Genomic DNA, 143,737 nt, shown 5'->3' on the forward strand with positions numbered 1-143,737 from the left:
ACTGTGTACTGTTGGGGATCCTCGAGGACCAAGGTTGGGAAACAGTGATTAGCTCGTGCACACAGTGCATTCGAAAATGACTTTCCCCACATTGTTACAGCCTTAGTCTAAAATAAATCTACACACAATACCACAATGACTAAGCAAAAAAAGGTTTAGAAATTATTCATACCCTTTGCTTTGAGACCCGAAATTGAGCTCAGGTGCATCCTGTTTCCATTGATCATCCATGTTTCTACAACTTGACTGGAGTCCACCAGTGGTAAATTCAATTGTTTGGACATGAGTAGAACGTCCCCTCCCCTCCGAGACAGGACTGTGTCAAGGCACAGATCTGGGGAAGGGTACAAACATTATTTTTGTTCAGCATTGAGTGGCCTCCTTCATTCTTAAATGGAAGTTCGGAACCACCAAGCCTCTTCCTAGAGCTGGCCCCCCAACCAAACGGAGCAAGCGGGGAGAAGTGCCTTGCTTTACCAATAACCCGATGGTCACTCTGACAGAGCTCTCGAGTTCCTCTGTGTAGATGGGAGAACCTTCCAGAAGGACAACCATCTCTACATCACTCCACCAATCAGGCCTTTATGGTCGAGTGGCCAGACGGAAGCCACTCCTCAATTTAATACATTTTAGAATAAGGCTGTAATGTAACGATGTGGATAAAGTCAAGGGGTCTGAATGCTTGACTGTAAGATGCTGAAAATGTATAAATGCAGTATGCAGGTGCCAGTTGTGAAAAAGGAGTTGAGTAATGCCACCATCTACAGGTCAGTTGTGGAACTGCAATCAGAGGTTGCCGTAGCGGACATTTCAGCAAGGGATTGTTGACATTATATTCTGAACAAAAACAAAACCAACCAAAACCTCAGCTCCCTTTTGAAGTACACCAGCCACATATTAAAACAAAATGGCCCATGACTCATAAAATGGTTTCCAAACTAACTTGGTCACTCATCACTGAAAGGGAAAACAGCAACATTGGTACTGTACCTGACCAATTATACTTCCACTAGTCCCATCCAAATATGTGACACAAGAGTATGGACTCTAGTGTTAATACGTATAACGTGTATAGTAACTATATATTCATATAACAATAAATACATGGGAAAATATTACCTCCCACACCTATGGATCTTTGACATATTGTAGACTTTTTCTAAAATCATTATGTCCTCTAACTGTAATTCTATGAGTCTGGGAAAACTAAAAACATCACTGTTGTTGTATAGAGCTGTGTGTATGAATGAGTGATTTGTATCCAGCCAATCAGTAATCCATAGGGCTGTGGGAGCGTTACCTGACTAAGACCAACTGTTAACACTGTCTGTGCATCCCCAAATGGCACCCTATTCCCTATTTAGTGAAAGTTGTGTACTATATAGGGATGGGGGTATAATTTGGAAAGAAGCCTGTCAAACACATTCAGAGAGAGCAGCCAAGTAGAAATAGAATGCTGATGATTTTATGTTGGCAATGAAACCCAAACCTGCCACTACTCACGATTAGCAGGCAAATGTGTACATCTACATTTGCCTTGAATCAGTATTATCCTGTAAAAAGTACATTTGTGATAATTTTTACCCAAAAGATTTCTGCATGTTTCTTTTTGTACAAATCTTTGTATAATCTGCTTACACAACCAAAAAATATCCTTCCATCAACAAAAACATTAAGTCATCGTCTCTACTTACAGATTGCATTTTGAGGTTTAGTCTATCAATCTGTGTACATTTTTCTTCAATATAACATTTTGTACATTTGTTATGTGTATTTTATTATTTAAAAAAATACTTTTCTTGCTGAAGTATGTTCGCCAGCCAAGTTCCAGGTATTGCGCATAAAAATCCACATGACTTTCCAGACACTTATTCCTCAAACACCAGATGGCGCTATGGTAAAAGGCAAGATTTGTAGGTACTGGATGTGGTGTGTAGCTCCACTGTAGAACGTGTATATGTCAAGGAAGAAAATACGCATTTCTTTCTAGAACTAAGCCCCAGCATTTCCCATCTCTTTTTTTGGGGTTATTTTTCAGCTATAAAAAGATGCATGTCGCTTGAGAGAAGGAAGCTCCTTAATACTACTCAGTCAGTACGTGGTCTGGCAGCAGAAGTGGGACAGTCAGGCTGTCAGTCTGTTGCAGAGCAGACCAAGACAGCCCTATCTGCAGAGGTCCTGGGCCTCTGAGTGCTGCTGAGGTTTCCTCTTCTTGCTGTTGCCCTGGTAGTGTGGCTTGCTGCTCGGGTGGCTCTTGATGTTGGATGAGGACGAGTTCTGCTGGACGTGGTGGGTGTTTTTACTGGACGAGCGGAACAACCTGGCCTGGGAAACAAGACAGACACACCTAGTTAGATCAGTAGATAGATCACTGGTAGGCCTCCGTGTGCCATTGAAATGTAAAATCTAAAAGGTTATCTATGTACCGACAGTGTTGTAACGCTCAGGTCATAAAAGTTCAAGGCATTTGTAGGTACAGTAACAGAGCTTTTCAGTGGTTGACTTTGGCTTCGTCAAGCTGACCCTACCTTGCCCCCCTTGTTGTCAGTAGGAGTGCTGGTGGTGTGGCTCTGTGTTCTGTGATTGGTCACGCCACCTGAGGATTCTCGGTGGGCGCTGGAGCCCCGTCCAGGCAGCTGCTTCACTGTCTTACAGGGCGTCCCGTCAGAATCCTGGAGACAACCAATCACAACTCAGTAAATCAGGTCAGCAACCAATGGGTGCATTGCAATAAATGTAGTGTTAAGAGTTGATTTCCTCAGATAGTAGTTTTAGTGTGCACACATGGTGTGTTTGAGTAACAAAACTCAACGTCGCTGGAACTGGATACCGTGGAGGATGAGGATGACACTAATGAGGAGGAGTTGGAAGAGGTCTTGCTGCGAGATGCAGTCACCTCCTCCGTCAGGTTGTTGTTGCACTCGTCCAGCTGCTGAGGCTTCACTAACAGTGTGACATCATTTCCTACAACAGCACATGGACAAATAGTGGTAAGACAATGTGTTTTAGATCGACTAAATAGCAGTCGCACTTCACTGATCTACAAATCACCTTGGATCCCAAACTACTTAAAACATAATAAAGATGACCAATTTTGAACCTTGTCTTCTTGAAACTGATCCCGTCAAACACTGACTACCACCTCGTTAGATCTGAGACCATGTCTAGACTCACAGTAGTACTGTGAAAACATACCATTCAGGGTAGGTTCATTCTGAGACTGTGGTCCCCAGAGCTTGGTGATCCAGTCCCTGTATTCAGCCACTTCCTGGGTCACCCTAATTATTCTGCCAAGTATACTGGAGGAAAGAAAATAGGACATATTGCAAATATCATTAGAGTATTTAGTAAATAACTTAAGATAGAAGCCAAAGAATGTGAGAGCTGTCGTTGGTTAAAGCGAGCCCTAGCTCACCATCTGCTTACCTCTCAGACTCGTTGTTGGGGTAGTACTTGGCGATGGGCGATACGGCATGGTTGAGCACTACGTAGGCATAGTCAAAGGCCTGCTTCACCTGCAACACACCGTATGAGCTGCGGCCAACGTCGTTATCTGCAGGAGGCAAGAGGCATGTTTAGATCATCTCTATTTGGGAAGAGGCGGGTTTCAGACACTGTCTAATATTTCACCCTTTGCTATGGGCACCTGGGACCTCTAGCTGTCTTCTTATTCATGGCCGTTAAAGTGTGTGATAGATTCTTAGGTTCAGTGTTATCAGTAGTTGACTGATGTCACAGTGCTAAAATGAGGTATCACCTGTGCAAGTGCACCCATGCTGAATGGAGGGTATTGTTACCTGGTGCTAGGGGGTCTTCAATGAAGAGCATGGAGGGCCTGTAGAGGTCAGTGTTCTTTTGAAACTCGTCTTTGGCCACATAGCTACCACCATCTTTGATCCGGATGCCCGTCTTCAGGTAGTTGAAGTGGCGTCCATAGAGCTCAAAGAACTCTATAAGAAGAACGCCCACGTTGGCATTGGGGCTGCAGGCATCTTCTCTGTAGTGAAGCTGAAATACAAGGGCAGAGGATAAGAGGTCAATTGCATAGAGGAACAAGCCAAATCATCTTAGTTCACTGAATGAGAAAGACTTAAAATGTGTCAAAAGTCTATAATGGACAGTAAATTATTCTAATGTTAGATGCAATCTATCCTGCACTGTGTGTGTGGGCTACTTGAGAGAATAGCAGAAGTCTCTCACCTGCAGGAAGCTGACAGCCATAAGGAAAAGGCTGTAGGAGCCGATCCCTCCAGTGAAAACCTCATTCAGATCTCTCTGGAGCAGGAACTGCTTCAGCACCAGAACCAACTTCGGAAGCACTGGGTATTTCTTATGGATAAAAGAAACCCGTGGTTATGGTTAAACCTGTGGTTATGGTTATAGTGCCCTCTAGAGGGGAATGTCTCAGACTAGGACACTGGGTATGGCTGGATTGAGGGACAGAGGAGACGTAGTTAAGTGTATTAGCTACCAACACCTCCGTCAGAACCCAAAAAACCTGACATAAATATACAACTTTTATTTTACCAGGTAGGCCAGTTGAGAACAAGTTCTCATTTACAACTGCGACCTGGCCAAGATAAAGCAAAGCAGAGCGACAAAAACACAGAGTTACACATGGGATAAACAAATGTACAGTCAATAACACAATAGAAAAATCTGCATACAGTGTGTGTGCAAATGCAGTAAGGAGGGAAATAGGCCAATAGTGGCAAAGTAATTACAATTTAGCAATTTGCACTGGAGTGATATGTGTAGATGAGGATGTGCAAGTAGAAATACTGGTGTGCAAAAGAGCAGAAAAACAAAAACAAATATGGGGATGAGGTAGGTAGTTGGTTGAATGGGCTATTTCAGGGTGGGCTGTGTAGAGCTGCAGCGATCGGTAAGCAGCTCTGACAGCTGACACTTAAAGTTAGAGAGGCAGATTTAAGTCTCCAACTTCAGTGATTTTTGAAGTTCGTTCCAGTCATTGGCAGCAGACAACTGGAAGGAAAGGCGGCCAAAGAGGTGTTGGATTTGGGGATGACCAGTGAAATATACCTGCTGGAGCGCCTGCTATGGGTGGGTAATGCTATGGTGACCAGTGAGCTGAGATAAGGCCGGGCTTTACCTAGCAAAGACTTATAGATGACCTGGAGCCAGTGGGTTTGGCAACAAATATGTAGCTAGGATCAGCCAACGAGAGCATACTGGTCACAATGGTGGTTAGTATATGGGGCTTTGGTGACTAAACAGATGGCACTGTGATAGACTGCATCCAATTTGCTGAGTAGAGTGTTGGAGGCTATTTTGTAAATGAAATCGCCGAAGTCAATGATCGGCAGGATAGTCAGTTTTACAAGGGTATGTTTGGCAGCATGAGAGAAGGATGCTTTGTTGCGAAATAGGAAGCCGATTCTAGATGCTTAATGTGAGTCTGGAAGGAGAGTTTACAGCCTCGCCAGACACCTAGGTATTTAAATTTGTCCACATATTCTAAGTCAGAATCGTCCAGAGTAGTGATGCTTGTGTTGGGCTGGCGGGTGCGGGCAGCGATCGGTTGAAGAGCATGCATTTCGTTTTACTAGCTTTTACGAGCAGTTGGAGGCCACGGAAAGAGTGTTGTACAACAATCTATGCTTGCTAACTGTCAAGCCTGTTTCATCAGCTAGCTCTTTTACCGGACTGCATTAGGTAATGTATCCTGAATAAGAGATGCCTGCTTCACTCACTTTTTTGTAGTCTTTGATGAGAAGGGCAGCTTTGACTCCGTTCTTCACATTGAAGCTGATGTCCACCTTCACCTCTGTGCGGAAGTCTGTCAACTTGATGATGGGTACCTGGAACAATGGGACATAGTGATGAGGATGGATTTACACATACACTGTCACCCGGGGCAATGACACACTGCACAGTTAGTATGCATGCACAACATGCAGATGACTCAACACTATACACGTCAGCTACCACAGCAACTGAAATGACTGCAACACTTAAAGAGCTTGTTGACAATGAATAAGTTAGTCCTAAATATTTCAAAAACTAAAAGCATTGTATTTGGGACAAATCATTCATTAAACCCTAAAACAAATATTGTAATGAATAATGTGGTAATTGAGAAGGTTGAGGAAACTAAACTGCTTGGAGTAAGCCTGGATTGTAAACTGTCATGGTCAAAACATATTGGCACAACAGTAGCTAAGATGGGGAGTAGTCTGTCCATAATAAAAGCGCTTCTCTGCATTCTTAACAGCACTATCAACTAGGCAGGTCCTACAGGCCCTAGTTTGGTCGCACCTGGACTACTGTTCAGTCGTGTGGTCAGGTAACACAAAGAGGGACTTGGGATTGAAATTGGCTCAGAACAGGGCAGCACGGCTGGCCCTTGGATGTACACAGAGAGCTTACATTAATAATGTGGAGGAGATTACTTGTATTTGTGATAAGTATTGACATATTGAATGCACAGAGCTGACACCCATGCATACCCCACAAGACATGCCACCAGAGGTCTCTTCACAGTCCCAAAGTCCAGAACAGACTATGGGAGGCGCACAGTACTACATAGAGCCATGACTACATGGAACTATTCCACATCAAGTAATTTATGCAAGCAGTAAAATTAAAAAAAAAAAAAAAAAAAAAATACACCTTACAGAACAGCGGGGACTGTGAAGCAACACAAAAGGCAGAGATACACGCACACACACGATAACATATGCACTATACACACACACACACACACACACACAGATGGTTTTTGTGTTGTAGATATGTGGTAGTAGAGTAGGAGCCTGAGGGCACACACTAAATATGTAGTGACATTTGTTGCAAATGTATTGTAATGTTTAAAAAAAATGTATAACTGCCTTAATTTTGCCGGACCCCAAAAAGAGTAGCTGCTGCCATAATAAATACAAACATACCGTGGCCTTGTCCAGCACTTTGATGGAGTTCTCGTCAGTCACGTTTTTCTTCCGCAGGGCCTCTTCCAGGGTCCAAAGGGGCAGGTTTTCCCAGTTCCCAAACACCACCAGATCGATGTCACTAGGAAGTGGAGTAAGTAAAGGTCAGAGCAACATCACATTCGGATCTGAAGAGGACTCTCCAGTTCACTTTCACACAGCTTATTGTCACTAATCCAGAGTCCCCAGTTACAGTGTTTTGTGTGTGTGTGTGTGTGTGTGTGTGTGTGTGTGTGTGTGTGTGTGTGTGTGTGTGACGTCGGAGCGGAGAGCAGTCTGGCTCGTCAAGAAACCAGGTTAAAAAGGCTTTGGATCAGCAGCGCTAAAATGACCACAGCCTTAATCCCAAAAAACAAAGGCCAGCCACATCACTCTTTCTCCATATAACCACTCACAAAGGGGTGAATTCTGAACACAGTTAAACGTGCGTAAATGTAAAATTATTATCTTTTTATGCACTTCTCTCTATGCCTATGTATTCTGACCTTGAATTTAAAGGAAAACTCCACCCAAAAACAATATTTTGGTATTTGTTTCATTAGTCCATTGCTGATATAGTCCCAAAATGTTTAGCATGTCAGAATTCAAGTTTAAGATGTATAACTTAAAAAAATGCATAAATACAGTCGGTATGACCCATTTTGCATTATATGATGCAAAACACAAATCATATTGACATTAAGCGAATGAATAAGGTATGTCTGAATACCAAATACTGCTTAGTGTGTAGGAAAGGCATGCGTAGAAAAGGCATAAGAGCTTACAAACCTGGCAGACATCAGTTAAACATCTAGTCAACTCAGGTAAATTAAATGTGAAATCAACAAAAACATTCACCAGTCATCGGATTTTGGTTAAAAAATACATTCATGGGCCTCCCGAGTGGCGCAGTGGTCTAAGCTGTGGCACTAGAAATCCTGGTTCGAATCCAGGCTCTGTTGCAGCCGGCTGCAACCGGGAGACCCATGGGGTGGCGCACAATTGGCCCAGCGTCGTCCGGGTAGGGGAGGGTTTGGCTGCCAGGGATGTCCTTGGGCCTTTAAATGTGCCGGGCGCATGCACGCTGACACGGTCGCCAGGTGTATGGTGTTTCCTCCAACACATTGGTGTGGCTGGCTTATGGGTTAATTGGGACAGTAGTGGAGAAGGTGGAAAGTTAAGTTCCTTGGCGTACACATCACGGACAAACTGAAATGGTTCACCCACACAGACAGCGTGGTGAAGGCGGCGCAACAATGCCTCTTCAACCTGAAGAAATTTGGCTTGTCACCTAAAAACACTCAAACTTTTACAAATGCACAACCGAGAGCATCCTGTGGGGCTGTATCACCGCCTGGTACGGCAACTGCACAGCCCTCAACCATGAGGGTAGTGCAGTCTGCACTACGCATCACCGGGGACAAACTACCTGCCCTCCAGGACACCTACAAAACCCAATGTCACAGGAAGGCCTCCTCAAGGACAACAACCCACTATCATCCAGAAGGCGAGGTCAGTACAGGTTAGAGGTCGACTGATTATGATTTTTGAAAGCCGGTACCAATTATAGGAGGACCAAAAAAAGACGATACCGATTAAATCGGACAATATTTTTTATATTTTTTTTATAAAATATACATATATATAAATAAAATATATATATATTATAACTTAATATAATACAACAATTAAATATATTTAGTCTCAAATAAATAATGAAACATGTTCAATTTGGTTTAAATAATGCAAAAACTAAGTGTTGGCGAAAGTAAAAGTGCAATATGTGCCATGGAAAAAAATTGACAGCCTAATCTCAGGAGTTGATAGGCTTGAAGTCATAAACAGTGCAATGCTTGAAGCATTGCGAAGAGCTGCTGGCAAAACGCAGGAAAGTGCTGTTTGAATGAATGCTTACAAGCCTGCTGCTGCCTTCCACCGCTCAGTCAGACTGCTCTATCAAATCATAGACTTAATTATAATAACACACATACACACCTTAGGTCATTAATATGGCCAAATCCAGAAACTATCATTTCAAAAACAAAACGTTTATTGTTTCAGTGAAATACGGAACCGTTCCATATTTTATCTAACGGGTGGCATCCATAAGTCTAAATATTGCTGTTACACTGCACAACCTTCAATGTTATGTCATAATTATGTACAAACTGGCATTTTAAATCGCAACAAGCCAGGTGGCCCAAACTGTTGCATATACCCTGACTCTGCGTGCAATGAACGCAAGAGAAGTGACACAATTTGCCTAGTTATTATTGCCTGCTAACATGAATTTCTTTTAACTAAATATGCAGGTTTTAAAAAATATACTTCTCTGTATTGATTTTAAGGCATTGATGTTTATGGTTAGGTACATTAGTGCAACGATTGTGCTTTTGCGCTTTGTTAAATCATCCCCCGTTAGGCGAATTTGGCTGTCTTTGTTAGAAAGAAATGGTCTTCACACCGTTCGCAACGAGCCAGGTGGCCCAAACTGCTGCATACACCCTGTTGCACAGAACGCAAGAGAAGTGACACAATTTCCTTAGTTAAAAGAAATTCATGTTAGCAGGCAATACGCAGGACAAGCTAGATAAACTAGTAATATCATCAACCATGAGTAGTTAACTTGTGATTATGTTAAGATTGATTGTTTTATATAAGATAAATGTAATGCTAGCTAGCACCTTACCTTGGCTCCTTGCTGCACTCGCATAACAGGCAGTCAGCCTGCCACGCAGTCTCCTCAGGGAGTGCAATGTAATCTGAATTAATCAGTGTCAAAAAATGCCAATTACTGATTGTTATGAAAACTAGAAATGGGCCATTCCGATTAATCGGTCGATCTCTAGTACAGGTGCATCAAAGCTAGGACCGAGAGATTGAGAAACAGCTTCCATCTCAGGACCATCAGACTGTTAAACAGCCATCACTAACAGAGAGGCTGCTGCCAACATACAGACTCAAATCTCTGGCCACTTTAATAAATGAAATAAATAAAAAAGGTATCACTAGTCACGTTAATGTTTACATATCCTACATTACTCATCTCATATGTATATACTGTATTCTATACCATCTACTGCATCTTGCCTATGCCGCACGGCCATCGCTCATCCATATATTTATATATTCTTATTCATCCCTTTAAATTTGTGTGTATCAGGGAGTTATGAATCGTTTTGATTACATGTTAGACATTACTGCATTGTCGGAACTAGAAGCACAAGCATCTCGCTAACCATGTGTCTGTGACCAATACATTTTAATTTGAGTCAAGAAGCAGTGCGGCTTGGTTGGGTTTTGTTTCGGAGGACGCACGGCTCTCGACCTTTGCCTCTCCCGAGTCCGCACGGGAGTTGCAGGGATGGGGAAAGACAACCACAAAATTGTAGAGAAAGGTTTTTTTTAAATAAAGTGAATTATATTCATTAAGAAATTCCTTTATGTTGATTACTTTTTAAAAATCAAATCAGTTTTCCACGTTGATTCAACGTAATCACATGAAATTACTTGGAAACATTGATTAAACCCATTTTTGCCCAGTGGGTAGTTTTTGTAGTTTACCCCATACATTTTGCAAATGTATTCATTTTTAAACTGAAATACCTGTTTACATAAGTATTCAGACCCTTGGCTGTGAGACTTGATGTTTCCATTGATCGTATTTGAGATGTTTCTACAACTTGTCCACCTGTGGTAAATTCAATTGATTGGACATGATTTGGAAAGGCACACACCTGTCTATATAAGGTCCAACAGTTGACAGTGCAGGTCAGTGCTCTGAGACATGATTGTTTTGAGGCACAGATCTGGGGAAAGGAAGGGTACCCAAAACATTTCTGCAGCATTGAAAGTCGACAAGAACACAGTGGCCTCCATCATTCTTAAATGGAAGAAGTTTGGAACCACCAAGACTCATCCTAGAACTGGCCACCTGGGCAAACTGAGCAATCGGAGAAGGGCCTTGGTCAGGGAGGTGACCAAGAACCCGATGGTTACTCTGACAGAGCTTCAAAGTTCCTCTGTGGAGATGGTTGTCCTTCTGGAAGGTTCTTCCATCTCTACAGCACTCAACCAATCAGGTCTTTATGGTACAGTGGCCAGACTGAAGCCGCCACTCTATAAAAAAGGCACATGAAAGTCCACTTGGAGTTTGCTAAAAGACACCAAAAGACTCAGACCATGAGAAACAAGATTCTTTCGTCTGATGAAAGCAAGATTGAACTCTTTGGCCTGAATGTCAAGCGTCACGTCTGAAGGAAACATGGCACCAGCCCTACGGTGAAGCATGGTGCTGGCAGGATCATGTTGTGATGTTTTTCAGCGGCAGGGACTGGGAGACGAGTCAGGATCTAAGCAAAGATCAACGGAGAAAAGTACAGAGAGATCCTTGATGAAAACCTGTTCCAGAGCACTCACGGCCTCCGACAGGTGCAAAGGTTCACCTTCCAATAGGACCACAACCTTAATCACACAGCCAAGACAACAAATGGAGTGGCTTCAAGACAAGTATCTGAATGTCCTTGAGTGGCCCAGCTTGGGCTTGAAGAGCCTGGGCTTGAACCCAATTTAACATCTCTGGAGAGACCTGAAAATAGCTGTGCGGCAACGCTTCCCATCCAACCTGACAGAGCTTGAGGGGATATGCAAAGAATGGGAGAAACTACCCAAATACAGGTGTGCTAAGCTTGTCGCGTCATACCCAAGAAGACTCAAGGCTGTAATCACTGTCAAAAGTACTGAGTAAAGCGTCTGAATACTTGTGAAAATGTTCTTTTTTTTCTCTTCATACATTTGCAAAAATTTCTAAAAGCCTGTTACTGCATTGTCATTATGGGGTAATCAATTTTAGAATACTGCTGTAACCTAACAAAATGTGGAAAAAGTCAAGTGGTCTGAATACTTTCCCCGAAGGCACTGTATTTAGCCTCACAGTTAAGTATTTTATTGTGAGGCTAAAACAATTCGACAAAACAGTTGCATCCATGAGTTCAAAAAATATATAATAATTGTCAATTAAAAGGTCTGCCAAAGTAAAAAATCTGATTTAAAAAATGGATTTATATGAATGCAGTAACTACAGAAATTGTTTGTTCACTGGGAAATGAATATCTAACAAGTCAGTGACAACTGTGTGGAGTTTGTGACAGCAACTGAGTTTATTACAGTATCACAGAAACTATAATCCTGGGATTTCCTATGATCCTCTACGCAGAAGAACCCCTTACCTTCTAACGACGCTAATGAGCTTCAGAGAAAAACAGAACAGTTTTTCATAGATGGTTTTAATAGTTTGTAACTCAAACCATTTGGACTCCAGACGTTTTTGTAGAATAGACAAAATGAAATGGTTCAACCCCACTAGTCTGTAGCTCAAACACACTGTTTAAAAGGGGTTAGAAGTCCAAAACACACCAACAATAAGTTGGAACTCATTGGGTTAAGGGTCAGTTTACACTCACTAATGGTGCGCGGGTCAGCTGTTTGTTCACCCGCCAGCTATTGCTAATAACCCATCCACAACCACCCAAGTATATGTGAAAAGGTGAATCTGAGGCCCACAACCGGCCCGAACCCAGATTTTTTTAGATATTTTTTCTCTCTATTCAACCCGCCACCCACCCTTCATCCACACAACATTTTATGACCCTAAACCCAACCGCCCCGCGGTTATATCCGCAGGGTCTGCAGATTATGAGTCAACACACATATCACCAACACACTATAAGAGAGATTATGATAGGAAGGCCATTATGTACTCCATTACCTGAATCAAACAGCTTACCTGGTTGGCAGATAGAGGCCCGTGCTGAAACTCCCAAACACTTGAACCTGTAACAAAGTCAAACGTGTTATTCATTGATTTAATTTATCAATCAGATAAGCCGAGCTATACACTAGCTTTGAACTGATACAATGGCAGACATTTAGTTAGAAAATAAAGACAAATTATATAATTTGACTTCTGTCAAGTCACGTGATACGCTACTCTCAGTCTGATATTTCAGGACAGGTGTCAACTAAAGCAATAAAAATATAATCTTTATGCTAAATGGGGAGTGTAACGTGCATCAACTTATTTCACCTTTTATGCAAGGTGAAATAAGTGCACAGTCATTATCTGACAACAATGCAATGTCCTTGGGTGTAAAAAATGGGAACAGAATGTAGTTATGAGAAAAGGGATCAAATGATGCTTTAAAACCTAACAGTTTGGACAAAAAATAAATGAAATAAGCTTTTTATTTAACGCGTCCAGATACCAGACAAATATCCTGCTTTATCTGAGCTTTGTGGGCATTAACCAATGTCACGTCACATAACAGTATTTCACATTGGTTCTGAGGGCTCAAAAATAGCCTTTGCTGAAGCCTTAAACCAGCCTTTATTCCCTTAAACCTCCCTCCTTGGCTGAGCTCCTGCCTGAACCGACCAAGAGGGTTAAAAAGCCTGGACTCCAATCTGCTTACTTGAGGTGCATTAGGCAGGGCATGTGATTGTGATGTGGGTGGAAATGAGAGGGGTGATGGATTGCCACTGTGTGGACAAGTTCCAATCCCAGTGAGGGGGAACACATCCACACAGGTCCCCAAGGTAAACTTAACTCATGGCTCGGCTCTCTACTGTATAAAGAGCTAGTGGTTGTCACTTACATTATCGAGAGACGGGGTGAATAAGAGAGGGACAGAAAGACATGGGGGCCGCCTCAGACAAATTGACCTAGACAGATTACTCAGCTATCTGGTGGGTTCACAGTTGTTCAGTTCACCCAGTCACAGACAGGTCTCGCATTGAGTGTGTGTAAGAGGTCAGGTGATTGCTGGGAGTCTTAGTCCTGTTCTTGTTGTGGACAGGATATTAACTGCTCTCCTGCCTCAGTGGATAAGAGTAAGAGGTAGGAACAGTGCCAGGAACAGCAGTGGGCTTTTCTGTCTGGCTCAGGGATGGGCAACTATTCTACATTTTTGAGTTCATTTCCTGTGATACTACACAATTTTTCATGTGGCAGAGAGAAAATTAGCAGTTTCACAGGAAATTCCCTGTAATTCTACATCTTTTGCCATAGGGTGAAGAAATTACATGTTTTTATATGATGTCTGAGTGAGAGTGACTAACAAAATCTACGGGGGCCCCCTGGTTGGTAATTCGACCAGGATTACTACAAGATAGCTGGCCGCTAGACATTTTAGCTGACATGGGCCAATTGAGTTACGGTCAGTGACTGACATAAGAAAACTGCACAACCACATTTCAAAATTGCACCTTGTGTATTCCACTATTCCAACTTAACCTGTTGAAACTCTGGGGGCGCTATATCATTTTTGGATAAAAAGACGTGCCCGTTTTAAGCGCAATATTTTGTCACAAAAAGATGCTCGACTATGCATATAATTGGTAGCTTTGGAAAGAAAACACTCTGACGTGTCCAGAACTGCAAAGATATTCTCTGTGCGTGTCCTAGAACGTGAGCTACAGGCAAAACCAAGATGAGACGGCATCCAGGAAATGAGCAGGATTTTTGAGGCTCCGTTTTCCATTGTCTCCTTATATGGCTGTGAATGCGAGAGGAACGAGCCTGCCCTTTCTGTCGTTTCCCCAAGGTGTCTGCAGCATTGTGACGTATTTGTAGGCATATCATTGGAAGATTGACCATAAGAGACCACATTTACCAGGTGTCCGCCCGGTGTCCTGCGCCAAAATTGGTGCGCAAAACTCAGCTGCAAGTATTTTTCCATGGAATTTAGAGAAGAAAGCAGGCTTCCACGAAGATATATCAATGAAGAGATATGTGAAAAAACACCTTGAGGATTGATTCCAAACAACGTTTGCCATGTTTCGGTCGATATTATGGAGTTAATTCGGAAAAAGTTTGACGTTGTAGGTGACTGAATTTTCGGTTCGTTTCGGTAGCCAAATGTGATGTACAAAACGGAGCGATTTCTCCTACACAAAGACGCTTTCAGGAAAAACTGCACATTTGCTATGTAACTGAGAGTCTCCTCATTGAAAACATCCGAAGCTCTTCAAAGGTAAATTATTTTATTTATTTGGTTATCTGGTTTTTGTGAAAATGTTGCGTGCTAAATGCTACTCAAAATGTTAAGCTAGCTTAGCATACTCTTACACAAATTAGTGAATTGCTATGGTTCAAAAGCATATTTTGAAAATCTGAGATGACAGTGTTGTTAAGAAAAGGCTAAGCTTGAGAGTAGGTGCATTATTTTCATTTTATTTGCGATTTTCAGAAATCGTTAACGTTGCGTTATGCTAATGAGCCTGAGGCTTTAGTCACGATCCCGGATGGGGAGTTTCAAGAGGTCAGTAAATTGAGACCCAGACTGAGTTCCTAAACAAAAAAAAGTGATCCGCGGGCCTACAAAACGGCAGTTGTCCATCCCTGGTACAGCTTGCGAGCAGACACACACAGCTCTATCAGCAGGCTCCAAGTCAGCAGGAATAAGGACACCTGTAGATTACAGGCCAAAATATAACACAGCCGGGAGATAAGCGCGAACCGACCAGGCACTATCACAAATGGCTGCTGGTCACGCCCCACCATATACGGCCTGTCTTTCCTCTTCATTACAGCTCAGCCTATAGGGAGAGAAAATAACTCTCCTACAGTCACAACTCCTTTCAGACAGCTATAGAGCCAGTCAGAGAAATACTAGAAAGATGTAAAGACAGCATTTCTACATAGAGCAGCAAGTTCTTAAGCTGTCTCTAGCAATGAAGGGAATTTGTATGAGGGAACAGGAGATTGTGAGCATCTCAAGCAGCTTGCCGTGTGGGTGAGACCTGTCTGTGTAGCTAGAAACCACTTCCATTCCAAACCTTTGCTCTGCCTGTCACGTCTAGTAGTTGGTGTTGGCTTTTATGTAAGCATGAACTCTACATGGTTGCAATATTTATTTGAACTATGACCCGTATTAGCCTGGGCCCAGATCTTTTCAACTATGTTAAAGTTTCAACAACCAGAGGAGTTTGCTGTACACCAATAATGGTCAAACAGATCTGGGACCTGGATTGACCTGTATGGGCTTAGGACTGGAACTGTAGCGATGCGAGTGATCTCTTACGTCAGCAGTGGGCCACAGGTCTTTGATGACCCTCTCAATCCTGTCCACCACCTCCATCCTCATCCTCTCCTCCTCCACCCGAGGAGACATGTGCTTGTAGAAGTCATTGATCTCCTCATGGAGCCTGCAGAACACAGAAAGAAAACAGGGTTAGGGAGGGAGACAGACTGAGCGAGAGAAAGAAAGAACAAAAGGAGAAAGTAGCTTGTTCATGGGGATAGTAGGAGTCTGAAATAGATCAAAAGACACTGACAAAGATTGATGGCAGAATATATCGTAAGAGAAAAATCTAAATAACAGGTAATTGACTGACTGGGGTTATTTCTGCCTGCAATTCACCCTGCTGTATGTCTATTATTAAGGCTGCAGATTGACCAACACACCCACCCATAGGGCCTAGACCAGAGGCTATAACAAAAACACTAAAGACTGGGTCACACACACATTCACACGTGATACTGATTCGCATGCACGCACACACACAGCGGACTAAACCAGCTGCCACCTCAAACTTTGACCCAACCAACACACGGCCTTGTTGTTCCAAACTCTACTGATAAGCTCTTGTATGTTCTGGCCAGTGCTTAGTGTGGGGACAGGAAGCGGAGCAGGAACAGAAACAGAATGGAGAGGAATCAAGCCAGTCAAAGGGGATCGGAGCAGACAACACGTGGACACGAGGTCTAACACTCAGTGACCAACCAACACAGTAAGGCTGTAGGGAAACTCAGTCATCGGAGGATAAAATACTTATTCTCTTTCCTAATCTTACAAAGGAAACTCTATTAGCTTGAGTTGAATAGCAAGCTGCACATCCAGCATTATGATTGTGAGTAGAGCAGAGGCAGCAGTCCTGTTGTGTGAGCAGCTGTAATGTGAGTGAACACCACATACTGGGGGGGGGGTGTACTAGAGGCCAGGACACATGAGGGCTGGGCTGGGGCTGTCGGGGACTGGCAGTGGAGCAGGTCGCTCTGCCCTGACTGCCCCTTTACTGGGTCTGTTCACACACAATCCCAGTCACCCACAGGGCCATGTAAACACAGCACAGCACCCAGCCAATGACAGGCCTGCAGCACAGCTTCCTTTGGCAGGAAAATCAAAAGGAGAGTGGGAGAGAAATGGTAGCAACTTCTGAGCTTGTTTAGCCAAGCGTGTGTGCCTGAGAGGGCTCAGCTGTGAGAAACACTAGTAGTTACTATAGACGATTCAGCCTGCTTGTCATTTGCGTTTCAGGGTTTTAGATAACAGGCTTCTCTGGCGCTTACAGTAGTTTGTGTTTCACCTAATCCTCATCGACACCCAGACAGACATTCCTGGTGTAGCAGCCAGGAGTCGAACTGAAGGGCCCTGACCCGGTTAAACCCCAGCCGACAGCCGCCCCAATCACCAGCCTGTCTGTTGGCCCAATCTACACAGCAGTCCAGCCAGCCAGACAGTCATGCCAGTTCAATGCCATCAGTCTCTGGGTAGAAGTACTCCTCCCTGATGTGATGATACCAGAGCTTTCCAGCTACATCACTGCAGGTGTTCATCCTCAAACAATGATCCCTTTATATTCACACAGAGGACTGTGTATCACACAGCTTGTAATATAAACAATAGGCTGCTAAACTAATTTAACTTCTACACCTTTCCTCACCCAAGCACCAGGCTCTCCCATTTTAGGTAGGCCAAGCTAACTCCTCAGGGCAGGTCCGGCAATTTTGTGTGAAGACGCCCACCATGAGGTTCCCTGTCCTGAGGTACCATGAGCTGTTTTTCTGGATGGGCCAGGGCCTCACATTACAGTGTATTCTGAGGTGACTGAAGCGGAGCACTATGCAGGGGATTCCTTCCTTCTCTTTCTATTTGTCTCTTCATTTCTGGTGTTGGTCAGACTGACAGTGGAACAGGAGTTGAAGTACCTTCAACATGTGACACACACCCACCCACACACAGCAACCGGCCCACAAATACGCTCTGCAGAGGCAACCTGGCTGACAGCATTCATCAAGCCCAGTCAGTCACTGCAACAAAGACTGCACCGTGAACACACCTAGAGTCAACATAGCAAGGTATGACTACAGTGGGAACTAGTAATGGGGGGGGGGGACATCTAAATTACTGACAGATTAAATTCTGATTATTTTGAGAAAGTGTATACTGGCTACAGCGTCTCAACATGGCCAAAAAGTACTATTGCCGTTTGTTTTTCAAGCAAAGGTGTTAAGAGAATATGTGAGCACATTTCTTCAGTTTGCCGCCAGCTGAACTGAAGCATGCTGATGCCTTAAGTCACTCCACCTAGAGCCACCTGTAACAAAAACAAGACAGGGGAGGGGGCTGTCCTCAGACATACGCACAGGAAGGAAGCAGTCTGGCACTGGACCAGGAGATATAACCATCAGCAAGCCATTCATATTGAGTTCCCATATAGCCATTAACTTGGACACATTCAATTCAACTGACTGACACACACGTCACATATTGATTTGATGCGCATATGCCACACTCCCTTCCATACATACACTCCCACAGAAAAGACCATGGTCAAACTTTTGTCACACAATGACTGATACACTTATCAGGGGAGATCAAACAAATCTCACACCAATTTGGAGGCGATGGCAACAGAAATGTAGCGTGTGCCTGCCAGTCTCCTAGCAAATGTAGTTGTCTCACACTGCCAGTCTCCTACACTGTGCTTATAACAAACAAAAAACTGTGCCAGTCAGTTTCATTGAGGTTCAGCCCAAGTATAGGCTCTCTATTCCAGCTCAGACCAGTGGTGCTGCTAAGTTTCATTTCACCGCAGCAGTGTCTGTCTGACTGGCTGGCTGTCCGTGTGAGAGGAGAACGGGTTTTGTTTCAGGGTTAAGCCACATCGTCTCGTCATCCTGGGAACCGGCTTAGACCAGGGGGAGCAGCCCAGTGCTTTTGGAGCATGTGAAAGAAACAATATCGCTCCTTCCTGAATCACATTACAGATCGCACAGCCTCAGCTAAAGGAACAGAACACAGAGACTTGGTAAAAGATAACACGCCTGCCTTAATCATATGGAAATTGTGTAATCGCCTCAGAGCGAGCAGGGCTTCCAGAGAGCTGAGCCTGGAGAGAGCAATTAGGCTTCACACACAGCGAGAGAGAGGCTCCTGTGGAAGGCAGGGCAGGACTAGGCAAACCCATTTGGGAGCCCTGGGTTTAGAGGAATGGTTTTGCAACTGAAACAGGCAACATCTTTTCCAAGATATAGATACTGTAGTGTACTACTCAGCAGCAAGTGCCAGTAGGTTTCTGGGGCAGCAGAGTAGGTGTGGTGGAGGAAATGTGTCTTCATATGAAGGAGCAGGGGGAGAAGCATAACTTCAGGGTCTCATCTGCAAGTTCACTGTTGAAGTGGCAAACTGGTACTGCTTATTGACCAGCTACTCAGATGGACTGACAGTATAAAGGTGTGTGGGAGTCAGAGGGCATGGCATGTGTCTCAGTTCAGACACAGGCAGCAAAAGACACTGGAGTGACAAATCAAAACTGGCTACCAAAGTGCCTTTGAGAAAGGAGAGGGTTTTCGAATGTGCAAGGCCAGCCCCCTGGTTTAGAACGGCCTCCACCGAACAGCATTAGAGCAACCAGCTATAAATACTGCAGAAGGACCAGGGACAGAAATAACAGGGTACTGTACCATGCCCATGTTTCATAGCGCTGCCAGAAACAGTGAGAGACATGTCATCCAGCAGGCATTCTCTTCACGTGAACCTGCAAAAACTTTCCTCACTCACTGCTTATTAGGCAGTCCCTCTTGGCAGTACCTACATGTGTAAATATGCCTCTCACACAAAAACATGAGTAGGCTAGCCTATGAGTGACAGGGCCAGCAATACGAGTCTCACACACACACACAGGAAAGGATGACAACCCAAACCACACACTGAACATAAGGTGGCCAATTCATTAAGCTTTCATCAATGCCTGACTTATCCCCCAGCAGCACTGCGGTGGCTGAGACTGGCTACCATAACCAGAGGATTTGGGTTAAAGACAAGCGAGGGCTACGAGGACCCCAGTTGTGCCTGATCATTAGTGACCTTGGCCTCAGTGGAGTTATCTGGCACACACTAGCTGCGGTTGAAACCATGTGTTTAGTGCTGCAAAAAAAGCTTCCGGCTCCACGGGCTCCAAAACATCTGGCGTGCTGGAACTCCAGCCATAAACACTAGACTACACTTATATTACACCATCCTCTTCAATTAAAGCCCCATGGCTCGATCCACCATAACATCTAGGCCTATATTCAGAAGTACAGAGACCTATGGACGGACATAGACATCAAAAGAACAATCTAATAAAGATCAAATTGGGCTGCAAGATCTTGGGCTACCCCAAATACAATCTGCAGACACAATGCTAACAGCTTTGCGCCATTAGCACTAGGCTAAACATTAGTAACAAGAGTCTAGTCTACTCAAACTCGTGTGTTTGGTCTAAACGTACTGCATGTCATGTCCTCTGAACTCCATGACAATTTCCACTCCATCTCTGAGCTCACAGGCTAGACTCTAATCACTGCATGACCCTAGTTTGCCTATCAACCAAGTCATCATGGCTCCTTCCACTGTGTGAGGCCTTTGGAAAAAAAGAGCCAGGATGCAACATGTGAGTGGCAACCTATCAGACAAGCATAGAGATCTGTGGTATACAGGTTGCATATTGAGTTCATCAAGACTGGAGAAGAGAGCACAAGGTGTGCTTTATCATCATTAGTCACATGGCATGAAGTGACACCTGTACCTAGGAAGGTTTCTCTTAATCTGCCTGGTTGAAAAGCATTTATACAGGCTTATGAAAATGCAATTGCCAGAAATGTTTAAATACATATATTTAATTAAATGCAGTGAAAAAATATTTCAAACATCCAATACTTTAACAATTCCCATAATTTGTACAACAGAAACAAACACCAAAAAAAAAACACAGCAGTCTTCAATTGAAACGTATTGTCAAGCAGTATGACAGTCAAAAGAAATAGGACTGTTTTTCAGTATTGATTTCGTCTGGGCAGTACCAAAACAAGAAACAATCTACCTAACTAGCTACCCCCTATGCTGTTCAGACTAGAGGTTGACCGATTAAATCAGAATGGCCGATTATTTAGGGCCGATTTCAAGTTTTCATAACAATCGGAAATCGGTATTTTTGGACACCGAATTGGCCGTTTTTTTTTCACCCTTATTTAACCTTTTTTTTGTAACTAGGCAGTCAGTTAAGAAAACATTCTTATTTTCAATGACGGCCTAGGAACGGTGGGTTAACTGCCTGTTCAGGGGCAGAATGACAGATTTGTACCTTGTCAGCTCTGGGTTTCAATCTTGCAACATTTCGATTACTAGTCCAACGCTCGAACCACCTGATTACATTGCACTCCACGAGGAGCCTGCCTGTTACGTGAATGAGGTAAGAAGCCAAGGTAAGTTGCTAGCTAGCATTAAACTTATCTTATAAAAACAATCAATTATAATTACTAGTTAGCTATACATGGTTGATGAAATTACTAGTTTATCTAGCGTGCCCTGCGTTACATATAATCGATGCGGTGCGTATCGTTGCTCCAATGTGTACCTAACCATGAACATCACTGCCTTTCTTAAAATCAATACACAGAAGTATATATTTTTAAACCTGCATATTTAGCTAAAATAAATCCAGGTTCGCAGGCAATATTAACCAGGTGAAATTGTGTCACTTCTCTTGCGTTCATTGCACGCAGAGTCAGTGTATATGCAACAGTTTGGGCCGCCTAATTTGCCGGAATTTTACGTAATTATGACATAACATTGAAAGTTGTTTATGACTTCAAGCCTATCAACTTCCGAGATTAGACTCGTGTAACCAATGAGAAATGGCTAGCTCGTTAGCGGGGTGCGCACTAATAGCGTTTCAAACATCACTTGCTCTGAGACTTGGAGTAGTTGTTCCCCTTGCTCTGCATGGGTAACGCTGCTTCGAGGGTGGCTGCTGTCGATGTGTTCCTGGTTCAAGCCCAGGTAGGAGCGAGGAGAGGGATGGAAGCTATACTGTTACACGGGCAATACTAAAGTGCCTATAAAAACATCCAATATTCAAAGGTATATGAAATACAAATGGTAGAGTGGGAAACAGTCCTATAATTCCTATAATAACTACAACCTAAAACTTCTTACCTGGGAATATCGAAGACTCATGTTAAAAGGAACCACCAGCTTTCATATGTTCTCATGTTCTGAGCAAGGAACTGAAACGTTAGCTTTCTTACATGGCACATATTGCACTTTTTCTTCTCCAACACTTTGTTTTTGCATTATTTAAGTTTCATTATTTATTTGAGGCTAAATTGATTTTATTGATGTATTATATTAAGTTAAAATAAGTGTTCATTCAGTATCGTTGTAATTGTCATTATTAGAAGAAAAAACATCTTTAAAAAAAATCGGTATCGGCGTTGAAAAATCATATTCGGTCGACCTCTAGTTCAGACTACATTAACTCGACTGGCTTTCAAATTGGCCAGAAGGTTGAGAAAATATCAAAACATTCTTCTTTAAGCACATGGGATGCCTGAGATACGGAGGGTTTCCCCATACGTGCTGGTAGAGGGAAGGGTATATTACAGCAGCATGTATAGCTCTCTGCAAGTCCTCGTCTCACCACCTGGCTGTATGCCAGGAGGGGGACATGACAACGGCCCTTTCTCAATTAGGTTTGTAAGACATGTCAAAGATAAAATTATAAGTAGCATGTCATTTTAAACTGTTTGCATGCTTTTCCCCTTCAAGAAAACAATAGCTGATTCAAAGAGGGTGTGGCAGACTTCATAACTCTTACGTGAAGGACTCAGGTAGGATACACTTGTTTCCTTGGCAAAAGGCGCATATTGAGGAGGAGCAAACTCCATTGATATCTCTGACAGCCAGTACAGTACAGACCGCGCTATAGCTCTTTGAGTGGCGCTGTGTCGGGGTAACAAGAGGTGATATCTGGAAGCTGGAACTGTGGGGCTTGGATCATAAATCACAGAGATGGTTCTAAAAACAATAATGTGCTTTTCTGATAGTCACCGAGGGATTAGCAGCACATTTAGATGGCCCATGTGGTCAACATTGTACAAAACAGGGTTGTGTTCAATAGCACACCTGTCGGGCATACTGTAGCAAAGGGTAATGAAACATTTCTTATTGGACAAGTTCAGATAGTCCCTCCCTGTTTCACTTCATTTTGGTAAGTTCTCTCTGTTTTGTGCCTTGTAAACACAACCCTGGTCTTTCCACAGCTAGTTGTGTGTGACAGCACAGTGCAGCCATACTATTTTAGGCAGTCCACTCCACTCAGACACAAAGACAATTTCTGGGTCTTTCACAACAGCTTTTGTTTCAGTGAATCAGAGCTGGCTGAACGCTATTGCTGCTCCGGAGCTCATTGGATGGAGGGCACTGGGACGTCAGAGAAAGAGCTCAGATTTCTCTCCAGGAGGGGCGGGTTTGTTTTGGGAGAGTGAAGCCAGGACATGCTCAGCATGTGCTGCATGTAAACACAGCACCCCTTATACATGAAGGCTGGACCTGCTGGGCTCAACTAAGCAGTACAACAACTCCGCATGAATACACACACCTCCGCCCCCATCTGCCCTATCACCACCCCAGCAACCAACAGTGCCTTACTCGTCCAAGGAAAATCGTTCATCTTCTCCCATCCTTTCGTTTCCCCTCCCCATCAAATGGTGTATGCAGCAGTGGTCAGAATCTAACGAATGTAAAATCAACCCCTTGACTAATGCGAGCCTGAATTGGCGATCCCCCAGGTATCACAACCAAAAGGAAAATGCACATGGATGTGAATTTTGTACATAATGTTTCTGCCGCCGCATCTTAAAGCAAAACAGCTTCTGGATATCAGGACAGCGATCACTCACCTCGGATTAGACAAAGATTCTCTTCAACTAGCAGGACGCACAGAACATACTTCGAACACTAGACAAGGCCAACATCCCAGTTATTGGCAAGAGGAAGAGACGCAGGTACAGAGGACACAAAGCGGGGTGCCTTATAAGGACCCACAGAAGGCAAGTGGAAAAGCTGCAGTTACCGTCATTATTATTCGCCAATGTGTAATCATTGGACAATAAATTAGACGAGGTACGATCACGAATATCCTACCAACAGGACATCAACAACCGTAACATGTTATGTTCCACAGAATCGTGGCAGAATGATGATATGGATATTCATCTCATGGGTAAGAAGGGGGGCGGTCTGTGCATATTTGTAAACATCTATACTTTTCGTGCCTGTTTATTTACCACCACAGACGGATGCTGGCACTAAGACCGCACTCAGTCAGCTGTAGAAGGAAATTAGCAAGCAGAAAACAGCTCACCCAGAGGCGGGGCTCCTAGTGGCCGAGACTTTAATGTAAGGAAACTTAAATCAGTTCTATCTCATTTCTATCAATATGTTAAATGTGCAACCAGAGGGAAAATCACCTGTACTCCACACACAAAGACGCAAAGCTCGCCCTCCACTTGGTAAATCTGGCCACAATTCTATCCTTCTGATTCCTGCTTACAAGCAAAAATTAAAGCAGGAAGCACCAGTGACTATAAAAAAGTGGACAGATGAAGCAGATGCTAAACTACAGGACTGTTTTGCTATCACAGACTGGAACATGTTCCTGGAATCTTCTGATGGCATTGAGGAGTACACCACATCAGTCACTGTCTTTATCAATAAGTGCATCGAGGACGTCGTCTCCACAGTGACTGTACGTACATACCCCAACCAGAAGCCATGGATTACAGGCAACATTAGCACTGAGTTAAAGGGTAGAGCTGCCACTTTCAAGGTGCGGGACTGTGACCCGAAAGCTTATAAGAAATCCTGGTATGCCCTTCGACGAACCATCAAACAGGCAAAACATCAATACAGGGCTAACACTCAATCGTTCTACACCTTCTCCTACGCTCGTCTTATGTGGCAGGGCTTGCAAACTATGATAAACTACAAAGGGAAGCCCAGCCGCGAGCTGCCCAGTGACACAAGCCTACCAGATGAGCTAATTCACTTCTATGCTCGCTTTGAGGCAAGCACCACTGAGGCATGCATGAGAGCATTAGCTGTTCCGGACGACTGTGTGGTCACGCTCTCCGTAGTCGACGTGAGTAAGACCTTTAAACAGGTCAACATTCACAAGTCTGCGGGGTCAGACGGATTACAAGGACATGTGCTCCGGGCATGTGCTGACCAACTGGCAGGTGTCTTCACTGACATTTTCAACATGTCCCTGATTGAGTCTGTAATACCAACATGTTTCAAGCAGACCACCATAGTCCCTGTGCCCAAGAACACTAAGGCAACCTGCCTAAATGACTACAGACCCGTAGAACTCACGTGCGTAGACATGAAGTGCTTTGAAAGGCTGGTAATGGCTCACAACAACATTATCCCATAAACCCTAGACCCACTAACATTTGCATACCGCCCAAACAGATCCACAGATGATGCAATCTCTGCACTCCACACTGCCCTTTCCAAAAAGAACACCTATGTGAGAATGCTATTCATTGACTACAGCTCAGCATGCAACACCATAGTGCCCTCAAAGCTCACCACTAAGCTATGGACCCTGGGACTAAACACCTACTGCAACTGGATTCTGGACTTCCTGACTGGTGTCCCCGCACATTGGCTAGCCGGACTATCTGTATTGTGTCCCGCCACCCACTCGTCTATGCTACTGCTACTCTCTGTTTATCATATATGCATTGTCACTTTAACCATACCTTCATACTACTTCAATCAGCCCTACTAACCGGTGCCTGTATATAGCCTCGCTACTGTAATTTCTCAGTCCTTTTTACTGTTGTTTGCCTGTAAGTAAGTATTTCACTGTAAGTTGTTGTATTCTGTATTCTGCACACGTGACACATTTTGATTTGATCACTTTCCAATTTTGTGCTTCCCAGTCAGGGACTTGGGGAAGAAAGCTAATGAAACATTTTCAAAACCAGAGATTACAAGCCTGAAAAACAATTGGCAGATGTCTAGGCTTTACATTTATATATCGTGAAATATCTGTTCATAATGCAGCTTAGTAACATTGTGAGCAGAATAAGAACCAGAAGTTTGAGAGACCGAACCTGGTTGTGACTGTGATCCAGGCTGTACAGTAAAGGTTGGGGTATTAGAGTAATCACAAAGGAATGTCCTTATGCAAACAGTGTGCTTCATATTACTATAAATGAGGATCAGCCTGGCTAAGACTTTGCTCTGGGCTCTTGCATGTTGCTAGCCTACGCTTGTCAGGCACGTAGAAGAGAAAATAAAAACGCCTCTACACCTCAGCCTTTAAAACAACACCCCACCCACCTCAGGACATTTCTCTAGTTTAAACTAGTAAGAACTGCATTTCTGAAATAGCTCTATTTCACACTAAGATTATATAAACTAATTGGTCAATATGTTTTTTCAAGACAGACCTGGTCCGTTATACTTAGACTAATAAACAGAGGAGACCCAGGCAAAACAACAATGATAAGATAATGCACCTGAATGGTTGTAAAGCAGCACATTTCATTTCAGCGTCACATGTCTGGGGAAATACCCTCTGTCATTATAGAGAAAATGGTTACAGTAACCTAACCTCTATATCTGCTTTCTACCAACCTGTCATATTGATCATAATCAGTAAGCTAGTATAGCCAACTTATGTTAAATACAGAGTGTACTCTGGGCTCCCGAATGGCGCAGCGGTCTAAGGCACCGCATCTCAGTGCTAGAGGCGTCACTAGAGACCCCGGTTTGATTCTAGGCTGAATCACAACCGACCGTGATTCGGAGTCGCGTAGGTTGGCGCACAATTGGCCCAGCGTCGTCCGGGTTAGGGTTTGACCGGGGCAAGCCTTCATTGTAAATAAGAATCTGTTCTTAACTGACTCGACTAGTTAAATCAATCAAATGTATTTAGAAAGCCCTTCTTACATCAGTTGATGTCACAAAATGCTGTACAGAAACCCAGCCTAAAACCCCAAACAGGAAGCAATGTAGGTGTAGAAGCATGGTGGTTAGGAAAAACTCCAGAGGAAGGCCGGAACCTAGGAAGAAACCTAGAGAAGAAGCAGGCTATGACGGGTGTACAGTCCTCTTCTGGCTGTCCCGGGTGGAGATTATAACAGAACATGACCAAGATGTTCAAATGTTCATAGATGATCAGCAGGGTCAAATAATAGTAGTCACGGTGGTTGTAGATGGTGCAACAGGTCAGCACACTTAAATAAGGGTTTCATAAAAATACTACAGTTCAGACTCTACTAACAGGACCTTTATGGCTAGGAGAGTATACTTGCCCTGTAGCTACACGGTTACTACCACAAGCCCCACTAACTGTTCATCCCTGAGTACCATGTTTGTGTCAGAAGTGGGACAATCTGTCAACTCTCAGGCCTTTATGTATGGAACACTTCGAGAGAAGGGGAATAGTTTAGTCTCCCTATACATGTGGTAAACTATGGCTTCTGAACAAGATTTCTGACCATTTAAGATACATGATGTGCATAACATTAGAAGCCTCCTCCCTAAGTTGGCTATATTCACTGCTTTAGCACACTCCGCAACCCGGATGTCCTAGGCGTGTCTGAACCCTGGCTTAGGAAGGCCACCAAAAATCCTGACATTTCCATCCCTAACTATAACATTTTCCGACAAGATAGAATTGCCAAAGAGGGCAGAGTTGCAATCTACTGCAGAGATAGCCTGCAGAGTTCTGTCATACTATCCAAGTCTGTGCCCAAACAGTTTAGTGTCTTCTTTTAAAAATCTGCCTTTCCAGATACAAGTCTCTCACTGTAGCCGCTTGTTGTAGACCCCCTTCAGCCCCCAGCTGTTCCCTGGACACCATATGTGAATTGATCGTCCCCATCTATCTTCAGAGTTCGTACTAGAGGTCGACCGATTATGATTTTTCAACGCAAATACCGATACCCGATTATCGGGGGACCAAAATAAGCTGACACCGATTAAATCGGCAGATTTTTTAAATGTTTAATTTGTAATAATGACAATTACAACAATACTGAATGAACACTTATTTTAACTTAATATAATACATCAATAAAATCAATTAAGCCTCAAATAAATAATGAAACATGTTCAATTTGGTTTAAATAATGCAAAAACAAAGTGTTGGAGAAAAAAGTAAAAGTGCAATATGTGCCATGTAAAAAAGCTACCGTTTAAAATTCCTTGCTCAGAACATATGAAAGCTGGTGGTTCCTTTAAACATGAGTCTTCAATATTCCCAGGTAAGAAGTTTTAGGTTGTAGTTATAGGAATTATAGGACTATTTCTCTCTTTACGATTTGTATTTCATATACCTTTGACTATTGGGTGTTCTTATAGGCACTTTAGTTTGCCGGTGTAACAGTATAGCTTCCACCCCTCTCCTCGCCCCTACCTGGGCTCGAACCAGGAACACATCGACAACAGCCACACTCGAAGCAGCATTACCCATCGCTCCACAAAAGCCGCGGCCCTTGCAGAGCAAGGGGAACAGCCACTCCAAGTCTCAGAGCGAGAGACGTTTGAAACGCTATTAGCGCGCACCCCGCTAACTAGCTAGCCATTTCACATCGGATAACACCAGCAATTAGGCTGATAGGCTTGAGGTCATAAACAGCGCTATGCTTGCGAAGAGCTGCTGGCAAAATGCACAAAAGTGCTGTTTGAATCATTTCGAAAACAAAATGTTTATTATTTCAGTGAAATACAGAATTGTTCTGTATTTTATCTAATGGGTGGCATCCCTAAGTCTAAATATTCTTATTACATTGTACAACCTTCAATGTTATGTCATAATTATGTAAAATTCTGGCAAATTAGTTCTCAATGAGCCAGGCTGCCCAAACTGTTGCATATACCCTGCCTCTGCGTGCAATGAACACAAGAGAAGTGACACAATTTCACCTGGTTAATATTGCCTGCGAACCTGGATTTCTTTTAGCTAAATATGCAGGTTTAAAAATATACACTTCTGTGTATTGATTTTAAGAAAGGAATTGGTGTTTATGGTTAGGTACAGTCGTGCAACGATTGTGCTTTTTTCCGCAAATGCACTTTTGTTAAATCATCCCCTGCGTTGCATCGATTTTATGCAACGCAGGACACGCTAGATAATATCTAGTAATATCATCAACCATGTGTAGTTAACTAGTGATTATGATTGATTGATTGTTTTTTATAAGATAAATGTAATGCTAGCTAGCAACTTACCTTGGCTTCTACTGCATTCGCATAATAGGCAGGCTCCTCGTGGAGTGCAATGAGAGGCAGGTGGTTAAAGCGTTGGACTCGTTAACCGTAAGGTTGCAAGATTGAATCCCCGAGCTGACAAGGTAAAACATCTGTCGTTCTGCCCCTGAACAAGGCAGTTAACCCACCGTTCCTAGGCCGTCATTGAAAATAAGAATGATTTCTTAACCTCTTGATGCTATGGGGGCGCTATTTCATTTTTGGATAAAAAGACGTGCCCGTTTTAAGCGCAATATTGTGTCACAAAAAGATGCTCGACTATGCATATAACTGATAGCTTTGGAAAGAAAACACTGACGTTTCCAGAACTGCAAAGATATTCTCTGTGCGTGCCCTAGAACGTGAGCTACAGGCAAAACCAAGATGAAACGGCATCCAGGAAATCAGCAGGATTTTTGAGGCTCCGTTTTCCATTGTCTCCTTATATGGCTGTGAATGCGAGAGGAACGAGCCTGCCCTTTCTGTCGTTTCCCCAAGGTGTCTGCAGCATTGTGACGTATTTGTAGGCATATCATTGGAAGATTGACCATAAGAGACTACATTTACCAGGTGTCCGCCCGGTGTCCTGCGCCGAAATTGGTGCGCAAACCTCAGCTGCAAGTATTTTTCCATGGAATTCAGAGAAGAAAGCAGGCTTCCACGAACGATATATCAATGAAGAGATATGTGAAAAAACACCTTGAGGATTGATTCCAAACAACGTTTGCCATGTTTCGGTCAATATTATGGAGTTAATTCGGAAAAGGTTTGACGTTGTTGGTGACTGAATTTTCGGTTCGTTTCGGTAGCCAAATGTGATGTACAAAACGGAGCGATTTCTCCTACACAAATATTCTTTCAGGAAAAACTGAACATTTGCTATGTAACAGAGTCTCCTCATTGAAAACATCCAAAGCTCTTCAAAGGTAAATGATTTTATTTATTTGGTTATCTGGTTTTTGTGAAAATGTTGCGTGCTAAATGCTACTCAAAATGCTAAGCTAGCTTTGCATACTCTTACACAAATTAGTGAATTGCTATGGTTCAAAAGCATATTTTGAAAATCTGAGATGACAGTGTTGTTAAGAAAAGGCTAAGCTTGAGAGCAGGCGCATTATTTTCATTTTATTTGCGATTTTCAGAAATCGTTAACGTTGAGGTTATGCTAATGAGCCTGAGGCTTTATTCACGATCCCGGATCCGGGATGGGGAGTATCAAGATTGACTTGCCTAGTTAAATAAAGATGTAAAAAAAAAAACGGCCAAATCGGTGTCCAAAAATACAGATTTCTGATTGTTATGAAAACTTGAAAATCGGCCATTCTGATTAAATCGGTCGACCTCTAATGTGGACAACTACAAATACCTAGGTGTCTAGTTAGACTGTAAACTTTCCTTCCAGGCTCACATTAAGCATCTCCAATCCAAAATCAAATCTAGAATCGGCTTCCGATTTCGCAACAAAGCCTGCTTCACTCATGCCGCCAAACATACCCTCGTAAAACTGACTATCCTACCGATCATTGACTTCGGCGATGTCATTTACAAAATAGCCTTCAACACTCTCCTCAGCAAATTGGATGCTGTCTATCACAGTGCCATCCGTTTTATCACCAAAGCCCCATTTACTACCCACCACTGCAACCTCTTTACTCTCATTGGCTGGCCCTCACAACATATCCATCGCCAAACCCACTGGCTCCAGGTCATCTATAAGTCTATGCTAGGTAAAGACCTGTCTTATCTCAGATCACTGGTAACCATAGCAACACCCACCCGTAGCACGCACTCCAGCAGGTATATTGCAACCCAAAGCCAACACTTCCTTTGGCTGCCTTTCCTTCCAGTTCTCTGCTGCCAATGGCTGGAACGAATTGCAAAAATCTCTGAAACTGGAGTCTTACATCTCCCTCTCTAACATTAGGCACCAGCTGTCAGAGCAGCTTACCGATCACTGTACCTGTACATAGCCAATCTGTAAATAGCACGCCCGACTACCTCATCCCCATATTATTACTTACCCTCTTGCAACCCAGTATTTGTACTTGCACATCACCATATGCACATATTATTTTTTTTTACCATTATTTAACTAGACAAGTCAGCTAAGAACAAATTCTTATTTTCAAATGACGGCCTAGGAACAGTGGGTTAACTGCCTGTTCAGGGGCAGAACGACAGATTTGTACCTTGTCAGCTCGGGGATTTGAACTTGCAACCTTTCGGTTACTAGTCTAACCACTAGGCTACCCTGCCGCCCCATATAGCACTCCATTAATGTTAAATTGTAATTATTTGCACCTCTATGGCCTATTTATTGCCTACATCCCTACATTTGTACACACTGTACACACATGTGTACACTGTACATATATTTTTATATTATTTTGTGTTATTGACTGTACGTTTGTTTATGTGTAACTGTGTTGTTGTTTTTGTTGCACTGCTATGCTTTAGCTTGGCCAGGTCGCAGTTGTAAATGAGAACATGTTCTCAACTGGCCTACCTGGTTAAATAAAAGTGGGGGAAAACATTTTTGCATCTGCCCAGCCACTCCTCTTTAAAGTGGGGCAGAACTCACTGATTTCACCTCGCTTTTCCACGGTCATTAAGAAATAGATTGAGACTTTGGGTTGTGGTTAGATGTGGGTCTGTTATGTTTGCTATATGTACTCTGATAGTTATCATTGTTTGTTCCATTCTCCAAACAGCCACCCTATTATGGCTTTAGATAAAGGAATAAATAGTGTTTGTGATGCCAAAGTTACCTCACAAATGTGAGGATGTGCGAGTTGGAAAAACCCAACGCTGTTTAATAAAGAACAAGTCTTGTTACTTCAACATAACATTGGCGACGATGACTTATTGTTGTCACATGTAAAGAAGTCAGAGTAGATCTGCTGTCTAAAGAAATTGATGGATTTCTTAAATCTCGCAAATCTAAATTTGGGAAAATACTGACTATGACCAAAAGTATACTATTTACACCTTTTACTAGATTTGGAACTAGAATAGATGCTTCTATTATATCAACAAGAATTGTTTTTTTTGTTTTTTTCGTTTTTAATTGCTGCAAATTGGCAGTGAAACAGACGAGAAATACCAGCATTAGTTAGGCAGGCTTAGCCTGACAATCAGTAACGTGTCAACTATCAATAAAATAGTTCTTCATTGACTTGACTATGCTTCCCAAACAGTACTCGTGCTTTTAGTCAAATGTCAGTGGAATGGATTAGATTTTTTTGCTTTGCTCGTCAGCGTAGCGAACACATGCAGATGTTGGCAACCACGAGGTAGCTAGCTACCAAGGTCATAAAACAAACTACTGGAGGTAGCTAACTAACTAGCAAGTTGACTGTCATATTGCCTTCAACTGACCATAGCTGGTTAGGAACGTCCCCTAAATGACGGATAAAGACGCGTGACGGTCAAATCGGCACGCCTAAATATGGCTATGATGTCTAACCATAGGAATATGTGCGCTCACTTCACCAGTCAAGTTAGCTGGCTGGCTCGTTGTCTAACCAACTAACGTTAGTGTGGCAGAGATAGATAACGTTCGATAGATAACGCGTGGTTTATAATTAACTTGTAACGTTATATGAGCTAACGTTACTTGTAGCTGGTTTTTGTGTAATTTTGTTTCTTACCCCAAGATTCCTTCAGAGTAGTTCTTGACTTTCCATGGTGTTCCCGTGTAACCACAACCTCCGGTCTCGAGGCTACTGTTGAATCCATAAGTGCTAGCCTTGTTGTCTCTTTTCCTTTTGTTGGGGTGTCCCGAGACCACAGAGACCCGAGAACACACTGCGCTGCCCCTCCCCAACGATGAACGGTTGTTGTGGTTGTTATTAGCTTCCAACGGAATAAAGTCTCGTTGTTCGACTACATCTCGGTCTTTCGTTGAGTTGGACATTCCCTGGTTCCGGGGTTCGCTGTTAGTGACAGCTCCGTTCTTGCACGAGATCACGTTACCCAATGTCCCGTTGATGTTCTTTTTCGGACTGAGGCTTGACGTGCTTGACAAACCACCCGTGTTACAGTTGTTATTGAAGTACAGATTCCCCAGTCCTTGAGTTGTTTCCCAAATCTGCATCCACAGGCTGTTGGCTGGTCCACGTTGTTCTGGCTGAAACCAAGCGATTCTTGGATCCATCAAACGACACTGCCCCAGAGCCTGGCTCAGTTCGCGTAGCTAAAGCTAGCACAGTGGCTAGCTAGCTAACCTCACTCGTAAGCTTCACAGCGGACTAACGTTAGCTAGGTAGGTTACTTCAAATTGCTATAAAATATCTAACTCTGCCATCCATGAGTTAAAACGAATATCAGTTATTATTATTATACAGTAGGCGACGTGTGGACGTAGACAAAGTTTGGTTTCAAGAATAAAGGAAACGTGCGCGGTTGCCTATCGAAGCGATTCTGACCCTTTCCTTCTGATCTTGGGTCCTCAATGGCGGACACTGCGCAGCCGCAAATTCACACAGAGTGAAATGGTGATTCGAAAAGGGCGGAGAAAGTGTCGTTCTTACGCAAGAGCAGAACATGTTACTTGTTGCGTAACAATGGGCGATTGATGAATTATTTTCACAGAACATGGGGTACACACACTGAAATAAGTATGTGGGAGGTTTGTAATAATAAAAAGCAAAAATAGACCGAACTTAAATGGTTATTTCATGTCATGACAGGACATTCTATCCATCAGGCTGATAAATTTAAATTCCATTATTTCAAAGTATGAAAGCAGCATATCAATGCGGAAGCAATAAACCAACAGCAGTGCCTTCTCCCTTGTCTATGAAACCACAATTGCTGAACTATTTTCTAAATCCAAAACCACAACTTGCTCCCTTGACCACTGCCTTAGTTAAGGCATGCCTCTGTTCTCTGCCTCCTGGTGGTCAAGATTGTAAATGCATCTCTCATATCTGGCATTGTTCTTACTCCTTTGAAAAGAACGGCAAAAACTCCCATACGGAAGAAACAGGGCCTGGACCCAGAGTTTCTCACAAACTACTGGCCCCGTCTCAAACCTCCCTTTCCTCGCCAAAGTGCTTGAGTGGATGGTAGCATCACAAATCCAACAGAACATGACCTCTCATGGACTTTTGGAACCCAACCAGGTCGGGCTTCCGGGCTGTGCATAGCACTGAAACTGCTGTGGTAAATACTAAAGACTGACCTCTTCACACAGGCTTACCCATAGTCTCTGTTGTCTTTGCTTTCATCTTCTGTCTAATTCACTTTCTTGATTGGTCTGTCATGTTTAGTGTTCTCCATGGCTAGTAGGTTATCATGTTTAGTGTTCTCCATGGTTAATCTGTCATCATGTTTAGTGTTCTCCATGGCTAGTCGGTCATCATGTTTAGTGTTCTCCATGGCTAGTCGGTCATCATGTTTAGTGTTCTCAATGGCTTGTCGGTCATCATGTTTAGTGTTCTCCATGGCTAGTCGGTCATCATGTTTAGTGTTCTCCATGGCTAGTCGGTCATCATGTTTAGTGTTCTCCATGGCTAGTCGGTCATCATGTTTAGTGTTCTCCATGGCTAGTCGGTCATCATGTTTAGTGTTCTCCATGGCTAGTCGGTCATCATGTTTAGTGTTCTCCATGGCTAGTCGGTCATCATGTTTAGTGTTCATCATGGTTAATTTGTCCTTATGTTTAGTGTAACGGTACTTTTACATACTTATTTTTGCTTTTTATCCTGCTGATTTTCTTGTATATAAAGTGACTTTGGGTGTCGTGAAAAGCACAAAATACATTTTATATTCTCCCCAATATCAGAACAAGGTAATCAATTTACTTTCAGCAACCCAAATCATGTTAACTAAATCACCTTGTAAATGGCTGGCGAGTTCTGCTTTATTCACATCTCACATGATCAGTTGACACTGGGCCTGTCCATCTCATTTTGGACTTGGGGTCAGTTAGCGGATTCTTGTGTGACGACAACTGGTCATTCCTAACATGGAGGGCTACAGTATGATAGTGTGTGACATGAAAGTTGGTTGATAAATATGTGTAAAATAAACCATATGTTCTGTCAATTTCTTTAAAATACAGCACATTGAAATGTACTTTTATGCATAAAATAATGTAAATGTTAAATAATTTGTCACTATGTACTGCAACATTCATTCATTTAAAATAGTGAACCTCTCTTTTTTGTACACATAATTATGTAAACACTCACTTAGCAAGGACAATAGTTACGCATTTCAGTTAAAACAAAAAGATAACCAACATGAAAATCAGTTATATAGATGTTAAAGGGATAGTTCACTCCAAAACAATGATTTTTGGACTGAACAGTCCCTTTAATGAGGGTCTATTGTACTGTATATTCTGAGTAATTTCATCTCAGCCAGATGGTGTAGTAGTGTCAGGCTGCTATCATTTTTTCACCACAGTCTCCAAGTAGCCAATAAACCTTCTTAGGTTGACTTTGACGTTGTCCAGCACACACAGTTGCTCAGGGCTGTACTTTCCCTTCCCCTCTTTACGAATCTGCACATAGAGGACAGGAAACAGCAATTAAACAGATGACAACAGTGATTTGCATAAAGAATGCATACACACTGTTCCAAGTGATGGGCTGCAGCTTTATTACCTTAGCCTTGAAGACAGGTTGAAGTGCCTTCAGAGCAGACAGTAAGTTGATGTTTTCAGCTGCTCTCTCTGCCTCGTCTCCATCCGCAAAAACATCAAACAGAGCATCCAGGGCTTCTCCACAAACCACAAGGTTGGCATCCTTTGTTGCAACTTGGAGTAAGGCATTACCAATCATCTATAAAAATATATTGCAGTGTTATTACATCATGGTCACATAGCCAAGATGGGTTAATAAAGCATAACATTTTTTTTAAAGAACAAAAAAAAAAGAATCAAAAACACGGGACGTGAATGTTAAAAACTGTCCATTGTGCCAATAGATGGAATGCACTCGCATGAGATTTGCCGTGATGTTGACAGAGTGGCATGGGAGGTTGATTTCTTAAACTGGGTTAAGATGTCAATTTTGGGACACATCCTCAGTAGTGTGCCTTTGAATCAGTGGGTGTTTCGGCCTTTAAATAACTAAACACCCTCATCAAAGGTGGCCAGCTAAAGGGTGATCAAGCCTTAGCTTGTGTCCCATGCCCAATTAAGATGTCCCACGGGACTATGCAAGGCAGGGGCGTCCTCTTCCCTGAGCCAGCCCTACAGCTGACCGTCCTCTTCCCTGAGCCAGCCCTACAGCTGACCGCATACCTCATATGCCCTCCTCAAGTTGGAGGGATCTGAATTGGGTTCTCAGGTGGGGGTGGGGGGGGTCATGAAGTTATAGCCCAGCAAGGGTCCTTCCGTTTGATCCAGATCCACTGGCTGCCTCTTTCAGCTGCTTGAGAAACTGCTCTGACGGTCTGCCGCAGAGCCTGTCCATGGATTCCAAGTTCTTTCAGCAACCTGATGGTGGAAGAAGCCACGAATCCTCTGCATCCCACTTCAACTGGCCAGACTTTTGCATTCCAGCCATGCTGAGTTGCGTCTGCTGCCAACTCTGTGTAACGCACTTTCCTATGCTCGTAGGCCTCTTCAACAGAGTTTCCCACGGGACTGTGAGCTCTATGATGTACACAGCCTTTCGTGAAGGGGACCAGAGTACCATGTCTGGCCTAAGGTTGGTAGAAGCAATCTCAGGTGGAAAAATTAGTTGCTGGCCAATATCGACAAGCATCTTCCAGTCCCGGGCCATGGCTAGGTGTCCAGTTTCTGGCTTCGTAGGAGGATACTTGGGCCTTTTCTGTCCCTCCCGGATGAATGTTGTTGTTTTGACAGGATTGCTTGTTTTTGGAGGTAATGAATTGGTTGCACATCTCTTGGTCTCAAGTGCTGCAGCCAGGCTCTTGAGGACCTGATTGTGCCTCCAGGTGTAGCGGCCTTGTGAGACGCTGGTCTTGCAACCTGTCATTATATGCCTGAGAGTCGCTGGAGCTGGGCAGAGGGGGCAGGTCGAGTCCTCGCCATACCATTGATGTAGATTTTTTGGTGACGGAAGCACATCATAAACAGCTCTTATGATGAAGCTGATGTTGCTTGCCTCCATTTGCCAAAGCTCACTCCAGTTGATCTTTCTCCTCTCCAGGCCTTCCCACCGCGACCATTGCCCTTGTTTAGCAAGAGAGACAGCCTTTGCACTTCTTGCAGTCTCCTCCTGTCTGCGCACCTCCTCGACCACCAGCTTCCTGCGTTCAGATGTTGTTGCCTTATGGAACGTTGGTTTGCTTGCTGCCAGGCCAAAGCCTCCTCTTCCATGCTGGATATTCCCCACAAGTTCTTGGTGTCTCAGGGCTGATGTTGCTTGCTGCACAGCCTTGGATGATGTCCATTTCCGTCCAGTTTGTAGGGGAGGTACAGCCTTGCTAATGGTCTGGTCTTTGGAGTCCTTCAATGTCATCTGAAGTCTTACTTTAGAGCACTTGTACTCCTCCGTTAGACTTGTAAGAGGTAGTTCAAGGACCCCTTTGCCATAGAGGCCGATGTTACTCAGGCATCGTGGGACACCCAGCCATTTCTTCACGTATGAGGTAATGGTTCGCTCCATCTTCTCCACTGTTGTTATTGGGACCTCAGACGGTGAGTGGCCACATTACCCGGGGGAGAAGTCCAAACTGTAGGCACCAAAGCTTGAGCCTCCCAGGCAGTAGGGTCTTGTTGATGTTCTCAAGACCGTCGGCGATGTCCTGCCTTACTTGCTGCACTTGATCTTTACCCCGGAGGCTTTCGTTGTACCATCTACCCAGGCTCTTGATGGGTTGCTCAGACACCGTTGGTATCGGGTCATCTCCAATGCAGAACCTCACATCTTTAAGCTGTCCCTTGACTATGGAGATGCTTCGAGATTTGCTTTGGATTGATTTTCATCCGGGCCCACTTGATGTTATCCTGCAGTTTTGCAAGTAGCCGCCTGGTGCATGCTGCAGTGGTGGTCAGTGTAGTCATGTCATCCATGTATGCTCGGATAGGTGGGAGACGGAGCCCTTCCTTAGTTCTCTCACCGCCGACCACCCATCTCGATGCCATGATGACTTCCATGGCCATAGTGAAGGCCAGAGGAGAAATTGTACAGCCTGCCATTATGCCTACTTCCAAGCGCTGCCATGTTGTTGTGAAGTCAGGTGTTGTGAAACACAATTGCAGGTCTTGGAAATAGGCCTTCACCAGTGTAGTGATGGGTTCTGGTACGTGGAAAATGTTGAAGGATTCCCAGAGGAGTTCATGGGGAACTGAGCCAAAGGCATTGGCCAGGTCGAGGAAGATGACATAGAGGTCTCTCTTGTCCTTCTTAGCTGTTTGGATCTGGTGCCAAATCATACTAGTATGTTCCAGGCAACCAGAGAAACCAGGAATGCCTGCTTTCTGTACAGAAGTATCAATGTACTTGTTCCGTTCCAGATAAGTGGACAGCCTCTGTGCTATTATACTGAAAAAGATCTTCCCTTCGACGTTGAGAAGGGAGATTGGTCGGAATTGACTGATGTCTGTCGCATCCTTCTCTTTCGGGATTAGCACACCACCAGTCCTTCGCCATGCCTTTGGTATTATTTCCTTCTGCCACACTAACCTCATGAGCCTCCAAAGAAAGTGTAGAACATCCGGGGCGTTCTTGTAGAGCTTGTATGGTACTCCATTAGGCCCAGGAGCCGAGGCCGCTTTTGCTCTTCGGACAACGTTCTCTACTTCCCTCCATTTTGGAGGGTCAGTGTCCAGATTGAATTCTGGTGGTTGAATAGGTGAGATGTCATGTGGGATGATTATCTGCTCATGCCTTTTCATGTCCTGGTGGACCTTTTCCAGATGTTCTTCCAGTTCAGGCTTTGGAGTTGTTAGGATCCCGCACTTTTCCTTTGCGAAGAGATCTTTGACAAACTTAAAGGGTTTTTTATAGAACCGTGTTCTTGAGGTTTCCTTCTTCCTACAAAGTTTCCTTAAGTTTTCCGCTCTTCGCAAGGTTGCCAGCCGACATTTAATGTCTGCTTGGAGTAGCATGAGATCTTCTCTCTGCATCAGAGGCCTTCTTCCACTGCTTCCTCAGCTGCCTTCTTTCTCTGACAAGTATCTCGATCTCCTGCTGCCTCCTAGATTTTTGCTGGCGCGGGTGGCGTCTTGCCACTTCTCCTTTCGTTTACTCCAAAGCGCTCTTCTCCGTAGTGGTAGATAATGTCTCCCATCCTTTCAAGCTTTTTCTCTGCTGTTCCTACCTGTTGTTCCAAGATTTTTGTCAGGTCGTTGTTGATTGTTTCCCACTCTCTCTTTTCAACAGCTTTGGCCCACTTCACACTCGGTCTGTGCCCTTTGATCTTTTCCTCTTTTAGTGGTCTCTGTGGTTGGGTGAGTTCATCCACCGGCATTTCTGTGCTTGTGTTATCCTCCTCGGTTACAGGGGTGCTGATGCTCTGCGAACTTTGGTTTGCGTCCCGTCGCTGTGCTTCATTTGACTGATTTGACTGGCTGCTTCGTAAGAAGTACTGGTCAATGCGAGGTCCCTGTCTCTGCTCTCCCAAGCACCTTTTCCTTCCTTGATGGATCCTTAACCCCCTTGCCGATGTTACTCTCTCCCAACCACAGCTGCACACCTGAAGTGTGTGTCCTGCTGCTGTTATGGTTGTTTCGTGCTGTGTTCCTACTCGTAGTCGTTTCCGTTCCTGGGTCCGTAACCGGGTGATCAGTCGTTGAGCCATCTTGCGCCCCAGCTCTCGCAGGCTCTAGGGGTATGTTCCTTTGTTGACTTTCAGTAGCACTTAGCGGGTGTCTCCAACATACTGAAGCAGCGTCAGAGACTGCCAACATGGGTAGTTAGCCCATGACAGCCCCAGTGGGGTCTATTCCCTCCGGTCACACAGACTTTCCTATGTTGTCAGCTGTCCTTTCACAGCAGTCACTGGACTGGTCCAGATGATCAGAATCATAAAACAAGGGACGAGATGTTAAAAACTGTCCATTGTACCAATAGATGGAATGCACTCGCATGAGATTTGCCGTGATGTTGACAGTAGCATGGGAGGTTTATTTCTTAGACTGGGTTAAGATGTCAATTTTGGGACACATAGTAATAGTTAATTCAGAAGTAATCATTAGCTATCTAAAACACATTTCATACAAAACAAACTAGGGATGAAAATAATAAAGTACCTGTAGAGTTTCAGCTGTCCCATTCTCTTTAGCCAGTGTGCTTCCTGTGATGCCTAGGATGGCCAGAGCGTTCACTCTCACACTGACCACATCACAGCAGGTCGCTGCCTCGCTCAGGCTCATCATCTGTTGGGGGGTCATACACTGGCAACACACACACAAACACAGACATAAACAATGAGTCATCCAAGAGACATGTTGGGATAGTGCTGTGGTACGATATAAACTAACAGACAGATGACAGTAAGGCTTGGTAAAATGTACTTCAGAGGGAAACTCTCCTCTGGTTCAGTCAGCTGTCTTACCTGTGGGATTTTCATATAGGCTATGATCTGTAAGAGGGATCGCATGGCACTGGTAACTGCCTCAAGGAATTCCTCCTCCTTAGGGATCTCTGAGTAAGCAAATTAACCGAAAATAAATTATGAATGAGACAATAACTCTCCTTTGTTAAGGTCATTGCTGTGAAAGTGAATCAACCTACCTAGTAAAATAAAGATTTAATACAAATAATGAAGAGATGATACGACATGTAGATCTAACCTGGAGGACTGAAGACCAGCGTGGACAGGTGTTGTGCGACAGCCTGAAGAGCGGCTGCTCCCCCTAGGGACTCAGCGTCCATAGTAGACAGCATGTTGTGAAGGCACGTCAGGGCCCTGTACTGCACCCGATGCATCCTGGGGGAAAATGGATTTTAGTCAACTCCTAAAGGCAGGTAGCGATGTGGTAAACAAAGTGTATACCTGTAATGCCATTATTAGCCAGAAAAATAGAATACCCCAATCAACTGGGGCCGTACATTGACGCATATTGGTTTGTGTGTTACTAGGATCATGACAAACCACTCAAATTATCTTGTGATCTAGTAGATCACAGAATATTTAGTGTCTCATTCTTTTTAGGGCAAAGAAAATGATAACATGCTAGACAGATAATTACTTTTTTATCAAGATTTTCCAGGTGGGATTGTGACGACATACGTCCATCGCCTCGCTGCTGGGGAACTGGGTCTTCTTGAGAACCTTGAACATATAGAGACATGGATGGTTATCACCTTCATACAGTGTAGTGGCTATAACAGAGACAGTAGGAACACACATTAGTCTAGTACCATGACATTACTTATTTTATATTTTGCATGTGAAAACAGAGGGAACATCAAAAAAGACAAACATAAGATGTGAAGTGAAACAATTATGCTAGGTGAGGAAAGAAATCCCCCACACCTTCTCTGGGATGTTGTGGTTGATCAGAGCCGCATGGACCTCAGCAGACAGACACAGTGGGGACAGGAGGCTGGTGTTCCCTTCAGAGAGGCCGTCAGGACACACCTCACTCTCGTCGCTGCTCGACGCCTCCTCCCACTCATCGTCTGACGGGTCTACAAAACAAACACACAGAGCCACAACAGCCGACGTATACCTCAAAAGCAAATAAAGCTAATTTTAAATCCTAAATATGCATTTTAGCATCAAACCGTAAAAATGCTGTAATCTTTGAACATGCACCAGACAGCTGTGTCAAACAGTAATGAAAACAAAGCTCCCCAGGTCAGTACTGCTCTGCTGCCCAAACACTGCTGCCCACAGCACTCACCATCAGAGCAGCACATGTTGACGATGATCTCCAAGGACGTCTGCTGGGCTGTCAGCAAGGCCGTCGCCTCCCTCAGCTCCTCCTTGCCCCTCTGGAGAAAGAAAAGCAGACTATTGACACTGCAGCAGGCACACAGCCACCTCTTACGTCCCTGAGTAAACCCTGCTGTGTGTCCCTCTCTTCCTGTCTGCTGAACAAAGCGGTATCTCCCTGAAGAGAGGGCCACTACAACTCTGAATACCAACTGCAATACTCTGTGCTGCTTCATCAATATTCAGCTGTTTCACAGCATTCAACAGTGAGGAGTCAGGTACGTAATCTGAATATTAAAAACTGAAAGTGCAATACTCTTTACTCAACCCTGTCACTTTGGATCTCTATAACCATAACTCAAAAGGGTTTGATGGGTTTGTTTCTGAGAAAGGACTTACAGGCAGGAGATCAGAGAAGTCTGTATCTATCTTGGTTGCCTTTCCATTCATCCTCAGTCCAACCCCCTCCTCCTCATCATCCTCCATCTCCTCTACAGGCATATTCCCTGCAGCTGCCTGGTGGTCCTCCGTGTTCCCTGCCTCTGAGGCAGTGGCACTGCGGGCCACCTCAGCCTGGCGGAGCTGGGGTATCAGCGTGCCAGCATCCAGCTCCAAGCACTGGGACATGGTGGCCATCAGGGCGGTGAGGGTCTGGGCCTGGTGGGCCGTAGGCAGGCTGCTCTTCAGGTTCCACACAGACCCTGTCAATGGACAGAGCACAAAGCACACAATGAGCACTGGAATCAGTTATTTAGTTGGGCTATTAACAAACAGCTTCCAACCCCTGACTATGACTTTAGTCAGAGAATGAATGCAGAGTGAATGACCGGTTGACATTGTGAGGTAAAAGAAATCTGTAAATAATGTGACAACAAATATGTTGAAGCCATACCTGCAGCCAGTGTTCTGAGCAGTGTGTGAGCCATGTCCGCCTGTGAGGATAGCAGCACACTCTCTAGAGTCCCTAATACAGCATTGTTCATACTACACAGCAACTCTGCGTTGTCCTCAGTCACTGTGTGCAAACAGTGGGCTAAAGACAAAGGTGGAGCAGGGACTTACTACAAAATACATAATCAAGTCAAATATTTAAATGGTGAAAATGCTCATTAAAGTCGTGTGAAAATTGGTTTGATGAGACTAACCTGCAGACAAAGCCAGCTTGATGTTGTGAGTGTGTCGCTCCAGACACTGTAGGATAACATCCAGAATGCCTGCTTTGTTGAACACAGAGAGTGCCTGGCTACTGCTCTCACTGACAGACAGGGTGATAATTCAACAGGAGAGTATGGTGTGAAAGAACCATAGAAACATTGGCAAGCTAACAGAATTTAATACAATTTTGGATCTCTATGGGTAGGCTACTGGACGCATGTCCAGATCACTAGGTGGACCGATCAGCTGACATTTGTGTTACTACTACATTTAGTACTTTTTTCTTACCAGAGATTCCACAGCAAGTTAACTGCTTCATTGGCTACATCTTCCACTGTGTTTTTCTGCCCTTTTAACGAGAGGGCAGCATTGGTCTCAAACCCAGCACAGCACTGTGGAGAAACAGTACTGGGGTTCAGAGACTATGAAAACACCAGACCTGGATTCAAATACATGTGTATTTGAGTATCTAGTACTTAATATACTTTTTGTGTGTGATTATTTTCAAATACACAGCCCAGAACAAGTACCTATATTTGAGTATTTGAATGGTCTTTTGTAAAAACCAAATAGGCTACCAAACTGTATTTGAGAGAATTTTCAAATTCTTATTTCAAATGCTGTTTCCAAGTGTATTTCCAAATACATTAAAATATTCAACTGCTTGTCTTTTCAAATAAAATATAGGCCTATCTATCTTAATACTTACTTTGAGTGTAAGTAACACATGTTTGAAGTAGTTTTTGAACCCAGGCCTGGAAAACATACAGCCCTATAAAATATCTATGCATTTATGTGACTAACCATCAAGGAATGGAGGTGACTAACCATCAATGAATGGAGATATGTAGGTGCTTCACTTTTCAGACATGCACGCCATGAAACATGTTGTTCAAAATGTGAAAAAACAACCTATGCACAGCAGGGCCACACCCATAAATACATCAACTTTAAGGAATGATTTACGAGGGAAGGCCTCACCTCTCGAAGCAGAGCAGTCAGAGGAGTCATGACGTCCTGTTTCACCATGTCGTCACACACCTCATGACCCCCACAGGCACTCAGGTTCCTGATGTGAGAAGAACAATTCACTCAGTCTTTGACCGATAACTATCACATCAGTGCTAACAGTTAATTGAGGGTGTGGTATTTCAAGAGGACTCTCTCAGTTTCTGTTTAGCAAGCCAAAGCATCCTTCACTAACCAACTTCTGTCTTACAGCACATAATGGCTTCAACAACCATCTACATTCTGTTAAGTGGCTAGTACTAGGTATTGAACATTCCTTTGCGAGGCTGAGGGCTTACCTGAGTGCCCCTGTGGCAGTCTCCCTGACGGCCAGGCTGCGGTCCAGCATTAGAGGCCCGAGACGTCTCACCGCATCCCGCTGGAGGAAGCCTGGGATGGCCTGGCTCTGTTGCACGAGGCGTGATATGCTGGCACAGGCAAACTCACGAATGTCTGCACTGGGACTCTGCAACTAAACACATACAGTATAAACAGGGGTTATTTGGATATTCTCTTTTCCATACCATCTGTGTTCTTTTATCTTCCAGTTGTATATGTAGAAAACACTGTTTAGTGGCACTGAACTAGATTTTATAATGTACTGAACAAAAAATATAAAACGCAACATGCAACAATTTCACTGAGTTACAGTTCATATAAGGAAATCAGTCAACTGAAATAAATTCATTAGGCCCGGCCAAATCTATGGAATTCACATGACTGGGCAGGGGAGCAGCCATGGGTTGGCATGGGAGAATGAGTTTTTCCCCAACAAAAGGGCTTTACTAGAGACAGAAATACTCCTCAATTTAATCTGCTGTCTAAGTGGCTGGTTTTAGATGATCCCGCAGGTGAAGAAGCCGAATGTGGAGGTCCTGGCCTGGTCTCACATCGTCTGCGGTTACGAGGCCGGTTTGATGTTCTGCCAAATTCTCTAAAACGACTTTGGAGGTGGCTTACGTTAGAGAAATTAACATTAAATTCTCTGGCAACAACTCTGATGGACATTCTTGCAGCCAGCATGTCAATTGTACGCTCACTCAAAACCTGATATATCTGTGGCATTGTGCTGTGACAAAACTGCACATTTTAGAGTGGCCTTTTGTCCCCAGCACAAGGTGCACTTGATATGCCACACCTGTGGAAGGATTATTTTTGCAAAGGAGAAATGCTCACTAAGAGAGGTTTAAGCTATTGGTGAACAAAATATGCTTTTTGTGCATATGCAAAACTTCTGGGATCTTTTATATCGGCTCATGAAATATGGGACCAACAGTTTACATGTGTTTATATTTTTGTTCAGTATACTTCTGTGAAATATAAATGAATATTTTTATTTTAGGGGGGCACATTTGAGCGTGAACATAACGTAATAACACGTGTTTGTTCGTTTTGCATATGCGGGAAGATCCTTAGGAAGAAATTGAATTTGTCTTATGGACACATTGGTAAACAACATTGACATGCCTATGAAATGCAGAACTGACCTGCACTCATCTATAAAATAGAGTGCAACATATGATCAATTAGACCGAAATAACAGTACTGTTGTCAGATCTTGGGACTCTTACTTTCTCCAGTAACTCCCCAGTTGGAGAGTCGACTCCAAAGACTTCACCGTGGTCCGGTTCCATTTCCTTTACAGCAGTTACCGACAGTCCCTCTGCGTTGAACTGTGGACGTCTAAATTTGTTAGTCTTACTTTTGCCCATAGCTTATTTCGATTAAGTGCGCAGCGATATTGATCTATCGTGTAGTAGGCTGTCACGCTCTCACGTTCCGCATAATTTTAAGACATGTGGAACATCCATGGAGATTCGTCCGGTGCCGTAAAATGGTGCTTACTCTCACAAAGCAAAAGGTGTGGCGTATATGTCGCAAAGACGAGACCAGAGACCCGTTTTTAAACGTTATAGATTAATCCTTCTACTCCCTTTGAAATAATTATCGGTCTAACATGGCTGGAAAACAAACAATTTGCAGTGAATATAGTTAAACAATGCTTATACGTATGAATACAATAAAAATAACTAAAGACAATTACACACTGAGGAGATACTTTCAAACAAGTTGTACAGGCATTCACTATCTGAAGCATAGCCTAGTCTAAAGGTTGCAACCATATACTACAGTAAATCACAGGAAACACATTTCATACAAGTATTTATTAGGTATATAACAATTAGTTTAAAAATAGAAAGATTTATCTAAAACAAAGGTCTGTTATCATTAGAAATAAACATCTGAACTCATGGCGAATGAGTTATGTCAAAGGGTGTGTGAACCCAGAAGCAGCTTTAAGGGAAACCATAACACTGACTGAGATGCTGTTAAAAAGGCGTTTGACGTCCTCTCCCCTCACAATCCTTCATTAATATGTAATGGAGCACAACATAATCACCCCTCTGTATTTCCCCAACCTCCTTCCTTCTTACATTGTTTCAGATCCTCCAAACAGGATGCTGGTCCTTGTGTCAGTCTGTCTTTCAGTGGGAATCAACATAGTCATTAAGAACATTTTATTTCCCCACCTCTCCAGGTTTGTGGTTATTGGATGTGTGGCCGTGGTTTGAGAATTAGTTTCCCCGTCTGTAAGAGATATAACCATCAAAGTCAATACAATGCATAGATGTACAGGGAATAATTCAAAATCATACTTTTAAATTATGTAATGGATGACCAAAAACATTACAGCTGGATTGAATTGATTGGGAATTAAGGTAATCTCAACGAAGATGATTTATGCAACTTACATCATCGCAGGACATGTTGTATTCCGCTAAAACCGTCCGACAGCGAGCTGCAATACTTAAAGAGAGTGAGTTAAAGGAGAATTGTCCTATTTCTGAAGTAAATCTCTATTTTTTAGTAAATGGCATGTTATAGAAGGGTCCAGACACTTCTCTTGTGATTTGGCTTGTTTTTGAGAAACTAACATCGATTCAATTTCTCATTGCTTGTTGTGCAGTATCAGGCCACACAAGACATGAACAAAAGCAACAAACATTTTTTTGGGGGGGAAACAAACACGCTCTCAGTATAGGGATGTATAGGATTATTAAGGCCACCAGGTCCATAGCTGTCATTTACCATCCAACAGTATCACTATTTACTTAAAGGATTATTTTCAGTACAGTGATGTAGGTCTTTAGATGTTGTACACATGAAATTGTGTCATTTCAAACTTTATCCGCAACATTTTAATCCATTTTCCCCCACGCAGCTGTGCAGGCCGAGCGAGTCCCTATTGTACACGGACATAGCCCACGCAACACAGCTGGTAGAAGAAAAGTCTTGAGTTGCACAAAATGGAATATAACGTTGCAGATAAAGTTTGGAATGACACAATTTCATGTGTACAACATCTAAAGACCTGGGATACTATATTGACAATTCTCCTTCACAATCCTACTGAAAAGATTAAGTGTGGAATTTTAAACAAGGGGAAGGATACATTGATGGTGCAACGACTCGTTTGTGTATTCCAGCAAAGAACAGAGCGATCAAAGTGATGCAGCTGATGGTGAAGAACGGATGGTTCCACAAAGATGAGAAGAAAGACACCTGAGAAAGACAGCCGGAGGTACAGAGAGATTATACAGGCAAACACACACAACCAAACTAAAATCACAAACACACTGATCTGTGTGAAAGGTATCCTACTTTATCACATACACAAACAAGCTGCCATCACAAACATACTGACCTTCTGTGTGTCAGGGTCTATCAACCAGTTCCAGGCTCCAGTTGCAGTACAAACAGAGACCACTATTAGAATCACTGAAACAATGTGAGATATTGAATTATATCACCATTAAAAAAAAGTGCCAGAATAATGTGGGCCTGAATCCTGATACAAGAAAATACAAAATACTCAGGCTGTGAGGCCATTTACTCTTGAAATGATTATGGTTTGACAGTTGCAGTGTTGTCATTGATTATAGTTAGTCAGTTTCAAGAGTCATTTATTATGGTTAGACAGAGTTGGAACTACAAATACTTACTTCGCCACCTCCCAGTTGCAGGTTGCAAACAGGAGACGTATTCTGTTAATCTTCTCTCAAAAGCTTTTAGATCTGCAAAAACAAGCTGTGTGTCAGGGCATTCATCTACATTTCTATCAATGTTCTTGATCAACACCACATGAAGGAACATACAATATCCTTTATATGCGCTGTGCTTGATTGGTTTGGAACCGATGGAGTAATTCAAAAAGTAAATTAAGCACAACTGCATAGTGAAGGCTCCGATTCCACTGAATTGCTATTGGAAGAGTAAATTGTAGCTTCAGAGTTAACCGTTACATCTTAACGAGGACGCCTGTCCAAAGGGACTGAATTATGTTTAGTTTGGACTGGCAAAACTAACGACCTTTGTGATAACCTGGACATAAATAGAATCAATCAAATGAGGTAAAGTACGCGGATACTTTTGCATTGGTTATCCGTTCTGGCGCTACCTGTCCTGGTGAGCGTGCAGCGGTGGTCTTCTGGGGCTAACAACTACCGGTATGCTAACTATTTACAGCATAGCTAGCGGGCTAATTATTGTAGCTAACAAGCATTTGTGTGCATTTCTTTTGTACAAGTTTAGGTCGAACCCCCGCGGAGGGAAATCAGCAAAAATGTAATTAGCTTGAGTTTGGTATTTTGACGAATTTACAAATGAACGTCCTTTAAGAGAAAAGGTTAGCCTCGCTAGCTACGTCACCGCGGCTGGCTAATCAAGCTAACAAACGACTCAAGTGAATTGTGAAGGCACGTTTGTCACCGTGCGTTTTACTTTATAGCGAAACTTCACTTATAATAACATGCATCATGATTTGTGAAAATAAATTAATTTGCTTGCCATGTTGACTACCTTCGGCCTGTTCCAAGGAATTCATTGCTCTTTTCTCCGGCTGGTGGACGTGCAAGCTAGTTCTCCTGGGCAATTGGGAACAGGCGAAAACCTTAACGTGGATTGGCTGATGGGCAATTGGGAACAGGCGAAAACCTTAACGTGGATTGGCCGATTTCGGAAAATGTACAGTGATTGGTTTAAACAAGTAACTGCTTCGGCGCAACCCCTGGCACTTACGTATCCACTCTTCAGATATGATCTGAAAGTAGGTTTGCGGAGACTAAATAACCATTGAATATATATTTGTTTAAAATCATCTTTATTGACTGTTCAAAGACCGCACAAACAACTCTGGTGAAATAATTGTGTTATATTGACAGAATACTAAATGTGTTTTGTAAATCTCACTGATCTCGTTGTGAGGAATCTTTGGTCAATGTAGCAGCAACTAGATTTGCCTCGGCTACTTTACAATTACATCACATTAAATATTAAATGTTACAGGCAATCAAGTTCTTAAATAGTGTAGCCTGCTTTGTTGTTTATGGGAACCAGCTTGTTTGCTAACTACACATTAAACATTTCGTTCAGCACTTTATCCACATCATCAACAGATATATCTTTCATATCGAAAACATCAAAACCATCCTGGTTGTTGTAGGTGACCTCACTGAAGGTCCAGCCAATTAGAGCTCGGAATCCTGTAGCCGTCTGTAGTGAGCAGATGGACTTGTTGGTGAATAGAGACTTTGGATCTGTCTGAAGACAGTGGGAAGTCTCTAGAAAATGATCAATCCCACGAGGAACCTGGGTGAAGCCGTAGATCTTCTTGGTTGGGCTCTTGTCTACCAGAGGCGAGTTGGTAAAGGCCTCATTGAGAACCAGAGGATTTCGACCAGTCTTCTCCAACTTCCACAGGTCTCCATCTTGTATGAGACGGAAGACGTCAGGGGATTGTGGCTAGTCCTTCCCGGAGACGAGCTCAAGAGGGTGCCATATTTGGGAGGAAACCCCAAAGCTCACGTCTGCAATGTAAGCAGTCCCATCAATGACCACCTTGTTGATGAGGTGAGAGTCTGTTGGCCCGAACTGGTTTATGGTGTTGTTGTAGACTCTTGAACCCAGTGTTACTGGATTATAACACATCTCTTTTAGCACCCAAGCAAAGAGGAGGTTATTCTCACAACACCAACCCCCCGATTGCTCCTCACAATCTTATTGAAAATCAACTCATAGTCCATAGTGATCTTCTCACCACAGTGAATGCTGAGGTTTTCAAATGGTATTGACATCACATGGTGTTTGTGGACCTGGTTCAGTGTTTTAAGGTCTGGTTTAGAAAATGGTCCGTGGAACCCGATCCTCTTGAAGTACTCTTCCAGATTAATTTTGCCCCAAGAGATAACAAAACAAAGACACTGCATGAGTTTATGCTTTTGCAGGATTTACGACTACATATACAGAAACTGACATCCGCTAATGTCTCATTCCCAATTAGTTTTTCACATGGAGTAAGATCCTATTTTCGATTGAAACACCACCACATAGGCCTTATTATTGATTTGAAGGATAAAGGATTAAAGAATAGACAAAAACGTGTGATACTACATGGAGGCACAGGCAGCTATGTTTCATTTCCATTTGATGATTACTTACTTTCACTGTTCAGAGTTCTGCAGAGCAAGAAGGGCAAAGCAGTTGTGCATTAAAAGAGATAAGAATGCCTCTTACATGATTAAAACGGAGCACCCTCGACTTTGCTCATATACTGGAAAACAAAACTAAAGTTCACGAGTGAGCCTTGCATAAGGGACCTCACTTCTAAAACACTGGAGCCTTGTGGTTAGTGATGGGTCGTTCGCGAACGAGTCGGCTCTTGTAGGTGAACATTGGGAGCCGGCTCGCATATCAAAAGAGCTGAATCTATTTATAAAAAAAAAAAAGATATAAAAAATCTAACGATTTAAATGAAAATAATTAACTAATTCAAAGAACGAAAAAATAAATAAAATAATATAGGCCTAAATGCTCAAGCGCACACACATTGACTGTCTGCTCAGACTAACAGCCTCATCTGTTGTTCCTGTCAATCAGACACGCAGTGTCAACCAATGAACCAAAGATGCACGAGGGCCGAGCCAACTCACGCACAGTCACACACTTAGCAGCCGAGGAGGGAGAGGAAGGACGGCTGTGAAAATAACATCTGGAAAATGAGTCGGACGCACAGTAGCATTTGGATGCATTTTAATAATGGAGACAATATTGGAGCACAGTGTAGAATTTTCCAAAACAAAATCTAATATACAGCAAGTTCTACGCACAACCTACACCGGTATATGCGAACTGTGCACCCAACTGTGACGCTAGCGGTAGAGGAGCTTCGAGAAACTAGCGGGCCTGCTAGTGATAGTGGTGGAGCCAGCACCTACACACTTGGAGATGTATCCACTCAGTAAAGTAGGCCTACTCCGCGACCCATGACAACGCAGTCTTCTATGGACCAGTTTATGCCAAAATATGTCTGTAGCAAAACAAGGCCTAATTGATATTGCATTGGCTAAAATGATTGCCACCGATTTACAGCAATTTTCGATCGTGGAGGACAGGTTTCATAAATTATAGCAATAGTCTAAATCCAATGTACACAATTCCAAACAGGAAAATCCTTTCAAAATCACCTATTCCACAACTGTATGAGAGCACGCAGACTTCAGTGCGGGAAAGAGTGCTGGACATCAGGGGTAACCACTTCTTACATGTCACTTCATTGAAGATTTTTCGATGTCGAGCTGCCTTCTGGACTACTTTGAGTTCAGCGACAGACACACCTCAGAGAACTTGGCAGAGGAACTGTTGAGAGTGGCCAGAGAATGGCAAGTAGATGGACAAGTGGTATGTTTTGTTAGCGACAATGCAGCTAACATAACCAAAGCCATGAACATTTTAAAATGGACCCATCATCCATGTCTTGCCCACACAATCAACCTGATTGTAAGAGATGCTCTGAAGGTGATAAAGCCCACTGCGGACAGTGGTAAAAGCAGCTGTGGAATACTTCCACAGGAGCACAGTAGGTGCTGAAAACTAAAGTCTACACAACGCCTGAAGGGGATGCCTGAGCTGAGGCCTGAACAAGACTGCACTACAAGGTGGAATTCAACATTTTATGTTGAAACGGTTTCTTGAGTCAAAAGGATGCCATCATCTCTACCCTGGCCATTGTCAATGCACCTGTTGATGCTCAACATCCTGGAAGTGGTGGAGGTGTGCAGAGTCCTGGAACCCATTGAGCAGGTCATTGTGGAGATTAGTGGAGAAAGGTACAGGAAGTAGTTATTACTACATCATTATTTAATTCAATATAATATATGTATAAGCAGTTGATGAGAATTTAGTATCCGTAGACGAAACATAAACCTGAACTAATAAGTTACTGCTCTCTCTTTTTAGCTATGTGACAGCCTCAAAAATGATATTCATGTTAAGGGTCTGCAGCGAATCACAGCCAGTCGCCAGAGAGAAGCAAATGTAACCACAGGAAGTGACAGAGTTGATGGATACCCTATGTTCATCAATGGACAGAAAGTTCCACGGAATGGAATATAATGGAATATAATCATGTGCTATCAGAAACCTCTGCACTTGACCCCAGGTTTAAGAAGTTTGCGATTGATGAAGCGATTGATGAGGCTCTTCAAAGAATAACCTCAGCAGCAGGGAGGGACAGCCCCAGCAGTCAGCTGGCCCAGGCACCAGGGCAACAGGAAGAAGAGGGATCAGATGGAGCAGAAGCACCAGCAGTAGTGCCACAAACATCTGCTGTTTGGATGCTGTTTGACGAGAGAGCAACTGGGTATGCAGCATGAAGGAATCCCTCACCAGATGCCATAATGGAGGTCCCATCCTATGTGGAGGTGCCCCTCCAGAGATCTGCAGATCCTCTGAGCTGGTGGAAGAACAAGGCTTCTGTCTTCCCACGGCTTACTAAAGTCATGACAGGGAGACTGAGGGAAGAAACCGCATCAGCCCCTCGAAAGTGAGGCAGCTTGGATTTCTGAATGCAAATCTTTCATAAAAGCAAAATATAGTCAGCATTGCTGTGTGCTGCTGGTTATAACATGGCAATAAAGAAGAGAGAGAAAATAGGGACCAGTTTAATGTTTTAAGTGGGATGCTGCAGTTTTGCACATTGTTATGTATTTTTATTTGAAATGGTGCAATATTCTATTATTATGCTGTTCAGATTGTATTTGTTTTGAATGGTTAGATTTATATGCACTTTGTTTATATACATTAAGTTATACTTTAAATGTAAATGTTTAATTGCATTATTTTTCATAACAAACCAATGCATTTCTAAATAAATTGTGGTTAAGGTAGAGTAAGATTTCCTTTAATTAGAATTGTTTTAACACCAATCATGGTCAAACTATCACAAACTGTTTGACTTGAAAAAAGACAAAACATATTTGTTTAAAGAGTCGTTTGGGAGCTAAAAGAGCCGTCTCTTTTTGGTGAGCTGAGCCGAACGAGCCGGCTCACTGAAAAGAGCTGGAATGCCCATCACTACTTGTGGTGTATGTATGGGAACTGTTGTACACTTCAGATACACTGAAATGGGATGTTCCTGTGACAACATCCTGAATGAGGTCCCTGGCAGGGACAAAATATAAAATCCCTGATATATGGGCTCCTGAGTAGCTCAGTGGCACTGCATCTCAATACTAGGGGTGTCACTACAGACTCTGGTTCGATTCCAGGCTGTATCACAACTGGCCATGATTGGGAGTCCCACAAGGCGGTGCACAATTGACCCAGAGTCGCAGGGTTAGGGTTTGACCGACAAGGACGTCATTGTGATTAAGAATGTTCTTAACTGACTTGTTAAATAAAGGTCAAATAAAAAAATGTTTAAAAAAAGCTCTAATTCTCTGTCAATAAAGAGGGGTTACCTACCACGACAAAAGTGTAAAGTAGGAAGTTTGCGTAGCCCATGCACTGACAAGTCATGAAACCGCTCGCAATTTCTTCCAAGAATTCCACTAGCTCCGCCCAAGGAAGTTGTTTGTACGCCTGTCACACCGCAACGATAAGGTTGCTACGTTATAACGCCAAGGTAAAAGCCTGTTTTTCAATTGAAATTGAAAAGTGTTTGATGTTCAATAGCCTCGATCACAGCCTGTAGACCAGTAAAATATGTCAGCGATCTGATTGATACGGTACAGGTTTACACAACTGGCATTGTCGTACTCTTATGTAGCTAAACTAGTTTGCATCAGATGTTGCGTCATGAAGCTAATGTAGCCAAACGTCAAGGTAGCACTATCAAGTAATAGGTCACAATCTTACAAGTATGGCTGCTGTAGACGTGATGAGGTTGCAAGTTGTTATACTACTGGTTGTTATACATTTCGGCACGTGTCTCTTACAAATTCAATGTGTTAATTCATGCTCTCTCTGAAGGTACTGCGTGGTGTTATTTCAAACACAATGACCTTCCAAGTTTTCTTTTCAGTGAAATGGAAAAGGCGCGAATATGCACGTTTTTGATTACCGGTGGCAGTGGATATTTTGGTTTCCGGTAAGCCCATCAAAATATACATATTTTACATTGTTGCCTGTACATAGTCTTCATCTCATCAATACAGAAGAGAACTTCTACATTACCAAGTGAATGTGCAAAATAATTCGGTAACGGTAGTTCTAAACCCCACTAGGGGGAGTTATCATACCAGTTATTCGAATGATGTTATTCACTATTGTCTATTTATTCTGTGTTACATACTAAACTGGCAGAACCTTATCACCCCATCAATTGAATCCCGGCTAACAACAAATTGCTGTGACTTACTAATGGTAGCTTAATAAGCCATGCTTAACTTGGACAAGAGCTCACCAGAGCTGAGTACCAGCACCTCAAATGTTCTACTACATAAGCTCCTGTTCCTTTTATAGAATATGAGCTCAAAAGTATTGTGGAGCTCCTGCACCTAAATATAAACAGTACTGCCACCCAAAATAACTATCTGCACCTATTTCAGTCCAAGTCAAGCACTGTTCATAAGTAGGCTAATGACTTTCCTATTTATTTATTTAATGTTGAACTGAACATTCCTTGAATATCCCTCACTGCATGTGAAAGGTTTCCCTATACCCAATATTCCAGATTAACAGGATCACTCTATTCTTCATTTCTTACAGCCTTGCCTGCTCACTACATAAAAAGGGAGCTAAAGTCATTCTGTTTGATATGAGCCCACCCAGCCTAGAGGTTCCAGAGGGCATTGTGTTCCTAAAGGGAGATATTCGTGAATATGCTCAGGTGGAGAAGGCGGTCACTGGCATGGACTGTGTTTTCCACATCGCCTCCTATGGCATGTCTGGCAGGGAGCAGCTGAACAGGAAGCTGATTGAAGAGGTGAATGTCCAGGGCACAGAGCATGTCCTCAGGGCCTGTGTAGAGGCTGGAGTCTCCAGGCTCATCTACACTAGCACCTTCAACGTAGTGTTCGGAGGCCAAGTCATTGAGGGTGGTGACGAAAGCCTCCCCTACCTACCTCTCCATCTCCACCCTGACCACTACTCCAGAACCAAGTCGGTAGCTGAGATGGCCGTGATGAAAGCTAGTGGTACAGAGCTGAAAGATGGGACAGGTGTGTTGAGGGCCTGTGCTCTGCGTCCAGCCGGTATATACGGGCCTGGCGAGCAGAGGCACCTGCCCAGGATCGTTGGGTACATAGAGAAGGGGATATTCAGGTTTGTGTATGGAGATCCAAGAAGTTTAGTGGAGTTTGTCCATGTAGACAACCTGGTGTCTGCACACGAACTGGCTGCAGAGGCTCTGATGTCAGAGCACCAGCACCGCTCTGCTGGACAGGCATACTTCATCTCAGACGGAAGACCAGTCAACAACTTTGAGTTCTTCAGACCTCTGGTGGAGGGTTTGGGTTACTCTTTCCCCAAACTACGTCTACCCCTCTCTCTCATTTACTTTGTTGCATTCCTCACTGAGATGATTCACCATCTCATCGGCCCAATCTATAACTTCCAGCCTCTGCTCACACGCACAGAGGTGTATAAGACCGGCGTGACTCATTACTTCAGCATGGCAAAGGCCAAGGCCGAGTTGGGTTATGAGCCCCAGGAGTATAACCTGGAGGAGGTTGTGCAGTGGTTCAAGAGTAGAGGTCACGGAAGAAAACCTAGGGGTTCACGTCTCCAGCGACTGATACTAGATGGTCTTCTATTAGCAGCTCTAGTAGCTCTGGCCCTCTCATACCTCCCAGTGGTTGGCAGTTAATCAGCAGGCAGTAATAAAGTGATACATCTGCCCCTGAACAAGGCAGTTAACCCAATGTTCCCCGGGTAGGCCGTCATTGTAAATAAGAATTTGTTCTTTACTGACTTGCTTAGTTAAATAAAATAAAAAAATATATACCTAGTTAGATATACTAACTTTCTCTAAATTTGATTATGCATAAGAGACATCTCTTGGTGCAGATGTCTATTGGTACAAACAAAATTTGGTCCCACTTTAAATGAAGTACAACTTATAAAGCATACATAAAGACTTCATAAGCACTACATAAATGCTTAAATAATCATCTATAACCATATGTCATAAAGAGTGACAACCATTCTCACTGTAGAGTGAATTGCCAAATGTAACAACACACCATTTAATCAGTTTTTTAATTTATTTTAAAATGTAACCTTTATTTAACTATGCAAGTCAGTTAGGAACAAATTCTTATTTACAATGATGGCCTATTTACAATGACATCACAATGACATTTCCTATAAGGGAAATAACAACAGATGTTTACCTTGTCACCTCGGTTACTGGCCCAATGCTTAAACAACTAGGCTACCTGCCGCCCTGATGACATACGCTTAAAGATGATTTGTGACGCATTTATGTAGTGCTTATGAAGCCTTTATGTATGCTATACAAAACCCTTTATGTACTTCATTTAAAATGGGACCCAACATTTACATTGGTTTTGTTTTTACATCTCATTTGAAGATGGTAATAAGAAATATGACGGACAATGTATTGATGTTTAACACAAGACTTTATGCATTTTTTTAATACTGTACAACTTTGAAATGTTTCATGATGACCAACAGATTTTTTTGTCAGTGTGTGATATCTTTCATCAGACGTGCTGCTGAATTCCTAACCTTTCTGGTTGTTTTGTGACCAAATCCTAATGGGGATCAATAATTGGTTGGTATCTAATAACATTTCCTATAGGGGATATTTTTCTTTATTTTAGTTGGATAATGGTCTCATAATATTATTGAATAAAATTACACGACTGACTTGATTTGTGATTTGTGTTTGTAATGAGTTGCACAAAGTAATAGGCTAACTTCATAAAAAATTGGGGACAAGTCTCAGCTTAATCATCACACATTATATAAACGTTTTTGTAACTTATATAACATCAATGTTTTTGAGAGAATGTAATATTTTGCTGTCAAGAACAAAATCATAAATGCGAGTCATGCGACAAATAAGAGATGCATAATCTTGGTGGCAAAAACCCTTTGTTGATAGACAGAAGAGAAGCCTTCCCTGCATTCGGCATCTAAACTGTGATACATTGTGTCCAGCACTTAAACTTTGATACGTGTCCAGCATGCTCTAGAAACCATCCATTCTAAAAACAGTGAAGCTGTTTCTGTCCCGAAACCGAAAAGGGCAAAGGAAGTTGGGCCAGGTGAGACTGGTCCTTTGTGCAGTTTTTTTAAGGCTGAGATGAATACAGCCGTACTCTCTAGGGAGTATTCTTTTTTTCAAACTCAGGCACCCCCTTGCTGAGTTGGTCGCAATCATTGTTTCGCTCCAGCATTAACCACATTCCAGAGAGGCGGAGTGCACCCCGTCCACTTCCTCGCATTCCTTCTCCAAAAACGAGTCCCCTGCGCTAAATTGTGTTTAAAATGGGTTTTGGCGCACTCTGTCTCTTTTAATATGTAAGATGTGGCTGTTAGTGGTGCATTGCAATATTTTCTCGACCTCAAATTCAAATGTGAGGCTCTTTTGGAAAACTGGAGAAAAACTTGACAAGGGAAAATTCCTCCGCGCAGCGCGCCATTGACTGTAAAGATCTTTCAATTTAACAAAAACTGAAGTTGACAAATGTCCTGACGTTGAAACTTTGTGATAAGGGTTTATGTTTTCGAAGAAAAATATCATGCAACGCTTCGAGATTTCCAAGCACACTGGCTGTTCAGCAAACAGGCGACGTTGCCTGGATTGAGCCTGCGTTTTGTTATGATTTCCAAGTGAAATGCAATTACTGCTATCTCACTTGGTAGTCGGTTTGTGGACTAGTGCGCTCTTTCTCTGAACTTGTTCGTCGGCACCGGAGCAAACCATGGATCACTATGAGGAAGATTTGGGACTCCGGGCGAGTAAATTAATGGAGGACCTTTCCTTATATGAAGCATACAAGGATGGAATGTACAGTTTAAGGAGGGACATGGTTATCAACCCCGATTTGGACTTTTCGTCTCCAACGATACCCGAGCAGAAAAGTACGACAATGAATGGCAACTCTGTGCCTCAGCAACAGACACACACCGTTGAGAATTACATGACTGGGAATAAAGTGTACACTGCGGCTCCCGTGCGCCCGGTGAATGGCAACAGAGCCGTTCCTGTGGATTATTGCACCCCTCAAAGAGACACAGTTTATCCTAATGAAGATAGCTATTGCACCAAATCCGAAATTGCTTTGCCGTGTTATAGCGGCGCGTCCGAGCGACACAGGAGGTACTCCTTGGAGGTGCTGGGGCATAGGTACAGCACTGGTAGCGCGTACGATGGAGTGGTTTTGAACAAGCCAGTACCTTCACCTGGCAACAGATGCAACAGTATATGTGTTACCACCAACCACGACGGCAGATACAATGCAACCAGCCCGCGGTCCAGTTTCGTATCCTCCCTCTCCTCCCAGGAGCAAAGCAAACATGCAAGCCCGAGGTCGAGCATCAGTAGCCCGCGCACGAGTCTGGTGGTACCCGGGCAAGACAAGTATACGAGTCCCAGGTCCAGTCTGGTACACTGTGAAGGGAGCAGTGCCCTCAGCCCCCGGTCTAGCTATGCAAGTACAGCCAGCGACACAAGTAAACATTCCAGCCCAAGGGCCAGTCTGAACAGCTATGACTGCTGCAGTAAGCCCAGCAGTAACCGCACCAGCGGCATCAGTATGGGCTACGACCAAAGGCACGTCAGCCCCAGGTCCAGCACAGCAAGCCAGTATTCTTGTACCACCAGTCCACGCTCTAGCTATTCAGATTCGCGTTACATGCCTGTGGAGAACCATGATCTGGAGGGTGCAGTTTTGCATGGCATGCCGGTGGCCAGTCCCCGGTCAAGCATCTGCAGCCAGGACGGGTGCGCAAGACCCGGGACAATAGCTAACTGCGTCGTTAGTCCCCGGTCCAGTATCTCCAGTCACAGTTCCAGAAGTTCCCGGAGCTCCAGGGGATCTATGAGCACCTACCCAGATCTCCAACTGCCTTCACCCAGGTCCTCAATGCTGGTGACTGGTTTGCAGGAGGACATACTAACACAAGATTGTGGCGATACCAACGGTGTTCATAGTCGTATCCATCTCCAAGTGCTCTCTGGGATGCCAGAGGCCCTGCCACAGCATGCACCACAACAGTCAACCCAGGCAGGGATGAACACGGAGGTGATCGCTGGATCACCATCATCTTCTTATGGGCTCCATACGAAAACTCCAGCCTCAGGGCAGAGGTTTAAACTACCTTACCAGGTGACCCCATGCCGGGAAAGTGGCCCAAGCCAAGCAGAAAGGAGTCTGGAAGCACTCACCTTGGAGCTGGAGAAGGAGTTAGAAATGCACATGAAAAAAGAATACTTTGGTAAGTGTAACTCCTCCTATGAACACTGTTGATTATAAGGAACAGTATGAGAGTGCAATGAAGTGAGAATAAAGGACTTTAGAAAAACAAAAAATGAAATGAAACAATATTTTGAGTGATCTTGGTATATCTTTTTTTTGGACTACTTGTAAAACTTATGACAGCTCCCTAAATATGTCTCAATAAGAGGTCAGAATTAGGCTATTCTTAAACAAAGTCAAATGAATTAGTCAGGTAAAAATGTAAAAGGGCCAGACTAGATCCTCCACGTTCCATGTGTTTGGTGGTCTGATAATAACCCTCATGGTTATGAACTTGAACTCTGGTGCCCTGTGGTCCATACATGTGTGGAAGATAAGTCAATTGATGGGCTTCACTGGGTTACTTTATCTTCTGCTGGGTCACTAACCTCATTATAGCTGAGCACATGTTCATTGGCACAACACAGGTCAGGCCATGGAGATTTGGAAACATTTTCAATTATAACACCTAATTTTATTGCTTGACACAAACATCTCATCACTGGTTCTAGTTGATTTACCTAATACATATTTTCCCTTTGATAATGTGTTTACACTGAAGATAATTTTAGTTTATTTGAAGCATGGTCTTTAACCTCTTAGAGCGCAGCGCAGCGCAGCGCAGTGCAAAAACTAAACATTTTTCAAGTTTAAGAATATTATCTTCACATTACATTTTGTGTTGTCATAATATTTGGAGTGTTTGGTATCGTGGGAGGCTGAGGCGGCGTTAGGCTAACTGGAGCATTAACTGAGGGATCAGGCCCATTTTGTCCATGGAGCCGGCTGATTGGTCAAACAGTGTTGTGGCTTGGCCACAGCAGCCTTGCCACTGATCAATCAGTACTGGCTGGTCACGCCTGAGGTAGCCCTTTGCCTCAAGTCCTTGGGTGTTTTGTGAGGTGAGGTGGGGGGTGGGGGGATTCTGTCCAGAGAGTTACTGGGGATCCTTTTCATTATAAAATCACAGTCCTGATCTCCATCTCTGTACCTTGCACAGTAAGTGTAATAACAATAGTGTAAGAACATAGTAATAACAGCCTAACTACATTACCTATTGACATAACAGGGATTTTCTTATGTGTAACAAGTCAAGTGTTATTAATTGTTGTTACTCATGTTACTACAAAGCAGCTATTTTGTAGTGCTAAGTAAATCCATTGTTTACTATTCCAGTGTAGTTATGGAGCTTGTAACGTTTGTCTGTTTAATCGTCATGCTGTAGTTAAAAGGGGCCGTTAAACATGACTTCAGCCTAGCTTCACTGAGCTTTGTTGTCATCTCATCTAGTGGCTGGTTGCAACCTTAACAACTAACATGTATTCTATAATGCCAACAACGACTTCCTCTGTGGCAGATAAGAGTGGCTTTTGCAGGGAAATACACATTTCTGTTTTGGCAGAGCTAACGTTTACACAGCGCTGAGTAGGTCTGAATGGAACCTTCTGTTCTGTCCCAGGGAGCGAGTAGATACCCTTCAGTGATTCAGTGGTCTTGCTGTTTGGTGAAAACGCCCGGCAAGTCGGACACTGCAGCGGGCGTTCTCTGAAAGACTTCTCTCTGCCGTTTCTCTCTGTACATTCCAGAAGATATATCTTTTTTATTCCTTTTTTCTCCATGAGTGCTCTGAGATGAAACCTTTTGCAACATATTCCCTCCCTGAGACTTGAAATCATTGTTTTTGAAGGTGTAAACTCTCCCCTCCCACAGGAAAAGTAGGGAGAATCTATCCACCTTTTGAATGTGCTGATGGACAAATGGCTGCAGTCTGAGAACAGAACAGTGGTTTGATTTTGTTTTCCTCCAGTGCGCTGGCTGGCTCAGAGTGACGCTGAGATGGCTGTTCATTTGTCACAGAGGAGCAGGTGAGAGCTGTAGAATGTAGCAGACAGAAGCCCCTCACAGTACGCTGGGCCAAGAGAGAGAGAGAGAGAGAGAGAGAGCCAGCTCTGTTTCCATGGCGACAGTGGAGAAATTGATCGCCTGGGCTTTGAGGTCTGTGCTGTCATACTGCGTTGCTCTGCTCTGTGCTCTGCCTCACTGCAGGCCCCTGTGTGGCCTCTGTTTGTTGTGGTGGCGAAGGAGCTGTGAATCAACAGCTGGCCCTGGACAGACCAGCATTGAGGCCTCCAGAGCAGAGCCGCCCCGCCCCCGACTCGCCCCCGCCCAGACCCCCCCACGAAGCCCTTCATTAACCAGCCAGTGGGGAGTCGGGCAGCACCAGACACTTGGCACACGATCTTGGCTCGCAGGCCAGACATGGCGGTCGGGGGTCAAGTCTGATCACCTGCTCAGAATAATAATGACGGTATAGTAATGCTACATGGTTGACTCAGAAAGGGTTTGGTCAACTTTTACTGTATTGGTGGTGGTGTCAGTCACCCCAACTCTCAACTCTCACTGCAGCCGCTCTGGAGGGCAGTCTGAGCTACAATGTATGGCTTAGAGCTAAATGGAGCAGATACATTTGCTCTTTTGACAAATACACTTATGAATACACAAAACAAATAGGCAGCTAAATGTTTTAGGGCCATTGGTAACTCTTGTGTCAGTTGATACGTGAACATAGCTCACATTAATGATACATGTTCATGATGCATTAGCTTAATCACAAATTTATTCTCATTAGTGAAGTGTGAGTATTTTTTTAGCTCCCTATCATGAATATGGGAAGTGTTTAGAATGCTGCCATTACCCTTCCAACAACAGACCATGAGTAGAGAGAACACACTGTCCCTGGCCTGCCTGAACAACAACAGAACACAGCATAATCACTTAAATATTGTGAGAGATTTTCAGACATAGTTTCTGCCTCATTTCCAGTTTCATGCCATTTCTCTAACATCTAGGTTTGGGACAAACATTGCAGGTACATCAACACAATGATTTCAAGTACACAAACAAATTCAATGCTACTATTTCTTATTAGTTCCATTCTTGCTTATGTAGCCTAATAGTGTGTTTCACATGTCCCCAACAGTGGTGTACTGCTATTCCTTTAGGTGAGGGAGCGCCAAAATATAAATGTAAATTACATCATTATTTACTCAATCCAAGTTTGTACCGACAGATGTAGCCAATTGAATAGCCTATCATTATAGAATATGCATAAAATGCATTCTACAATTGCAACATCTGCCTTTGCCTAACCATATGGTCCAAAGAAAATGTTCTATTTTTAATGCTCTCAAACCAAAGTTAGGCATAGGCTACCTCATTTCAAATAGGCCATCATCTCTGTCCATCATGAATGTTTATTCTTCACATTTTGCAGCTGAAACGTCCAAACTGCATCTCCATGCCAATCATTTGTTTGATCTCAATCAGTTTCATGGGAATATGGTATTAGAGCCTTTTGAATTAGCCTACTGTTTTATGAGCCAATTAGAGTAGATTGTGATAACAAACTATTAGCCTACTGTTTTATGAGCAAATTAGAGTAGATTGTGTTAACAAACTATTAGTCTACTGTTTTATGAGCCAATTAGAGTAGATTGTTAACAAACTATTAGCCTACTGTTTTATGAGCCAATTAGAGTAGATTGTGATAACAAACTATTAGCCTTTGTTTCAATCAAAGGGTATATCCTGCCTAGTGGCGCGCGCTGCTGAGTTGGCACATGTGGATTTCTTTTGGACTATTCAGCTTCAGATAACCATCCTAAAATGTCATTAGAAATGAGGAGGTGATTTTGGTGTAACAATAACATTGTAGGCTTACTATGCTATAATATTTAGTTTTGTTATGTGAAATTGCTAGACATGGATTCAGCTTTGTTCTAACTTTACTAAACGAGTATCGTTGTGTGAAGTGATAGTATTCTATTTGTAATAATAGTAATAAGTGATGAGTATGACTATTCGGTGTTGGCAACAGATCTTGATGAGATTTAATTTTAAGCAATTGGAGTGCTCTTCGTAGTGTTGAAAGGAAAACGCCAGGAGCGCACAATGATCTTAAAGTAGTTAAACCAACTTGTGGTGCTGAAGGATAGCTCCTCCATTTGGCCAGTTCAGGAACAATACTACGTGGTATAGCTATTTGGTTATAGCCTAATGTAAAACAAATACACTGCTCAAAAAAATAAAGGGAACACTTAAACAACACAATGTAACTCCAAGTCAATCACACTTCTGTGAAATCAAACTGTCCACTTAGGAAGCAACACTGATTGACAATAAATTTCACATGCTGTTGTGCAAATGGAATAGACAACAGGTGGAAATTATAGGCAATTTGAAAGACACCCCCAATAAAGGAGTGGTTCTGCAGGTGGTGACCACAGACCACTTCTCAGTTCCTATGCTTCCTGGCTGATGTTTTGGTCACTTTTGAATGCTGGCGGTGCTTTCACTCTAGTGGTAGCATGAGACGGAGTCTACAACCCAAACAAGTGGTGCAGGTAGTGCAGCTCATCCAGGATGGAACATTAATGCGAGCTGTGGAAAGAAGGTTTGCTGTTTCTGTCAGCGTGGTGTCCAGAGCAATGAAGCGCTACCAGGAGACAGGCCAGTACATCAGGAGATGTGGAGGAGGCCGTAGGAGGGCAACAACCCAGCAGCAGGACCGCTACCTCCGCCTTTGTGCAAGGAGGAGCAGGAGGAGCACTGCCAGAGCCCTGCAAAATGACCTCCAGCAGGCCACAAATGTGCATGTGTCTGCTCAAACAGTCAGAAACAGACTCCATGAGGGTGGTATGAGGGCCCGACGTCCACAGGTGGGGGTTGTGCTTACAGCCCAACACCGTGCAGGACGTTTGGCATTTGCCAGAGAACACCAAGATTGGCAAATTCGCTACTGGCGCCCTGTGCTCTTCACAAATGAAAGCAGGTTCACACTGAGCACATGTGACAGACGTGACAGAGTCTGGAGACGCAGTGGAGAACGTTCTGCTGCCTGCAACATCCTCCAGCATGACCGGTTTGGCGGTGGGTCAGTCATGGTGTGGGGTGGCATTTCTTTGGGGGGCCGCACAGTCCTCCATGTGCTCGCCAGAGGTAGCCTGACTGCCATTAGGTACCGAGAGGAGATCCTCAGACCCCTTGTGAGACCATATGCTGGTGCGGTTGGCCCTGGGTTCCTCCTAATGCAAGACAATGCTAGACCTCATGTGGTGGGAATGTGTCAGCAGTTCCTGCAAGAGGAAGGCATTGATGCTATGGACTGGCCCGCCCGTTACCCAGACCTGAATCCAATTGAGCATATCTGGGACATCATGTCTCGCTCCATCCACCAACGCCACGTTGCACCACAGACTGTCCAGGAGTTGGCGGATGCTTTAGTCCAGGTCTGGGAGGAGATCCCCCAGGAGACCATCCGCCACCTCATCAGGAGCATGCCCAGGTGTTGTAGGGAGGTCATACAGGCACGTGGAGGCCACACACACTACTGAGCCTCATTTTGTTTTGTTTTAAGGACATTACATCAAAGTTGGATCAGCCTGTAGTGTGGTTTTCCACTTTAATTTTGAGTGTGACTCCAAATCCAGACCTCCATGGGTTGATAAATTTGATTTCCATTGATCATTTTTGTGTGATTTTTGTTGTCAGCACATTCAACTATGTAAAGAAAAAAGTATTTAATAAGAATATTTCATTCATTCAGATCTAGGATGTGTTATTTTAGTGTTCCCTTTATTTTTTTGAGCAGTGTACTTAGCTTAATATCATTGCACTACTTGCGAGGAGAGTTTTATATAGAGTAGGCATTGTATTATGTAGCTTACATGCTGTATCATAAATAAACATTGATTGGATTTGCTTGAACACAATCAATATACCCTATTACAGAATAAAAGGAAACAGAGGTGAACTATCAATTCATAGAATGAACATATTATCAAATCAATTGACCAAGAAGTGAATATAAATCATTATCATGTAGAATTGCAGGAAATTATTTTTTTAAACCACCATAAAATCATGCTGTTAGTGTGATGTATTCATGCATCACAATAAACTATAACCTAAATGCATTATTTCCTCAAACTTGGCCCAATTCACAGTTCCAATTGCCCATCCTAACATACTAAGCTAGAACGGGCCCTGCGTCTCAACTAATAGCCAGTCTACTTTCAGAGAAGGTCAGGCTCTCAGGCTTTGCGGTGGCCACTCTGGTTTGGCTGTCCTCGGCAGAACGATGTTGCTGTGACCAAGTGGTCACATATCGTTCTGTGTTCCACTGCGGAAGAGGGGTCCATGGAGTTTTATGAACATCAAGACAGACACACAGGGAAATGTTGTTTTTCAACGTTCTCATTGGGCCAAAGTGGTCCATCCTCCGACACGTTTCTACAGTGCACACACACAGCTTATAGTTCTTTATCATTCTCACCACCAGAGAGAAGGAAGGGAACAAACCACCATACATATTTATTTGGTTTGTCATTCTATTGTTTTTCATGGAATTTTTGTGGTAATTAAATATAATTTATTTGTATTTTCAAATTGAAAAAAGTGAGGGAGCGCCACTCCTTCACACTCCGGCAGTACTACACCCCTGGTCCCCAAAGGTGTGGAACTCTCTGAGTTATGGGCAGCATCACTGAGTGTGCTACTGACGATGAAGGGCAATGATCTTTCTTCTCCAGATGTGTCCAGTGGTGTTGTCCTGTCCTGAGCACACTGGACATGATGTACCCACGGTGGAGGCACCAGACACTTGGTGATCTGATTTAAATTAACAACAAATTAGACTTTTCCTGCTCAGTCCCTCTCTCTCCCTAACCCACTCCCTAGTCCCTTCAGTCATGTAAACACTGTCCACATCCGTTTTAGAGGGCCTTTTAGGCTTAACAGCAACATTTATGGGAAATCATCTCAAGTCAACTTGGCTCAAAATGCCATGAACTTTTCCTTAGCTTGTAGCAAGTTCCCTATTCTGTTCAGTTTTTCCTGTACCTGGCGGTGTGCACATGGACCTGGAGGTCTGCATATGGACATGTGACTGGCGGTGTGCACATGGACATGTACCTGGCGGTGTGCACATGGACATGTACCTGGCGGTGTGCACATGTACATGTACCTGGCAGTGTGCACATGGACATGTACCTGGCGGTGTGCACTTGGACATGTACCTGGCGGTGTGCACATGGACATGTAGCTGGCGGTGTGCACATGTACCTGGCGCTGTGCACATGTACATGTACCTGGCAGTGTGCACATGGACATGTACCTGGAGGTGTGCACATGGACATGTAGCTGGCGGTGTGCACATGGACATGTACCTGGCGGTGTGCACATGGACATGTACCTGGCGGTGTGCACATGGACATGTACCTGGCGGTGTGCACATGGACATGTACCTGGCGGTGTGCACATGGACATGTACCTGGAGGTGTGCACATAGACATGGTCCATTGTTTTGTTTACAATTCTGACTGAAGCTCCAGCAGGATTGTGCTATAAGAAGTACAGTGGAAATAAAGTATAGTGGAAAATAAACAAAGGCAGAGAAAGAGGACAGTATTGGGGCAGTTGCTCCTATGAGTATTCAGACGATATCAGTTCAACAAAGCCTCTAAGAATGTTGCTCTATCCTACCTCATTGTCAGCATATTCCCCTGTAAACATCTCAGCACCGCTATTAGTCTCATAATCAGATACCGTAGTAGACAGAGGAGGCTTCAGGCAAGTGCATGAATCTGGAATGCAGCAGAATGGGACTGAGATAGCTGGAGGAGACCTTGGTCTGGAGAATGCACAAAAACTGTGTGTGTGTGTGTGTGGGGGGGGGGTGATAATGACCTGCTTAGCAGAGATATCGTCAAGTGGTGGGAGTCCACAATCCCTCCAAAAATCAACCACCTCACTATAACACATTTCAGCTCTACTCCCTGGGAGCACTTGGGCCTTGCACTCAAAGTTCAGACACTTCGAGATCAGAGACCACAGATAGCCTTTGCCTTGTAAACCTTGTGAAGACTTGTCACTGCTAGCTTCACATTTCTCCAGCCTGTATCTCTGAGGAACAGCCATCTTTTCAAAGCAGAGCAGAAGAGGTGCAAGTGTGGTACAGATGGTATAATAGAGGTGCCATTACATTTTCAGGACCTGCCATTATCAGTGCAGATCCATGTGTTTAAATTGTATGGCAGCCAACAGTTTGTCCACGCTGTTCATGGAATTGTTCGATGCCAATGCCCCAATTATGGGAAAAACTAAAACATGTTCAGAAATATTCCTGGATGTTCTGGAACAATGGGGGAGTATTTAAAGACCATTAGCAGTGAGATACAGGGACATGAGCAGACCAGACCAGACTAGAGTAGTATGCTGGGCTTGGAGTTTGGAGGTAGTACAGATCGACCAGAAGCCTTGGCGTAATCAAGAGAGTCTAACTGCTGTCAACTGAGGAAATGCAGATTATAATCAATGACCACGTTTACATTATATATATATATATATATATATATATATATATATATATATATATATATATATATATATATATATATATATATATATATATATATATAATATATATATATATATATATATATAATATATATATATATATATATATATTTATATACAGTGGGGCAAAAAAGTATTTAGTCAGCCACGAATTGTGCAAGTTCTCCCACTTAAAAAGATGAGAGGCCTGTAATTTTCATCATAGGTACACTTCAACTTTGACAGACAAAATGAGAAAAAAAAATATCCAGAAAATCACATTGGTGGATTTTTAATGAATTTATTTGCAAATTATGGTGGAAAATAAGTGTTTGGTCAATAACAAAAGTTTATCTCAATACTTTGTCATATACCCTTTGTTGGCAATGACAGAGGACAAACGTTTTCTGTAAGTCTTCACAAGGTTTTTATACACTGTTGCTGGTATTTTGGCCCATTCCTCCATGCATATCTAGAACAGTGATGTTTTGGGGCTGTTGCTGGGCAACATGGACTTTCAACTCCCTCCAAAGATTTTCTTTGGGGTTGAGATCTGGAGACTGGCTAGGCCACTCCACGACCTTGAAATGCTTCTTACAAAGCCACTCCTTCGTTGCCTGGGCGGTGTGTTTGGGATCATTGTCATGCTGAAAGACCCAGCCACGTTTCATCTTCAATGCCCTTGCTGATGGAAGGAGGGTTTCACTCAAAATCTCACGATACATGGCCCCATTCATTCTTTCCTTTACACAGATCAGTCGTTCTGGTCCCTTTGCAGAGAAACAGCCCCAAAGCTTGATGTTTCCACCCCCATGCTTCACAGTAGGTATGGTGTTCTTTGGATGCAACTCATCATTCTTTGTCCTCCAAACACGACAAGTTGAGTTTTTACCAAAAAGTTATATTTTGTTTTGATCTGACCATATGACATTCTCCCAATCTTCGTCTGGATCATCCAAATGCTCTCTAGCAAACTTCAGACGGGCCTGGACATGTACTGGCTTAAGCAGGGGGACACGTTTGGCACCGCAGGATTTGAGTCCCTGGCGGCGTAGTGTGTTACTGATGGTAGGTTTTGTTACTTTGGTCCCAGCTCTCTGCAGGTCATTCACTAGGTCCCCCCGTGTGGCTCTGGGATTTTTGCTCACTGTTCTTGTGATTATTTTGACCCCACGGGGTGAGATCTTGCGTGGAGCCCCAGATCGAGGGAGATTATCAGTGGTCTTGTATGTCTTCCATTCCCTAATAATTGCTCCCAGTTCATTTCTTCAAACCAAGCTGCTTATCTATTGCAGATTCAGTCTTCCCAGCATGGTGCAGGTCTACAATTTTGTTTCTGGTGTCCTTTGACAGCTCTTTGGTCTTGGCCATAGTGGAGTTTGGAGTGTGACTGTTTGAGGTTGTGGACAGGTGTCTTTTATACTGATAACAAGTTCAAACAGGTGCCATTAATAAAGGTAACGAGTGGAGGACAGAGGAGCCTCTTAAAGAAGAAATTACAGGTCTGTGAGAGCCAGAAATCTTGCTTGTTTGTAGGTGACCAAATACTTATTTTCCACCATAATTTGCAAATAAATTCATTAAAAATCCTACAATGTGATTTTCTGGATTTTTTTCCCTCATTTTGTCTGTCATAGTTGAAGTGTACGTACCTATGATGAAAATTACAGGCCTCTCATCTTTTAAGTGGGAGAACTTGCACAATTGGTGGCTGACTAAATACTTTTTTTGCCCCACTGTATACAGTGCCTTGCAAAAGTATTCGGCCCCCTTGAACTTTGCGACCTTTTGCCACATTTCAGGCTTCAAACATAAAGATATAAAACTGTATTTTTTGTGAAGAATCAACAACAAGTGGGACACAAACAGGGGGTGGAACAACATTTAATGGATATTTCAAACTTTTTTAACAAATCAAAAACTGAAAAATTGGGCGTGCAATATTATTCAGCCCCCTTAAGTTAATACTTTGTAGCACCACCCTTTGCTGCGATTACAGCTGTAAGTCGCTTGGGGTGTGTCTCTATCAGTTTTGCACATCGAGAGACTGAAAATTTTTCCCATTCCTCCTTGCAAAACAGCTCGAGCTCAGTGAGGTTGGATGGAGAGCATTTGTGAACAGCAGTTTTCAGTTCTTTCCACAGATTCTCGATTGGATTCAGGTCTGGACATTGACTTGGCCATTCTAACACCTGGATATGTTTATTTTTGAACCATTCCATTGTAGATTTTGCTTTATGTTTTGGATCATTGTCTTGTTGGAAGACAAATCTCCGTCCCAGTCTCAGGTCTTTTGCAGACTCCATCAGGTTTTCTTCCAGAATGGTCCTGTATTTGGCTCCATCCATCTTCCCATCAATTTTAACAATCTTCCCTGTCCCTGCTGAAGAAAAGCAGGCCCAAACCATGATGCTGCCACCACCATGTTTGACAGTGGAGATGGTGTGTTCAGGGTGATGAGCTGTGTTGCTTTTACGCCAAACATAACGTTTTGCATTGTTGCCAAAAAGTTCAATTTTGGTTTCATCTGACCAGAGCACCTTCTTCCACATGTTTGGTGTGTCTCCCAGGTGGCTTGTGGCAAACTTTAAACAACACTTTTTATGGATATCTTTAAGAAATGGCTTTCTTCTTGCCACTCTTCCATAAAGGCCAGATTTGTGCAATATACGACTGATTGTTGTCCTATGGACAGAGTCTCCCACCTCAGCTGTAGATCTCTGCAGTTCATCCAGAGTGATCATGGGCTTCTTGGCTGCATCTCTGATCAGTCTTCTCCTTGAATGAGCTGAAAGTTTAGAGGGACGGCCAGGTCTTGGTAGATTTGCAGTGGTCTGATACTCCTTCCATTTCAATATTATCGCTTGCACAGTGCTCCTTGGGATGTTTAAAGCTTGGGAAATCTTTTTGTATCCAAATCCGGCTTTAAACTTCTTCACAACAGCATCTCGGACCTGCCTGGTGTGTTCCTTGTTCTTCATGATGCTCTCTGCGCTTTTAACGGACCTCTGAGACTATCACAGTGCAGGTGCATTTATACGGAGACTTGATACACACAGGTGGATTGTATTTATCATCATTAGTAATTTAGGTCAACATTGGATCATTCAGAGATCCTCACTGAACTTCTGGAGAGAGTTTGCTGCACTGAAAGTAAAGGGGCTGAATAATTTTGCACGCCCAATATTTCAGTTTTTGATTTGTTAAAAAAGTTTGAAATATCCAATAAATGTCGTTCCACTTCATGATTGTGTCTCACTTGTTGTTGATTCTTCAATAAAAAATACAGTTTTATATCTTTATGTTTGAAGCCTGAAATGTGGCAAAAGGTCGCAAAGTTCAAGGGGGCCGAATACTTTCGCAAGGCACTGTATATATGAGAGAGAGAGAGAGAGAGAGAGAGAGAGACTGTATGTTTTATTGTCACATACACATAGTAGTACGGTTAAGAACCTTGCTGAAGGTTACTGGCCCAATGCTGTGACCACTAGGCTACCTGCAGCCCTACATGCACACCAATATCCCTGTTTTTGAGTTGACTCATATAAACATCATATCCGTTTACAGTAAACCAAATAAGCTCCTATCCTGGTTTTAAGAAACCCAGATAAGATGCCTGGGATATGCTGATCTTAGACAGGATACTGTGGCATGTAAACATCTTATCCCGTTTACTGTTGTTTAAACAGTCTGCGCAGACTCAGTTTCACATAGTATCAGCTTTGAAGTTCAGATGGGACAAGTTGGGATACAAGTCTGGACACTGACTGTAGTCCTCACAAGTAGCCTATTATAATATTAAATCATGCAGAATTACTTGTTTCTTGCGGTGAAATGATAGACTGTCTCTGGAACAGAAATATAATTGTTTTCTTTAATCTTGAGAAAATATGAATGCGCGCTTAGGTACCTGTTGTGCAGCTGAAACATGCAATTTCTTTCTGTGACATAAAAGCTGACAAAATGTCACTTTCAACCATAACAAATATGCTTCCAAGGTGAAATGAATTACTGTCGGAATCATGTAGGATTGTTTTCACAGCTTTTAATTTCCTTAAAACAAGTCAACAAACTCCCCGGTCCATAAATGTCTTTGCTCCGCGAGAGAAGCAGAAATGAAAGAGAACGCTAGCAATATCAACTAGATTGTTGATAAAACGTTCATTCTATCGATGTATGACATCATTCTGGTGAGCAATTATTTTTTTAGTGTTCTAGAGCATCAAGGAATGACAGAATAGAAGCTGCGTGTATATAATTATAGACTAACAAAGTTGACTAACGAATAGCCTTCCTGATGTCGGAAATTATAAGCAGAAAAATATCTAAATGAGGGGTACAAACTTTTGGCTAAATTAGCAATATTCTGTTCATTTATGGATACAGGGATACTCGTGGGTGGGAAATCAAAGGTGCATGTAAACAGCTTCTCCTGAATAAATCAAATCAAAGTTTATTTGTCTCCTACACAGATTGCAGATGTTAAAGCTGGTGCAGCAAAATGTTTTTGTTCCTAGCTCCAGCAGTGCAATAAACAGTAAATACTAATACACAAATAAGAACAAAAGAAGAACAAACAAGAGATTAATAAATATAAGAAAAATAAGACCTTCACCAGGATATGAGCTATTATCCGAATACAGTGCGAATGTTAACATTGTCAGAGTGCTTGTGGTTCAAGATCTGGAATCTTCAGAAACACCATGGAACACTCCAATCTGATATCTTGTTCACTTTTAGTAAATCTAACGAGTTCAGGTGCTGGACAGATACACATTTTAAAAAGTCTTCAACTCCCACAGTAGTTTATTGAGACACACAAAACAGACAATATTTCGACCCCACTGGTATCTTTTTCATGTTCACTTTTAGGTTTTTACATAACTACACTTTGCAGTCTTCTGCCTCTCTCTTTAAAGGGAATATAGAGGTAATATGGGATCTACCAAATCTGGACAGTAATATTTTATTTTCTTGCCCATGGCTGTTCTATATAGTTATTTTGGCCAAGCTGTTGTGATTAAGATGATTCATAGTTTGGCTATTTATTCTTATCAGAGAGAATAGCCCTAATTTTTCCTCTTATCTTTTCTGAGTGCAGGAACAGCGTCACGAGTTTAAGTTGCAATAGGAAATGCCAATATTTGACTTTGGTCCAGCTGAATGACTCTTGTTGAAAGGAAAACATGTGGGCCTAACCTTTGGATAGCATTGAGGTACCGTAGTCCTTCATTTTTTACCATTTTATACAGAGTGCGAATTACGGAGGATGAATGAAACATGAGCTCCTCTAAAGGCAACAAAAGTTCACCTTTGGGAGGGTCCTTAAGTATTTATAATTTGACGAGATGCACGCCAACAGCAAGATGCATCAATCTCACCGGAGAAAGCATCCAAGCGAGCAAAACAGCGCCTGTCATACTATTTTTGGCCAGACAGCATCATATACTGAGACAGAGGGCCGCAGTTTCGCTCGCTCGGATGCTTTCTCCGGTGACTTAGATTCAACCACTTGCGAATTGAAAAATGATGAAACCTTATTGAAACATTATTTCATATGATTTTTCTTTTTTTATTGTTCACATTTTTGGGGAAGTATGGCTTTCATTGGCATCCATGAATACACACCACTGTAGTAGGCCTAATGACAATTGCTGAATGTCACTATGGTATTTTTAACAGATGTCTCTTTACTTTTATGAAAATGACCTGTGCACAGTGCACTGTTTGGATGCTGGAATTATTTTAGAGTGAACGAACTTACGCTGCCACAGTTAGTCTACTTTTTGAAGTGATTTGTTTGAGAATCAGATTTAAACATCATTACTGGGTGTGTTCATGCCTCATTAAAATGTAATGCATTTTTGTCTTTACTATTAGGCAATTTAAAAAAATGTTGCGTGCACAAGGCTCCCAAGGATGTCACGGTATAATTCGCACTCTGATGTCATATATGTAAAAAGCAGTGATGGGGTCAATTCGGAATTTAATTAAATTCAAACAATGAATTTGAATTGACCACACCCCACAGGAAGCAGAATTTGAATAGAATTTGATTTGAATTCAAAGCCATTCAATGCAACTCAACTGAGACGTGAACATGAAAGTCTCATTTATTTGGGGTGTGGCCAATTCAAATTCAAGAATTCAATACAGAATTGACCCTAACACAGGAAGCCCTTTAGACTCGTACCCGTATACTGATTGAAAATGGTAGACTTGGACACTGATAAGCACCTGAATTGTAACGGAGTGGCTGTACAGTAATATGCTATACATGACATCAGAGCTCAGGGTCTCTGTATGGGTTTTAACTGACAACCATTCTGAACTTGAGCACCGCTCATGAATAAAGTGTTGTATCTGCAAGAATTCACCTTACCTCTGTCCCAGACTGGTCTTCCCTGTCTGCTTGACCCTGCTGAGACCCCTGTCACCATCTAATCCTCCTAAAATGAGGCATGAGAAAGAATTACCTTAGTGTACATTTATTCATTATATTATCCAAGAATGAAGTCAATGGTTCAATAATTTAAATAACCATTATTGTCACGATCGTCTGAATGAATGGACCAAGGCGCAGCGTACTTAGAGTTCCACATGTTTAATAAATATGCAACTCAACAAAAACAATACAGAAGGAAACGTGACGTTCTGGGCTGCTCACAGGCAGCTACACAAAATCAAGATCCCACAAACAACAGGTGGGAAAAGGCTGCCTAAATATGATCCCCAATCAGAGACAACAATAGACAAGTGCCTCGGATTGGGAACCATACCAGGCCAACAAAGAAATAGAAAACATAAATTGTCCACCCTAGTCACAACCTGACCTAACCAAATAGAGAATTAAAAGGATCTCTAAGGTCAGGGCGTGACAATTATTCCCAGATTCCAGACTGTAGCTTTAAACCGCTGTCCTGTAGCTACTAGGTCTACCCATCAATTCAAGATGGAACTTTGTGTCATTCACTGAATCTACTGCAAAATTCACCTGAGCTCCATAGACTGGTCTTTCACCATCTGATACCCTGCTAAGACATGATGAGCATGTTGTGTACTGACCGCACTAGAGGGCTGCATTCCCGCGGGATGCATCTGCGGGTCCCCACAGAGATCAGGGCGGCGCGGCCAGCATTTTTCACGCTGCAGGCGGGAGCAGGCGGTCCGACAGACGCCTTTGGGATGAAAATATTTTTGTTGTCCCACAGATTATTTTGATACAGTCCTCTTTCTGCGTGGTATGCGTTAGCCTACCTATTGTATTGAAAGCACATATTTTTTGCATTATTCACACGCAGCTTCAACTTCAGTAGACTTGACCTAGTTGGGTGTGAGAGTTCAAGTGTGCCTAGTGTGTGTGGTCTCATAGAAATAGAGTAGGCTTCCTCCATGGGTGGTGAATCACGTGGCAGTTAACGAATATGAAATCAACTTAAATATGGAAATAAATATTGATAATGAAAAGAAGTGAGTCGAAGTGCAATGAATAAATGTAATCATCTTTGAAAATGATTTATTTGTCTCTGCCTGTAAATCGTCTTCCTGAAAGGTAAGCTATATCCTATAGAACTATGCAAAACATAGCAAGTGTTGCTGTCATCATTCTTGCTGCTTCCACTACAGTAGCCATACCTGCGAGCTCTGGTGCACGTGTGGTCTCAATTAAATAGAGTAGCATGGGGCAGTCATCTTTCCAAGGAAATGTACTTCCTAAATAGGCCTATGATTAGGCTATAGTTTACTACATTTCCTAGAGATAGGTCTAAATATTTGAATACCCATATTTCTCAGTCTGAAAATCTTCCCAGTCCTAAAAGGTAGACTATAAAAATAGCTCAAGAGAAAGTACAAGTCTCAAACTTGTAAAAGTGCTGTCTTCAAACTGCATTTAAGATATTGACTGATATAGCCAGGTAATACAATGTAAGGGCCATTTGAGAATCTCTGGTAATTTAACCTATTTCTAAAGTTTCTTATGTTGTGCATTTGATATTTCCTATCGGGCGCAAAATTGCTGGGACCATGGCTTGCAAGTGAGCTGTGTCACATATGCCTAAAATAACATTGCGGGACTGCGGTTGGGTTTGGGATCAGTTCTTGCGGTAGCGAGTTGGAGTCGGACAGAAAGCCAGCAGGTGCGGGCAGGAGCGAGATGATAAAGATCGGTCCTACACAGACCTCTACTGTGCACCATGACAGTGAAGCCTGTAACTTTAGAGCTGTTTATTACTGTGTCAGTGTGAAAAATTGAGAATTAGCTTGGGAAACTGACAGATCAATAGCGTTACATTGACAAACTGACTAATACAACTCACATTGCACTGGCAAAACGTCAGAATATCAATCTTCAATTGTTTGGCTGATGATTTCATTGTTTGATTCAGGTCTAGTTTGTTTGAGGAAAAAATAATAGCAAATGTAATCCAACTTTTGGCCAGCTTTCTCTCCGACGGTACATCAACTGGTAAAAGCTTGTCAAGTTCATTTTTAAACGTGACAAACAAAGGCTACAAAACATTTCTATACATACAACTGCTGTTTGATAGTGATATGAGGTGGCTATTATTACTATCTGACAGATAACTATAGAGGCTAGAGCTGGCCTGGCTGTGGTAGCTACTCACTAGCATAGCTTTTTCATTCACCTCAGTCGAGAGGGGATGAAACATTAGCTAACGTCACACAGTTGCCTCGTTTTGTATCTCATTCCAATAATAAAACTGGGGGGGACAAAAATGCAATTTTAGATTGTGAGGTGATCTCATCTTCAGTCTAATAATTGTCCCATAGCCTCACAACTGTTCCCTTTTAATTGCCACCATGATTATGCGTTTTCATCTTTTTTTCTGTAAGAACAGATTTAGCCCTATCCATATAGGCCAATTCCCACCAGTCTAAGGGGTTAAGACCTGTCAAAAAGAGACAACCTGCTTCTATAGCAGTGTAACTCCAGCACATATTTTAAATTGGCCTGGCTCTAGAAAGTATCGTTGCCTTGAAATACTGTCAGAATAAATTGGTAGAGAGAGGACTAGATGATGACACTCTTTCTTCATTACTGTCATCATGGGAGGAAGGTGGTGGTGGGGGGGAAGTCAGCCCCCTGTAGAGATGTTGTGTCCTGTAGGCGTGGTGACCCTGGACTCACCCCACCCAGGCTTTGACCCTGCGCTCACTGTGGAATGTGACCCCGGCAGAGGCCATCTTGTGCGTGAGAGGAAAGCAGGGGAATCAATAGTCCAATGCTATGTCCAAATAGTTGTCACCGGCTGGGTGCCTTCCTTAGTAAGGGTTTACTATTAACCTAAAAAGAACCACGTAGATGAAAGTGTCTAGTCCACACCTGTGGGTAATTCACCTTTTTTCCTCTACATTGTCTAGTGTTTGCAGGTCAGTGGTCGTCTGCAGCAAGTAATTATACTATCTGCGTCCGTTGCCCACTAACATAGCCCACTAACCTTTGCTGAGTCACTTTGTCATTGTGCCACATTAAGAGAATGCTTCCTGCCAACCCCTAACAGGCCTGGTTAATGTTTTTATAATTTAGATACAACATAGATCAATGAACCTCACAGAGACAGTTTGGTCCAAGTACTGTATATACACCCTTTATAGATCATTGATGGAACATGGAAGTTACTAGCTAAAGCAGTTACAATGACGTGTACTTTGCTGCTGTATGAAAGTAGGATTCATGATGAATATGTTGCTGATAATGGTTGGCAGTTAGCCTAGCGGTTAACTGTGTTGGGCCAGTAACCGAAAAGTTGCTGGATCGAATCCCCGCGCCGACTGGGTGAAACATCTGTAAGTATGTCCTTGAGCAAGGCATTTAACCCTAATTGTTCCTGTAAGTCGCTCTGCCTAATGACTAAAATGTCAATGTAAAATAATGATGATTATGTCAACAGATGTTAAACCTCTCTGGGATAGGCGGGACGCAAATGTCTCACCTGGCCAATTGCCAGGAAAAATGCAGAGCGCCAATTTTTTTTTAAATGCTATAAAATTCAAACTTTCATTAAATCACACATGTACGATACCAAATTAAAGCTACACTCGTTGTGAATGTCAGATTTCAAAAAGTCTTTTCGGCAAAAGCAGAAGAAGCTATTATCTGATGATAGCACAACAGTAAACAAAGAGGGAGTAGCATATTTCAACCCTGCAGGCGCAACACAAAACACAGAAATAAAATATAAATCATTCCTTACCTTTGATGAGTTTCTTTTGTTGGCACTCTAATATGTCCCACAAACATCACAAATGGTCCTTTTGTTCGATTAATTCCGTCGATATATATCCAAAATGTCCATTTATTTGGCACGTTTGATCAAGAAAAAAAAATGTTTCCAATTTGCGCAACGTCACTACAAAATATTTCAAAAGTTACCTGTAAACTTTGCCAAAACATTTCAAACTACTTTTTTAATACAACTTTAGGTATTTTTAAACGTTAATAATCGATCAAATTGAAGACGGGTCTATCTGTTTTCAATACAGGAGGATCACAAACCAATGCTACTTTTCAAGTCTTGCGCAACTCTCAAACAGTACACATAATGTTACCCTGTTTCATGATGACCGTACTTCTTCATTGCACAAAGGAATAACTTCAACCAGGGGTGGTGGTGACATCCAGTGGAAGCGGTAGGAACTGCAAACAAGTGCCTAAGAAATATAGTTTCCCATTGAGAACTCATTGAACAGACAGTGACCTCAAAAAAAAAATCTGAATGGTTAGTCCTCGGGCTTTGCCTGCTACATAAGTTCTGTTATACTCACAGACATGATTCAAACAGTTTTAGAAACTTCAGAGTATTTTCTATCCCAATCTACTAATAATATGCATATCTTATATTCCTGGCATGAGTAGCAGGAAGTTGAAATTGGGCACGCTATTTATCCAAAAGTGAAAATGCTGCCCCCTATTAACCTGTGTCTATTCCCTCCTCCAGGTATCTGTATCAAGTGTGGGAAAGGTGTGTATGGAGCCAGCCAAGCCTGTCAGGCCATGGGGAATCTGTACCATACCAACTGCTTCACCTGTTGCTCCTGTGGTAGGTGTATATATCCCTCTGTCCTCTACTCCTACTCAGCAGCTGCATCATTGGCTGGCATCACAGATGTCCTGTATTTTCATTTCTTAGCACAACATTAATGTTGGTTGCCAGAGTGTCTTTGGGAGTTATCAGCAGAATGCTCTATTCTCTATTTGACAGGAACACGGATGATATTATGGAATGAGTGGATTGTAGAGACGGCTGTTGAATCTGCAGTCAACCTGAAAAAAATGTGTTTATGCATGTTGTGTGTATGCGTGTATATGTGTGTGTAGGCCTGTCCTGTCACCTGACTCCAATTGTCCTCTCTAGTTTCAAGTGGAGATGAGGGTGAAGCTGGAGAGAGTTTGGAGCAAGGTTGCTTTCATTCATGCACTGAAGTACATGGATGCTGATCCCTTGGCTTTGGAAGAAATGCATATAATTGACATGTAATTGAATACATATACTTTCAGGTGTATTGTGTGGTTGAAGAATGAGGGGCAGTGTCTCTAATCCCGAGGTTTCTCTACAGATTCCTTTTGACCTGCTTTGAAAAGTGTACTTGAGTCAGACCAGAGAGATATACTATAAGTCTGTTTCTATTGGTCAGACATTATTGCCCATCTATAATGATTTAAACAGTACAGAAAAAGAGAATCTATACTTCTCTGTTATTCAGAATTTAAATTAATTTGGTGAAATCTATCCAGAAGTGAAGCAAGTCTTCCCCTTCTTATTCTAGTGGTCTCTGTATATAGATGATAACAGGCCCATCTTGACTCTTGCGATGGTTTATTCCTAACGTAAACTCTGTGATGTATTATTGGGTCTCTTATGAATGAGAATGTTTGCTTTTTTAGAGTGTTTTCAACCCCTCTGAGAAGTTTAGTTTTAAAGTGCCTGCAGATCTCTAAACGCACCTAAAGATGTATCAACTTATTTGTTGACAAACTGTTTTTGTTTTACTTTTTGACTAAAAGTCCACAAAGTTACTCTGTAAGAGTCAGGAGCTCCATAGCAGAGAGAGTTTAGTTCTCTGAGACATTGCTGGCTGGTAGCCTTGGGCTTTGTTTAACCATGCATAATTGAGCCCTCCTCTTGGCTTGCTCCTATGGTTGCACCCTTTTTTCATGAAATGGCCAGGAATGCAAACTACCCCCCTCCACTTCAGCCGGCCTTCCCATGAGGACCTCAATCAGACAGTCACAAAGTGTACCATGCCTGCTTATCAGAGGGGGCCGGCCTGGCATGGGCTCTGAGCAAACAACACACACATAAACACACACACAGATAAGAGCACACAAACTGATAAACGCACACACACACACACACACACACACACACACACACACACACACACACACACACACACACACACACACACACACACACACACACACACACACACACACACACACACACACACACACACACACAGAGAGAAATGTGTGCGTGAGTAGTTACACGCTCACACACCACACACACACTCAACCCCCCCTCCCCTACCCACCCAAACATACCCACACACACCTCCTCATTACTTTACTAGTCTCAACTATATAGTCATAAGACATACCTCTGTGACCTGTTTATTTCCTGTACTGGTGTTGACGCCCAGCTCCTGACTGGATCACCACCCACTTCCTCCTTCCACATGCCTTTTGTCTGCTTGCTCACATGTATCCATGCCTTTAATGGGGCACGCTAGTGATTAACTAGTTACATCTGTGTTACTGTAACACATCCTGCTAGTGCCTCTCACACCAACCAGGAGAAAACAGCCAGGGGCCTTGTATTTCTGAAACCTGTTTATGATGCATTGTGGTTTCCTCAGTCACTCACCAGCTGCACCTGGCTGGCTGGCTGGCACAGGGCACACAGCTCAATGTTGTGCTGTCTTCTATGGGGTTCTGGCTGGGGAATTGTAGCTGTCTGAAGTAAGTAGAGTTAGCCTGGCTACTCCCCATATAAATCTAATCTAGTCATTCTATTTCTATGCTACTCCCTCATCTGAGTGTAAATTGTGGGATCTGGCCAAGGTTTTAAATGATGTACAACAGCTTGGTGGTGTAACCCATGCTGCCTTTGGCGATGGTTTGACTACTTGATCATGACTTTCTCTGTGATTTAGTTGTGGGGGAGTTTCTAAGAGAGACTGAGTGTGTCATGGTTTTATCCTAGCTCTTAATGATATTAGAGAGACTGGGAGATTACGTAGCTTCTGGGTTTTCTATTTGAGAGATGTGCTTGTGGCTCTGTTGGTGTCTTAACTGGGCTGTTCTCTTTAAAGAGAGACTTACTTAAAAACAATTTGGAAACAGCAGCAGGTCAGCACATGCTCACGTTGCCGGGATCGAAACATTCCTGTCTGAAGTCCTGAGCAATCTGAGTGAGTCACTACCTCCAGCATCCTTCTTTTACTTACCACAGTAGTGGGCAGGCCCTCCCTCCGCCTCTCCCTCTCTGCCTCCTCCCCCTCAGATCTCTGCTGCCTGCCTGCAGGTGATAAAGGCCCACTTGTTCTGAGAGGAGAGAGGAGAGGAGAGGGAGGAGAACGGAGGAGAGGGAGGAGAGGGGGGAGTGGGTGGGGTGGAACCTGAGAAAGTACAACATGCTTGATGTTTCCCTCCTACAGGAAGAATATGTAGATACTGAACATATGGGGATTTGGGTACAGTTGAATTTAAAAAAGATGGTAATTTAGGACATTATTCACATTCTTGTCTTGGCTTAGCAACTATAGTTTAAAAAAAAGTTGCCTGTGGCCAACAGCCAGGTAATTAAAAGTCAACATAGTAGCATAGGGATTTTATAAACCATATGTTGGAATTATCATGGCCAGGCCAACTAATGACCTTGTGTAGTGAACTACTGTGGCTAGTCCTGGATCTCGAGGGAGAGAGTCTTAACAGTGAGTAACCTAACCACTGTCAGTTTGTGGACTCTGCACCTCACAGGGCACAATAACATACCACTTAAACAGCAGAGGGGCCAGTGAGGACTGGAGCTCCACAGCCGAGCCCAAACTAAACCTGCATCACACTGTTGTGGTTTTAGGAATTTAAGATCAGTGAGGGATGAAATCACTGTAACGTGAGGTCATTGTGATGTGAGGTTGTTGTCTCAATGGGGTTGGAGGGATGACACAGGTCCAATGACATGTCCAGATGCCGGGCTGGTTGGCACCAGGAGTGGCAGTCAGCAGTGCTACAGTACCGCCACCAGGCTACCGCAACCAGGCATCCATGACTGGTCCACAATCTACCTTACTGACTACATGATCTTAAGACTTTGATTGCTGGAGTATGACTCACTAAGGATTTTATTTTTCCTCTGAGAATTATTTTATTTGACCAGTTTATTTGACCAGTGCGTTGTGGTTTAAATGTTGCTTGTAAATGTATTTGCAATTCTTATAGAATGTACTACTTATATATCCAAGCCTTTTGCCAGCTTTACGTGATTCATTTGTGGAATTTCCGTTGAATTGTTTAAAATGATTTCTGAAGGGTTAAATATCTTGCTGAGAGAATCGCTCCCATTATTTCAAGATGCACGGCCCTTTATGTGCATGTCTATGACACGCAGCACTGAGTCATGGGAAACCAATGTTGGAGCTGTAAAAACTATGTACAGTATCTTGAGTGTAAAATCCTAATCAGGGAGCCATTTGGTCCTGAACTCCATGGAAAATGCCACATGTCCCAACGTGCTCAGGGGCTGTGAGCTGAGGAGAAGAGGAGCCCTGAGCCCCAGTCCACTGCAGCCAGCCCAGCACTTTCCTCTCCTGTGACAAAGGCTAGAGGGAGGCAGGGAGCCCTCCCCCTCTCTATGAGGGAACGAGGGAGGGAGGGTGGTGGAGGGGGGTTGAATGGGACCAACTAGTGACCTCAGGCAGAAAGAATGTCCCCGTTTGGTCAGGCGGCCCACTCCCTTAGCAGAGCACCACAGTCAGCGAGCGCCGAGGGCTTTGTGTTTCACCTTTCAGATGCACTCGCCAGAGCAAAGGTCACCAGACAGACACACAGCAACATGCCCCAGCTCTGGCTCACTGGTGTGTTGTTGATTTGAATGCAATGGTTTTTACAAGTTTAGTCACTCTGAATTAAAAGAGCTCCTCCTCTGTCGTCAACAGGAAATATGTTTTTTCTCTCTCGTCCAGCCTCCAACTCTAAATGCTAATAGTTCCTCACTTTCAGTCTTAAGTCTCACCTATTGTGTGAACAGCATTCTTCGGCTGCTATAGCCATTTATGTGGGTGTTAATGTATTGCTATCTCCCAGCAATGTGACACTGTGTGAAATACAGTAATTGCATACATTTGGGTGTAAAAAGGGGGACATGTCTTTCCCAAGCCAGGACACCCATACAATCAATGGCAGCTCAGGATGGCAATTAAATCTGACTAATCCTGCAGATTTATGAGCTCCATGCGCTCTGTCTGCCAGGCTGAAGTCACTGCGCTGCCAGAAAGAGAAGAGACTGCTGCTGCCATTTAGTGCATTTGAATGGGCATGCATTAAGAGAAGCATCGCAGGGGGCGCAAAGGCCAGGGCCAGTGGGAGTGAGCAGTGAGGAGATCTTTCCTTTTAGGTGGAATTCCCTTTTATCCTGTGGAATTTAGTGCTACTGTCCTCATGGAGCCCCAAAATGTTGACTTTGGGGAGGGACTTTATTTTACCTTTATTTAACTAGGCAAGTCAGTTAAGAACAAATTCTTATTTTCAATAACGGCCTAGGAACAGTGGGTTAACTGCCTGTTCAGGGGCAGAACGACAGATTTGTACCTTGTCAGCTCGGGGATGTGAACTTGCAACCTTCCGGTTACTAGTCCAATGCTCTAACCACTAGGCTACCCTGCCGCCCCAACAGACTGACTATTAGTATGGCCCTGCCTATACCAGACATGGGGAAATCCTTTGCTCAGGCTCCTGTATTTGGGCTGTGGTGGTGTGTGTGTGAGCTGTACACAATGGCAGGGGTAGTGGCGAGGAGGGGTGAGGTGGAAGGGGAGTTTGTAAAGCTGCTTGGGACTGGTCTGGATGGTGGGGCTGTATTGATTGTTTGCTGGTTCTAAGTAGAAGGAGTCCCATGGGGATCAATGGATGACCAGGGTATTGCAACAGTAGTGTGGAGCTCAAACGAGTAAACCTACATTATGCTACTATCATCTGCTTTACTCACTGGTGTTTCCTGTTGACGTCTGTTATTGTTGTGGCTTTAATGGAACAGAGAGGAGTCAGGGGAGTAGGAGGCAGAAAGTCAACTCCCATTTCTGTTTATTCTCAGCAATGCAGTTTTGGATAATGTATTTCAAATATCATCAGGAGAACCCCTGGAGCATCTCAGCATTGCTCAAAAGGCTGGAAGCACTATTTCCTTGATGTATTAACTTTCTTATAGCCTACGGGTTGGGTAAAATCACATAGCAAAAGGGTCTGATACAGGAACACTTCTATACCCCAGCTCACACACTTACTTCTCTTCTTCAGGGAGGAGGCTGAGAGGGAAAGCTTTCTACAACGTCAACGGCAAGGTCTACTGTGAAGAGGACTTCCTGGTGAGTTACAACATCTGTTGTCCCTGCATGCCTCCTTATGCACATGCATTTATGTGTATGTTCTGTTCATTATGCATATGTTCAGAGGTTGAGTTCTCCATGTCCTTCATACACACTCACCCCTCGATGACAGACTTGGGAGAGGAGCGGTTGCATATTCTAAAACCCTCCAGAGGAAACAGACGTTTCACTGCGACAATTAAGGTTAAGCACCACCCCTCAAATTCCCACTAATTTCTCCAAAATTTCCCCAAGGAGCACAATTACCCCACTGCTCTCATCCCATTACTCCCCAGCACTTATAGAGGGAGGCGGAGTGGCTGTGGGCAGCTGCAGGCCTCAGGCGGCCTCCTGTATGATGTATCCATCTGCCCAGGTTGAACACAATGGGAAACAGACACAAGTTATTAGTATGTATTGATCTCTTATAGATGTCCGTCAATCTATGATCAATGGGAACCAGGTGTTTTATAGCAGTCGTTTTTGTTTTCCAAATAGATACAGACTTATTGTTTATTACTACTGAATTAGGTTGTTAGGTTGCAATTGACTTACTTAATGTAAATTAATCACTCCTACACATAAACATTGCCCATTGGCCCCTAAAACAGACTTTCAATTGGCTCAGAGGATGAGTGCTCAGAGTGGAATTGGGTCTCCTCATACTGTAGATGTAAAGAATAGATCCCAAAGGGGTCAGGTGGTGGATGTGACTGTCACGCCCTGACCTTAGTTATTTATGTTTTATGTATTATTTTTTGTCAGGTCAGGGGCGGCAGGGTAGCCTAGTGGTTAGAGTGTTGGACTAGTAACAGAAAGGTTGCACACATCTGTCGTTCTGCCCCTGAACAGGCAGTTAACCCACTGTTCCTAGGCCGTCATTGAAAATAAGAATTTGTTCTTAACTGACTTGCCTAGTTAAATAAAGGTAAAATAAAAAAGGGTGTGACGAGGGTGGGTATGTGTGTTTTTATCCTGTCTAGGGTTTTTGTATATCTATGGGTTTTTGTATGTCTAGGTAATGTAGGTGTATGGTGGCCTGAATTGGTTCCCAATCAGAGGCAGCAGTTTATCGTCGTCTCTGATTGGGGATCCTATTTAGGTTGCCATTTTCCATTTTGGTTTTGTGGGTTATTGTCTACGCTTAGTTGCATTTCAGGACTTGTGTTTAAAGCGTCATGGTCGGTTTGTTATTTTGTTAGTTTGTTTAGTGTTCTTTGTTTTAATAAAGAAGAATGTATTCATCTCACGCTGTGCCTTGGTCTCATCGTTATGATGAACTTGACAGTGACAATCAATCAATCAAATGTATTTATAAAGCCCTTTTTATATCAGCCGATGTCACAAAGTGCTGTACAGAAACCCAGCCTAAAACCCCAAATAGCAAGCAAAGCATCGGCAGGGTAGCCTAGTGGTTAGAGCATTGGACTAGTAACCGGAAGGTTGCAAGTTCAAATCCCCGAGCTGACAAGGTACAAATCTGTCGTTCTGCCCCTGAACAGGCAGTTAACCCACTGTTCCTAGGCCGTCATTGAAAATAAGAATTTGTTCTTAACTGACTTGCCTAGTTAAATAAAGGTAAAAAAAATAAATAAAATAAAAAGAAGCACGGTGGCTAGGAAAAACTCCCTAGAAAGGCCAGAACCTAGGAAGAAACCTAGAGAGAAACCAGGCTATGAGGTGTGGCCAGTCCTCTTCTGGCTGTGCCGGGTGGAGAATATAACAGAACATGGCCAAGATGTTCAAATGTTCATAGATGACCAGCAGGGACAAAAAAATAATAATTACAGTGGTTGTCGAGGGTGCAACAGGTCAGCAGGACAGGAGTAAATGTCAGTTGGCTTTTCATAGCTGATCATTCAGAGTATCTACTGCTCTTGCTGTCTCTAGAGAGTTGAAAACAGCAGGTCTGGGACAGGTAGCACATCTGGTGAACAGGTCAGAGTTCCATAGCCGCAGGCAGAACAGTTGAAACTGGAGCAGCAGCACGGCCAGGTGGACTGGGGACAGCAAGGAGTCATCAGGCCAGGTAGTCGTGAGGCATGGTCCAAGGGCTCACGTCCTCTGAGAGAGAGAGAGAAAGAAAGAGAATGAGAGAGCATACTTAAATTCACACAGGACACCGGATAAGACAGGATAAATACTCCAGATATAACAGACTGACCCTAGCCCCCGACTGCAGTATAAATACTGGAGGCTGAGACAGGAGAGGTCAGGAGACACTGTGGCCCTATCCGACGATACCCCTGGACAGGGCCAAACAGGCAGGATATAACCACACTCACTTTGCCAAAGCACAGCCCCCACACCACTAGAGGGATGTCTTCAACCACCAACTTACCATCCTGAGACAAGGCCGAGTATAGCCCACAAAGGTCTCCGCCACGGTACAACCCAAGGGGGTGGGGGCGCCAATCCGGACAGGAAGACCACGTCAGTGACTCAACCCACTCAAGTGACGCACCCCTCCTAGGGACGGCATGGAAGAGCACCAGTAAGCCAGTGACTAAGCCCCTGTAATAGGGTTAGAGGCAGAGATTCCCAGTGGAGAGAGGGTAACCGGCCAAGCAGAGACAGCAAGGGCGGTTCGTTGCTCCAGTGCCTTTCCGTTCACCTTGACACTCCTGGGCATGACTACACTCAATCATAGGACCTACTGAAGAGATGAGTCTTCAATAAAGACTTAAAGGTTGAGACCGAGTCTGCGTCTCTCACATGGGTAGGCAGACCATTCCATAAAAATTGAGCTCTATAGCAGAAAGCCCTGCCTCCAGCTGTTTGCTTAGAAATTCTAGGGACAGTAAGGAGTCCTGCGTCTTGTGACCGTAGTGTACGTGTAGGTATGTACGGCAGGACAAAATCGGAAAAATAGGTAGGAGTAAGCCCATGTAATGCTTTGTAGGTTAGCAGTAAAACCTTGAAATCAGCCCGAGCCTTAACAGGAAGCCAGTGTAGAGAGGCTAGCACTGGAGTAATATGATGCATTTTTTTTGGTTCTAGTCAAGATTCTAGCAGCCATGTTTAGTACTAAATCAAGTTTATTTAGTGCTTTATCCGGGTAGCCGGAAAGTAGAGCATTGCAGTCGTCTAACCTAGAAGTGACAAAAGCATGTATTCATTTTTCTGCATAATTTTTAGACAGAAAGTTTCTGATTTTTGCAATTTTACGTAGATGGAAAAAAGCTGTCCTTGAAACAGTCTTGATATGTTCGTCAAAAGAGAGATCAGGGTCCAGAGTAACGCCGAGGTCCTTCACAGTTTTATTTGAGACAACTGTACAACCATCCAGATGAATTGTCAGAATCAACAGAAAATCTTTTTGTTTCTTGGAACCTAGATCAAGCATCTCTGTTTTGTTAGAGTTTAAAAGTAGAAAATGTGCAGCCATCCACCTCAGGCTTCCAAGGAGGGCAATTTTGGGGCTTCACCATGTTTCATCAAAATGTACAGCTGTGTGTCATCCGCATAGCAGTGAAAGTTAACATTATGTTTCCGAATGACATCACCAAGAGGTAAAATATATAGTGAAAACAATAGTGGTCCTAAAATGGAACCTTAAGGAACACCGAAATTTACAGTTGATTTGTCAGACAACAAACCATCCACAGAGACAAACTGATATCTTTCCGACAGATAAGATCTAAACCAGGCCAGAACTTGTCCGTGTAGACCAATTTGGGTTTCCAATCACTCCAAAAGGATGTGGTGATCGATGGTATCAAAAGAAACACTAAGGTCTAGGAGCACGAGGACAGATGCAGAGCCTCAGTCTGACGCCATTAAAAGGTAATTTACCACCTTCACAGGTGCAGTCTCAGTGCTATAATGGGGTCTAAAACCAGACTGAAGCATTTCGTATACATTGTTTGTCTTCAGGAAGGCAGTGAGTTGGTGCGCAACAGCTTGAGAGGAATGGGAGATTCGATATAGGCCGATAGTTTTTTATATTTTTGTGGTCAAGGTTTGGCTTTTTCAAGAGAGGCCACTTTTAGTGCCACTTTTAGTGAGTTTGGTACACATCCAGTGGATAGAGAGTCATTTATTATGTTCAACATAGGAGGGCCAACACTTAAAGGTGTCAAATTTAGCCATCCTCTTTTTTGTAATGCTGCACTCCCAAGTCTCAACCATACACAGTTAACAGTTGAAATGTAACAGCTTCCATTGCTACATGTTAGAATATTAACAAACCCAGTGATAAGTCTCTTTTTTTTAATCTCCCACAGTACTCTGGCTTTCAGCAGACGGCAGAGAAGTGCTTTGTATGTGGTCACCTCATCATGGAAATGGTAAGAAATAACCTAATACTGTAGGAGGGCCTGCTAGATAGTGATAGGAGACAATCAGCAGAACAGTATGCCTGTCCCTCTCTGGGATCTCTCTTTAGCAGTACTGTATCTCTGCTTGACATGTGGCATCATACCTCCGAGTTTAGGTTTGTTCCTGTATCTGAATGCCAACGGGCTGGTGTGATTGACTCCTACTGAGGCCTCAATCTCTAGCCTTACTGTTATCTGTGTGTGTGTGTGTGTGTGTGTGTGTGTGTGTGTGTGTGTGTGTGTGTGTGTGTGTGTGTGTGTGTGTGTGTGTGTGTGTGTGTGTGTGTGTGTGTGTGTGTGTGTGTGTGTGTGTGTAGATCCTGCAGGCACTGGGCAAGTCCTACCACCCTGGCTGCTTCCGCTGTGTGGTCTGCACAGAGGGTCTGGACGGAGTACCTTTCACTGTGGACGTGGACAACAACATCTACTGTGTTAAAGACTATCACACGTAAGGACATGTACTCTTTAAATCCTGGTTTGCGCTGAAACTGATATAAATTATACAGCATGTACCAAGACTTGGCTTCTATTCTGTTTCCCCCACAGGGTCTTTGCCCCAAAATGTGCCTCATGCAACCAGCCCATCCTCCCTGCTCAGGTAATGATGTGCCAATGACTGCTTGTATCTTCTCAGCTCCTGGCACTAGAGTTTGTCAGAGTCATATATAGTATATACTGTCGAAGGTTGGGCCAATGCGTTTTTGTCTGAACGTTCCGAGATTGCCATTTTCTCCTCCATAGCAGTTGCTAAGTGATAATTGATGCTTCCGCGCTGTGCTGTTTATTTCTGATAGTTTTCAAAACCTATGAATATATCCAGTGAAAGCAGATGAGCAATTAATTGACACCACAACACAGTACCTTCGTGGATACACCTTATCCCCAATGCTAATCAATAAAAATTTCTGTTAAATTCGCTGCTCTGTTTTGCTTGTTTACAGCGGGTCATTTCATAGGGAATTGTTGGAGGCGATCTCATATTGTTACATCTCCCAAATTTCGAGAATAAAGGCACTAATGTGGCATCCGTTCTAAAAACCCATGGCGTCCGTTCTGACCCAACTCTCTTAATATACAGCTCTGGTTGTTGGTGCCAGTGGAGACGGGAGGGTCTGACTGACTGTGTGTGTTTCCTGACAGGGCTCTGAGGAGACCATCCGGGTGGTGTCCATGGACAAGGACTACCATGTGGAGTGCTATCACTGTGAGGTGAGTCAATGTCATTACCACCCTGTTTGTGTGTCTTGTCTTATTTATGTGTTGAACGTAGCCAGCACATTGGCTATGATCATTAAATGTCTGTCCGTTTTAGTATAAATGCTATGGCAGTATGGGTGTGCGTGCTACACACACAAACTGAACCTCAGTGAGGGGCAAACCAGTGTGGTGACTCATTGTCCAGGAACATTCCAGAGTTGAGCTGTGGGAGGTGGGAGAGGAGAGGGTGGGTGATAGCGCTGGACTCAGCTGGACATCAGACCAGGGGTTGTTGTTGGACTAAATCTCAGCACTCTGAGAGACCGCTCAGACCACTTACTCACTCAGACACATGTACAGGAAATCATCCCACGTGACCTACAAACCTCAGTGTAATCAAAGTAATTAGTGAAGTCAGCCAAATTGAATTCCTGACAGTGCATTCATTAACACAGCAGTTTAATGATAGCTGTGTCAAGTGTGAGTCATTGTAACCAGGGCTCAAATAAAGTGTGTGTGAGTTTGATCAAGAATTTCATGTTTAATGGGAAAAGCTGGTTGACTCATTTCATAATCACACATTCCAGGGAATAGCTCGTATCCCGTCTAGGTGAGTGATAAAGGTATTATGTAGACAATAGGTAATCATTCAGCAGCCTCTGTGGGGTTGATAGTCATTACAGGGGTCTAAAGTCCAGGTCGGCAGGGGATGGAAAATTCATCACATATTTAAGAAATGGTTAAGAGCCCCGTATGTAATTATTATTTATTTAAGTAGGCAAGTCAGTTAAGAACAAATTCTTATTTACAACGACGGCCTAGGAACGGTGGGTTAACTGCCTTGTTCAGGGGCAAAACAACAGATTTGTACCTTGTCAGCTCAGGGATTTGATCTAGCAAACTTTCAGTTACTGGCCCAATGCTCTAACCACTAGGCTACCTGCCACCCCATGTAAACTTGACAGGAATACCCATCAGCGGCCTTTCATATCAGTCGAGAGGTATAAAAGGTAGAAATATGAAATATGGATAGTTTTGATATCCAGCACCTGCTCAAATGCATTAGATGAATGTATATAATATTTTCCTTCACAAATTTCCAGCTAATGCAGTTCACTGAGTCTATCTCTCTCCCTCGGTGTTGTAGGACTGTGGCCTCCAGCTAAATGACGAGGAGGGTCACCGCTGTTACCCCCTGGATTGCCACCTGCTCTGTCACGGCTGCCACATCCGCAGGCTAAAGGTCCCGGTGCCCGGCCACCCGCCCCCCAGCTACCCACTACACGTCACTGAGCTGTGAGAGGGCAGGGTCGGCGAGGAACCAACTCCAGCCAAGCCCAACCCACCGCTGACCCGCCTCCCAGGTGACCTGAGACAACATAGCAGAAAGAAGAAGGAATCCCCCGCCCACGGAATCCCGGGAACTTCAGAACCTCTTCTTGCATGACAGAACAGAACAGAGAGACCCTGGGAGACTTCGCTCTCTACTTGCCGGCCGTGCCCTGGGGGGAGGAGATAGATACAGGGCCATGGACAAGTCACAAGACCAGGCTGGGAGAGAGTCCACGTCTCTCTCTCTCTCTGTCTGTTTCTCTCGCTGTCTCTCTCTCTCTCTCTCTCATCAGTTTTTTTCTCCCTCCTTTCTCCTTTTGGTCTGTGAACAGTGAAGCAGGCCGAGGCCCCAGCCCACCCAGAGGCCCTGGCCGATGTCAGCACCGTGACCCCTGCACATTCATCACAGTGGGGACTGGCCTGGATGGAGAGAGGGGGCCACTCTCTCTCTATCTCCATCGCTCTCTTTTTTCCTCCCTTTCTATTTGGTTCATTCCTTCGAGCTGAAGCCCAATGCCATGATGCATTTACTGCTCCTCTGTCAGAGAGAGAGAGAGAGAGAGCTGGACAGCGTCTCTGCCAGGAGGCTGGGAGGCCATGAAACAGGCCGCTACATAACATTCCAGCACTGTCTGGCAGGGTTAGAGGGTTGGACATGCTGTGCCTTCAGAGTGGCCTTCCACTGAGAAACCTCACTGAATGGTGACAGTGCCACAGTCCAGCTATCTACGGCTCCTTTTGGCTATGCAAGGGTACCGAGTCTACCAGCAACAGAGCGCCTTCGTGTGACTCTGTGACACACTCTCCTGTACCATCCCTTCATGTGACACAGTCTCCTGTACCATCCCTTCATGTGACACAGTCTCCTGTACCATCCCTTCATGTGACACAGTCTCCTGTACCATCCCTTCATGTGACTCTGTGACACACTCTCCTGTACTATCCCTTCATGTGACTCTGTGACACAGTCTCCTGTACCATCCCTTCATGTGACTCTGTGACACACTCTCCTGTACCATCCCTTCATGTGACTCTGTGACACAGTCTCCTGTACCATCCCTTCATGTGACTCTGTGACACACTCTCCTGTACCATCCCTTCATGTGACTCTGTGACACACTCTCCTGTACCATCCCTTCATGTGACACAGTCTCCTGTACCATCCCTTCATGTGACAGTCTCCTGTACCATCCCTTCATGTGACACACTCTCCTGTACCATCCCTTCATGTGACACAGTCTCCTGTACCATCCCTTCATGTGACACAGTCTCCTGTACTATCCCTTCATGTGACTCTGTGACACAGTCTCCTGTACCATCCCTTCATGTGACTCTGTGACACACTCTCCTGTACCATCCCTTCATGTGACTCTGTGACACACTCTCCTGTACCATCCCTTCGTGTGACTCTGTGACACACTCTCCTGTACCATCCCTTCATGTGACAGTCTCCTGTACCATCCCTTCATGTGACACAGTGACACAGTCTCCTGTACCATCCCTTCATGTGACAGTCTCCTGTACCATCCCTTCATGTGACACAGTCTCCTGTACCATCCCTTCATGTGACTCTGTGACACACTCTCCTGTACCATCCCTTCATGTGACAGTCTCCTGTACCATCCCTTCATGTGACACAGTGACACAGTCTCCTGTACCATCCCTTCATGTGACAGTCTCCTGTACCATCCCTTCATGTGACACAGTCTCCTGTACCATCCCTTCATGTGACAGTCTCCTGTACCATCCCTTCATGTGACACAGTCTCCTGTACCATCCCTTCATGTGACACAGTCTCCTGTACCATCCCTTCATGTGACAGTCTCCTGTACCATCCCTTCATGTGACAGTCTCCTGTACCATCCCTTCATGTGACACAGTCTCCTGTACCATCCCTTCATGTGACACAGTCTCCTGTACCATCCCTTCATGTGACAGTCTCCTGTACCATCCCTTCATGTGACAGTCTCCTGTACCATCCCTTCATGTGACTCTGTGACACACTCTCCTGTACCATCCCTTCATGTGACACAGTCTCCTGTACCATCCCTTCATGTGACTCTGTGACACACTCTCCTGTACCATCCCTTCATGTGACTCTGTGACACACTCTCCTGTACCATCCCTTCATGTGACACAGTCTCCTGTACCATCCCTTCATGTGACTCTGTGACACAGTCTCCTGTACCATCCCTTCATGTGACTCTGTGACACACTCTCCTGTACCATCCCTTCATGTGACTCTGTGACACAGTCTCCTGTACCATCCCTTCATGTGACTCTGTGACACAGTCTCCTGTACCATCCCTTCATGTGACTCTGTGACACACTCTCCTGTACCATCCCTTCATGTGACTCTGTGACACACTCTCCTGTACCATCCCTTCATGTGACTCTGTGACACACTCTCCTGTACCATCCCTTCATGTGACACAGTCTCCTGTACCATCCCTTCATGTGACTCTGTGACACACTCTCCTGTACCATCCCTTCATGTGACTCTGTGACACACTCTCCTGTACCATCCCTTCATGTGACACAGTCTCCTGTACCATCCCTTCATGTGACTCTGTGACACACTCTCCTGTACCATCCCTTCATGTGACTCTGTGACACACTCTCCTGTACCATCCCTTCATGTGACACAGTCTCCTGTACCATCCCTTCATGTGACTCTGTGACACATGCTCCAGTGCTCCTTGGCATAGTGGATGTTTGTGGCACCACATGCGCTGTCAGTAGCCACAGTGCTAGCCTGGGCTGGCACTCATTCCACTTAGCAGTCTTAGAAGACGTGACCTCGAGAGATTCACAAGCAGTGTCTCAACGATTATATAACAAGATAAAAAGTTAGAAGCACGTAGATTGCCTATATATTTTGCAGACATTTTCCACATAAGATTCTAGAAGTGTAGTATATTTTTTTGCTGCGTTATTATTATCAAATGGAATCGGGGGCCAAACGAGCTGTCGCCGTCTTAACGGTCCTCTGAAGGGTATTGGTCCATTGTTTAATTTCTCCTCAAGGACACATGTCCTAGAGGCCTCTGTGTTGTCGTTGGTCATGTGATCCACAGACCTGTTAACATGTACAGTTCCACACACTGGTTATTTGACCCATATGGTAGCACTGAGTAAGTGAGTGTCTGACCATCGAGAGTCCCCACATATCCTCCTCATGCACACGTTACTGTGTCATACCTACTGGTTGATCTGATTGTCTGGTTGGTTGTGGGAGTTGCTGGTCCAACCCATGTCTCTGGGGAATCCATCCCCCGTGTTTTCCCTCGCTGGTTGTGCCGTTGTGTGCATCTGTGTGTTTGTGTGTGTGTGTGTGTGTGTGTGTGTGTGTGTGTGTGTGTGTGTGTGTGTGTGTGTGTGTGTGTGTGTGTGTGTGTGTGTGTGTGTGTGTGTGTGTGTGTGTGTGTGTGTGTGTGTGTGTGTGTGTGTGTGTGCGTGTGTTTGTGTGTGTGCGTGCGTGCGTGTTAGTTTGTGTGTGTGTGTGTGCGTGCGTGCGTGTGTGCGCACCAGTGGCAGTGCCATGGTGCATGTACCTTGTTGAGTGAGCAGGACAACGGCCATCCAGCTCCACAAAACGACCCATGTTCTCTCAATCTCTCTCCAACAGAAAGGATGGGTTAAGGCTCTGACTCAGGCCTACCCAGTACCTGCTCACAGTAGCCTAGTCAGAGGAACTGTCCTCTCATACTACTGAATCTAACAGACAAGGAGGCTGACGTAGAGATTACGGAGAGGAGTGGCCGACACAGGCATCATGTGCTTTCTGATGTATCCCTCGATGAGATTCTTTGGAATGTAATTATTAGTGTATGTTTGGCAAACTGTTGTTTAATTTTTGCTCTGCTCCCAGTTGTACATTTTCAAAAGTGAAAAAGGCTAGTATCCCTGGAGTACATGTTTTTGCTGGGAAATTCCCTTTGATGGTAGATAAACTGAATCTCAGCATAGTATGATGAGACTCCTAGTCAAGGAATGTGTAATACACTTGAAGAATGAGGCAATGGCATTTTCTGAACTGTAGTTTGAATAGTACAATAAGACCCACTCATCAAACTCAAATCATTTTTCATTAAAGCACCAAATGTTTAGACTTGACAAGAGTTGATCCCCTTTAACGATGTCTTAATACACCACCTTTAAAAAATACTACTTCAGTTCCATGTCTATTGCATAGCACACAGCTAGTTTCCCCAGACCTGTGCATAAAGAGGCTAGTTTTTCTTTCCCCCTCTGTCATAAATCACTCTGAAAGTGAAGACTTCTCTCTCTCCTATCAGTAGTTTTCAATAAGCACATATGACACCTCTGTCACATCACTTTTGTATCGCTTTTGTATAAGTGTTTGATTACCTAGATGGTTCATAAAAAAGGAAACTAGATTTATTTATCTAAACATGAAAAAGTAAAGTTATTTAATGTATTAAAAATCAGGACTTATCATTTAACTGTAGATTATATAATCTGCTTTTTAAATAAAGTGGTTTTGTAGCTAACTTAAACCAAATGATGATGTCTTTTTTGTTGTATATGAAGTCATGATCATTTCTATCCAAATGCTGGTACTTTGTTGAACTACAACACAAATACCTTGTTACCATACTATTACCATGTTATTACCATTTTATTGCATGCTGTAATGTAGTGCTGCCATTGGACATAAATCAACAACGAAATGTGGTAAACTTGGGAATGATATGGGAATGATTTAGCCTGAACTTGATAATGATATGGACAACTGGCTTTCCCATGGCCTTGTCTTGTCTCCCTGTGGAGAAGATGGGTGCTTACAAAGATCCCAGCTCTGGATGAAAGTCCCATGCTGTTGTTCATGCCTTCCAGTTACCCCTGTGTACTCAATGTTTGTTCTAGAAAGATATCATCGTCAGATCAGAGCTACTGTAATTGTGGTGTGTAATTACATCCCCGCACGCAAGTCTCTCCAGCAAGTCGTGTGATGGAGGATCCCTCAGAGAGCAGAGCAGAGAGCAGCCCCCACCGTGGTATGTACAGTATGATAGCTCTGGTCCTGACAGTCATCACTGATAGGGTAGTCTCTGGGGTGTTGTTGGCTCTGGAAGTAAACAGTCCATCTGCACTTTACTGGAATCAGAGGCCATGTGTATCAAGCATTTCAGACTGCGATTGCTGATATAATTGTCCCTTTTGCCCATTGTGATCTATAAGGCAAAACTGATCCTAAATCAGCACTCCGATTCTGAGACGACGCTTGATACTTACAGCCCCAGACCCTCACTACTGGGCTTCTTATGGTCACTAAGTTTTAGTTATGTTGAGTTGGGGTTGACCATCAATTCACTCAACAAGTTCTGGGGAGGCAGTGTAGCCTAGTGGTAAGAGCGTTGGACTAGTAACCGAAAGGTTGCAAGTTCAAATCCCCGAGCTGACTGCGATTGCTGATATAATTGTCCCTTTTGCCCATTGTGATCTATAAGGCAAAACTGATCCTAAATCAGCACTCCGATTCTGAGACGCTTGATACTTACAGCCCCAGACAAAATCTGCCGTTCTGCCCCTGAACAGGCAGTTAACCCACTGTTCCTAGGCTGTCATTGAAAATAAGAATTTGTTCTTAACTGACTTGCCTAGTAAAATAAAGGTAAAAAAATAATAATCACAAAACAAGGTAGAAGCATCTAACACACATATCATACTGCTCTTGTAATGGGGGGAGGTTAGGTGGTATGATATTTGTGTGTCTTTAACTTTCTCACTCATAATTATTCAGATTCATTCAGGACTATCCATAATCATGGTAGCATCCACATTAATGTAATAGTGTTTAGAAACATATTCTATTCTTATTTAGAGTAAAAGTGACTCCAAAATGACACAATACATTATTTACCATTAAATTCTATTGGGCACAAAATAATCGTAAACACAACCAAAACAAACCGCAAATAGTCACAAACCTGATGTAGTCATTGTGTTCTAGGAATATGGTCCCCTAAAATGGGGGACTATGTACAAAAAGCGCTGTAATTTCTAAACGGTTCACCTGATATGATTCGAAATACTCTCAAATTAAATCTGACAGTCTGCACTTTAACTTGATATTAATGTTATAATTTATTTTTTATATTTTATTTTTATGCACTTTGACATTTTTCTTCTTTAATGAAAAGTTCTTTACAAATGTAATAAAGGATTATTATTACTATCATTTCAAACCCAAAGTGCTGGAGTACAGAGCACAGAGTACACAATACCCCATAATGACAAAGCAAAAACAGTTTTTTAGTAATGTTGGCAAAAAAACTAAAAAACGGAAATACATTTACATAAGTATTCAGACCCGTTAGTCAGTACTTTGTTGAAGCAACTTTGGCAGCGATTACAGCGTCGAGTCTTCTTGGGTATGACGCTACAAGCTTAGCACACCTGTATTTGGAGAGTTTTTCCCAATCTTTTCTGCAGATCCTCTCAATATTTGTCGGGTTGGATGGGGAGCGTTGCTGCACAACTATTTTCATGTCTCTCCAGAGATGTTCAATCAGGTTCACGTCCAGGCTCTGGCTGGGCCACTCAAGGACATTCAGAGACTTGTCTCGAAGCCACTCCTGCGTTGTCTTGGCTGTGTGCTTAGGGTCGTTGTCCTGTTGGAAGGTGAACTTCAGCCCAGTCTGAGGTCCTGAGCGCTCTGGAGCAGGTTTACATCAAGGATCTCTCTGTACTTTGCTCTGTTAATCTTTTCCTCGATCCTGACTAGTCTCCCAGTCCCTGCCGTTGGTAAAAACATCCCCACAACATGATCCTGCCACTACCCTGCTTCATCATAGGGATAGGGTATTGTATGTAGATTGATGAGGAAAATTAACAATGTAATACATTTTAGAATAAAGCTGCCACGTAACAAAATGTGAAATTACTTTCCCAATGCACTGTATATAGGCCAGCAAATATAAACATGTGTCTTAAGCCCTTCTTTAAAAGCCCCAGAAGTCTGATCAGCCCTGAGATTGTCAGGAAGGGAGTTCCCAAGGCGTGGTACATGGGAGGAAAAGGCACGGTCTTCCATTGTCCGGAGCAGGGTCCTGGGTGCATGAAGCATTTTGGCTTGCCCTGACCATAGGGTTCATAGGGGAGAGTAGAACAGGAGGAGAATTTTAAATTTGAGGGACAGGCAGCCAATGGAGGTCAACAAGGATGGGGGTGATGTGGGCAGACTTTGTGTTTGTGTCAAAAGCCATGCAGCTCTGTTTTGAATGAGCTGTAATTTATGAATTGAGTATAAAGGCAGGCCCCCAAATACTATATTCCCATAATCAATTCTGAAGAAAATGAATGCATGGATAAGCTTTTCTGCATCAGAAGTGGTGAGACAGGGTCTTAGGCGGACTAATGTGGGCATTGACAGAGAGAGCAGGGTCAAATTTCACACCCAGGTTGGTGATGACTGAGGAGAGGCGAATGATGTGGCCGTCTACGGCAGGGAAGATGCTGCAGGAGTTGGTGATCTGCTGTGAGGTGCCTATCAGCATTACCTCTGTCTTGCTCCTGTTGAGTTGGAGGAAGTTATTCTGCATCCTGTATTTGACCTCTTCCAGACAGTTGGACAAGGTTGACAGAGCAGATGCTGTGTCAGGGTTTTAATTTAAACCTGTGTGTCATCTGAGTAGTGAAATTGGACACTGTGTTGTCTGAAGATCTGGCCAAGTGGAGCAGGAAGAGATTGGATCCGAGCACCGACCCTTGTTGGACACTGCAGGTTATGGTGGACTCCTCTGATCTTTCCTCACCAAGGGGGAAGTACTGCTTGCGGTTAGAGAGGTAGGAGGTGAACCAGTTTAGGGCAGTCCCACAGATGGCTGTCTGAGGCGCTACAGTAGAATGGTGTGATCTTCTGTGTAGAAAGCGGCACTTAGAGTACCAGTCAAAAGTTTGGACACCACTAGTCATTCAAGGGCTTTTCTTTATTTGTACTATTTTCTACATTGTAGAATAATAGTCAAGACATCAAAACTAGGAAATAACACATGGAATCATGTAGTAACCAAAAAAGTGTTAAACAAATCATTGTCTTCAAAGTAGCCACCCTTTGCCTTGATGACAGCTTTGCACACTCTTGGCATTCTCACTTCATGAGGTAGTCACCTAGAATGAATTTCCATTAACAAGTGTGCATGGTTAAATGTTTATTTGTGGAATTTCTTTCCTTCATAATGCTTTTGAGCCAGTCAGTTGTGTTGTGACAAGGTAGGGGTGGTAAAGATAGCCCTATTTGGTAAAAGACCAAGGCAATATTATGGCACAAACAGCTTAAAAAAGCAAAGAGAAACGACAGTCCATCATTACTTTAAGACATGAAGGTCAGTCAATCAAGAAAGTTTCTTCAAGTGCAGTCGCAAAAACCATCTAGCGCTATGATGAAACTGGCTCTCATGAGGACCGCTACAGAAGACTGTTGCAGAAGATAAGTTCATTCGAGTTACCACCTTTAGAAATTGCAGCCCAAATAAATGCTTCACAGAGTTCAAGAAACAGACACATCTCAAAATCAACTGTTCATAGGAGACTGCGTGAATCAGGCCTTCATGGTCAAATTGCTGTAGAGAAACCACTACTGAAGGACACCAATAAGAATAAGAGACTTGCTTGGGCCAAGAATGGACATTGGACAGGTAGAAATCTGTCCTTTGGTCTGATGAATCCAAATTTGAGATTTTTGGTTCCAACCAGTGTGTTTTTGTGAGACGCAAAGTAGGTGAACGGAGGATCTCTGCATGTGTGGTTCCCACCATGAAGCATGGAGCAGGAGGTGTGATGATGTCGGCGTGCTTTGCTGGTGAGACTGTCAGTGATTTATTTAGAATTCAAGGCACACTTAACCGGCATGGCTACCACAGAATTCTGCAGCGATACGCCATCCCATCTGGTTTGCGCTTAGTGGGACCTGTTTTTCAACAGGGCAATGACCCAGCACACCTCCAGGCTGTGTAAGGGCTATTTGAGAGTGAAGGAGAGTGATGGAGTGCTGCATCAGATGACCTGGCCTCCACAATCACCCAACCTGAACGCAATTGAGATGGTTTGGGATGAGTTGGACCGCAGAGTGTAGGAAAAGCAGCCAACAAGTGCTCAGCATATGTGGGAACTCCTTCAAGACTGTTGGAAAAGCATTCCCGGTGAAGCTGGTTGAGAGAATGCCAAGAGTGTGCAAAGCTGTTATCAAGGCAAATGGTGGTGTCACGACTCCCACCGAAGGTTGCTCCTCTTCCTGTTCGGGCGGCGCTCGGTGGTCGTCGTCACCGGTCTACTAGCTGCCCCTTTTCCTTTTCTGTTAGTTTTGTCTTTTTGGTTACACCTGTTTCATGTTTGGGTTTTGGTTAGGGCCATTTAAGCCGGTTATGCCCGCCTGCTTTTGTGCGGGCTTGTTCCTCTGTGAGTTTGTGGATGTACATTTTTATCTTATTTTCAACGGACTGTTTGGGTCCTGTTTTTGGGCCGGTCAGTTGTATGCGCCTGGTGTTTTTGGCATGACCGTTTCTGTATCGGAGTAAATACGATTGTCCTAAACCCTCTGATCTCTGCGCCTGACTCCAAACCCACTACTCCTAGAAGTCCTGACAGGTGGCGACTTTATTTAGACATGTTTAACACTGTTTTGTAAGTCGCTCTGGATAAGAGCGTCTGCCAAATGACTTAAATGTAAATGTTTTTTGGTTACTACACGATTCCATATGTGTTACTTCATAGTTTTGATGTCTTCACTATTATTCTACTATATAGAAAATAGTAAAAATAAAGAAAAACCCTTGAATGAGTAGGTGTGTCCAAACTGTTGACTGGTACTGTAGATTCAGGAGAATATCTGTATCTGCAGCCATGAGCTGGTCATTTACAACATTCACCGATGCTATCTCAGTACTGTAAATGGGCCTGAAGCCAGCATGGAGAGCCTCATAAAGCTGGTTAGTGCTGAGGTGTGAGGGAAGTTGAGCTGCCACTATCTTCTCCAGGAATTGAAATAGAAATGGGATGTTGGAAATAGGCCTGTAGTTTGAGTGGAGGTCTGGGTCAAGGGATGGTTTCTTGAGCATGGGGGTGATGGCAGCAATTTCGAATTGTGATGGCACCTGCCCAGTGTGGAGGGACTTGTTGAACAGGTTGGTTACAAACTGGATGAGAGTGGCTGAGCATGTTTTGAACAGTGATATTGGAATAGGGTTGAGGGGGTCACTGGTAGTTTTCATTTTTGAGATTAGTTCTAACACAGCAGAAGGTGAAAATAGAGCAAAGTCGCTAAGAGGATGAGCAGATATGGGTGGTGGGGTAGGAGCCAGAGTGAGATTAGGGTTGGAGAATACACTGTTTTTTCAGATGGTGTTGGTTTTAGCTTTGAAGAACTCAGCAAATAAACTCAGCAAAAAAATAAATGTCCCTTTTTCAGGACCCTATCTTTCAAAGATAATTCGTACAAATCCAAATAACTATCTTCATTGTAAAGGGTTTAAACACTGTTTCCCATGCTTGATCAATGAACCATAAACAATTAATGAACATGCACATGCGGAACGGTCATTAAGACACCAACAGCTTACAGACGGTAGGCAATTAAGGTCAGCTATGAAAACTTAGGGCACTAAAGAGGCCTTTCTATTGACTCTGAAAATCACAAAAAGAACAATGCCCAGGGTCCCTGCGTGAACGTGCTTTCGGCATTTTTATTTACCTTTATTTAACTAGGCAAGTCAGTTAAGAACAAATTCTTATTTTCAATGACGGCCTAGGAACAGTGGGTTAACTGCCTGTTCAGGGGCAGAACAGCAGATTTGTATCTTGTCAACTCGGGGATTTAAACTTGCAACCTTTCGGCTACTAGCCCAACACTCTAACCACTAGGCTACCCTGCCGCCCCAGGCGTGCTGCGAGGCATGAGGACTGCAGATGTGGCCAGGGCAATAAATTGCAATGTCCGTACTGTGAGACGCTTAAGACAGCACTACAGGGAGACAGGACGGACAGCTGATCGTCCTCACAGTGGCAGACCACGTGTAACAACACCTGCGCAGGATTGGTACAGGACGGCAACAAAAACTGCTTGAGTTACACCAGGAATGCACAATCCCTCCATCAGTGCTCAGACTGTCCGCAATAGACCGAGAGAGGCTGGACTGACGGCTTGTAGGCCTGTTGTAAAGGCAGGTCCTCACCAGACATCACAGGTCCTCACTGACGAGTGGTCCTCTTCACTGATGAGTCACTGTTTTGTCTCACCAGGGGTGATGGTTGGATTCACGTTTATCGTTGAAGGAATGAGAGTTACACCGAGGCCTGTACTCTGCAGCTGGATCGATTTGGAGGTGGAGGGTCCGTCATGGTCTGAGGCGGTGTGTCACAGCATCATCGGACTGAGCTCATTGTCATTGCAGTCAATCTCAATGCTGTGCGTTACAGGGAAGACATCCTCCTCCCTCACGTGGTACCCTTCCTGCAGGCTCATCCTGACATGACCCTCCAGCATGACAATGCCACCAGCCATACTGATCTTTCTGTGCGTGATTTCCTGCAAGACAGTGTTCTGTCATTGCCAGCAAAGAGCCCGGATCTCAATCCCATTGAGCATGTCTGGGACCTGTTGGATTGGAGGGTGAGGGCTAGGGCCATCCCCCCCAGAAATGTATTGGAACTTGCAGGTGCCTTGGTGGAAGAGTGGGGTAACATCTCACAGCAAGAACTGGTAAATCTGGGGCAGTCCATGAGGAGGAGATGCACTGCAGTACTTAATGCAGCTGGTGGCCACACCAGATACGGACCGTTACTTTTGATTTTGACCCCCCTTTGTTCAGGGACACATTATTCCATTTCTGTTAGTCACATGTCTGTGGAACTTGTTCAGTTTATGTTTCAGTTGTTGAATCTTGTTATGTTCATACAAATATTTACAAATGTTAAGTTTCCTGGAAATAAACGCAGTTGACAGTGAGAGGATGTTTATTTTTTTGCTGAGTTTATGTAGCGTTGTTCGGTAGTTGCTGTGGGATGGCCAGAGTCTGGAGGGTGGAGGAGATATCTGATGATGGAAAACCAGGTCCTGGGATTTCCTCTGTTATTGTCAATCATAGCGGAGTAGAACGTGCAGTGGGCTTCTTTTATTGCTTTGAAATAACAAACCTGTAGGTCTTTAGAGGGGCGATAGATTAGCATGACACTGGGGGGATGCCAAGAGTGTGCAAAGCTGTCATCAAGGTGGCTGCTTTGAAGAATCTCAAATATGAAATATATTATATGATTTGTTTAACACATATTTGGTTACTACATGATTTCATATGTGTTATTTCCTAGTTTTGATGTCTTCGCTATTATTCTACAATGTAGAAAATTAAGTAAACCCTGGAATGAGTAGGTGTGTCCAAACTTTTGACTGGTACTGTATATATATATATATATATATATATTTTTTTTTTTATTAAAAAATATTATGTCTCCCCCACTTCTAACATTGTGCACCTGCCGTCAAGCATAATAATCCCAAGCCATTGTCACTGATGAACTCTTGTACGAGTAAAGTCTTGTTTGTTACAGAATGCGTATTAAACTGTGCCAGTCTTAAAGGGGCTAGAGTGAGAGGCAGAATATGGACTTTTTAAACTGTCTGCAGAAAGTCAGAACCTGCACTGCATAGAGAGGGAAGAGAGGGAGGTGTTAGTTCTGTATGGACTATTTTGGCTCATGAATGGATTTCCTACCGCCTTGCAATCCTTGATGTTTGAGCTTTTTCCGTAGGATTACAAGTTGAAGAGGTCCTTTTTTGAGTTCCTTACTCAGGGTTTGTTTTATCCTCTTCAAACTATGAAGGAATCTTCCTAAGTAGAAGATGCCAATGTGCCCCATTGCTGTACTACTAATAGGTGAAACTCTTCAATGCAGGTATTCAAAAGAAAACAATCAGCTAGCTTTACTTTGTTGATGCAATTTTCTGTCTGATTCCAACATGAGGTAAAAAATTATTAGATAAAATTATCAATACTTGATTAGCTACTCTAAAACAAAAGTTTATTCAAGAAAAATGCACATTAAAAAACAATTAAAACAATAAATTACAATGAAAATATCAGAACAATCAGCCTCGGCTGCCATAAAAGCACCATGGCAACAATGTCAGCATACACAATTAATGCTATTCTGAGTGTAGAGCGGTTTTTATTTGTCATACAAACTGAATTGCCTGACTTTGCTTTTAAAGTAGTGAACAGAATCATTGTTGAACAGGAAATGTGCTGCTTTTGATTTTGAGGTATTCCCCCTCTGAAGTCCAGAACAAAGGCTGTGAAGGCCTGAGGTTGGTCAGTCAGCAGGCCTGGAATTCAGGAGCGGTTGGTTGTGACAGAACAGAGCCTAGAGCTAACATGGATTGGGAAATGTTTATCATGGCTAGTGCAGAAAATGAAGGTCACACAGGGTTGAGATAGATAGAAAGCATACAAACTGACCCGCTGGACTAGAGTGTTGGGATGGTTCCAAGGACAGGTTCAGTGGCAAAATGTATTTACTTCTGCCGTTTGGTTGTTCTGTGTAATGGATAATGGATGGGCATTGCATTGGGCAGGATTGCAGGGACTGGAGGTAGGTCATTTAGGTACTGTTATCCCCTCAGGCCATCTCTCTTTCTGTATTGTACTGTATTGGTGAATGAGTGGGCAGGTAGATTTCACTGGTAAAATATGTACTTACAATAGAGCTCATCCAGGGTCAGACGCGGAGGAGGACGTGTGAGGTTCTTACCAAGTCTCCTAAAATACACCTCATCCCATCCAGATAAGTCACAATCAATGTCATTGTAATCTGTTATGACTAACTGAGACATGCTCAGGTATAATTCAGTATGGATGTGTACTGTATATGTGTAGGCGTAAGCAGCAGAACAGCAGCTGAGCACTTCTGAACAGTCATGTTCAGTTCAGTCTTCGTGAGGAAGAACTCTGGTGTTGGTTGACAGCTCCAGGAGTTGGGGCACAAAGCACTCTTTATGTGTGTGAGGGTACCGCCCTGTTACTCAGGGAACTCTGTGTGTGCGGTATAGCTGGAGCCCCAGGGACCCACTGTGAGGTGAGATCTGTTACACCATACAAAGGAAGCCTTCCCTCTGGAACACAGAGATCCCTCCAACACCAGGAGCCCAGGCTGAAATATGCAGTAAACAGAAAGACCTCATACCCAACATGATTCTATGGTTACAGACACGTTAGTCTGTGGTGTTGTATCTAAAAGTGAACCAATGAAATGTGTTAGATGTTAAATAGTTAACTAGTTAAACATCAGGACGTGACCTCTGACCTGTTAATATCAATGTGTATAACTGTCCTCTATGACCATCAACAACGTCACCGTGCTGGAGCGATAGAACGCCAACTGAAGGCTCAAGTCGGTTTACTCTTCACTCCAAAATCACATGGCTTGAATAAATGACAGAGAGGCGGCCACGGGCCCGTGAGACTAAACAAGCCACAGCTGTCTGTCTGGTAGTTGGCAGAAATCAGGTCAAAAAGTTGATTGTCGTGCGGGTCAGAAAAACCTGACATGTACTGTATGTCTCAGAGATGTGACTGACAATATCACTGCCACCCCTGGCAGACTGGGATCCACAATGCCAGGGACCACCCAGAGCTCCAGGCCCCCAGCTCCACTGTTCCCACTGTCCCCCTAGCTTTTATACTAGTCAGCAGTATGATGACGAGGAGCAATGCCTGCCCACGCACTTAGACTAACCTTCATATAACTCTAGTAGCCGTGGGAAATATGGAACAGGGCCTGACTAAATGGCCCCTTTTTACAGCTGTGGGCCGAGGGTCCACCATTGCGAGGGATGCCAAATGCAGATTCAGACTGGAGACCAACTGAAGAAATTAGAGGGCCATCCTCTGGGTTATAAGAGGGGAATCTGTGAGTTCGCTTTGCAAGTATTTCAGGACTAATATTTGCCTTAGAAATTAAATATCCCATGGAAAGTGTGTTGAGATATGAGATCATATTTGATCAATGGCATTCGTGCAAAGTTCAAGTGACTAGCAAACATAACTGTGGAACTGCAGGGTGAACTTTTCCTCAGAATGAAGTTTTCATGGTACGTGTTACACATGCAGAAATGTGTCATACATACAGTATTGACTTCAAAATATTCCAGGAGGTTTGTGCTAGTCCTCATTGTTAAGCACATAGCTAAAAAATTCCTATTCAAATCATCTCTCAAGTGATGATGAGGCATAGACAAACACAAACCAGCTGGCTAATAGCCAGTTAACACAGATCCACTCCCAGCTCCTACTTTCCTTTACCTCTGTGAACTTGGGAATGTGTGTACGGACTGGAGGGGTGACGTTGCCTTGGCGACCGTGGTGTTGGGGAGGTTGAAGGGGAGCTCTTAAACAGGCCTCAGTGAGAATGACTGACAGGTCAACCAGTAAAGCATGCAGGGGGAATGTGAGGGAATGCAGTAGGCATTGTTCTTGAAACATCACAGGAACATGCTCTGAACTGGCAGTCGTATTCATGTTCAAAATTCATGGTTTCAATGGAACAGTTTGAGCTGCATTCCTGAATGTAACTTGAAAAGTGCATGGGTCCTAGAACAGGTTGGTAGGCTATTCGGCAGACGACTTACTCAAATACTTTTCTCCCTGACCAAGCAGGTGCAAATATGAATCAAAATTCCTTTTCTCTCTCTCACTCCAAAATTATATCAAAACTCACTTGTTATATTCTGTGCCATTGAGCCTGAAATAACTCAGACTAAGTTATGATTGAAGTATAGAGTTGTTGCCAAGCAACAGGATTGCTTAGCCCACCACAGTGTCTTGGGTCCCTGGGCTTTTCTCTTTGTGCTCTTAGGCACTCAATAAATTATAACTAGGAGCAGTTTGGTACAGAGAAAAATAGTACTTCTAGGTTGGATGAAACAAACATCACATATTCTTGCATACAGTATTATGGAAAAAGCATGTGCGGAGCAAAGTCATCTGTAATGTACATGCTGGTCTTATTTATTTTATTTATTTCACCTGTATTTAACCAGGTAGGCTAGTTGAGAACAAGTTCTCATTTGCAACTGCGACCTGGCCAAGATAAAGCATAGCAGTGTGAACAGACAACACAGAGTTACACATGGAGTAAACAATTAACAAGTCAATAACACAGTAGAAAAAAAGGGGAGTCTATATACATTGTGTGCAAAAGGCATGAGGGGGTAGGCGAATAATTACAATTTTGCAGATTAACACTGGAGTGATAAATGATCAGATGGTCATGTACAGGTAAAGACATTGGTGTGCAAAAGAGCAGAAAAGTAAATAAATAAAAACAGTATGGGGATGAGGTAGGTGAAAATGGGTGGGCTATTTACCAATAGACTATGTACAGCTGCAGCGATCGGTTAGCTGCTCAGATAGCAGATGTTTGAAGTTGGTGAGGGAGATAAGTCTCCAACTTCAGGGATTTTTGCAATTCGTTCCAGTCACAGGCAGCAGAGTACTGGAACGAAAGGCAGACAAATGAGGTGTTGGCTTTAGGGATGATCAGTGAGATACACCTGCTGGAGCGCGTGCTACGGATGGGTGTTGCCATCATGAACAGTGAACTGAGATAAGGCGGAGCTTTACCTAGCATGGACTTGTAGATGACCTGGAGCCAGTGGGTCTGGCGACGAATATGTAGCGAGGGCCAGCCGACTAGAGCATACAAGTCGCAGTGGTGGGTGGTATAAGGTGCTTTAGTGACAAAACAGATGGCACTGTGATAAACTGCATCTAGTTTGCTGAGTAGAGTGTTGGAAGCAATTTTGTAGATGACATCGCCGAAGTCGAGGATCGGTAGGAAAGTCAGTTTTATTAGGGTAAGTTTGGCGGCGTGAGTGAAGGAGGCTTTGTTGCGGAATAGAAAGCCGACGCTTGATTTGATTTTCGATTGGAGATGTTTGATATGAGTCTGGAAGGAGAGTTTACAGTCTAGCCAGACACCTAGGTACTTATAGATGTCCACATATTCAAGGTCGGAACCATCCAGGGTGGTGATGCTAGTCGGGCATGTGGGTGCAGGCAGCGATCGGTTGAAAAGCATGCATTTGGTTTTACTAGCGTTTAAGAGCAGTTGGAGGCCGCGGAAGGAGTGTTGTATGGCATTGAAGCTCGTTTGGAGGTGAGATAGCACAGTGTCCAAGGACGGGCCGGAAGTATATAGAATGGTGTCGTCTGCGTAGAGGTGGATCAGGGAATCGCCCGCAGCAAGAGCAACATCATTGATATATACAGAGAAAAGAGTCGGCCCGAGAATTGAACCCTGTGGCACCCCCATAGAGACTGCCAGAGGACCGGACAGCATGCCCTCCGATTTGACACACTGAACTCTGTCTGCAAAGTAATTGGTGAACCAGGCAAGGCAGTCAAACGAAAAACCGAGGCTACTGAGTCTGCCGATAAGAATATGGTGATTGACAGAGTCGAAAGCCTTGGCAAGGTCGATGAAGACGGCTGCACAGTACTGTCTTTTATCGATGGCGGTTATGATATCGTTTAGTACCTTGAGTGTGGCTGAGGTTCACCCGTGACCGGCTCGGAAACCAGATTGCACAGCGGAGAAGGTACGGTGGGATTCGAGATGGTCAGTGACCTGTTTGTTGACTTGGCTTTCAAAGACCTTAGATAGGCAGGGCAGGATGGATATAGGTCTGTAACAGTTTGGGTCCAGGGTGTCTCCCCCTTTGAAGAGGGGGATGACTGCGGCAGCTTTCCAATCCTTGGGGATCTCAGACGATATGAAAGAGAGGTTGAACAGGCTGGTAATAGGGGTTGCGACAATGGCGGCGGATAGTTTCAGAAATAGAGGGTCCAGATTGTCAAGCCCAGCTGATTTGTACGGGTCCAGGTTTTGCAGCTCTTTCAGAACATCTGCTATCTGAATTTGGGTAAAGGAGAACCTGGAGAGGCTTGGGCGAGGAGCTGCGGGGGGGGCGGAGCTGTTGGCCGAGGTTGGAGTAGCCAGGCGGAAGGCATGGCCAGCCGTTGAGAAATGCTTGTTGAAGTTTTCGATAATCACGGATTTATCGGTGGTGACCGTGTTACCTAGCCTCAGTGCAGTGGGCAGCTGGGAGGAGGTGCTCTTGTTCTCCATGGACTTCACAGTGTCCCAGAACTTTTTGGAGTTGGAGCTACAGGATGCAAACTTCTGCCTGAAGAAGCTGGCCTTAGCTTTCCTGACTGACTGCGTGTATTGGTTCCTGACTTCCCTGAACAGTTGCATATCGCGGGGACTATTCGATGCTATTGCAGTCCGCCACAGGATGTTTTTGTGCTGGTCGAGGGCAGTCAGGTCTGGAGTGAACCAAGGGCTGTATCTGTTCTTAGTTCTGCATTTTTTGAACAGAGCATGCTTATCTAAAATGGTGAGGAAGTTACTTTTAAAGAATGACCAGGCATCCTCAACTGACGGGATGGGATGAGGTCAATGTCCTTCCAGGATACCCGGGCCAGGTCGATTAGAAATGCCTGCTCACAGAAGTGTTTTAGGGAGCGTTTGACAGTGATGAGGGGTGGTCGTTTGACTGCGGCTCCGTAGCGGATAGTGTGAGACATACACTGAGCTTACAAAACATTAGGAACACCTGCTCTTTCCATGACATAGACTAACCAGGTGAAAGCTATGATCCCTTATTGATGCAGATGAAGGGGAGGAGACAGGTTAAAGAAAGATTTTGAAGATTTGAGACTATTGAGACATGGACTGTGTATGTGTGCCATTCAGAGGTTGAATGGGCAAGACAAAATATTTCAGTGCCTTTAAACAGGGTATGATAGTAGCCCAGGCACACCGGTTTGAGTGTGTCAAGAACTACAACACTGCTGGGTTTTTCACACTTAACAGTTTCCTGTGTGTATGAAAAATGGTCCACCACCCAAAGGATATCCAGCCAACTTGACACAACTGTGGGAAGCATTTGAGTCAACATGGGCCAGCATTCGTGTGAAATGCTTGACACCTTGTAGAGTCCATGTCCGATGAATTGAGGCTGTTCTGAGGGCTAGAGGGGCTGCAACTCAATATTAGGAAGGTGTTATTAATCATTTGTACACTCAGTGTATTCTTGCATACAACATCATGGTAATGTACTTGCTGTATTTATGATGAGACATATTCATGCATTACACAGCAAAGTAATCTGTAATGTACGAGCAGAAATTCTGATGAGACATTGTTTGTTTGAAATTCACAGAGTATTTTGTTTAATGGAGTTTTCGCCGCATATCATAGAGCTTAATGATGATTAAACTGTCTCACATTGAGGGGCCTGCATATCACATGATGTTTTCCAGATGTATTTCTGCCTGCTGTTTGTTCTTCTCTGAGTATGGATGCTACTTAACAGTCTGTGATGTCTGGGGATTTGTGGGGCTGGAAAATAGAGGAGATAGATTGACCTCTGCCCCTGTGTTCCAAAGAACAAACTGAGGCTGGTTTGGTTTACACTGGGCCAGATCTAGGGTCCTCTAATGCCATCTAGTGATGGTTTGGATATAAAGGAACACTTACATTCCCCTATGAGTAAAAGTCATTGGATTTATTGAGAGTGTGGTTTGAAAGTGGTTTCCATTATTCATACATAAATGCATCATTATCCTCTAGGGTTGTCAGCAACTGCAAACTTCTGAACCGAATGCAGGCTAGACTCAACTAAGGAAACAGACAATAGCTTAGTGTAAATATGTTTATTAAAAGCCTTACTCCCCATCAGTGGAGTGGGATAGTCTGGGATGTAGTTTACACTCCCCTCCACAGGCTCACTCTACAGTAGCGTTCCCCTTTACAGTAGTAAACCCATAATTATAAACTGGGTGTTTCAAACCCTGCATGCTGATTGGCTGACAGCCATGGTGTATCAGACCGTATACCATGGGTATGACAAAACATTTATTTTTACCCTTCTAATTATATTGGTAAACAGTTTATAATAGCAACAAGGGACTTCAGGGATTTGTGGTATATGGCCAATATACCACGACTAAGGGCTGTGTTCAGGCACTCCGCATTGCGTCTTGCATAAGAAGGGTCCTTAGCCGTGGTATATTGGCCATATACCATACCTTCTCGGGCCTTATTGCTTAAACATACAACGGTACATAAAATACAGTCCGATGGCACAACAAATAAACAAGACACAGACAGATGATTAAAAACATAGAAAGTGCTTATACTCCTCTGCGTGGAGACTGATGCTGCAGTCTACCTTCACTACAATGCAGACACCCCCCATCAGCAGGGGGGCAGGACAGGGAGGATGGATGAGGTAGGTGGTGGCAGGTTAGGCGTGGTTCTTCTTGATAAAGTTAATGAGCCCGTTGGTGGAGGAGTCGTGAGAGTGGACCTCGCTGGAGCCATGCAGCTCAGGCTCGATCTTCTTACACAGAGCCTTACCCAGCTCAACTCTGAGATAGAGAGATAGTTGAAGTCGGATGTTTACATACACCTTAGCCAAATACATTTAAACTCAGTTTTTCACAATTCCTGACATTTAATCCTAGTAAAAATTCCCTGTCTTTGGTCAGTTAGAATCACCAATTTATTTTAAGATGATGAAATGTCAGAATGATAATAAAGATAATGATTTATTTAATCTTTTATCACATTCCCAGTGGGTCAGAAGTTTACATACACTCAATTAGTATTTGGTAGCATTGTCTTTAAATTGTTGAACTTGGGTCAAACATTTCAGGTAGCCTTTCACAAGCTTCCCACAATAAGTTGGGTGAATTCTGGCCCATTCCTCCTGACAGAGCTGGTGTAACTGAGTCAGCTTTGCAGGCCTCCTTGCTCACACACGCTTTTTCAGTTCTGCCCACAATTTTTTTATGGGCTTGAGGTCAGGGCTTTGTGATGGCCACTCCAATACCTTGACTTTGTTGTCCTTAAGCCATTTTGCCACAACTTTGGAAGTATGCTTGGGGTCATTGTCCGTTTGGAAGATGCATTTGTGACCAAGCTTTAACTTTAACTGATGTCTTGAGATGCTGCTTCAATTTATCCACATAATTTTCCTACCTCATGATGCCATCTATTTTGTGAAGTGCACCAGTCCCTCCTGCATCAAAGCAACCCCACAACATGATGCTGCCTCCCCCATGCTTCACGTTTGGGATGGTGTTCTTTGGCTTGCAAGCCTCCCCCTTTTTCCTCCAAACATAACGATGGTCATTATGGCCAAACAGTTCTATTTTTGTTTATCAGACCAGAGGACATTTCTCCAAAAAGTATGATCTTTGTCCCCATGTGCAGTTGCAAACCATAGTCTGGCTATTTTATGGCAGGTTTTGGAGCAGTGGCTTCTTCCTTGCTGAGCGGCCTTTCAGGTTATGTCGATATAGGGCTCGTTCTACTGTGGATATAGATACTTTTGTACCTGTTTCCTCCAGCATCTTCACAATGTCCTTTGCTGTTGTTCTGGGATTGATTTGCACTTTTCGTACGTTCATCTCTAGGAAACAGAACACGTCTCCTTCCTGAGCGGTATGACGGCTGTGTTGTCCCATGGTGTTTTTCTATTGTTTGTACAGATGAACGTGGTACCTTCAGGCGTTGGGAAATTGCTCCCAGGGATGAACCAGACTTGTGAAGGTCTACAATTTTTTCTCTGAGATCTTGGCTGATTTCTTTTGATTTTCCCATGATGTCAAACAAAGAGGCATAGCGTTTGAAGGTAGGCCTTGAAATGCATCCAAAGGTTGACTCAAATTATTATCCAATTGACTCAAATTATGTCAATTATCCTATCAGAAGCTTCTAAATCCATGACATCATTTTCTGTAATTTTCCAAGCTGTTTAAAGGCACAGTCAACTCAGTGTATGTAAACTTCGGACGCACTGGAATTGTGATACAGTGAATTATAAGTGAAATAATCTGTCTGTAAACAATTGTTGGAAAAATTACTTGTGTCATGCACAAAATAGATGTCCTAACTGACTTGCCAAAACTATAGTTTGTAAACAAGAAATTTGTGGAGTGGTTGAAAAACGAGTTTTAATGACTCCAACCTAAGTGTATGTAAACTTCTGACTTCAACTGTAGATAGACATAATAATAGACATAATAATGGACAGAATAATATGTCACCAAAAAACTCACCAGAGTGGACAGAATAGAATGTCAATGACACATTTGTTCATACAATTTCATAGGATAAAGGCTCTGTTTATAATCTGTCATAGATTACACATTATAGAGGAGCTTGGTTTCAAATAGTCACACTTACCCCCACTGGTCAAAACTGTTGATCTCCCACATAACACCCTGGACAAAGATCTTGTGTTCATACATGGCTGTGAAACAAACAACACCATACATTGTTACTGGGAGCATAACAAGAAAATACATTATTTTGATCAATATTTCAAATTGGTTGTTGGTTCACAGGTCCATAATCAGCTCTTACCAATAAGTGCTCCCAGTGTGAATGGGTTCAGCTTCTTGAAGACAATAGAGTTGGTTGGCTTGTTTCCTTGGAATACCTTACAGCAGAACAAGAGGAAATTTTAAAATCACACAACCTGTTGTAAGACAGTTGTTGTATACTTGTAATTATACAGTGTTGCACCCTGTTTGAAGCTTCCTCCATCCTGATGCAAAACTTATTTTGTCCAGTAAAAAGACGCACATCTCTATCAGAGCGACAGTGTCTGCCCTAGCAATAGACACACAATCTCCCCAGTATAACAACAGGGTTTAAGCCCAGCCGGACTGGGGCTGCAGTGGACTTGCGCCATGAGGGATCTGCTCTCACTAACTTTGTGTGGCAGAATGGTTTCCAGGGCCTCTCCTGTCAGGCCGCCGGCCTCCAGTTCCTTCTTAGCCTCCTCTGTGGTCTTTCCTTTCATCAGAGCCTCAGTCTGGGCCAGGAAGTTGGCCATCAGGATCTACAGACAGAGGATACAACAGGTAAGGCATTATCCCATTATGACATTATCCCTGAGCATTATCCCCAGTATCACACAGCCTGAACACTGCATAGGTTCTTTTGTCAGATAAACAGTAAAAGTAGGCATCACTTGAATAACTGAATGATTAGCTCAGTCACTGAATGGGAAAGTATTTACTCCCAGATCATTCCCACTGACACCACGTCATTTCAATGTGGATAATTGGGTAATATTCGGTTGAGATGGTTGATCAATTGGATTACAACCTACAGTGCCTTGCGAAAGTATTCGGCCCCCTTGAACTTTGCGACCTTTTGCCACATTTCAGGCTTCAAACAAAGATATAAAACTGTATTTTTTTGTGAAGAATCAACAACAAGTGGGACACAATCATGAAGTGGAACGACATTTATTGGATATTTCAAACTTTTTTAACAAATCAAAAACTGAAAAATTGGGCGTGCAAAATTATTCAGCCCCCTTAAGTTAATACTTTGTAGCGCTACCTTTTGCTGCGATTACAGCTGAAAGTCGCTTGGGGTAGGTCTCTATCAGTTTTGCACATCGAGAGACTGAAATTTTTTCCCATTCCTCCTTGCAAAACAGCTCGAGCTCAGTGAGGTTGGATGGAGAGCATTTGTGAACAGCAATTTTCAGTTCTTTCCACAGATTCTCAATTGGATTCAGGTCTGGACTTTGACTTGGCCATTCTAACACCTGGATATGTTTATTTTGAACCATTCCATTGTAGATTTTGCTTTATGTTTTGGATCATTGTCTTGTTGGAAGACAAATCTCCGTCCCAGTCTCAGGTCTTCTTCCAGAATGGTCCTGTATTTGGCTCCATCCATCTTCCCATCAATGTTAACCATCTTCCCTGTCCCTGCTGAAGAAAAGCAGGCCCAAACCATGATGCTGCCGCCACCATGTTTGACAGTGGGTATGGTGTGTTCAGGGTGATGAGCTGTGTTGCTTTTACGCCAAACATAACGTTTTGCATTGTTGCCAAAACAATCAATTTTGGTTTCATCTGACCAGAGCACCTTCTTCCACATGTTTGGTGTGTCTCCCAAGTGGCTTGTGGCAAACTTTAAACAACACTTTTTATGGATATCTTTAAGAAATGGCTTTCTTCTTGCCACTTCTTGCCAGATTTGTGCAATATACGACTGATTGTTGTCCTATGGACAGAGTCTCCCACCTCAGCTGTAGATCTCTGCAGTTCATACAGAGTGATCATGGGCCTCTTGGCTGCATCTCTGATCAGTCTTCTCCTTGTATGAGCTGAAAGTTTAGAGGGACGGCCAGGTCTTGGTAGATTTGCAGTGGTCTGATACTCCTTCCATTTCAATATTATCGCTTGCACAGTGCTCCTTGGGATGTTTAAAGCTTGGGAAATCTTTTTGTATCCAAATCCGGCTTTAAACTTCTTCACAACAGTATCTCGGACCTGCCTGGTGTGTTCCTTGTTCTTCATGATGCTCTCTGAGCTTTTAACGGACCTCTGAGACTATCACAGTGCAGGTGCATTTATACGGAGACTTGATTACACACAGGTGGATTGTATTTATCATCATTAGTCATTTAGGTCAACATTGCATCATTCAGAGATCCTCACTGAACTTCTGGAGAGAGTTTGCTGCACTGGAAGTAAAGGGGCTGAATAATCCAATAAATGTCGTTCCACTTCATGATTGTGTCCCACTTGTTGTTGATTCTTCACAAAAAAATACAGTTTTATATCTTTATGTTTGAAGCCTGAAATGTGGCAAAAGGTCGCAAAGTTCAAGGGGGCCAAATACTGTCGCAAGGCACTGTATATTCACCTAGTCAAAAAGTTTGTTTAATTTCCAAAGTGTTATCACTATGTTTTCAACCATCTGTATAAAAGCATAACCAAATTCCAATGGAAAAACCATGTCTGATGTTTGGTTTAGTTGTCACCCAAATGTCTGTCATTGCGCTTTCAACCATTTAAAAGCACAGCAAAGTTCAGATGGGAATACACTGACAGATATTTTGTTTATTTATACAACAGATTGGGTTATTACTGTGCGTCATCTAATAGCTGAACTAAATGGCCTGGATTGAAGTTGAGACTTTTTAAAAGTACATGGTTAAAGAGATCAATGCGGTTTGAGATTCTATACAGATTGTTACAGCAACATGCATGTTTAATATGATTACATACAGAAATAAGAAATGGATGGATGGTTACAGTAACTTCATAATATGGCTATGGATGTGTTACTAATTTTAACTTTAGGCTGTTTGGGGCGGCAGGGTAGCCTAGTGGTTAGAGCGTTGGACTAGTAACCCAAAGGTTGCAAGTTCGAATCCCCGAGCTGACAAGGTACAAATCTGTCGTTCTGCCCCTGAACAGGCAGTTAACCCACTGTCGTCATTGAAAATAATAATTTGTTCTTAACTGACTTGCCTAGTAAAATATACATATATATATATTTTTTTACTATATTACAAAAGTAGTGCTGAATTTGTTTGCTTGACAATGCAACCAAATTTCAACATTTAAAGGAGATGTATCTACTGCTTGGATAGCTCCATCTGAGCCACGGGCTAAATCCCATTCTTTAACGTTTTGGCTGAGTTGGAGACGTGAATCCAACATATCATTTGTTAACAAGTTAATAATAGGCTACAGTATTTATTGTATGTCAAAAGTGATATTGAATTGTGTTTGGTTGTCAACGCAACCAAATATCAACATTTGAAGGAGACTTATCTTCATTGTGGATAGTTCCATATGTGCCACTGATTTAGTCTGGGGTTAATTTTAGTTTGTCTACAAATTAATAATTGATATGCTGGATTACATCTCCATCTCAACCAAAAATCTAAATTAAATAATTGGATTAAATAAAAATAATTTCAAATTTCAAATGCACTTGTAATAAAGTTTGATTTGATTTAGTCCTATTCTTTAACTTCAATTTTTGGTAGAGATGGAGACGGGAATCCAACATATAAATGATTAATTTGTAAATAAGCCAGACAAAGTCAACGGCACAGATGGAACTGTCCAAGCAGAAGATACATCTCCTTCAAATGTTGGAAACGTTGAAAACCAAACACAATTCAATAAAACAAAATATCATTACATTTGAAATCAACCACAGCTTGAAACCCAAGGCCTATTGTATGGTCTATTTGTTCTGTTGAATTCTGGGTTGAATTAAAACAATAGCTGTTGATTATTTAGAAAATGCTATATAGTCCTAAATATCATCATTGATGATATATGAGTGGTAAAGTATGGTCACATTTAATTTGCTCTGTTAAACCTTCCCTTTGGAATGACTTGACAGCAACAGTGAATCTCATTCATTTTTAAGTGGAGATCTCTCAACAATCATTCTCAAAATAGCATATTGGTAATTGTCCGAAACAAATATCATAGCTAAACAGTGCTGGGCTTGGTTAAAAGTCTGGATGGGAGGTCAAAGGTTAGCTGTAGATAGATACATTCTCCAGTAGGAGGAACTGCCCAGCCTATTCTTTTGAAGATCTGACATTGTTTTAAATGGTAAAAATTCAACATATTTTAGATCCAATGTATTTTACACATAGATTACATGTCACAATACGTTGACAAATGACATTGAAACAATGTTGATTTAACCAGTTTGTTCCCAGTGGGTTGGTAGTGCTGGAAGATGTGTCCTGTCGGGGTAGCCTACCTTATGGTGCTTGCTTTCCCTGATGGGGTGCTGTGTCTGGGCAGGGATGAGGAAGTCAGCGGGGACCATGCGAGTTCCTGTGGAGGACACAGCAGTCACACTGCATCTGTAACTAATATAACATATTACTCTTCCATAACATACATACTCATCCATTTCAGCTGACCATTAATCAATATGTTGAAGAGCTTATGGACCAGTCAGCAACATTATTTGGGTATGAGTTAAGAGAATATGAACTTTTAAAAGTCAGATTTTAACTGGACAGTTCCTTTAAGGAGGCAGTACCTTGGTGAATGAGCTGGTAGAAGGCGTGCTGTCCGTTGGTGCCAGGCTCTCCCCATACGATGGGGCCAGTATGGTAGTTGACACGTTTGCCATGAATAGTGATGTACTTTCCATTGGACTCCATGTCACCCTAATGACATCACATGAATTTAACATCTTCAGTGTTCTGTTTCAGTTAAATTTAACACATCCTACCTTCAAGGCAAGGAGTGGGTGTTTTATTTATTACATTTTTTGTTTTACCTTTATTTAACCAGGTAGGCTAGTTGAGAACAAGTTCTCATTTACAACTGCGACCTGGCGATGGAGGGCTAGCCAACGAGAGCGTACAGGTCGCAGTGGTGGGTAGTATATGGGGCTTTGGTGACAAAACGGATGGCACTGTGATCGACTGCATCAAACTTGCTGAGTAGAGTGTTGGAGGCTATTTTGTAAATTACATCGCGGAAGTCAAGGATCGGCAGGATAGTCAGTTTTACAAGGGTATGTTTGGCAGCATGAGTGAAGGAGGCTTTGTTGCAAAATAGGAAGCCAATTCTAGATATAATTTTGGATTGGAGATGCTTAATGTGAGTCTGGAAGGAGAGTTTACAGTCTAACCAGACACCTAGGTATTTGTAGTTGTCCACATATTCTAAGTCAGAACCGTCCAGAGTAGTGATGCTGGACGGGCAGGCAGGTGCGGGCAGCGATCGTTTGAAGAGCATGCATTTAGTTTTACTTGCATTTAAGAGCAGTTGGAGGTCACGGAAGGAGAGTTGTATGGCATTGAAGCTCGTCTCGAGGTGTGTTAACACTGTGTCCAAAGAAGGACCAGATGTATACAGAATGGTGTCGTCTGTGTAGAGGTGGATCAGAGAATCACCAGCAGCAAAAGCGACATCATTGATGTATACAGAGAAAAGAGTCGGCCCGAGAATTGAACCCTTTGGCACCCCCATAGCGACTGCCAGAGGTCCAGACAACAGGTCCTCCGATTTGACACACTGAACTCTATCAGATAAGTAGTTGGTGAAGCAGGTGAGGCAGTCATTTGAGAAACCAAGGCTGTTGAGTCTGCCGATAAGAATGTGGTGATTGACAGAGTCGAAAGCCTTGGCCAGGTCGATGAATACGGCTGCACACTATTGTCTTTTATCTTTGGCGGTTATGATATCGTTTAGGGCCTTGAGCGTGGCTGAGGTGCACCCATGACCAGCTCTGAAACCAGATTGCATTGTGAAAATGCTACAGTTGGATTCAAAATGGTTGGTAATCTGTTTGTTAACTTGGCTTTCAAAAGACCTTAGAAAGGCAGGGTAGGATAGATATAGGTCTGTAGCAGTTTGGGTCTAGAGTGTCTTTACCTTTGAAGAGGGGGGTGACTGCGGCTGCTTTACAATCTTTGGGAATATCAGACGATACGAAAGAGAGGTTGAATAGGCTAGTAATAGGGGTTGCAACAATGTCACAGATCATTTCAAAAAGAGAGGGTCCAGATTGTCTAGCCCGGCTGACTTGTACGGGTCCAAATTTTGCAACTCTTTCAGAACATCAGCTATCGGGATTTGGGTAAAGGATAAATGGGGGAGGCTTGGGCTAGTTGCTGTGGGGGGTGCAAGGCAGTTGACCAGGGTAGGGGTAGCCAGGTTGAAAGCATGGTCAGCCGTAGATAAATGCTTATTGAAATTCTCAATTATAGTGGTGACAGTGGTGACAGTGTTTCCTAGCCTCAGTGCAGTGGGCAGTTGGGGAGGAGGTGCTCTTATTCTCCATGGACTTTCAGTGTCCCCAGAACTTTTTTGAGTCTATGCTACAGGATGCAATTTTTTGTTTGAAAAAGCTCGCCTTTGCTTTCCTAACTGCCTGTGTATATTGGTTCCTAACTTGCTTGAAAAGTTGCATATCACGGGGGCTATTCGATGCTAATGCAGAATGCCACAGGATGTTTTTGTGCTGGTCAAGGGCAGTCAGGTCTGGAGAGAACCAAGGGTGTATAGATCTATAGTAAATTGCCACAGACTGACACATTCTTCACTGTGTTTTGCTTTGGCTGTTTACTTATGTTACACTCAGTCATGTCTTAACGGTGGTAGTGACTCTTAACCCTAGTAAAGTCTCTTAACCCTGTTAGTGACTGACGGACCTGCTGGAAGTAGGCAGCGAATCGGTGCATGTACTGGTCATAAGGCAGCATGGCGTGGGTCTCGGCCTGGAAGAAGTTGATGTACCAGACACCCAGCAGAGCCAGGAGCATGGGAGCGTTCTTCTCCACAGGGGCTGTTGTGAAATGGTTGTCCTACAGAAACAAGAGGGGGTCAACTCTCATCTGACCAATAGAAACGTTTCCAAGTCTTTGGACAGTGAGAAGAATTGGCTGTACTTACCATCCAGTGAGCCCCTTCTAGAAGCTTCTCAAAGTTGTCATAGCCTAGGGAGAAAGAAAAGACCAGAGACTAAGTTATTCTTCAAATATCTCCTTTTAACTGATTACAAAGGTTCTTCTACTCAGGTAGAGTACAGGCAGCTGATCAGAGCATTTGAATATCTAAACCGGGAGAATAAATCTACAACATAATGTACATACCGATGTGCAGAGCAATGGACAATCCAATACAAGACCACAGGGAATAACGTCCACCAACCCACTAAAACACAGCAACAATCTGGTTAGAAATGTGGACAATATCAACAAACATTTCTTGAGCTTAATCATTTTCACAGTACAACTTTGAATATGCAACATGTATTCTTTCCCTCCAAAATGTAATGACCCTAACACCAATGTTATGTACCTGAGAAACATGACTCTTACTCAAGATGACCTTCTCCTACAGCTTGCCCCAGAAAGAGGCCCCCTGCCTCTAAAAATTCCATAACAATGTCTTGAAATTCCTTACCATTAACCCTTATTTATCTGTGGTGACACATTTCAGCCCACTGCAGAGAATGAATCCCTCATATTACACAGCACTTCATTTGGGTAATAATATAATAAACTGTGTGTAATAAGTAATAAATAGCTAGGTAGGCCTATATATATGAAAAGGCAGACACCAACTTCTAAATATTCTCACTTCTCATAATTATTTTCAATGCGAATGCCACCTTTTATCAGTAGGGGTGCGTGGGTAAAATCCCCGGGGAAGCCAATCCAGAAAAAAAGCCATATTACAACCCAAGTGTTGTGATAATTGCATTGTTTGCTCTATAATCTGTTAGTTCATACGCTATGACACCATGATACACTATATAGGCCTAAGGCCGAGACAATAAGAGGACACAGTGGAAGAATAAATTCAACCACACATTTGCTTCATTACAAAAACATAAAGAGAAACATCTGTCCGGTGAAGTCCAAAGAGCATTTTTGGACGACTATTGATTTAGAACACAGAGTTACTGCAAGTTGTAAAGAAAACAGGAGCTGCCTCCACTATTCCAGCACCATTTTAACTTCAACATTTCAACATCATCTAATCACCTATTCTTAGTCTAATACAGTGAAATCTAAAAGATACCAAAAACGATTTAGTCCAATCAACGTTAGCTAAATATGATTTCTCTGTGTTTTTTAAACATTTGTTTATTTTACCTTTATTTAACTAGGCAAGTCAGTTAAGAACAAATTCTTATTTTCAATGACGGCCTAGGAACAGTGGGTAGAACGACAGGGGGTAGAACGACAGATTTGTACCTTGTCAGCTCGAGGATTTGAACTTGAACCTTTTGGTTACTAGTCCAACGCTCTAACCACTAGGCTCCCTTGCCACCCCAGGGTAACCTAAATGTATACATACACATGTACATATATATACAGTGGGGACAAATCACATTATATGGTTTTAAGTAATTAATTTGCATTTTATTGCATGACATACGTATTTGATACATCAGAAAAGCAGAACTTCATATTTGGTACAGAAACCTCTGTTTGCAATTACAGAGATCATACGTTTCCTGTAGTTCTTGACCAGGTTTGCACACACTGCAGCAGGTATTTTGGCCCACTCCTCCATACAGACCTTCTCCAGATCCTTCAGGTTTTGGGGCTGTCGCTGGGCAATGCAGACTTTCAGCTACCTCCAAAGATTTTCTATTGGGTTCAGGTCTGGAGACTGGCTAGGCCACTCCAGGACCTTGAGATGTTTCTTACGGAGCCACTCCTTTGTTACCCTGGCTGTGTGTTTGGGTCATTGTCATGCTGGAAGACCCATCCCGACCCATCTTTAATGCTCTTACTGAGGGAAGGAGGTTGTTGGCCAAGATCTCGCAATACATGACCCCATCCATCCTCCCCTCAATACGGTGCAGTCGTCCTGTCCCCTTTGCAGAAAAGCATCCCCAAAGAATGATGTTTCCACCTCCATGCTTCACGGTTGGGATGGTGTTCTTGGGGTTGTACTCATCCTTCTTCTTCCTCCAAACACGGCGAGTGGAGTTTAGACCAAAAAGCTAGATTTTTGTCTCATCAGACCACATGACATTCTCCCATTCCTCCTCTGGATCATCCAGATGGTCATTGGCAAACTTCAGACGGGCCTGGACATGTGCTGGCTTGAGCAGGGGGACCTTGCGTGCGCTGCAGGATTTTAATCCATGACGGCGTAGTGTGTTACTAATGGTTTTCTGTGAGACTGTGGTCCCAGCTCTCTTCAGGTCATTGACCAGGTCCTGCTGTGTAGTTCTGGGCTGATCCCTCACCTTCCTCATGGTCATTGATGCCCCGCGAGGTGAGATCTTGCATGGAGCCCCAGACCGAGGCTGATTGACTGTCATCTTGAACTTCTTCCATTTTCTAATAATTGCGCCAACAGTTGTTAGCTTCTCACCAAGCTGCTTGCCTATTGTCCTGTAGCCCATCCCAGCCTTGTGCAGGTCTACAAATTTATCCCTGATGTCCTTACACAGCTCTCTGGTCTTGGCCATTGTGGAGAGGTTGGAGTCTGTTTGATTGAGTGTGTGGACAGGTGTCTTCTACACAGGTAACGAGTTCAAACAGGTGCAGTTAAGACAGGTAATGAGTGGAGAACAGGAGGGCTTCTTAAAGAAAAACTAACAGGTCTGGGAGAGCCTGAATTATTACTGGTTGGCAGGTAATCAAATACTTATGACATGCAATAAAATGCAAATGAATTACTTAAAAATCATACAATGTGATTTTCTGGATTTTTGTTTTAGATTCCGTCTCTCACAGTTGAAGTGTACCTATGATAAAAACTGAGTCAGGTTTGCAGGCCTCCTTGCTCACACACGCTTTTTCAGTTCTGCCCACATATTTTCTATAGGGTTAAGGTCAGGGCTTTGTGATGGCCACTCCAATAGGTAAGCAGCTTGGTTTGAAGAAATCAACTGTGGGAGCAATTATTAGGAAATGGAAGACATACAAGACCACTGATAATCTCCCTCGATCTGGGGCTCCACGCAAGATCTCACCCCGTGGGGTCAAAATGATCACAAGAACGGTGAGCAAAAATCCCAGAACCACACAGGGGGGACCTAGTGAATGACCTGCAGAGAGCTGGGACCAAAGTAACAAAGCCTACCATCAGTAACACACTACGCCGCCAGTGACTCAAATCCTGCAGTGCCAGACGTGTCTCCCTGCTTAAGCCAGTACATGTCCAGGCCTGTCTGAAGTTTGCAAGAGAGCATTTGGATGATCCAGAAGAAGATTGGGAGAATGTCATATGGTCAGATAACCAAAATATAACTTTTTGGTAAAAACTCAACTTGTCGTGTTTGGAGGCCAAAGAATGCTGAGTTGCATCCAAAGAATACCATACCTACTGTGAAGCATGGGGGTGGAAACATAATGCTTTGGGGCTATTTTTCTGCAAAGGGACCAGGACGACTGATCCGTGTAAAGGAAAGAATGAATGGGGCCATGTATCGTGAGATTTTGAGTGAAAACCTCCTTCCATCAGCAAGGGCATTGAAGATGAAATGTGACTTGGTCTTTCAGCATGACAATGATCCCAAACACACCGCCAGGGCAACGAAGGAGTGGCTTCGTAAGAAGCATTTCAAGGTCCTGGAGTGGCCTAGCCAGTCTCCAAAGATTTTCTATGGGGTTGAGATATGGAGGGAGTTGAATTTCCATATTGCCCAGCAACAGCCCCAAAACATCACTGCTCTAGAGGAGATCTACATGGAGGAATGGGCCAAAATACCAATACCAATAACAGTGTGTGAAAACCTTGCGAAGACTTACAGAAAACGTTTTACCTCTGTCATTGCCAACAAAGGGTATATAACGAAGTATTGAGATAAGTATTGACCAAATACTTATTTTCCACCATCATTTGCAAATAAATTCATTAAAAATCCTACAATGTGATTTCTTTTCTAAGTTTGTCTGTCATAGTTGAAGTGTACCTATGATTAAAATTACAGGCCTCTCATCTTTTTAAGTGGGAAAACTTGCACAATTGGTGGCTGACTAAATACTTTTTTGCCCCACTGTGTGTGTGTGTGTGTGTGTATATATATATATATATATACACACACACACACACACACACGTGTGTTTGTGTGCAAGTATAAAAAACATGTTGACTCACCCCACTTGTAGAGAAACGCCAATGTCATCCTCTTTTATGTTGCCTAAATGTTCTATGATAGTACACACTTTTAGTTTTTGTTGTCCTAGGCTACCTAGCTAAAATACTTGCTCGCTAGCTTAACTGCATTTCATGGGCAACAATATGCAGGCCTGCTAGTTAACATTACCTTACGACATTTGGCTACATGTTGAGCTTCCATCCTCTCAGACCAGGGGCACAATTCATGAATTTATGGTTGGGTTAGAATCGCCATTATAATCATTGACCAGTATCGAAAATTAAGTAAAACCACGAGTCCAAATCCCTATCTCCATCGATGGCTAATTTAGGAAAGGGATGATTTTACCTAACTAGCTAGCCACCAGAGGACAACAGCACAACGAGATGCCACAATTCAAGTTTTTTTTCTGTCAATAATGATGTTTGGCATATGATGTGATTGGTCTGAAGCCAAATCCAAACTGGCTTCCCTTGACACTTTATTTGGTGCGCCAGGACAATTCACAGCTGAGCTCAGTCAGTTTTGCTCAATGCTGATTGGCTATTATTTTATTTATTTTTCTATCAAGGGAGGCCAAATGCTCGCTGGCTTCCCTTGCATTCAATGCTACAGGCGGAAACAATGTCATACTCTTTCTGACCAGACAGCATCAGATATACGCTACAAGTACCGTGACTGTGTGGCCATGTACGCCTCCAACTCATCATCAAGTTTGCAGACAACACTACAGTGGTAGGCTTGATTACCAACAACGACAAGACGGCCTACAGGGAGGAGGTGAGGGCCCTTGGAGTGTGGTGTCAGGAAAATAATCTCACACTCAACGTCAACAAAACAAAGGAGATGATCGTGGACTTCAAGAAACAGCAGAGGGAGCACCCCCCTATCCACATCGACAGGACAGTAGTGGAGAAGGTGGAAAGTTAAGTTCCTCGGCGTACACATCACAGACAAACTGAAATGGCCCACCCACACAAACACTCAAACTTTTACAGATGCACAATCGAGAGCATCCTGTTGGGCTGTATCACCGCCTGGTACGGCAACTGCTCCGCCCACAACCGCAAGGCTCTCCAGAGGGTAGTGAGGTCTGCACAACAACCACCTGAGCCACTGCCTGTTCACCCCGCTATCATCCAGAAGGCGAGGTCAGTACAGGTGCATCAAAGCTGGGACCGAGAGACTGAAAAAAGCTTCCATCTCAAGGCTATCAGACTGTTAAACAGCCATCACTAACATTGAGTGGCTGCTAACATACTGACTCAAATCTCTAGCCACTTTAATAATTTAAATATTGGATGTAATAAATGTATCACTAGTCACTTTAAACAATGCCACGTTATATAATGTTTACATACCCTACATTACTCATCTCATATGTATATACTGTATTCTATACCATCTACTGCATCTTGCCTATGCCGCACAGCCATCGCTCATCCATACATTTATATGTACATATTCATTCCTTTACACTTGTGTGTATAAGGGAGGTGTTGTGAAATTGTTAGATTACTTGTTAGATATTACTGCATGGTTGGAACTAGAAGACAAGCATTTCGCTACATTCACATTAACATCTGCTAACCATGTGTATGTGGCCAATAAAATTTGATTTGATTTGACAGAGGGGCGCTGTTTCGTTCGCTCGGACGCTTTCTCCGGTAACACGCAATCAGCCTCTTGCAAATTCAAGGACATTTATGAAACATAGAATAGACCAAAAATATTTCTTTCTTGGTCCATTTTGGGGAAGCCTGGCTTCCCTTGGCATCCATGAATACACACCGCTGCCTTTTATACATATTACTTCTGAGAGCAAGCAGCTATCTTTACTCCGACGTGAAAGGGAACGGCATGTTAGAGCCGTTACCCTTTAAATACCAACAATGTAACTAAATGTATCTTTTTGACCTTTGATGCGACCCAGCCTTTACAGTAACCTCTCCAAGGGAGAAGGTCGCTACCAATAATATAATACTCTTTGAGGGCAGAGCTGGAGAGTGCGGCTTCTGATTACCCCACAGCTGCCAGCCTGTGAGCCCAGGCACCTACTTCACAGGTCAGAAGTCTATGCTATTTATAGCTGTTGCCTAAGTCCCCCGTCAAAAGCCTGTCATTGAAGGAAGAGCACTGTACTACCCCCAATGCAATGCACACATAACATTCTGCATCATCAGATAACATGCACTCACATCCCAGAAGCCAAACATGTTGTCAGGATCAATGCCAAAGGCCTTCACTAAGGGCTGCAGAGGAGAAAGAAAGAACCAAATTAGAATGTTATTTTATTTTACAGAAACACATGCAGCACTCACTGCATTTATGATGGTGTATTGCAAAAATGAGAACTTACGCCGGCAGTGGAGAGCGCCACAAAGTGCTTGGCAACAGCAGATTTCTGTAAAGAAAACCAATGTTTCATTTAACATACTTTGCATTCATCTTCAGTCATAGAATTCAACCTCATTCCCTGTATTTTTCTAAAGGTAAAAAGTCTACCCACATCTTTAGCGTGCTCAATGAACCATTCCTTGGCAGACTCTGCATTGGTGATGGTCTCTTGGGTGGTGAAAGTCTGAAAAGGGATAGTTAGATCACTACAGTAACACCAAAGACATTCCATTTCAAATTTGTGTTTAGGCTACTGTGTACAGTACTAAACCACTAGCAGTTCATGCTGCTCTCTCCACCCAGTCTCAGGGCTGGGTGACATTAGGAAAGCCATTCAGACATAATTTTGGCTACCACTCTACAGAGGCAGAGGCATAGGAGAGAAGGTACAACATGGCATGCAGCACCAACTGATCCCTTTGTTTCAATGGAAACGTCCATTGTATCAAACAACTGTTGCTGCTAAAGCTGAGTGGAACTTTTTGAGTTTTCCATATTATCAGCTGTAGAGTTTATTTGCTCTTTGTCAATTACTTTTTGTTTGTCTTTCTTGTCAATTTTTTAGACCAATTTTGAAGACGAATATCTCTCTCTCAAGTGTTCAGACAAAACAATAAAACCATTGAATGCACTGGTACGGTAAAGACAACCAAAAGCGGGCACCTTGGAGGCCACGATGAACAGGGTGGTCTCAGCATTGAGCTCAGCCAGGGTTTTGGCGATGTGTGTGCCGTCAATGTTGGAGACAAAATGCACCCGGGGACCTCCCTTGGAGTAGTTCTTCAGAGCCTCAGTCACCATTAGAGGACCCTGGCAAAGAAGACAACAAATACACAGTGATGGCAGAGGTAGCTTACACACCTAATAGTGAAACATCATATTGCCTAGGTAAATAAAGGTTAAATAAATAAAAAATATTGACAATTTAACAAATGATACGCAATAATTTTACTTACCAGGTCAGATCCACCAATGCCAACGTTGACAACGTCTGTGATGGACTTTCCAGTCCAGCCCTTCCACTCGCCACTGCGAACTTTCTACACCAGACACAAACGAGTAGACCATTGACAAAAGTGCCTACACAATTCAGTCAAATTGCATTTGTTATGCCTTGAATGCCACAGGGAGATAGCTAGCAATTCTATGTATAAACGGTACTGTAACTATTCAAATTGGATATACAAACGGTCTCACTAAGAGATTTGGGGGATTGCTACGAAATTGAGACCCTTGGGTCAGCTCCCACTCACGTGACAGAAGCCCTTCATCTTCTCCAGGACTTTGTTGACCTCAGGCATCACATCATGTCCGTCAACCATGATGGGATGGTTGGAGCGGTTCCTCAGAGCCACGTGGAGCACAGCACGGCCCTAACCAAACAGGAGGAGAAGATACAGTCAGGACACACACACTGATATAAGAATTACAGCAAATGTATCTAGTGCCATTTATTTGTTTCAAACCAATTTCTGAGGTGTCAGGTGTGTTACATTTGGCCATTCATTATCACAATGATAATAACATTGATAATAAACCACGCTCAGGCTAAAGCTCAGATACGCACCTCAGTGAAGTTGATCTTGTCTCCATGGAACATCTTGTCCCTGGCGGCCTCAATCCCCCTCGACTTGCCCTAGAGAAAACATTTATACATCTATTGGTGGGCAAATGCGCCTTCCATGTCAGAAAGGTTGATATGCTACTGGACACACAGCAGAAGAAGACTGTTTTTATAATGACTGTAGGTAAATGCCAAATACTGTATGGCTAATTGTTGTGTTATTTGAATCATTATGATAGAGAAGCAGCCATTTACCAGTTCGACCAACATCTTCATGACATCCTCAGTGATGAGATTCTTAGAGTAATCAATAAGAATGTCTCCATGATCTGTCTTCAGCGTTGTGCTATTCAAACAGAACATTTGACAGGGTGAGTGATCTGTTGCCACAGAGATCCTATTAAATGAGGGATTCTATATGTAATTCTGTTTCTGGATTTAGGCAATTAACTCAATAACCTTTTGCCCACGAGTTACAAAATCAAACAGCCATTTACCATGAAACAAATATAAATCTGTTTTGTTTCACCACAAGCATTTTGTAGTGAATTTGAGGGGTAGCCCAATCGAAACCCACCTATTTATAATTCCAAGGCAAGCAGGGTATGTCAGGATTTGGCCAGGGTTGTTCCGGGTTTTGGTCACTAGATGCCCCCATTGTGCTTTTTGACCTTATGTTTTTTCCCTTGTTCCCCATTATTATTTGCACCTGTGCCTCGTTTTCCCCTGATTGTATTTAAACCCTTAGTTTCCCTCAGTTCTGTGCTCTGTGTTTGTATGTTAGCACCCAGCCCTAGTGTTCTGTGTATTCTTGTCGATTCCGGTGGATGCTCTTGTGGAATTCTGTTTTTGTTTTTGAGTAGCTCTTGAGGCTTTTTTGTGCTATTCCTACCACCTTTTGGATTTGCCATTTTTGTATTTAAGGACTTCTCCTTTTTACTTTATTAAATACACCGTCTTAAGTACTGCTGTGTCTGCCTCATCTTCTGGGTTCTGCTGACTATTCGTGGCTCAGTTGGTTAAGTGACTGTTTCTCACTCCGGAGACCCAGGTTCGTAACCGGGTCCTGACAGAAACACAGAGCCAAAAATGAACCCAGAGGCAGCCAGTTCCCAGGACCTTTTTGCCATGCTGTCCCACCACCAGGAGACTGTCCAACGCCACGAAGCCGCCCTGGTTCAGCAAGAGGCCTTAATGGCTAGACATTCTCATCTTCTGTCGGAGATGCTGACTTCCATTAAGCAAATATCTGATCGTCTTACCCCGGCAACAGTTCCCGTCCCAGTACCTCAGATTCACGTACCCATGGCAGTTAACCCCCTGGCTGAACCTCGTCTTCCACCTCCCCAACGGTTCTCAGGTGATCCAAGTGCTTGTAAAGGGTTTCTCACCCAATGTTCTCTCTCCTTTGAGCTACAACCCTCGTCGTTTCCCACCGACCGGTCTAAGATCGCTTATATCATCACCCTGCTGTCGGAAAAAGCCCTGGCCTGGGCTACTGCTGTGTGGGATGCCCATAGTTCCTGCTGTGCCAGCTACTCTGCCTTTGCTGAGGAATTCAAACGAGTGTTTCAAGGCCCAAGCAGTGGTTCTGACTCAGCCAAACAGCTCCTGACTCTCCACCAAGGTTGGCGCAGCGTGACGGACTATGCCATCCAGTTCCGCACGGTGGCAGCAGCAAGTGGCTGGAACAACGAGGCGCTCACGGTGTGCTTTCTGAAAGGCCTTTCCGACACTATCCAAGATGAACTGGCCACTCGGGAACCACCGGACAATCTCGAGTCCCTGGTCAAGTTGGCCTCACGCATTGACCAGCGTCTGAGAGAGAGAGAACTCAAACGTAGACCTCTAGCCCCTATCAGTCCCAGCTCCGAGTCCCCACCTTTATCCTCGCTGGCTCCATCGGAACCCATGCAGATTGGACGCATCTCCCAGGCTGAGAGAGACCGCCGGATGAGGGAGCGGCGCTGTCTATATTGCGGCAAACCGGGCCATTTCCGTTCCACGTGTCCCGGGCTCCAGGGAAACGCTCTGTCCCGTACAGACCGGGGGAACTGTAACGGGAAACATAACCTCCTCCCATCCGTCCAACTCCCGTCTGCTCATTCCAGTCACCCTCTCCTGGGACAACCACAAGCTTCACCTTCAAGCCTTGGTAGACTCTGGAGCCGCAGGTAACTTCATGGATGGTGTCTGGGCGAAGGAGAATGGCGTTCCCTCTGAACCTCTAAGTGAACCCATGAGGGTCACTACATTGGATGGAAGCCCTTTGGGATCTGGACTTGTCACTCATGTCACTACCTCCTTGCGACTTTCAGTTTCACAACACCAGGAATTGATGAACTTTCATTTGATCTCCTGTTCCGAGTTCCCTCTCGTCCTTGGATACCCATGGCTTCACAGCCATAACCCTCACATCAACTGGTCTGTGGGCACTATCAAGCAGTGGGGTCCTATGTGCCAAGCTACTTGTATTTTCCAGAATTCCCCGAGTTCTACTCCCGAGTCTTTAGAATCCATCGACCTGACCCGAGTTCCCGAGTGTTACCATGACCTCAAACTGGTGTTTAGCAAACAGAGGGCCACCATGCTACCACCCCATAGACCTTACGATTGCCCCATCGACCTGTTTCCGGGCACTTGCCCCCCCAGGGGTCGGATCTTTTCCCTATCTCCACCCAAACGAGCTGCTATGGATACCTACATCAAGGACGCTCTGGAAGCAGGCCTCATGCGTCCATCCACCTCCCCGGCGGGAGCAGGGTTTTTCTTTGTGGCCAAGAAAGACGGTGGATTACGTCCTGCATCGACTACCGGGGACTCAATGCCATAACCGTCCGTAACCGTTACCCGCTACCCCTTATGGCCACAGCCTTCGAGCTGCTCCAGGAAGCAGTTGTTTTCACTAAGCTTGACCTGCGGAACGCATACCATCTTGTGCGGATCAGACCTGGTGACGAGTGGAAGACCGCTTTCAACACGCCTACTGGTCACTATGAATACTTGGTGATGCCCTTCGGCCTGACCAACGCCCCAGCGGTGTTCCAAGCGCTCATAAACGATGTGCTTAGGGATATGCTTAACATATTTGTGTTCGTTTACTTGGATGACATCCTCATCTTTTCGAGCTCCCTTCAAGAACACACTAAGCATGTCAGACAAGTACTCAAACGCCTCCTGGACAGCCATCTGTACGTTAAGCCGGAAAAATGTGAATTCCATTCATCCCGAGTACAATTCCTGGGATTTGTAGTGGAACCCGGTCGAGTCCAAATGGACCCCAGGCAGGTAGGGGCGGTAGCGGATTGGCCCACCCCCAAATCCGTTAAGGAAGTTCAGTGTTTCCTGGGCTTCACAAACTTTTACCGCAAGTTCATCAAGAACTTCAGCTTGGTGGCAGCCCCTCTCTCAGCTTTAACCAAGGGTGGCAATGCAAGGTTTTTGTGGGGAAGAGAAGCTGAGACGGCCTTCCAAGGACTCAAGCAGCGCGTCCTCTCTGCTCCCATCCTGATACTACCGACTACGGATGAACCATTTGTGGTGGAGGTAGACGCATCAGAGGTTGGTGTTGGAGCTGTCCTGTCTCAGAGGGGTGAAGACAAGAAGCTTCATCCGTGCGCTTTCTTCTCACACCGGCTTACCCCGACTGAGAGGAACTACGATGTGGGGGATCGTGAACTCCTAGCGGTTAAGATGGCATTGAAGGAATGGAGACACTGGCTCGAGGGGGCTTCTCACCCGTTTCAAGTGCTTACGGACCACAAAAATCTGGAGTATATCCAGCAGGCGAAGCGGTTGAACTCTAGACAAGCTAGATGGTCTCTTTTCTTCAATCGATTCCAGTTTATCCTCACCTATCGGCCCGGGTCGAAGAATCTCAAACCGGATGCCCTGTCCCGAGTCTACGCTCCTGCCATTCGAGATGACACGGACATGCCTGTCCTTCCTGCTGCTAAGATTGTGGCTCCGATCTCGTGGCAAGTTGAGGATACCGTGAGACGTGCTCAAGCTAGCGAACCGGACCCGAAAGAGGTCCTGCCAATCGGTTGTTTGTCCCCAAGGCAGTGAGGATTCAGGTCCTTCTGTGGGGGCACTCCTCTCGCCTCACCTGTCATCCGGGCATAGGTCGCACCTTGGAGTTCATCCAGCGTAAGTTCTGGTGGCCTACCATAAGAGAAGACGTTGCCACTTTCGTCAATGCCTGTCCCGTGTGCTGCCAGGGCAAATCTTCTCACCTCCGCCCTCAAGGACTCCTTCACCCTTTACCTGTTCCCCACAGACCCTGGTCCCATATCTCATTGGACTTTATTACTGGACTTCCTCCATCCCATGGCAATACTACTATCCTAGTCATAATCGACAGGTTTTCAAAGGCGGCCAGGTTCGTCCCTCTGACTAAGTTACCTTCTGCCAAGGAAACGGCTGAGTTGGTAATTAATCATGTGTTCCGAGTCTTTGGCATTCCTCAAGATATGGTTTCTGACAGAGGTCCCCAGTTCGCCTCAAGGTTTTGGAAGGCCTTCTGCCAACTCATGGGGGCTTCTGCCAGTCTATCTTCAGGGTACCATCCGGAGTCCAACGGCCAAACAGAGAGGATGAATCAAGAGCTGGAAACCACCCTCCGATGTATGACTCGTGACAACCCGTCCACATGGTCATCCTTTATTGTTTGGGCCGAATACGCGCACAACACCTTGCGCTCCTCCTCCACTGGTATGTCCCCACACGAGTGTCAGTTTGGCTATGCTCCTCCATTGTTCCCGGACCAGGAGGCAGAAGTCAGAGTGCCTTCAGCCTTGAAGTTCGTCAGACGCTGTCGGCTTATGTGGAGGAAGACCCGTCTTAATCTTATGCGTTCCTCACAGAGGTACCAACAACAAGCCAACAGACGTCGCCGTCCCGGGCCTACCCTGCGCCCCGGCCAGAGAGTCTGGCTCTCCACAAGAGACTTACCTCTACGGGTGGAGTCTCGCAAGCTGTCCCAAAAATACATCGGTCCCTTCAAGGTTGCCAGGAGAGTTAACCCAGTTTCTTATCGCCTACACTTACCCAGATCCCTTAAGATTAATCCCACATTTCACATTTCATTGTTAAAACCTGTTTTTTCTCCCCTTGTTCCGGCAGACAGACCTCCCCCTCCGCCTCGTGTCATTGGAGGCCAGCCGGCTTATACCGTCCATCGGATACTGGATTCCCGCCGGGTGCAGCGGTCCTGGCAGTATCTGGTGGACTGGGAAGGCTACGGTCCCGAGGAGCGCTCCTGGGTTCCTGCCAAAGACATCCTGGACCCTGACCTCATTCGTCAGTTCAGGGCCCTCCACCCTGAGAGTGCTGGTAGGAACGTCAGGAGCCGTTCCTAGGGGGGGGGATTCTGTCAGGATTTGGCCAGGGTTGTTCCGGGTTTTGGTCACTAGATGCCCCCATTGTGCTTTTTGACCTTATGTTTTTTCCCTTGTTCCCCATTATTATTTGCACCTGTGCCTCGTTTACCCTGATTGTATTTAAACCCTTAGTTTCCCTCAGTTCTGTGCTCTGTGTTTGTATGTTAGCACCCAGCCCTAGTGTTCTGTGTATTCTTGTCGATTCCGGTGGATGCTCTTGTGGAATTCTGTTTTTGTTTTTGAGTAGCTCTTGAGGCTTTTTTGTGCTATTCCTACCACCTTTTGGATTTGCCATTTTTGTATTTAAGGACTTCTCCTTTTTTACTTAAATACACCGTCTTAAGTACTGCTGTGTCTGCCTCATCTTCTGGGTTCTGCTGATTATTCGTGGCTCAGTTGGTTAAGTGACTGTTTCTCACTCCGGAGACCCAGGTTCGTAACCGGGTCCTGACAGGGTATCCCAATTATACTCTTTGCTTGTGTATATGGAAGTGCTTGTAATGCACTTAAGAAGGTTAGGGTTATTACAATACAGACAGACATCAGACAACACACCAGCACACCACTAGCAGTACATGAAGAGAGTTCAGACAGAAGTGCTGTGCATTTTTTTATGGTGTGGAAGCCCATAAGCTACTCTGATAAAAGGCACTACTTCATATTTTGGAGAAGGAGACAGTTGCACCTGAATGAATTATGTCACTGATGCAATAGCGAAGATCTCAAATTGTACAGTCGTTTTTTTTATTGGCAGTAGCATCTGTTCATGATGACATATTATAGTCTTTGTCTAAAGGTAGCCTGAAGTGAAGACATTTTCTAATGGATAGCATTTTAATTGAAATCACATGTTACACTGGTGATATGTTTTTTTAGAATAAGGATACTGTGTGTGTATCTTCAACAAATTAATACTAAAGTCAACCATAAAGATACCTGAATTTGTGGAATCTCTCATTGTCTTCCTCAAACATCTTCCTCATGTTGAGGTGCAGAGCATGTTCATGGTACCATTTCTCCAGTTTCTGGAAGGTTGGGTCGTGTGTGAGTCCCATGGTGTCAAGATGTGCTGGGCGCGGTCCTTTCAGCTCAACTACCCTGGTTGAGTGAGACTGTAAGGCGCGAGAGGAGAGGCTTTTGAAAGGCAACCAACACGCTACACTTGCCCCTCCTATAATAACACGATACTTCGGGTCGTGCAGCACAGCCACACATACTGTATCAGTAACGCAGCGTTCAAGACTGTTATGTAGCTAAATCCATAACATTACCAACCGACTAAATTTACAATTCAAGACATTAGGTAGTTTTACCAAATTCCATGACAAAAAAACTTCACAAGTCAATTATAAAATGGAGTGACAACAGTATCATTGAATAAGATTAAGTAAACTTCTCAAGTTACATAAACGTCACTACACACAAGTAACATCGAATTAATAAACTGTAATTGCCTCCAGATGTGAAACTATTTTATGAAATTATGTTTTTAAACATAGGACCAAGGGAAATGTCAATTAATGCGGAATATTGTATTTTCCGATGATTATTACATTATTAGAACAGCGTCAATGGGTGGACCACCAAAGTGCGTCTCGTCCAGTGGGAGACATGGAGTGTCGAATCTTTGTAGCACTCTAGCGTTTGATAAGTGATACTTCACCTATTCCGTTTAAAAAGACCACTAGAGGGCGGATAACTCCACGGAATGTACCTAAATACCTTTGTGTGACAATTCGATTCTTGGAGCAAAAAAACATTTTCTACCGTTTCAGTGGGTTGGTTTATAAATACAAATGATCGATTCAAATAATGATGAAATTAGTTATTAAAAGCGTAATATATTGTTCGTCCACACTTGAATTTGTAACTAATGTCATGCCATGTTATCTACATAAAACATAATATTTGTGATGAAGCAATGCTGATATAAAAATATGTTCATATCTGAAGCTTTCACCTCTGCATTCACTTCGAATTCGATGTTTTGAGTGAGTCTGATCCGTGTGATCAACCGAAGGTTTGGAGTTCAGCTCACGCGCTCTGGTTTATATAGAGAAACGTCACATCCGTTGTATACAGACTTCATTCGCTGTCAAGAGGGTGGATGCCTAGCTAGCTGGTAAGTGATGCGCTTATCAACTCTACTTTGATTAAAAAATGTTTTATCTGAAAGCTCTTAACACATTTACTCTCGTCACAAATAACAGTTTTTGTAACAAGGAATAGTACCCTAGTGTCCCAGTTGTATTAGGTGTGTTTTTTGTGTTCTAGCTTTTTTTTTTTAAATCGTGTCGCAGAGCGCTAGCTACAGTACCTAGATAGCTAATGCTTACATTAGTTGTCGATAACTAGCTAGTTAGCTGTGGTCTTTGGGAGTTATGTAGCCGTTCAGTAGCTACTAACCAGAAACCTACAATTTTAGCAACAGTTGCTAGAAATTCAAACTATGAATGCGTGGTAGTGAACTGGCTTTTAGTATGTATTTTAAGATATCCATGATAATATAATGTAGATAACTAACGTTAGGTGTGATTTGTTTGGTTTCGGGACATTGTTTTTGCAAATATGTTGTATCTTTGCCCACCCTGCGAGGTAATTTCAAGGAGTGTCTTTCGAGGGTCAGGGAAGGTAGATAGTCCGCTAACTAATGCTAGGTAACTAAGCTAGGTAAACTTGTCTACTAAGTAGGGGCCAAACATGTTTACAATCGGTAAAGAACCCTAATAAGTCTATGGTAATTCTGAAAATGTACAGCTTAATTTACTAGTTACCTGGCTGCTAACGTGAGATCTTTGGGTGTGTGTCCTTATTGGGACTAGTAATTACAGCGTTGGGACATGTAACCGAAAGGTTTTTGGATCGAATCCCCGAACTAACCAGGTAAATATGTCGTTCTGCCCCTGATCAAGGCAGTTAACCCACTCTTCCCCGATTGGCCGTCATTGTAAATAAGAATGTATTCATAACTGACTTGCCTAGTTATGTAAAGATACAATAAATACAATAAATAATTTTCCAAACCGGGTAGTGTTTGTTACAATGATAGTTCCTTATGTATTTTGTAACTTATGTTGCCGAACTTTTTCTCCACTCGAGCCGGACAGAGGCGTTTTAGTTTAGGGCGTTAAAAGGCCGTATTAATAGCTTGCAACATAGTGCACGGTGTTGTCTGCATGAGTTTCGATGAAACCGGTGTACTGCGCTTGCGGAGATTATGTTGCACCTTCCTGCTAAATAGTGATCAGATTCATAAATACTAGCCTACGAGCTACGTCTATGCATTTTTCTATGCTTCAAAGCTGGTTATATCGGCTCACTTGAACTGATCTCACAACCGGCTAGTACCAAGCTGGTCGGATTTGAAAGATTATCACCGATTTATAGTAGGTCAAATCTAATGTGGCTTTTTATAACAATTAACAAGCTGGTTGGCCAATTTTGCGACCTCTTTACTTGAAAGAAAATCACCCCACAACTGGTCTTCCGAGCTCATATCTGCTTACTGTAGTTAGCTAGATATCTACTGACTTTACACTCTATCGGTATTTAGCCGTGCTAGTATATCTAGATTGCGTTATGTCTCGCTTTCATAAACATTTGCTTGAGTTATAGCAAGCTAACCAGTGAGTGACAGCCGGAGGAAGCTTGCTGCATCTTCAGAACGGGAGAAGCCCTTGCTATCCGGTGCATTTGGTAGATTGCTTGATAAATAATATCAATAATGCTGCACCGTTGTTTTCGATGCAATACATTGATTTGGGTATTGCGTGATTTGTTGACTGTTATAGTTTTCTGCTTGGGCGGTAATGTTGGATTGAGAATTTGAAACATTTTGCCAAGATATATGCCAGTAGTACAGTATCTTCCCACTCAAATCAAATTTTACTTGTCACGTTCCGAATACAACTGGTGTAGACTGTACCATGAAATGCTTGCTTACGAGTCATTCCCAACGATGCAGTTTAATAATGAAATGGTAACTAGGAATAACATACACCAGAATGGAGTTACGGTATATACAGGGAGTACCAGATCAATGTGCGGAGGTAGGAGGTATTTTTGGTAGATATGTACATGAAGGCAGGGTATTGACTAGGCATCAGGATGGGTAGTAAGAGTAAAATAGAGAACAGACTAGAAGGAGTGGAAGTGTGTGTGTGTGTGTGGGAGGTTTTGTGGGATGTAGTTTGTGTGTGCACATGTGCAAGGTAGTCAGGGCAGATTGCTACATAGCCAACTAATGGTACCCAAGCTATCTTGTGGTTTGGGGGTAGAAGCTGTCTCTGAGCCTGTTGGTCCGAGAGCCGATACTCTGGTACCATTTGCCCAACGGTAGCAGAGTGAACAGTCTATGGCTTGGGTGGCTGGAGTCATAGGCAATCGGGCATTCCTCTGACACTGTCTGATAGTGGTCCTGGATGGCAGGAAGCTCGGCCCCAGTGATGTATGGCCTGTCCGCAACACCCTCTAGCGCTTTGAGGTCAAAGGCGGTGCATTTGCCATACAGAGTGTTGATGCAGCCAGTCAAGATTCTGTCGCTGGTGCCGCTGTAGAAGCATCCGAGGGCCCATGACACAACTTTTCAGCCCGAGGGGGAAGGGGCGCTGCCTTACCGTCTTCATAACTGTGTGTGTGGACCATCCTTAAGTCCTTAGTGATGTGGACGCCAAGGAACTTGAAGCTCTCAACCCATTCTACAACAGCCCGTCGATGTTGATGGGGGCATGCTCTCCCCTCTTTCTCCTATAGTGCACGATCATCACCTTGGTATTATTGAGGTTGTTGTCTTGGCACCACACTGCTAAGTCGCTGACCTCCTCTTTATAGGTTGACTCGTCGGTGATCAGACCTACCACCGTGTTGTCGGCAAACTTGTTGATGTTGGAGTCGTGCATGGTCACGCAGTCTTGCATAAACAGGGAGACCACTAAGTACAAACCCCAGAGGGGCCCCTGTGTTGAGGGTCAATGTGGCAGAGGTGTTGTTGCTAGGGCTGTGACAATTATGGAATTTTGGGTAACGAGTAACTGTTATGCAAATTTAATCTGTCATTTAGAGGTCGGCCGATTATGATTTTTCGATACCGATGATTGGAGGACCAGAAAAAGGCGATACCGATTAATCAGCCTTTATTTTTCTTCTTCTAATAATGACAATTACAACAATACTGAATTAACACTTATTCTAACTTAATATAATACCTCAATAAAATCAATTTAGCCTCAAATAAATAATGAAACATGTTGAATTTGGTTTAAATAATGCAAAAACAGTGTTTGAGAAGTGAAAGTGCAATATGTGCCATAGAAAAAAGCAAATGTTTAAATCCTTGCTCAGAGCATGAGAACATATGAAAGTTGGTGGTTCCTTTTAACATGAGACTTCAATATTCCAAGGTAAGAGTTTGTAGGTTGTAGTTAATATAGTCTTTATAGGACTATTTCTCTCTACCATTTGTATTTCATATACCTTTGACTATTGGATGTTCTTATAGGCACTTTAGTATTGCCAGTGTAACAGTATAGCTTCCGTCCCTCTCCTCGCCCCTACCTGGGCTCACAACGACAACAGCCACCCTCGAAGCAGCGGTACCTATGCAGAGCAAGGAGAACAAGCACTCCAAGTCTCAGAGCGAGTGATGTTTGAAACTCTATTAGCACGCACCCTGCTAACTAGCTAGCCATTTCACATCGGTTACACCAGCCATTAGGCTGATAGGCTTGAAGTCATAAACAGTGCTGTGCTTGCAAGAGCTGCAGGCAAAACGCACAAAGGTGCTGTTTGAATGAATGCTTATGAGCCTGCTGCTGCCTACCATCGCTCAGTCAGACTGCTCTATAAAATATCAAATCATAGACTTAATTATGTACGCTCTCGTTGGCTGGCCCTTGCTTCATACTCGTTGCCAAACCCACTGGCTCCATGTCATCTACAAGACCCTGCTAGGTAAAGTCCCCCCTTATCTCAGCTCGCTGGTCACCATAGCATCGCCCACCTGTAGCACGCGCTCCAGCAGGTATCTCTCTGGTCACCCCCAAAACCAATTCTTTCTTTGGCCGCCTCTCCTTCCATTTCTCTGCTGCCAATGACTGGAACGAACTACAAAAATCTCTGAAACTGGAAACACTTATCTCCCTCACTAGCTTTAAGCACCAACTGTCAGAGCAGCTCACAGATTACTGCACCTGTACATAGCCCACCTATAATTTAGCCCAAACAACTACCTCTTTCCCTACTGTTATTTATTTATTTTTCTACTTGCACATTCTTCCACTGCAAATCTACCATTCCAGTGTTTTACTTGCTATATTGTATTTACTTTGCCACCATTGCATTTTTTTTTGCCTTTACCTCCCTTATCTCACCATTTGCTCACATCATATATAGACTTGTTTATACTGTATTATTGACTGTATGTTTGTTTTACTCCATGTGTAACTGTGTTTGTGTCGAACTGCTTTGCTTTATCTTGGCCAGGTCGCAATTGTAAATGAGAACTTGTTCTCAACTTGCCTACCTGGTTAAAAAAATATATAACATAATAACACACAGAAATACGATCCTTTGGTCATTAATATGGTCGATTCCGGAAACTATCATTTTGAAAACAAAACGTTTATTATTTCAGTGAAATACAGGTGGCATCCCTTAGTCAAAATATTCTTGTTACATTTGTACAACCTTCAATGTTATGAGAAGTGACACAATTTCCCCAGGTTAATATTGCTTGCTAACCTGGATTTTTTTAGCTAAATATGCAGGTTTAAAAATATATACTTCTGTGTATTGGTGTTTATGGTTAAGTACAGTCGTGCAACGATTGTGCTTTTTTCGCAAATGCACTTTTGTTAAATCATCCCCCAGTGTTGCATCGATTATATGCAACGCAGGACACACTAGATAAACTAGTAATATCATCAACCATGTGTAGTTATAACTAGTGATTATGATTGTTTTTTATAATATACATTTAATGCTCGCTAGCAACTGCTGCATTCGCGTAACAGGCAGGCTCCTCGTGGAGTGCAATGAGAGGCAGGTGGTTAGTGTTGGACTAGGTAACCGTAAGGTTGCAAGATTGAATCCCAGAGCTGACAAGGTGAAAATCTGTCGTTTTGCCCCTGAACAAGGCAGTTAAACCACTGTTCCTAGGCCGTCATTGAAAATAAGAATGTGTTCTTAACTGACTTGCCTAGTTAAATAAAGGTGTGCCGCTCTGCTCGTGAAATGATTACCAATTTTACCCAGTTCATGTAAAACTTAACTGCTATTGGGTTAACTTTCTGTTGAATATAAAGTTGAATTCCCCCTTCTCCTAAAAATGAATGTACTAAGACTATTATAATGAATTGCTTTTGTTCATGGTTATTGTCCATAATTGTCAGTTACACGATTATCTGATAAGTGAGCCAGCCTTCGTTGTTGCATAACCTCACCACCTGGGGCTGGCAAGTCAGGAAGTCCAGGATCCAGTTGCAGAGGGAGGTGTACAATCCCAGGGTCCCTATCTTGGTGATGAACACTAAGCTGAAGTCCATGAATAGCATTCTCACTTATTTCCCCACCTCAGTGTGGCTGAATGTTATACACGTAAGACACATTTCAATCAGTACTGTCCAACTCAACTGACAACCTTATTAAAGGATTTGCATAATCCCATTATATGTGCTACTACAACCCAGAGGTCTTTGGTATTGTTGAGCTAAAGGCAGCTTCTATTGCCATGTCTGCCTCCTTTGGTTATGTGGAATGTATTTCCTGTTTGGGTTGCTGCAGTTTGGAGGGGGGGGGGAGTGTATGACCTTCTGCCTAAAATCTTGTTGCTCCACAAGTGATCTGAAGAATGTGGAAGTTTTTACCAATATAAACATCTCTAATTTTTGGGCTATTTTATCATTGTGGAATCAGGTTGTCAATGTCTCTTGTTTTGATATATATGAATGAATAAATTACAATAGGCCAAATACTGTTAGTAGCCTAAATGTGTCACTGAGTTTGAGTATAGACCAGTTGTTGTTCATCTCATCTCTCCTCTGTAGTAAACCAACATTTCCAACACAGATTTGTCACTGCCCCCTCTTTACCGTTGGGTTTCTGTTTGCTTTGAGCTTGTCACATTTTCAGACATTGCATTATTGCCTGTCATCCATAGCTTGAGGAGATATTATACTTTGCAGTTTGTTTTACTGCATACAGATTGGAGAAAAAATCCTCTATGGAGATTGACTTGACTTAAACCACGTTACCATCCAGTTTTCATGCAAGTAAAGTCATGCTGTATATGTTTTTTAATAATTACAACAGCTGTGATGGAAACAGGAAAATTCTGTAAAATTGTTCAACATGGTGACATGATGCCGTAAGGTTGACACACCTGTATTTGAATAGTTTCTCTCATTCCTCTTTGCAGATCCTCTCAGGCTCTGCTAGGTTGGATGGGGAGTGTTGTTGCACAGCTATTTTCAGGTCTCTCCAGAGATGTTTGATCATGTCTGGGCTCTTGCTGGGCCACTCAAGGACATTCAGAGACTTGTCCCAAAGCCACCCCTGCTTTGTCTTGGCTGTGTGCTTAGGGTTGTTGTCATGTTGGAAGGTGAACCTTCGTCCCAGTGTGAGATCATGAGCACTTTTCATCAAGGTTATCTCAGTACATTTCTCTGTTCATCTTTGCCTTGATCCTGATTAGTCTCCCAATCCTTGCCACTGAAACATCCCACAGCATGATGCTGCCACTACCATGCTTCACTGTCTGGATGGTGCCAGGTTTCCTCCAGATGTGATGCTTGGCATTCAGGCCAAAGAGTTAAATCTTGGTTTCATCAGACCAGATCATCTTGTTTCTCATTGTCTGAGTCCTTTAGGTGCCCTTTGGCAAACTCCTTGCGGGCTGTCATGTGCTTTTTTTTTTCTGAGAAGTTGTTTTCGTCTGACCACTCTACCATAATGGCCTGATTGGTGGAGTGCTGCATAGATGGTTTTCCTTCTGGAAGGTTCTCCCATCTCCACAGAGGAACTCCAGAGCTCTCAGTGACCATTGG

The 143,737-nt window shown here is 43.5% G+C and overlaps 7 protein-coding genes and 1 pseudogene across 12 annotated transcripts in view; 3 read left to right on the forward strand and 5 right to left on the reverse strand.

Moving 5' to 3' along the window:
* Window positions 1-1,445: 1,445 nt before the first annotated feature.
* Window positions 1,446-33,760, reverse strand: LOC135557350 (terminal nucleotidyltransferase 4B-like). 2 transcript variants are annotated; one of them, XM_064990550.1, is made up of 12 exons: window positions 32,950-33,760; window positions 16,007-16,130; window positions 12,712-12,758; window positions 6,909-7,029; window positions 5,715-5,822; window positions 4,201-4,329; window positions 3,798-4,008; window positions 3,427-3,553; window positions 3,196-3,299; window positions 2,831-2,964; window positions 2,529-2,672; window positions 1,446-2,325 (listed from the first exon to the last, which is right to left on the reverse strand). In XM_064990550.1, the coding sequence occupies exons 1-12, from the start codon at window positions 33,453-33,455 to the stop codon at window positions 2,164-2,166; spliced, it is 1,917 nt and encodes a 638-aa protein (XP_064846622.1). In that variant the 5' UTR covers window positions 33,456-33,760; the 3' UTR covers window positions 1,446-2,163. The 2 variants fall into 2 exon arrangements, with proteins under 2 accessions (XP_064846622.1, XP_064846631.1); XM_064990559.1 differs by lacking the exon at window positions 1,446-2,325 and having other exon boundaries at window positions 2,583-2,672; window positions 2,785-2,964.
* A 1,387-nt stretch (window positions 33,761-35,147) lies between these two features.
* Window positions 35,148-46,119, reverse strand: LOC135557359 (HEAT repeat-containing protein 3-like). The gene is made up of 15 exons (XM_064990573.1): window positions 45,841-46,119; window positions 44,569-44,741; window positions 44,243-44,330; window positions 43,550-43,653; window positions 43,252-43,361; window positions 42,999-43,139; window positions 42,506-42,807; window positions 42,075-42,165; window positions 41,705-41,859; window positions 41,418-41,500; window positions 41,019-41,155; window positions 40,781-40,869; window positions 40,476-40,619; window positions 35,914-36,090; window positions 35,148-35,810 (listed from the first exon to the last, which is right to left on the reverse strand). Exons 1-15 carry the CDS (start codon window positions 45,979-45,981, stop codon window positions 35,697-35,699), a joined length of 2,049 nt encoding a protein of 682 aa, XP_064846645.1. The 5' UTR covers window positions 45,982-46,119; the 3' UTR covers window positions 35,148-35,696.
* A 300-nt stretch (window positions 46,120-46,419) lies between these two features.
* LOC135557368 (nuclear envelope phosphatase-regulatory subunit 1) lies at window positions 46,420-49,220 on the reverse strand. Of its 2 annotated transcripts, none has more exons than XM_064990593.1 (6): window positions 49,130-49,220; window positions 48,274-48,345; window positions 47,976-48,049; window positions 47,724-47,833; window positions 47,023-47,077; window positions 46,420-46,858 (listed from the first exon to the last, which is right to left on the reverse strand). In XM_064990593.1, exons 1-6 carry the CDS (start codon window positions 49,152-49,154, stop codon window positions 46,817-46,819), a joined length of 378 nt encoding a protein of 125 aa, XP_064846665.1. In that variant the 5' UTR covers window positions 49,155-49,220; the 3' UTR covers window positions 46,420-46,816. The 2 variants fall into 2 exon arrangements, with proteins under 2 accessions (XP_064846665.1, XP_064846656.1); XM_064990584.1 differs by having other exon boundaries at window positions 49,118-49,220.
* Window positions 49,221-49,645: 425 nt separating this feature from the next.
* LOC135552798 (arylamine N-acetyltransferase, pineal gland isozyme NAT-10-like) lies at window positions 49,646-50,535 on the reverse strand (annotated as a pseudogene).
* A 3,633-nt stretch (window positions 50,536-54,168) lies between these two features.
* sdr42e1 (short chain dehydrogenase/reductase family 42E, member 1) lies at window positions 54,169-57,439 on the forward strand. 2 transcript variants are annotated; one of them, XM_064990605.1, is made up of 3 exons: window positions 54,169-54,230; window positions 54,630-54,695; window positions 55,316-57,439. In XM_064990605.1, exons 2-3 carry the CDS (start codon window positions 54,634-54,636, stop codon window positions 56,412-56,414), a joined length of 1,161 nt encoding a protein of 386 aa, XP_064846677.1. In that variant the 5' UTR covers window positions 54,169-54,230; window positions 54,630-54,633; the 3' UTR covers window positions 56,415-57,439. The 2 variants fall into 2 exon arrangements, with proteins under 2 accessions (XP_064846677.1, XP_064846684.1); XM_064990612.1 differs by having other exon boundaries at window positions 54,171-54,230; window positions 54,578-54,695.
* Window positions 57,440-57,988: 549 nt separating this feature from the next.
* Window positions 57,989-96,411, forward strand: LOC135557395 (Wilms tumor protein 1-interacting protein homolog). The gene is made up of 8 exons (XM_064990624.1): window positions 57,989-60,016; window positions 79,392-79,493; window positions 84,971-85,038; window positions 89,265-89,327; window positions 89,675-89,805; window positions 89,904-89,955; window positions 90,498-90,566; window positions 91,702-96,411. Exons 1-8 carry the CDS (start codon window positions 58,501-58,503, stop codon window positions 91,852-91,854), a joined length of 2,154 nt encoding a protein of 717 aa, XP_064846696.1. The 5' UTR covers window positions 57,989-58,500; the 3' UTR covers window positions 91,855-96,411.
* Window positions 96,412-111,614: 15,203 nt separating this feature from the next.
* Window positions 111,615-136,722, reverse strand: LOC135557404 (glucose-6-phosphate isomerase-like). Its single transcript, XM_064990635.1, has 19 exons — window positions 136,657-136,722; window positions 135,633-135,808; window positions 129,571-129,661; window positions 129,319-129,387; window positions 129,005-129,124; window positions 128,708-128,791; window positions 128,415-128,561; window positions 127,864-127,935; window positions 127,714-127,758; window positions 127,553-127,606; window positions 121,378-121,438; window positions 121,178-121,221; window positions 120,937-121,089; window positions 118,812-118,941; window positions 118,524-118,600; window positions 114,694-114,822; window positions 114,342-114,417; window positions 114,162-114,228; window positions 111,615-112,339 (listed from the first exon to the last, which is right to left on the reverse strand). The coding sequence occupies exons 2-19, from the start codon at window positions 135,749-135,751 to the stop codon at window positions 112,216-112,218; spliced, it is 1,662 nt and encodes a 553-aa protein (XP_064846707.1). The 5' UTR covers window positions 135,752-135,808; window positions 136,657-136,722; the 3' UTR covers window positions 111,615-112,215.
* Window positions 136,723-136,767: 45 nt separating this feature from the next.
* LOC135557418 (granule associated Rac and RHOG effector protein 1-like) overlaps window positions 136,768-143,737 on the forward strand; it is a 46,080-nt gene continuing 39,110 nt past the window's right edge. Inside the window, exon 1 of one of the 3 annotated variants that reach the window (XM_064990671.1) lies at window positions 136,768-136,818. The gene's annotated coding sequence lies outside the window, so the exon portion shown is untranslated. Of the gene's footprint in view, window positions 136,819-138,000; window positions 138,083-143,737 lie in introns of those variants that run through there. The other 2 variants (XM_064990685.1, XM_064990679.1) reach the window with 2 other exon arrangements.

Source organism: Oncorhynchus masou, chromosome 2, assembly GCF_036934945.1.
Source record: "Oncorhynchus masou masou isolate Uvic2021 chromosome 2, UVic_Omas_1.1, whole genome shotgun sequence".
Lineage (NCBI taxonomy): Eukaryota > Metazoa > Chordata > Actinopteri > Salmoniformes > Salmonidae > Oncorhynchus > Oncorhynchus masou.

Bases quoted from the DNA above. Each gene is read 5' to 3' on its own strand.
- LOC135557350 (XM_064990550.1), bottom strand. From the start codon at position 33,455: ATGGATCCAAGAATCGCTTGGTTTCAGCCAGAACAACGTGGACCAGCC. The intron at 4,009-4,200 runs GTGAGAGACTTC...CTTGTATTTCAG, and splicing joins TGGCTGTCAGCTTCCTGCAG to CTTCACTACAGAGAAGATGC. The intron at 3,300-3,426 runs GTAAGCAGATGG...TCTTTCCTCCAG, and splicing joins CCCAACAACGAGTCTGAGAG to TATACTTGGCAGAATAATTA.
- LOC135557359 (XM_064990573.1), bottom strand. From the start codon at position 45,981: ATGGGCAAAAGTAAGACTAACAAATTTAGACGTCCACAGTTCAACGCA. The intron at 44,742-45,840 runs GTAAGAGTCCCA...GTATGTGTTTAG, and splicing joins CTGGGGAGTTACTGGAGAAA to TTGCAGAGTCCCAGTGCAGA. The intron at 43,362-43,549 runs GTAAGAAAAAAG...CCTGTCTGTCAG, and splicing joins AACTTGCTGTGGAATCTCTG to TGAGAGCAGTAGCCAGGCAC.
- LOC135557368 (XM_064990584.1), bottom strand. From the start codon at position 49,154: ATGAATTCCTTGGAACAGGCCGAAGGTAGTCAACATG. The intron at 47,834-47,975 runs GTCAGTATGTTT...TGTCTTTCTCAG, and splicing joins TAGACCCTGACACACAGAAG to GTGTCTTTCTTCTCATCTTT. The intron at 46,859-47,022 runs GTAAGTTGCATA...TATCTCTTACAG, and splicing joins ACAACATGTCCTGCGATGAT to ACGGGGAAACTAATTCTCAA.
- sdr42e1 (XM_064990605.1), top strand. From the start codon at position 54,634: ATGGAAAAGGCGCGAATATGCACGTTTTTGATTACCGGTGGCAGTGGA. The intron at 54,696-55,315 runs GTAAGCCCATCA...CATTTCTTACAG, and splicing joins AGTGGATATTTTGGTTTCCG to CCTTGCCTGCTCACTACATA.
- LOC135557395 (XM_064990624.1), top strand. From the start codon at position 58,501: ATGGATCACTATGAGGAAGATTTGGGACTCCGGGCGAGTAAATTAATG. The intron at 89,806-89,903 runs GTAAGGACATGT...TTTCCCCCACAG, and splicing joins TGTGTTAAAGACTATCACAC to GGTCTTTGCCCCAAAATGTG. The intron at 89,956-90,497 runs GTAATGATGTGC...GTTTCCTGACAG, and splicing joins AGCCCATCCTCCCTGCTCAG to GGCTCTGAGGAGACCATCCG.
- LOC135557404 (XM_064990635.1), bottom strand. From the start codon at position 135,751: ATGGGACTCACACACGACCCAACCTTCCAGAAACTGGAGAAATGGTAC. The intron at 129,388-129,570 runs GTAAATGGCTGC...TGTTTTCTCTAG, and splicing joins TGAAGATGTTGGTCGAACTG to GGCAAGTCGAGGGGGATTGA. The intron at 127,936-128,414 runs GTGCCCGCTTTT...ATCCCTTTTCAG, and splicing joins TGTTCATCGTGGCCTCCAAG to ACTTTCACCACCCAAGAGAC.